Here is a 144,179-nt window from a genome sequence, read left to right on the forward strand (position 1 = left end):
ATGATCATAACCTGAGCTCTGATACCATTCTATCATATTCTAATCACTTGTATCATAGACTTCAAATAGCATAATCTAAGCTCTGATACCATTCTGTCATGCTCCGAACCCAACAGTCAGTTCGGATACGTGATGGCCGCACACTCCTTAGAGCAAGCCCTAAATAATATGCAAGACAAAAAATAATTTATTATAACCTCAACATCTATAATATCTAATTTCAATAATAACTTGTAAAACTTGCATAATTACAATTGAAATTCTTTCAATCTTCTGATCGAATATCATGACACTCTATCTATGCATCTACTCACCCATAAATCTATACCATAGTCAATCATGAGCGTCCTGTATCTTTAAGAAGAAAAAAAAAGATGAAGGATATGAGCTTTACAGTCCAGTAAGAATTCTCATATCACATCAATATAATAATATAATCTAAAAATAAAGATAAGCAATAAAATATAAAGTCTTATGTTCAATATTCGGAATAATACAAACATCCATAAATTATTTATCTTATCAAAAGAGATGCATCATCATATATTAATGAGTAAAATACTTTTGTTCAACAATTGTTTCATGTCTTGTCTTTCATTTTTCTTTTCATAATCATATGATCTTTAACCTTTTTCTTTCTGGCTTTGAACTATGCCTCAGTCTCTATTTGATCAAATTTTCACTCATAAGCCTTTCAAGGTTGTCCCAGGTATAAGCTCCTAGCCAATTATCTCAGGTATAAGCTCCTGATCGGCTGATCCATATATAAGCCTATGGGGTTGTCCCAGACATAAGCTCCTGGCAGGCTGTCCTAGGTATAAGCTCCTGGCGGGCTGTTCCAGCATAAGCTCCTGATCGACTGTCTCAAGCATAAGCTCCTGGCAAGCTGTCCCAGGCATAAGCTCCTGACGGCTGTCCCACTTGACAAGGCTAGTCCAAACTATATCTCTTTTTTATTTAAGCATTATATGTTGATTTCACTAAATCAATTTTGATTTACAATGTGATCAAATTAGATATGTCATATCCATACAATCATGCCATCAATCATTGATACATATGTATTGACATAATATACTCATACTCAAAAATTATATAAGCAATATAACGGTATCTCAAGCATAGTAATTCATCGATCTCAAATCCAATGATGCAAAATCAATGATGCAAAACCAACGATAAAATAGCATATATAATGGTGATCATATACAGGGATTCTTACTTTTATCGGTGACTAATCCAAGCACAGAAATCAATGTTCTTTTTTGATTTATGAATTCGAAAACAAGATATTCACTCGACACCTTATGCAGATAATCATATCTCTTTATGACCCTGATCAAATATAAAAATCATATATGAAGAAATTAGGATAAACGATCCTAATAACACAAATCCAGAATCTCTCCTAGGATTAACCAAAATTGAGATTTGTCTAAGTATTTGGATCCTCCATTGGTCATAAGACTTTTAGAGAGAAAAAATCATGAAGAGAAAGAAAATTTTAAAGAAAAAAGTAGAGAGAAAATAGAGAGAGAATCTTCATATCTTTCAAATAAGACAATCATGATCGAGATCATCAGAGATCATATCAGGATGACTCAATATGAATTAACTATAATCAGATGCTATGAATTTCGAATAAAGACTGAATCGGAATCCAATCTACTGTACGAATTTCAGAGTAATCTCAGGTCATCTAATTTTCATCTCAAGTTTATCCTAAGATCCTGATGCAATCAAAGAGAAAGAAAGACCCTAGAAAAAAAAATTCTAGAGAGAAAATAGAGAGAGAATCTAGAGAAAAATTGGAAAGAGAAAGTAGAGAGAGGAGAGAGAAAAACTCACTCTCATTTTCTTTTCTTTCCTTTTCTTTTTCTTTTTCTTCTTTTTCTTTTTCTTTTCTTTTCTTTTTCCTTTTCTTCTTCTTCTTTCTTTCTTTTTCTTTTCTTCTTTCTCTTCCCGACCGAACAGAGGACGAACTGAGGGGAGGGGCTCAGTGGCTCGAGCTCCGATGAAGGGTGGCAGCATAGTTGGATGTCCGACAGCAGGTGGAGGCGACGGTGGAGCCAAGGATGGTCAGCGGCAAGGCTCGACTGGCAGAGACTAAAAAAAACAACAAAAAATAGGGGACCCGCCCCTTTTTTTTGAATTTTTTCGGTCATTGGCCGATCACCGACGGCCATGACCTTTGGAGAAGAAAGTTAGGGAGGTGGGGGTCACGCTACAGGGGTGCGGTACCACGGGCAGCAGCGCTAGTGGCCGGAATCAAAGAAGAAAAGGCTCGATCAAATAGAGCAAAAACAGAGCCTTATGGTTTTGTAGATTTTTCGATGAACCCGACGGCCGGCGAAGATGCATAAGCCATAGGAAGATGGGGAAGGAAGAGAGAAAGGAGGAGAAGGGCTTACCTCAAGCTTCAGCAGCGTCGTCGGCTCCAATTTCTGACGAGCATGAGTACGAGAGGTCACGGCTTCAACAGAAGAAATCAAAAGAATGGGAGGGAGGAAGGCCGGTGGAGGGTCTTGGGGGGAAGGGAGCATTTTATAGAGTGGAGAGGAGGTCGAATTCTTCCCAGATTCGACTTCTCTCCAAGGGAATCGATGGAAGAAGACTCTCTGGAGTCTTCTTCATCGTTCTTTTTTTTTTTTTTTTTGGCTTGGTCCAAGGCCCAAATGGATCGGGTATTACAGATGCGGCATGCCGCGACAGAGCGAGAGGGGCTGGGATGCGTGTGGTCGTCGAAAATCCTACGCTTTCGATGAGTCATGGCTATGGAGGGCGTTGGAGCTGTCGCGGCCACATGGCTCTCTCTTCCTTTCTCAACACAAGCGGTTGAATAGAGAAGCTTGGGCAATGATTTTTCTTCAATGCGGCTCCCTCCTTTCTCCTGAAAACTCCACGTGTCAAATGAAAACTTCTCCATTTAGAGATTTCTATTTTATATTTATATATATATATATATATATATATATATATATATATATATATATATATATATATATATATATTAGATTCAGCACCTTTGGATTCTGGCACGATAACGCACGTGCCAACGCCCGCGGTTAATATTGCCTGGCGCTCACCCAATCCATTTTCACCACGCCATCACTTGTCACCCTTCACCCTCTCCCGACCGTCCGTCTCCGCGGTCGAATGACGTGGTGGCCATCAAGGGATGTATAAATCTCTGCAACGCAGAGTTTTGGGGCCTATCGGCTCCCTTCCAGCCCGAATTCCTCTCTCACGCTAATAAAACCCTTCTCCGCCACCGCGCCCGGCGGTCACTCCCACTCGGCCAGCCATGGGGGTGGGTTTCTGCCCCTCGCGCTTCTCTCTGGACGCGCAGATACTCTCCTCTCCTCCCACCCACTCTCGGGGTACCAGGGTCCGATTCAAGGCCGCCTTCACCCCTGCTCCCGGAGTCTCTCCGAGGGTATCCTCTTTTAGCAGCGCCTTTGTCGCTTCTTTCGTCGGAGGAAGCGTCTCTGGTGACTTCTCCGGTAAGAAGTTGAGGATCCCCTCGCTAAGCCCGTCTTCATCCGGCAGCCGAGGCAAGAGGGGCGTCGTTACCATGGTAATCTACGCACAGTGGCGTTCTGCGTTCTCCTTTTTATTTTTCCTTCGTTTCTGGGGTTTTGGATTGTACTGTGGATGGCTTTTCAAAATGAAGCTCTAATTGTTTTTAATTTCTTTTATTTTATTAAAGTTCTGGCTTTTTGATATTTCGTGTTTGAGCTTGTTTTGCACAAAGGAATGTCTTTTAGGCATTATAACTGACACCTGCTTGCATAAAGAAACATCTTTTGGTGCTTCTCTATTCTCGTTGATGCACGATATTGTATCCTTGGGAGTGATGATAATGCGAGCTTTGAAAACTGGAACTTGAGTTCATATTTCAATTAATCAATTTAATGCACCATATACAAGTCGGTTCTAAGCATTGATCCTAGACAGGGGCTTAATGTGAGGTTAACATAATAATTCATTTCACGTAAAAACACATTGTAATCACCGTTCTACATATGTAACCCTAAGTTTCCAAACAGTAGCATGTAAAAGTTATGGAATGATCCCACGGTAAGGTGCTTAGCATCCCATTAATACATTAACCATCTAAACAGGGAAAGCAGTACATGATTGGTATGAGATGGAAGGAGTGTATAATGGGTGTTTTTGATCTCTTAATCAATCGAGTATTTGGACACATAGGCTGATACTTTTAGTTTATATATTTCTCTTAACATTATCTAAAGAGTATTGAGATGGTGTGTTTAGTAAAGAAGAGAGCATACATCCACAAGTTAATCGATACATACTCCACTTAGTCCTGTTTTGGATACCATTTAGAATCCAGTTTCTAGGGAATGCAACTGTGGCAAAAGGATAACATATCATCACTGTCATAAGTAGTGGGTGACTGCCAAACTGGCTACAAAAGCACCAAGTGGCTCTTGGCACCCAAACGACTGCCTAGATGCTAATCTACATGACTGGATGGCTTTGCTGCCCGGGGCCCCTAAAGCTAGCGGGCTCTTATGCATTGGAGTTGCCCAAGCACATAGCCAACACTGCCTAGGCCCCTTATAGCAACCTTTCACAACATTGTTGTGGACCACTGTGGCTGGCATAGACTAATGTGCTATTTACAGCATACAAACTGCTGCATTGTGCCCATATCTAGCTGACAGATTATGATATTTGCATGATAGACTGATATGCATTGGCACCTCAATCATTGGGGACTAGATCATATTTCCTAGGCTTGATGGGGTTTCTTAATTTGATAGGCTTTAACACATGATGAACATAGGATTAAATAAGTTGTTCGTTTTGACACTGGAGTAGGGTAGTTCTCGACTGTTGGACCATCATAACTTGGTATCAAACACTATCCAGTTCATTCGTAGCAACTGTTATATCATTGTTGTTTCAGCATCAAATTAACTATGATCAAGGTTTCATGTAACAACTAATGATTGGCCGACTATAGTTGATTGGTTGGTTATAGTTTCTTCATGGTTAGTGTTTATCTGTCAACAGGTCATCCCTTTCTTGAGAGGAAGTGCATGGGAGCAACCACCTCCAGATCTAGCTTCTTATTTGTACAAAAATAGAATCGTATACTTGGGTATGTCTCTTGTTCCATCAGTGACAGAGTTGATGCTAGCAGAATTCCTTTATCTTCAATATGAGGATGCAGAAAAGCCAATTTACCTATATATAAATTCCACCGGCACAACGAAGGTCATGTTCTTTTCCTCTTCAATATCATAATACATCTCAAGTAGTTCACTTTGAAAATATACAATTAGAAACTTTTATTCATTTCACATTCTAAAACTATCAAAGGAGACTCTGACATTGATTATATCTTATATGACACATCAGAAATTGCTGCTGTCAGATAGATGAGCAGTGTGTGACTGTGTTCATCGTTTTGCAGATATAAGTTTACAAAATTCACTGAACTTGCTTTAGGAACTATAGCATACCTGGTGTCATGTGAAACTTTGTTTCAGAATTTGCACTTGTTGACACTGCAGTATAAATGTCCAAAGTATTATATATAAGTTGGTGAAATTGTAAATATCCTGCATTCAGAAATTGTTTCTTTTCCTGCTCCAAACATTAGTTGTAGCATCAGGATGGACTATTGTGCATGAGCTGTTAAAGAGAAGATGGCTTGCTACACTTTTTTACCCTTTTCCCCTATTTTTGGAACCTAGAAACTAATACCCCTGCAGTAGCTGCTTTAAGATTTCATCCAAATTTTTTTATATATGACTGTGCAGTGTTGACATGATTTAGAGTTTAGAACAAGAGTAACATTCAGATGATGTGAATGTAAATTTCATTTTATTGATGGAAGACTGAGGCTATTTAGAAATATCAAGCAATCAGTTAGTGGTGCAACTTGCAAAGGTAGCCATCGCTCTTCAGCTGAGTCATAATGGTCCGATTACATGCTCATGCTTATATCATATTTCTTCTCCCTATTGCTGGTCTATGCTGTTGAAGAAACACTGTTCAACCTGGGCACCTTGAGTTTCCAGATCAGACAGCCTAATGCTTTGTAGTCATTATTTGTATTTTATCCCTAAAAAAATGTTTCTGATTTCAGTAATTTTTTGTTGATAAGTAGTATATTAAGTATAGGACCAAATTAATTTGTCTAGACGAGTTTTTGATTTACATACTTAGTATTACCATTCTATTATGCTGTCATTTCTTAGATTTCCTATCTGGCAGCAGAGGGCACTTGCTGCGCTGTAAGGTTACAGCCACTAGCAAAGTTAGCTGGTTAACTCACTTTTTGGTAGATATGGCATATTCTGAACTGCAGAAGGGATGAGGGAGGTGATATTATGTTTTCAAGGGATAAGCTTCCATCCCCTATAGCTGATGATCCTCCGGTTCTTTTAATAACAACTTAGGTCACCTTCCACCCAGTTAGACTTGGACCCAGCATACTTGTGCAGGCATTTGATACTTTCATAAAGGACTAACAAAGATCACATAATTCTGACAGAATCCCTAGCAGTTAGCTGCCTAATCTGACCAGTCAAATTTCTGATAGTAAATCCAGATCCAGGCCGACCTTTGGTCAATTCAGGCATACCATCCAAATCACATTTCAGCTTACCTGAGGATGGTTTGTCATCTAAAAAAAATATCTTGTTATTGTTGAGGCTGTGGGAAAATAATGTATGTATTATCTCATCATAGAATTGCTTCTTCACTTGATATAACGAATATATAATACAATCCTTTTTTATCCTAATGGTATGATGGTGTTGTAATCCTGCTCAAAAAACTGGTGTGATGCCTGTTCCTGTTTGCAAAAAAGATATGACTTGTGAGATGCCCGTAGCCATTCTGTAAACTATCTTCTTTCCAAATTCATAAAGAAGAAAAAAAAATCTACATTTATAGTTAAAATATCTCATATTTGGGTCCTAGGAGAATTGTTTTCTGCCCTTTCTCAACTTGGGAAAGTTCTCTCTTTGGTTAAACTAAATTAATTAGTGATTCATTATTGCTAGGGAAGATGTAGAATGAACAGGACACTCTCCATTCTTGACCTGTACCTTGTAGAAATTTCTTATTGAAGAGAGGCAAAAGTATGCTTTTGATTATGGATTGCTATCTCATGGACTTCTTTGTAATTTTTAAGTAATAGACTTCTTTGTAATTTTTAAGTCATTTAATCTGTAACAGAGCTAACTTTTCCTTAACCTTTTTGTCCCCTTACTCTATATTCCCAGGTCAGGTAATATGGATGTTTAATGCACCAATTGAAGAGCAGTGGACTTTGTAACTGAAGCAAAAAAAAAAAAAAAAAGAACAGTGGCCTCTTATATAGTCTTGTAGCTGATGTTTTCAATTATTTAAAGCTGCACATTCTTTTTTTTATGATTTTCTTTGCATTATGTTTTATCTTTTTTTTTTCTTAATGTTGCTTGCAATATTCCATATTTCTGAAATTTAGTTTTGCTTACATTTGAGAGAGAATCTTTTATTTGCTCTTACAGGGTGGAGAGAAATTGGGTTATGAAACAGAGGCTTTTGCAATTTATGATGTTATGAGGTTATATTCCAGAACTTTTTTTTGGCTCATGATGCTCCTTTTTTTTCTACATGGTGATTGTTGCCTATTGAGAATGTCTTTCGAGAAATGCTTTCTCATAGAAAGCCATCTCTGGTTTTCTGCCATGTACCACAATAAATGCGACTTTTTCCCTTTTTTGAGGGTGTGCATGTGTGTGTGCGCGCGCTTGTGCGTGTTTGGGTGGGGAGGGGTGGGGGGTTAATGTTGTAATACAGGAAGGAAATAAGGGTACAGAGAAACAGAATGATACATCCAAACCTGCCATGTGCCAACTGAAAAAGTAAATGAGGCCACATATTATGCTGTCCTAGGAAAGGTAGAATGTTAGCACCTTCTCATTGTGGGACATCCAAGTCAACATAGAAAAGAGAACTTATTTACCAAAAAAAATATCTGTATTTCTAGCAATTGTACGAGGATTTCTCATCTCAGAGGGATTTTACAACTTAAAATTATTGTCTTCACCTTGCATTTAAAGGTTTCCTCTTAATGCCATAGATAACTAATTTACTATTTTGAGTCCTTTGTGACTTCCACACTCCACTATTTGCAAATCCTATTCTCAGTTTACTCAACAATGTCTCCTTTCCTCATTATCTCTCTCCCACTATCTCCATGAACCCTTGGATATGCCAACTAAAATGGTTTTAAAAGAGTTAGGAGATAATGAGTATGCTCCAGTCTCAGTAGATTATTATTTGGCAAGGTTTCAAATTTTGTTGTATGCCCTCATATTGTTCACACGCTGGTATGGCATGAGATGTGATGTGTCCCTTGCGTCTCCTCAGAATTCGCTGAACCGAGTGATGCCTCCATACTCCCTACCTACTTAAATTTATTGCTACACCTTCTCCCACTCTAGATAACTAAGAATCATACTTTATGTTGTCAAGTCGGTACATCAGTGAAACCTGGTCTTTCTTCAAAATATAGGTACGTTAAACCACCTATTTTCACACTTTGTGTTGGAAATGCTTGGGGAGAAGCAGCATTGCTTTTGGCTGCTGGTGCTAAAGGAAACCGTGCTGCTTTACCATCATCAACAATAATGATAAAACAGGTATATCTTCTTCCATAGTCCGTAATTTTATGTTTCAAGCCTATTTATTTTGATGCAGCTTAATTTATTCTTATATGCCCATTTTCTGTCTTAAGGCTAGTTCCTTTTGTTAATTTGTTAAATATGCTTATTGGATTTCTAACATGACGACCATCTTTTGTCCAATGTACAGCCAATTGCTAGGTTTCAAGGCCAAGCAACAGATGTTGATCTTGCAAGAAAAGAAATAAAAAATGTGAAGGCAGAACTGGTAACCATTCTTCAGTACTTTTTATATGTTTTGAGAAAAGCAAATTGTGTTCTTAATGCATTAAATTATTTTCTCCATGAACTGGGTGAATACCATGTTAGTAGCCTGAGCCTAAGTGGGACACTAATCCCATCATAGCATTCATTTGGAAATATTCTGGCTATTGTGATAGTGAAATTAGTTCACCTTGCTTGTGTGCATAGAATTGGCCTCTGTATGCTAAACATGTTTGTGAAGTGTTTTGCATGATATATATTAAAACCAAAATTCCTACTTTCTCTCTTGTTTATGAAGCAGGAGCTTCCATGCAAATTAACCAAAATTCCTACTCTCTCTCTTGTTTATGAAGCAGTTGCTTCCATGCAAATTCTGGTTATGGTATTTAGTAATGTAAAAGGAAATGCATTTTTTAATGGTTTGGACATCATTGTTCCAATTGCTGAATATCTACACCTAGTATGGAACATGATCTCCTGTTCAAACCTATGATGTATAATATGGAAAATGGCATCTACAATTTAGCAAAATGATCTGCTTACAAAGTACATTTGGAATAAAACAATTCTATAATGATTTCTTTTGTCCTTCAAAATTTCACAAATATCAAATATATGATACATGTACTATAAGGAAAAATTCCTTTGAACCTTAAACTGCAAATGTACAATGAAAAATTTTGCTGACAATTGGAAACGAATTCCTAAACACTTTCAGCAAATTTAAAGAAGACCAATGTAATAAATTTATTATTGATTGCATGTTTAGACGCCCCAATTGTTTTGAAATTTGACTTTCTTCAGGATGAGCCTGTCTATTTGATGTCTGTTCTTATAGGAGTTGTAGGTGATGATATCTGCTTAGTTTGTCACAAAACAATCAGATTAAGTCAAAAAAAACATATATAAAAGCTAACTGAAAAGGGGAAATACCATCTTACTCAACATTTTAGGCAACTTATTTAAAACTGTTCATTGCAGTCCCATTGTTGAAACTGACTTGGAGCTACTTTGTTTAGGTTGCTCTTTACTCTAAACATATAGGAAAACCTCCTGAACAAATTGAGGAAGATATCAGACGTCCTAAATATTTCAGTCCTAGCGAAGCAGTTGAATATGGTATCATTGATAAGGTAATTTCTGGACAGGAGGAGAAAGCCATTGCTTGCCTAGTTGTAACAATAACTGCTGCTAAGCTCCTTTATAATCTGCAGGTGCTGTACAATGAAAGAGGCCAGGAAGACCGTAGTGTCGTATCTGACCTTAAAAGAGCTCAACTTATATGAATCTAAGCAGAAACCACATGTTAAAAAATGTCCGAGGCAAATTATCATGTCATTATTAACAAGAGGCCGCATCTTACTGGTCAGCTGTCTGAAAGGAAAGCGCTTAGGTGTATGATTGTGTTGCTAAGTTATAAGCTTTCAGAATTTATACATTTCTTTGTAGTACCTGAATACCAGTTGAAGAAACTAACAATGTTCAGTTCTATAATTCATGTACTACTGTGAATGTTATTATTTTGGCATTCTTGCTTTGATAAATTCAGTCATGTAAAATTTTGATGATGGTAACTACTCGCAGTGGACGTAGTGATTGGCAGCAACGGGATCACTGAAATGTATCTAAAACTTTTCTAGTCGTCATGATCAGCATTTTCTTCTTTTGTTTGCCATGGCTTCATGAGTTAGATGTAAGAAAAGGCTCATACAGGACTTGTCAAGTTTATTGCAGCTTGGATTCTCTGGGAACTGGATCAAGAGGTTTTGCTTATGAGCATCGTATCAGTTCTATAAAGTCATGCAGCAAAGTGAAGTTCTCAATTCTCGTGTTGTTATTCTGATCAGTTGAGTAAAATGTTTTTGATACTAAGTAGCGATTGACAGCAGCAGTAATCACTGATGCTTGGTGTTACAGATGTGCCTAAAATCTTATTGGTCATCGTGATTATTGTCTCTGTTTTGATCACCCACAGGGCCCTTAATAGTAAAATTTAGTTTGCAGTTGCTTGTGGCTGGGATACTTTTGTAGTTGGATCACATGGCTTTGTTTATGACTATCAAATCTGAATCCTTGTCTCTATTATGGTCTGTGTGGGAAAATCCTAATCCTTTTGATTATCGGGCCCTGTAGCCCCCGCCATCTCCGTCCCTCTCTGATCTATCCTGCTGGATTTTCCCAAACATGTTCATGAATTTAAGTGCTATGTATTTTACAAAAAATGTAATACATTTTCTATAATTTGCTGGAAGCAGCGACGGTTTATCTCGGGCTTGGGAAATTTAAAACAGCAAGATACCCTGAGATCTTGGCTGATCTCTTGACATTGTGTGTGTCTATATATATATATATATATATATATAAAATAATATTTTGTGATGGAGTATTAGATGTTGTTAATTAGTTTTTCAAAAAATTTTGTTGTGTCATTGAAAGAATATTTTTTCACATTAAATTATGTTAGTAATGTATAGTATTATTATATTTTTATAAGTAAAATTTATTTATATAGGTAGTTACGAATATGAAGTGATTTAAAATTTAATAAATATTATTTTATTATTTAGATATATTTATTTTTTAATTTGATTATATTTGAAAAAAAATATTTTTATACATCAGGGTCCGCGCAACGTGCGGATCTTCAACTAGTTTAAGTATGAAATTTTGTTCATTATGGTAAAATTGAAATTATTCACTCTTTAAACATGAATTTAAATATTTATTAATTAAAATTTTACTTACTAAATGTATTATTGTTTAATCTTAGCTGATATGGTATTAGATTGGCCAATATCTTAGGATATATCGGTAAACATCGGTAGGTGCTAAATATTATATCGAATGACGTTAGGGTTGAAAACGAATCAGATATAGATATTCATATCATATTTATTTTATTTGATAAATATAAATATGGATACGATATTATTCGGATATAAAAATTTATATACATATTTATTTTAATGGATACAGATATAATTCGAATACTAGATGAATATATAACTTACACAACTAAATTTTATAACTACAGAATAAAAATATTACTAAATGATGATAAATCAAGTTAATAACATATTTATATGATTGTATTTTTTTAAAAAAATTAATAAATATTATATAAATTTATATAAGGATATATGTAGATTTAGATATTCGGATATGGATTGGATAGTTGTCTATCATATCTATATTCATTTTCTTTAATGGATATGAATACAGATATGGATATTAGTCGAATTTTTAAATTTATATTTATATTTTGATTGATTCGAATATGAAAAAGATTCTGATGGATAATATTCATATCATTTTTTTCTATAAATGGCGGGGATGAAAAGTTGAAGCAATCTACAATTATTCCTGCATAAAAAGGAGTCTATAATTGTCTTTCTGGATTTTAAAATTCCCAAGGGGGTGCTGCTCCCAGCAGTGCTCGCTGATAGGATTACTACGCTGATAATCCTGCCATCACCAGCCTATAAAAACTTTACCAAAATCCTTTATACTTTAACTTATATGTTAATCAGAAATTTGCTTCGGTGGATACACTGGCAATCCAACCTGTAGTTGACTTGGGTCGATCAATGGCGGGATGGGCCACCATAACTGGGCCATGTGTCACCTTTCGGGCCCAATCCGAGTATCCGACTGGGCACTTGTCCTCTACTATTTTCTGCCTACCAAGCAGGGCCTCACACGCTGAGTCTAACCCGCTCATCGCATTTGGCTGCGACCAGATTTTTTTTTTTGTTTCTTCGGCTAGTGGTTTGCTCGTCAAGTGTGGGCGCCACCCTATAATATTCCTTCATTTCCTTGCCGATAATTAACAAACTCGCGGATTTAGTAAACCCCCCTCGGTGGTTACGCTGTCCGGCTCAGATGATCCAATCGCCCGACTGAACCTTTCCTACTTCATCCTATTTGACACGTGTCTATTTCGACCGAAAACGACCAGCTCGCAAACATTCTCCACAGACGTGGCAACCTCCGAGGCCCGCCCACGTGGCGTCCCAGCTTCGACCTCCCATTCCGTGAACCGCCGCTCCGGATCCCGCACGCGACGGGAGTGCGGTCGTTGAGAAGGAGCGTGATCATCCACGCGTCGCGACAACAGAGGCCAGGGCGTTTTGGTGGAGATCACATCAGGGCCGTCCGTGGGGATCTTCGGGTGGGGATTGGCATGCCCCAAGTCCTCTCTTCGGACGGGCCCTGGCCTTGATACATTAATAGCAGAAGAGCCCCGGTGGGGATCCCGACCCGATTCCTACCTTTTCGCTGCCTCTCGTTTGCTCCTCACCTTCTCTCCAACTCCCACCTCGCTGAGAGAGAGAGAGGGAGAGGGAGGGAATACATATAGAGAAAGAAGAGCAGCTAGAGAGAGCGTGGGATAAAAGAGGAGCCTCGACTTTGGGTATGTTGGCTTCTTCTACTTCATCTTCTTTTCGCTTTAATTTTGGTCGTTTTCTCTTTCTTTTGGTACTTGGGTAGGTGAATGCGTCCTCTTTTTTCTCTTTGAGGTTGGGTTTTTTCCTTGGAGTTGTGGTAGTTATATGGGTATTTCTGTGAGGATCATGCTTTATTATTATTATTATTATTATTATTATTATTATTATTATTATTATTATTATTTTGGTTTTTTTTGGGGAGGGGGTGTGCGTTTTGTAGGTTTTTCATTTGTGTGGACTAGAGTTATAAGGTTATTTAGAATATTTTCCAGTTTGTTTTTTATTGTTTTAACAGGAATAGTGGTTTCTTGATCCTCAACGGAATTTATTTTCTTTGAATTCTTCTTGTTCTTTTTCTAATCTTTGTATCCAGGATTGTTTTGGTTCTGAGTGTTTCAGCTATTTAGGTGTGTCTTGTTGTCAATTCTGCTTAGTTGATAAGGATTTTACTTCTTTTTTTTTTGTTCGCTTCTATTGTTGATCTGGGTGAGATAATCAGGTGAAGTTTTCAGGGTCAGGGTCTCTGAGTCAACACTTAGAATTTTAATGGGTTATTCTTGGATTTCTCTTACTCTTGGTGGGTTCTTCCCTTTTATTGGTGGACCCTTGTAGTTCGGTAACTTATTATGGCTTGATATTTTATTTTTAATGGCATACTAGGTTAGGATCTATTGAATAAAATTATGACTTCCCCCTAAAATGTTTATCTTTCGAGTTCCTTGCTGTTGGTGGAGATTGGATCATGTTACTTTATAGTTCACAGGAGCTTAAATATGCTTTTTCTCCCTATGGAAAGAGATTAATTTTGGAGGAGTGTTGCGACTGAGGAAGAGGGATCAAGATATGTAGAGGTAGTTATCTGTGGGTTCAGTACAGATATCTAATTGTTTTCTGGGATGTATTTTCGCAATTACTAGAAATGGTTGTGCTCCATTTTAGGGTGCTGTGATAGCTGTCATGAATTCTACTGGCAGACAGTTACTTCCAGTAGGGTATAATCAATTTTTTCCTTGTAATTCATGTTGCCCGGTGACACTGCCTCTAATGCCTGGTGTGTTCCCTTAAAGATCAGGAAGGTTTTGGACTGCAGATTTCTTGATAAGCATGGAGAGGAAGGTTGCGTGTAACTAGAAGATAGTTTATAGCTGTTGTATATTTCTTTCTGATATAAGCAATAGCTAGACCATGTAAAACTTTTCATGCACTTAATTTTTCTTTTTCATTTCCTTCTATTTTTATTCTTAAAAACCATGTTAGTTCTAGCAATAGATATTTAATTTACATCCTTTTCATGCTAAGAAAGTACCTGTCTTCCCAACTTACTAGCCTTATAACGAGTGGACCATGCTCCTATTACAAGTATAGTAGCTATTCTCAAAGTTCCCACCATTTTTCCTTGATAAAGGTTTTAGGGATAAGTTCCATTCATCTGGCAGTGGATTCAGTTGATGCCCACGTGGCATTGATCTGCAAGAGCAAGGTTTTGCTGGCACCAAACCCTGCAACCTAAAATCAAATTATTGAACTATTAATAGATTCTAGAAAACTATAACTAGAATGTGTTTAACAAATGGAATATAACAAAGCAAATTATTATTCTGAAGCAAGTGGAGAACCAGTATGTGAATCATATGGGCATGGAAGTTCTTGGTGCATTAAACCGGCCTCGAGACACATGGCATAATCATATGAAATCAAAAAGACGTCACTTTGAAAGTGCCAGGTCCCAGCAGACCAATTGACCGTTAGCAGATTTAGATTGGGTTTTTACCGACCTGAATAAAGGACGTCCTTGCGTTATGTCCGGATGACATCTCAGCTAATAAAAAAATATTTAGGTCAGGTGTTTACCGACCTGAATCCCGATATCTTACTATTCGGGATGAATGTTATGACATCTCTATTTTACTTCAGTCATCTTCCGAGGTGAACTATTATAATGACGGACTTAATCGTTCTACAAATGTCCGCGATGGTTTCCTCAACCAAGCCATAGCTGGCCACGATCTCATGTCCAGCTCATATGCACAGCTGTACACCAGCTCACTTATAGGTGGCTCTCTAGCTGTCTAACAAACTCTTCTAACAGCCTAACAAATTCTGAAACGGCCTCCTCAACTCCTCTATAAATAGAGGGCCAGAGATCCTCCATCGGTAAGTTCTGCTCTTTAAAACTAGAGGAGACTCTATTGGTAGAAAATTAGGTCAGATTCTTGACTTCTACCCAATTCTCCTCCAGTTTCACTCAATCTCTCTTGCTCTTCTACTCTTTTCTATCCCTGTTCTCAAGGCTCGAACTGACTTGAGCATCAGAGGGTCAAGAATCGGAGGATCCCACTCAATTTTTTGACTGATTTTGCAGATTGGAATTTTCATCAAGTCGCAAGGATCACTCCAACCCAGCTTCACTCTAGTCGATCCACTCCACTCCAGATTTTGAGCCTTACAGCAATGATTGGCACTAGAATGAGGGCTTTTTAATTTCTTTTATGAAAAAGATGGTCAAGACACTAGCTCAGCATCCCTCTCCCTCCGCTACAGAAGGAGCGCCTGATGCCTACCACAGCAATCAATTATTGTTGATCTTCAGCAATTTAGCCTCCTTGTTCAGCAAGTCCAAGTTCTGACAGTAGCTATTCAGCAGCTTCAAAAAAGGAGCAATCGTTGAAAGAAGCTCCTCCCCCAAATGCTTTGTCTCAGCACAGCCCTCAACCAGCCCATCAAGATGAACATCATATTGATGAGGTTGACAGTGAATCTATCCCTAATACTCTGAAGGTTCAAAAAGGAGACGACCTGGAGCACAAGGTCCTAGATCTTGAAAGGTGTCTGATGGAGCTCCAGGTAGGAGATTGATCTCAGAACAAAGACAGTTTTAATTTTCGATCTCCTTTCTCTCATGAAATCTTGAGTGAACCAGTTTCAAACCGATTCAAGATGTCCGCCATCGAATCTTTTGATGGCTCTGCTAATCCAATGGATCATATCGAGGGTTATAGGATCCTCATGGCTTTATAAGGGGCTTTCGATGTCCTATTGTGCATTGTTTTTCCTGCAACCCTCAAGAAGATGGCGAAGATTTGGTTTTTCAAACTCCCACAAGGGTCCATCTCTTCTTTTGAGCAGCTTGGGAGGCTGTTCATCACTTTGGTACTAATAGACCTCATTTGAGGCATGTGGATAGTCTTTTCTTTATTCAACAGCAGGAAGGAGAAGATCTCCGAAAGTACATGGCTCGTTTCAACACGGTCACCGTAGAAGTAAAAAATTTTAATGAATCAGTGGCCATGTCTGCTTTGAAGAGGGGACTCCGGAGCAACTGTCTAATTTTTTCTTTGAATAAAAACTTTTTGAATATCTACAATGAGATGCTTGATCGGATGTGTAAGTACGCTCAGATTGAGGAGAAGAAAGCTATTTTAAGGCAGGCAAAGAAGGACAAAAATGAAAAAACATGGTCAAGGGAGAATGATGAGATGTCGCAGACCGAAAATTCAAATCGACTTCGAAAAATTTCGAGGTCAAGGAGCCCACCTCGGTGTTTTAATTCCTACGCTCCCCTGACCGCTCCTCGAGCTCTGATTCTGATGGAAATTGAAGGGGAGAGATACCTTCGAAGATCTGGTCATTTGAAGGCTCCTCTAGAGAAGAGAGAACTAAAAGTATTGCTGCTTCCATAGAGATCATGGCCATGACATCGAGAAATGCAGGCAGCTGCAAGATGAGATAGAAATCTTGGTGTATTGGGATTACCTCGGTAAATATGTCAAATCGGCCAAAATCGAGGAATACAGGCCTCCAGCAGAAGAAACTTCTGACAATCACAATCGATCAACTGCTAGTGTTATCAATATAATATCGACGTCCTACCTGGCACCGATGACCCATCTCCTAAAAGGCAGAGAATTGAAGATGTTATTTTTTTTTGGAAAATGATGTAAAGAGAATCCAAACCCCCCATAATGATGCTGTCGTCGTTTCTATGATGATAGCAAAATATGATGTAAAAAGAGTTCTTGTTGATAATGGAAGTTTGCTGATATATTGTTTATGATGTTTTTTTAAAAATGAATCTGGTCGGACAACTCAGGCGGATCAGTACTCCCCTCGTTGGGTTTTCAGAAAATCCAGTGGCAGCTGAGAGAGATTATTCTACCAATTACAGCGGGACAGAAACCAAAGTAGTCAACAATACAGCTCATTTTTTGATAATCAGAGTCCTATCTGCTTATAATGCTATCCTCAATCAATCTGGTCTCAATACCTTCAAGGCCATTGTCTCTACTTACTATCTGTTGGTGCATTTTTCGATTAAGAAAGGAGTTGATGAAATGCATGGCGATCAGACGGTGGTTCAATAATGTTTTATGATTTCTACTAAAATAAACCAACCGACGAAAACTATGCTAGTTGATGTACCCGACACATTGGACGAGGTCGAAATAATTCGAGGTGAACGAGCGGAAAAGCTTGAAGCCATTCCTTTGAGAGATGATCCGAAAAAAATGGTCCAATCGATGTAAACCTCAAGCTTGGTTTAAGAGAAAATGATTGAGTTTCTGCGAGTAAATGATGACGTCTTTGTTTGGTCAGCCTCTGATATGCCTGGCATCCTTACTGATGTGATTATTCATAAATTGAATGTGATCCAAATTTTAAACCGATTCAGCAAAAAAAAGAAGTTTCGTCCTGAAAAGGCAAAAGTCATTAATGAGGAAGTTGACAAGCTTTTAAAAATAAAATTCATCAGGAAAGCTCATTATCAAAATGGATAGCCAATATTGTTATGGTCAAGAAGGCTAATGGCAAATGGAGAATATGCATTGACTATAAAGATCTAATAAAGCTTGTCTGAAGGATAGTTTTTCTCTATCGAGAATTGATCAGCTAGTAGATGCTACCTCTGATCACAAGCTTCTCATTTTATGGATGCTTTCTCGGACTATAATCAAATCCAAATGACTCTAAAGATGAAGAAAATACTGTTTTTGTATCGAAAGAGGTTTGTATTGTTATAAAATGATGTCTTTTGGTCTTAAAAATACAGGTGCTACATTCCAACGCTTGTCAACAAAGTTTTCAAGCAATAAATTGATCAGAAATGGAGGTCTATATTGATGAATGATAGTAAAAAGCATCAAAGAAGATCGGCATATCACTGACCTGAAGAAGTATTTGGAGAACTTAAGAGGTATCAGATAAAGCTCAATCCTAACAAATGTATCTTCGGAGTTGGCTCAGATAAGTTCCTTGGCTTTCTCATTAATCAAAGAGGAATAGAAGTTAATCCTGAAAAGATTAGAGCATTATTGAAAATGAAATACCGCCTCTATTAAAGAAATCCAGCAGCTCACTAGATGAGTGGCGGCTCTCAGTCGATTTATTTTCAGATCAGTTGAAAGATGCCTTTCATTCTTCAAAATATTAAAAAATATCAAAAATTTCAGCTGGACAGAAGAATGTCGACTGCCTTCAAGGATTTTAAGAAGTATCTTGGCTTTTCGTCTCTTCTTTCTAAGCCGATCGAGGGTGAAGAACTATATATGTATATTTCCGTCTCATCTTATGCAGTCAGTTTGGTTCTTATCCAAGAAATGAACATTCAAAGGCCTATCTACTACACAAGCAAAAAATTGCGGGATGTAGAGATCATGTATAAAAAGGCCGAAAAGATGATATATGCTTTGATCGTGGTGGTCCGGAGACTCAAGTCTTACTTTCAAGCTCATACTATTGCAGTATTGACGGATTAGCCGCTCAAATCGATATTACAAAGGGTTGATACTTCAAGTCGGATCGTCAAATGGCTATCGAACTCAGTGAATTTGATATCCAGTATCGATCTCAAACTGCAGTTAAAGGTCAGATACTAGCTGATTTTGTTGCAGAATGCACTGTCCTAGATGATGGGTCAATCCCGGCGAATCCTAAAAGTGATGACTCATTCTGGGTTCTACATGTGGATGGAGCCTCTAATTTTAGGGAAGTGGTGTCGGTTTGATTCTGGCTAGTCCTGAAGGATTCATGATCGAGCAGGCTTTGAGGTTCAATTTTAATACTTCCAATAATGGTACTAAATATGAAGTCCTAACAGTGGATCTTAAAATGGCAAAAGAGCTCGGAGTCAGAAAATTAAAGGTTTTCACAGACTCGCAACTTGTCGTCGGCCAAATCCAAGGTCAATTTGAAGCCAAGGATCCCACGATGACTTGTTACCTGCAGAATGTCAAAAAGTTATCTAAAAATTTTGAAGGGCTTAAAGTGCTCCAAATTTTTAGATCGGAAAATGCCCGGACTGACGCTCTATCGCACCTGCCATTTCGGATTTTCTCGAATTGAATCAAAAGGTACTGATTCAATAGTTGGATAGGCTTAGTATTGAGGTACTCTTTATATTTCAGATCGGTCACGAGTCGAGTTGGATTGATCTCCTCATAGATTGCATATCTAAAGGAGTTTGCCTAATGATCCAACCAAGACCAGAAGCATTAAAAGACAAGCTCCATGATATGTTCTTCAAGAAGGCGCTTATATAAAAAGTCTTATGTTCTTCCTTTACTTCGATGTTTGACACCATATGAAGCTGACTACACACTTTAAGAAGTAAATGAGGGGATATGTAAAATCATCTGGAGGGCAGGTTACTTGCTTATAAAGTAATCCGACAAGGTTATTCTGGCCAATTATTCAAAAGGATGCAACTGATCTTGTCAACTAGTGCATAAATGTCAGAGATACGCTAATATCCAACATCAACCTGTTGCTAAGCTTATTTCTATTACCGTCCTTGGTCCTTTGCAATTTGGAGATGGACATATTGGGATCTTTCCCAATAGCAGCAAGTCAAAGAAAATTTCTGATGATAGTTATTGATTATTTCATAAAATAGATAGAGATAGAGCTTTTAGCCTAAATTATAGAGAAAAAGATGCAGGATTTTGTCTAAAAATCTATAATCTATCGGTTTGGTTTACCTTGAGTCATCATCACTGATAATGGTAGGTAATTTGACAATCCTAAGTTCAAGAAATTCTGCTTCAAGTTTAACATCGACCATCGACTCACTTCTGTTGGACATCTGCAGTCAAATGGTGAGGCTGAAGTAACCAATAGAATATCCTTCAGATTTAAAGACAAGGCTCACTGATGCAAAAAAGTTGTGGGTTGAAGAGCTGCAGAGTATACTATGGGTATACCGAACTACGTATCGGATTCCGATAAGAGAAACTCTTTCAGGCTCACTTATGGGACTGAAGCTGTGATCCCAATGGAGATTGGTTTATTATCTGATAGAGTCAAAAAATTTTATGAGGCAACCAATTCAGATCGGTTGAGGATCGATCTGATCTTCTTGATGAAGTGAGGGAGCAAGCCTATATCAGAATGGTGACCTACAAGCAGAGGATCGCTAAGTATTACAATGTTTGGGTGAAACCGAAGTCATTTTAGAAGGGTGACCTCATTCTGAGGTGAGCTGAAGTTTCAAAGCCTATTGAGTGAGGTAAATTGGCTCCCAATAGGGAAGGACCTTATCGAGTCACTGATGTAGTTCGTCCAGAGGCTTATAGAATTGAGAATTGAGAATTTGGACGGATCTGTTATCCCCCGTACTTGGAATTTTGAAAATTTCAGAAAATATTATCAATGAAAATACTCTAACAAGCTCTTTTTTGTATGTCATGTCCCCCTATTTATCGAAATTCAATTTTTAAAGAGATAAGCCTTGAAGGGCACACATGTTAATCTGGATTTCGATCCGATAATGCCTCGAAGGGTACACGTCAAACTGGATTTCGGCCCGATAAATCCAAAGGGCACACATGTTAACTCGGATTTCAATCCGGTAAAGCCCTAAAGGGCACATGTCAAATCGGATTTCGATCCGATAAAGCCCCGAAGGGCGCACATGTTAACCCAGATTTCAATCCGATAAAGGTCCAAAGGGTATGAATGTAAATCCGAATTTCAGTCCGATAAAGCCTCGAAGGGCACACATGTTAACCTGGATTCCAATCCGGTAAAGCTCCAAAGGCACGAATGTCAAATCCAGATTTCAGTCTGGTAAAGCCTCGAATGGCACACATGTTAATCCAGATTTCAATCCGATAAAGCCCCGAAGGGCATGAATGTAAATCTGGATTTCAGACCGGTAAAGCCTTGGAGGGCACATGTCAATCCGGATTCCAGTTCGGTAAAGCTCCAAAAGGCATGAATATTTAATCCAGATTCAGGACGGTAAAGCCCCGAAGGGCACACATCAACCCGAATTCCGATCCAGTAAAGCCCCGAAGGGCATGAATATTTCACCCAAATTCCAATCCAATAAAACCCCGAAGGGCACACATCAATGCGGATCTCAATCCGATATAGCCTCAAAGGGCATACGTATTAATTCGAATTTCAGTCTGGAAAACCTTCGGAGGACTTGATCTCCCATCGATTGATAAGTCTTATGCTGAATATGAGACCAAAGGATCTTACATCGGTTCCGAACCAATATGATGTTATATTGATCTTTAGAGCGAGATGATCTTTGGAAGATTATCTTTGGATTCTCTTGAAATATCGATCGCGGATCGAATTTTAAAACTTGATCCGTCTGCAGTCATACAACAAAGGTACGTCTGAATTTTGATTTTAAGTTGATTGATGATAGGTGAATTTAAAGTTATCATTTTTCGATCCTATTGAATTATAAAGATATGTGGTTATTTTATCCTGGCAAGCAATGAAATTCATGAGAATACACAAACAAAATCAGGATGCTAAAAGAAATATTTCTTGCATTAATATGAAAAAAAAGTACAGAAGTAAAAACCCATATTGGGTTTACATGTTCCACAAAAGAAAAAAACAAAAAAGATCTATATCAGGTCAGTACATTTTGAGAAGAAAGAAAATTCCTACTGGATAATCACCGGTGCATTGGAGCTTTTCTTGATTGATTCTTTCTTGGTCTGCTCTGGCTTTTAGTAATATTAGCGGTAGTAGGTTCTACGGCTGGGGTGGACTTCGGTTTCTTGCTGGCCTCGAGGACTTCAGTCTCCACTGGAGGTACCACGGATATGGGCTCTGCGGCGATGGCTTCAATTGTGTTCACCTCGATAGGAGACCGACTAGATTCCTTCGTTGGCTGCTCTGTCACTTCGGGGGGTGACTCGAGATCCCCCTTCATGCCCATCTCGACGGCCACCTTTGGAGTAACCTTAGAGATATCCACCTCAGGATACAATTTTTTGATCAAGTTGCGGCATTGACTGAAGGCGTAATCGTATGCACCCTTGGAGCTCTTGGATACTTCATCCTCGATCTCCTCGGAACCTTGTATAGTCCACCGCCTTAGCCATCTTGTCCTGCTCTTTTTTAACTTGTCTCTTCAAGACCTCTATGGCCTTCTCATGAGCTTCATTAGCCTTTTCGCCTCTCTAAGCCTCGGCTCTAGTTTCTTATTCTTCTCGGCGATAGTATGCAGATCAAAAATCTTCCTTCTGTTCATTAACCTTTTGCTAAAGATCCAGTAGGTTTTGATTTTTCTCCTTCAGTGCCTTCATCTTTTCTTCAAGTTGATATTTGAGTCCCACAGTGAGTTCGGACTCCTTTTTTTCTCCTCTTGAAGAATAATTAAATTGACATCCATGGCCTCTTTATTCTTTAACAGTTAGGCCATGTTCTCATACATGATCTTGAAGTCGATGGTGATCTGCAAGACAAAGGTTCAGATCGGTCATTCACCGGAGTGAAAAAAAAGAAGGAGAGAGAAGAAAAGAAAGAAAAACTCACATGCATGAGTTGCTCGAATCTGTGCTTGGCAATCTTCTCGGGTTTAGTTTTTCGACGTGCCTCCAGATCGACAGTCGGCATCATTGATTCGAGAAGATCTCGGCCTAATCGGGGCCGCTCCAAGAGTGACATCCTTGTCACGGTATCCCCTTCGGTCGAGCTCGATGGGGCCCCGGAGGTTGTGGTCGGCTTGCGCCCGATCTCTTTGGAAGGCGGTGCAGGTCGGGCATTATTCTTGATCCTCACCACCGTGGGTTGGCGAGGTGGGGTTTAGCAATAGGGCCCGGGGAGAATTTTGTGGTCCTCGGGAGACTTCGTTTCTCCCGGAGTTAATCGGAGAAGAGGTCGCCGAAGAAGATTCTGCCTGGGCAGGGGGAGGCACCGCACCTTTGACTCTCTTCGGTGCGGGGTTGGTAGCAGATGGCTTCGGTTGGTCCTTCCTCTTCCTATCCTCTATCTTCATCGGGTTGAACCTCATTTCTGCATTAGACAGGCATTTAAGAATAACGAAGGTAGAAAAGAAATGATAGAGTTGAAGAGTAAAATAGGGTTGAATGAGCCACCTCGTTCCCGAGGAGAATTTCATCATTGGAGTTATTTTGGTGTCCGGACGTCCCCAAGAAGTCCTAAAACCCCATGAAATTGGAGCTCGGATGAAGAAAAAACGGTCTTTCCAATCGTGAATTGAAGAGGGAAGGTCGGGTCCAAATTTATAGTTTTTTCGAGGTGAGAAGTACCACCAACCCTTTTCACTCGGATGCTTTTTTAAAAGGATCAAGGATCTAAATAGGAAATCATAAGATCTATGTGAAGGAAGTTATATATGATTATGAATACTATAATCATCCTAACTGCGTTCAGAGTTATTTGAGTGGGATGGATCCTATAAAAATCAAGGATGTTGCTGAAAAAAGGGGTGCAGTGGGAACCACGGGCCGGATCGAAGGGACTCATCGTAGAAAGCTACACAACCCTCAGAAGGCTCAGATACCCTACCTTCTGGATCTGGTACTATCATTTCATACTCATCGGGTATATTATATTTTTTTCTAAGGGTTAGGAGGTTCTTCTCGATCAAAATAGATCCTTCTATCTCTGGATCGAGGTAGTCTGTGAGATCATGCATAGAAGATTCTGCACTGTGATCCGAACTCTCCTCACCTGTGGGATCGGTTTCAGGATCCTTTCGGGGTGGATTTTCTACCTCAATGGCCAGTAAGGACTGGGTTGATCTAATTTGTGAGCCACCTTCTGTCTCTTTCCCCTCTTTACCTCTCTTGGACATATTTTTTGGGGAAAAATATGAGGAAAAGATGAAAAGAATCGAAAGAGAAAGAAGGGCTACCCTATGACTGAAGGAGAACAAATAAAGGAGGACTGATACCTAAGAGACAGATGAAATCCTCCCAAGAGATGGAGATGAACTTTTTTTCCTCCCGCTCCGGTGAAGCCTCTCACTGTCTCCGACGGCCGCTCAACACAAAGAGACTTCTAGAAACAGTTTGGCAGCACCTTCGCACGATAACAGCAAAAATGAACAGTGATCGGGGGGCAAAAGTCTTTTATAGGCGAACCGACAGTCTGGATTGGCTGGTCCCCTCATCGATTTGTGACACCTGATGTTAATTTGGCGCTTAGTCAGACGGCAGTTAAATGCACCTCCTTCCAAATTTAGTCACGACAGACTCATCCGTGCCAAGTTGATAAGCCAATCAAACGTTGACAGATGGCGCACTCAAACCGTCCGTCTAAGCAATGATGGTAGAAGATTTGGCGGATCATTTTCTGAAAGGTCAGCTCTTTCGTTTTCACTCAAGTAATTAATTTTTATACCCTCGAGGTGCGGCATATTTATTTCAGACGGCGCAATACCAATCTGAAAAGTTTCGAGGTAAAATACGAAGATAAGATTTCTGATCGATGAAAAATCGAGCCAAAAATCGAATGCGGAGATAAGATCTCCTGATCGATGAAGGCTGATCCGAAAGCAAGTTTGGAGATAAGATCTTCCGATCGATTCAAGTTAGATCGAAAATTCAAGTGCGGGGATAAGGTCTCCTGATCGGTGAAAAATCGAACCAAAAGACAAATGTGGAGATAAGATCTCCTGACCGATTAAAATCGGATCAAAAATTCAAGCGCAGAGATAAGATCTCCTAGTCGATAAAAGATCGAGCCAAGAATTCTAACTCGGAAATAAGATCTTTTGATCGATAAACTCCGGTCTCTATGGCAAATGCCTCCCAAATTGGTGAAAATCCAACCTTATGAAGATTTTACTTTCTAGTCTGATCAGGGAATTGTCACCTTGGACATAGGAAGTGGGGGACAAAGTGTTGGTGCATTAAATCGATCTCGAGACATGTGGCATAATTATATGAGATGAAAGAGACGTCAATCTGAAAGTACCAGGTCCCACAGATCAATTAACCGGTAGCAGATTCAGATCGGATTTTTATCGACCTGAACGAAGGACGCCCTGCATTCTATCCGAATGACATCTTGGCTAACAAAGAAATGTTCAGGTCGGGTGTTTACCGACCTGAACCCTGATATCTTACTATCTGGATGAATGTTATGACATCTCTATTTCATCCCAGTCATCTTTCGAGGTGAACTAATAGCGGACTTAATCGTTCCACAAATGTGCACGATGTTTTCTCAACCAAGCCACAGCTGGTCACGATTTCATGTCAAGCTCATATGCACAACTGTACACTAGCTCACTTACAGGTGGCTCTCTAACCGCCTAACAAACTCCTCTAACGGCTTAACAAACTCTGGAATGATCTCCTCAGCCCTTCTATAAATAGAGAGTCAAAGATCCTCCATCGGTAGGTTCTGCTCTCTGAAACTAGGAGAGACTCTATCGATAGAAAATTAGGTCAAATTCTTGGCTTCTACTCAATCTCCTTTAGTTCCACTCAATCTCTCTTGCTCTTCCACTCTTTTTCATCCCGGTTCTCAAAGCTCGAACTGATTTAAGCATTGGAGGGTCAAGAACCAGAGGATCCTCACCCGATTTCTTGACTGGCTTTGCATATTGGAGGAGTTCTCATCAAGTCGCAATGATCACTCCAATCTAGCTTCACTCTAGTCGATCCACTCCACTTCAGATTTTGAGTCTTGGAGCAACAGAAGTCATGGTCAATTAGCAGTGATATGATATGCTCATCATTTAGAACATCCTGTTGAACCAAAAATTTTGAGTATATTGTTGGTAGAATTTATTAGTTTATTTCTGAATCAGGGTTGGCTTTATATTTCTAAGGTTGGTTTGAGGATACCTGAGTCTGACATGTTGGGTCCTGTTCATTTTGTGTTTCAATTGTTAGCAGAAATGAGCTAAAATATGAGAAATCCTGTTCTAAATTAAAAAAAGAAAAAATATAAAATATAGGATTCTTACAGAAACCTGAAAAGAATGGAAAATATTAAAACAGATATAAGGCATGTTTGGCTCTAAAATCATCAATATGTATTCTAAAATAGCATAAAAGAGTAAGAAGTATTCTTTAAGCTGATTAAATCGTGAGATGAAGTTTATTGGTCATGCTTAAATAGTATAATCTAGATCAGCACATTGACTTTTCCATTACATACTGAAAATAGAGAAGCTCTGGTGGAATCTTGTAAATAAAAGAAGTAAAAGCAGAAATCATTCGATGTGTAAGATGAAGAATTGTGTATATCTACTGTATTTTCTATATCATAAATTGGGCACTGGGTGAAACAAGTCTTGTGTTGCTTGGACATCCATGATTTGGATTATTCTTTTTTGTTGCCCATAAAAAATGCAGAACAGACCAAACAAGTAAATACCTGTTTTAACTTCCTTTTTGGTCCAATAGTTATTGACATTAGATTTCTCAGGTGCAACATTGTATTTTGCACTAATTGCACGTTTTGATTCACTTTTATTTATTTGGTGCATGTGTTATCTTGTAGTAGTTTATATTTGATGGACTTTTATGTCGAAGAAAGGGATTGACTGGTTGGCTCTAGACAGTTGTTCCCATAGTTTCCTTCAATCCTAGAGCTCAGTCATCAAGACATGCTGCTTTAAGGCAAGGATGGATTCCATCTTTTGGTGGAAGAAATAAAAGTTGTCAAATAAATCATCATTGATATGAATAGAAATAGGCTTAAAGAAATATGGAATTATAATCAACATTCCATCTATGGAAAGTCTTTTTCTTTTCAAAAAAGGCTTATGCGGACCATTTTACTAGAAAAAATATTAGGTTTTAGTCAAAGGTGCGCTAGGAGGATCATGTGGCACATTTAAGGAAGCTATCATATAGTGTTGTAAAAGGTAAGTATGCCATGGTTGACATACCACATAGTGCCTATATGGTATAGGGATGCATATGCAGGTGGTATTTTTAATATTTAAAAAAAATAAATATATAAAGAGTCGAGCAAGAATATCAAGAATGGTAACACTAATAGCAATAACAATAATGGTTAGTACCAAGGTATGCTGAACCGATACCGCCGGCCGGCGGTATGGTTCGGTACGATTTTTACCGTACCAAACCGATGAAGGCAAGCGACCCGAACCGGAAGAAAAAAAGAGAGAAATAGAGAGAGAGAAAGAGGAAGAAAGAAAAAGAGGGAGGGAAGGAGCCGGGGGGCCGTCGGACAGCCTTCGGTTGGCCGTCGTAGTCGCGGAGGGGCAGTCCACGAGCGCGGCGCCAGGCATGAAATAGGGTGTCGCCCCTATTTCGCAATTTTTTTTAAAAAACCTAGTTTTAAGTGAAGCCGGCAAATAGTTTGTCGGCTTCATGATTTTTGTATTTTTTTTTAAAATTTTCTTAAGTCGGCAACTAGATTGCCGATTTCATAAGTTTAAAACCAAAAAAAAAACAAAAAATCAAAACAGACAGTCGTCTGTTTCGAAAAAGAAGGGGGCGGAGCCACGATGTCTGTTTCGAAAAAGAAGAAAGGGGCGGAGCGTGGAGCGGCTCCACCCGCTCGACTGCCCTCAGGCCATCGACGTCGGCTCACCGCCATCAGGGCCCTCGCGACGGAGGCACCGTCCGTCCGGTAGGTCCCTGCCCCCCCTCCGAGCGCTCTTCTCTTTCTCGCTCTCTTGAAAGCCTATTGGCGATACGGGGTCGGAAGCCCTCCGACGGCCGCAGTCGGTCACTGCCGTCTCCGGCGGCTCCCACCTCCCTCCCTCTCCTCTCTCTCTCTTTCTCACTTTCTCTTTTTTTCCTTCCATACCGCCGTGTACCGAATTTACTGGCCGAATCGTGCCAGTTCCCCACTGATCTGTACGATACGGGATGTACCGGCCGTTTGGCACGGTATGAAAAACCTTGGTTAGTACTTTCTACTCACACAGACACACACACACACACAATAGCAATATTTATGACATTGTTGACATAACTCGCACTAGGCCTTTTTGAAACCCACATCCAGCTTGATCATCTGTCTAAATCTTCCTGCCTGCACGGACCTGCATGAGTGTTGGCTGCATATGCCGCTGCATATTCCTAAGCAGGCCTGCTTAGCATTATGCAGCCAATGTAGCCCAGTCACACATGAATAACTGCATGTAGGGAAGGTGGTGTGGTAACCATTTGTAGTTGCATGTGCTGATTTTTAGATCACTACCAGCACAAAAATATAAATAGTTAGAAGACAGAGAAGAAAATGAACATAACTCACAATGTGGTATAAGCATTAGAAATTTGTGACTTTCAATAGTCACATGTAAGTTACAAAATTTGGAAGTTCATGAAGCCACGAATATTAAGACAAATATCAAGCGCGCACAGTTTCATACTGTAACCATAACCATAAACAGTGTAAACAAGTATTTGTTGCATGGAAACGGAGTTGAGAATCAGATTCAGACATCCATTCATGTGTTTGACTTGGCAAGAGGGACAAAGGAGATGCAACATCACAAAGAAAAATAAATTTAACTAAAATAATATTTAAATATGGTATAAAAGAAATCATTAAAAATATTATTTGTTAAGGTCTTTTGATATACATATTTCCCACCCATACTTCCATTTAGCTTACAGATTTTAGAAATATGACATTTCACAAGGTAACTTTAGCAGTAACTTTCTTGATCAATATCTAGAAGAACAGAAGCACCCTTTTAAATTATTATATGGAGCCAAACACAATGTTGGATGAATCCAACTCTCTATTAATTTTTAAGAACTGAAACTGGAAAAAAAAAGTGAAGTATCCAAGTGTTGACTTGTATGTCATATGCATTTGACATGGATTCTAGGAGCTAGATGCAAATATCTAGGTAATGCAGTGTGTATCAGATATTTTCCTGATTACTTAAATAATTCTTTGATCTAGCTTATGACATAGATACGACCTATTTATTATCATTCCTAGCTGACTTTGTAAGCTGAAATGTTAAACGACTCCCCATGCCTCCCTTGTGCTTGATATTTCTCTCGCTGCCACACAACCCCCGCACCGCCCACCCACCCCCCCTGGCGGTCTTTTTCTTTCTCTTAATAAAAAATTCTGAATGGTATAAATGGAACTGCTATTGACTTGAAAATCTTGCTGAAAACTTTCCAAAAACTGTGTGTTTCTAGAGATGCTTTGATTCTACCATATTTTATGAGTCCAGCCAATGGTCATGCTATGCTATTTTTTCCATGGGTCTAAGGGTGAAAGTAGTATGGATATTATCCATCTGGATCCGTTTTCGTATCTGAATAATCCGGATATGGATAAAAATTTAAGGATCCGACTAACATCCATATCCATATCCATATTCGTCAAAGAAAAATGGATATGGATATGGATAGATAATTATCCGATCCGTATCCGAATATCCGAATCGACATATAATCCTATATAATTTTATATAGTATTTACTAATTTTTAAGAAAAATATAATCATATAAATATATTATTAATTTGATTCATATTTATTTAGTAATATCTTTGATTCTGTAGTTATAAAGTTTGATTATCTACATTATATCCATAATTATATCCATATTTTCAGTATCCGAATTGTATCCGGATCTGTTTAAAATAAATATAGATATGAATTTTTGCATCCGAATAATATCCGTATTTATATTCGTCAGAAAAAATAAATATGGATATAGATATAATGATATCCGATCCGTATCCGATCCGATTTCAGCCCTACATGGGTCTTAAGCTTGATGATCTGGTCATGTCAAAGATTGTTTCCTTGGATTTAGGCTGAGAATCGATCTTCTTGCTGATATTAACCATTTTCTCTTGGATACCTGGTGTTGGGAGATCTAATTCCTAACTTCAGGGACTCACATATTTAGGGAGGGTAATGGGGGTTATGGGTCCCCAGCTTCAGAGGAAACTACTTGATTGACTATTTTTGTGCCTAATATTCTGCATCTGGTTTCAGCTGATGTTTCTGGTTGTAGTTTTCTAAGGCCTTGATTCCCTTTTCTTGCCAAAAGGGGAAAAAAGATTTTCTTTGCTTAACTAATTGAATTTTTTATTTCAAAGTAATGGATGTTGGCTTTAATTTTATTTTGTAAGCAACCCATTGTTATACCCGTATTTTCCTAAAATTGTATCAACTAGCTCTAGCATTATCTCTGGACTGTTTTGGACATGTTATCAGACCTTCCTGAATAATAATCGACTTATGGCCATGGTACATTTATCAATTTTACTCCGTAGTAATGTGAATAGATTTTTGCACTGGTTACTTCTAAAATTATTTTTATTGAAAGCTGAATGGAAATGTAAAGCTGAATGAAACTTTGCAAATTGTGTTGTTTTGCAATTGATGTTTCTCATGTGGCATTGCAGTACATATCTCATGTGTCACTCAAATGCCTGCATTGACAATGAAGAACAAATTAAGCAGGGAATGTGTAAGACGACATGGTCTCCATGTATGCCGCAATTCAACTAAAATATCGAAAGATTCATGCCCTCAAGTTAAAACATTTGAACAGGCAGCTGTATTGGACACTTGTATTCAAAATCATCAGGATGGTAAGTGACGATATGTTTAGCCTTCTAGCCAGAGAAATACAAAGCATAACCAGTCCCATTTCACTGGCTCAACTATGCCTCAATCTTTTGACATTAGAGCTTAAGTCACTCTATGCATGCCTTTTGAAATCTTTTTTCAGAACATTTTTCCTAGATTCTTGTATGTTTTTTATCCTTCATTATTTGACCTATGAAGGAGGATGTTAGCATTTCTTAATATTCTTCTCATTTTGCTCATTCTCCTTCTTTTTGATGTTCATGAAAATGGAAAAAACATAACTAGTATTTCATTAATCCTATCTTTATTGCCCTAGTTTTGAAATTTATTCTTATAAATCCCTGTTACAGGATTATTTAATTATCACATGAATCTCTAGGTTTCTTCTAAACATAACTAGTATTCTTTAAGCATATCTTTATGCTCTAGTTTTGAAATTTATTCTCATAAATCCCTGTTACAGGATTATTTTTTTATCACATGAATCTTTAGGTTTCTTCTGATGGCACAATAGTTTTTTGAGGTGTTAAACGTTCATATAGTGCCCTCTTTATGTTATTCAGAAACCTTTTTGCCATTCCCCTCTGGTTAACTCTTAACAGCTTCATTGGCTGAAATCTTCCAAGTGCAGGTTCTTCAAATATTGACATATCTGGACAGAACATTGTGATCACAGAAGCTAAAGATTTCCGCAACATATTGGATGAAGTTTCTACCCATATTCTGAAGGTAAATATGTGCCTTATTGGTGGTTCTCTTACATACCATGCTGTTTACTCAATATAGATTATGTATAACATCATATGACTTATTTTTTCGTTTTTATTTAAAACCACAATGTTCTGCTTGTATTCAAACCTCCCCCTGCTCTCCTCCATGCAGCTGCCACGATTAACAACTTGGTTCAGGCAACTGATTTGGTCATGTGCAACCACATAATTAATTAAAACCATTTGAGGTTTCAAAAGATAGTTTGTTCATGCATATGCATAAAGTATACATGCTTATGTATTGTTTACACTGTTTAGTTGCTGTATTGATGTTAATTTAGTGGCTTTATTGATGGGATCCTACAGTTGTTAGGCATTGGCACTAGTCAGACTCTAAGTTTTAGAAAGTGATTGAGTTGTTTATTTTTTTATTTGTCTCCTGAAATGATCATTGGATGCTAGTGGCATGGTAACAAAGAAAGTGATTCAGAGGGGGAAAAAAGAGGGAGAGAAAAGTGAAAGAAAACTAGGCAACCATATAGTCATAAGTTGATCATTTTGAGGTTTCTTCTGTTACAATTGAATAAGTCAAGTGAATCCAGATAAAAATGATAGTTTGTTCCTAAATATATTAGGTAAAATCGATCTGTATGAGAAGTATTTTATTTGAAATACAATACATGACGCAATATAAATGGGTATAATTATCAAAGTACAGAGTATATGATGTCGGGTGACTTGGGCAGCTTCTTTTAGTGTTGTAGCTCAGGTTTCAGATTTTCTTTAAGTGGCTCAATCCATTTTCCTAGTCTTTTTAAATTTGCTATACTTGTCCCTAAGCTGGAGTTACAAGACATCAATGAAAGAAAAGGCTCCAGGTACATAAGTGTATGTCGATAATTAGGTACAAAAGAAGAGTGTAATTGGTCTATATCAGAAATATTTCATTTTGGATGTCATATTTGGTGATACATTTTCAGATCTAATTATGACAACATGAGTTTTTTGGAATCAGGTGACTTGGACGAATTCTTCTTGATTTTATAGCTTAGGTGTTAGCAACACTTGGATTACTTGTGATTTTCATTAGGTGGATCAGTCCATTTTGATAATTCTTTCTTTTCCAAGCAATGTTTTCCATATCTGTTTTTGATGGTTATAAAAGATACAGAATAGATGTACATAGGTTGATTCATTGCAAGATTTTAAATCCCACGAGACAGGTTGTCTTGGTTTCTCCATGTAACAGGATGGCCGGCTGTCCTACTTTGTCCCAACAGCTGTCGCGGTAGGTACCCTCTGTGTTTCCCCATCTTCTTTCTTTTTTTTTTTTTTTAATCTTTTTTTCTTTCCTTTATCCTCCTTTCATGCCCTTCTTTCCTTTTTCTTCTTTCTTTCCCTTCGTCCATATGTCCTTCCTTTCTTTCCTTTTCTTCTCCCTTCCTTTCTTTCTTTGATTTTACTTCTTCTTTCTTTCATTTTTCCCCTTGTCTTCTTCTTTCTTTCTTTCCTCTTTGTTCTTCTTTATCCTCATGGATGGGTTTCAAAGCCCTGCCCCCCATCCCTATACTGTTTTCTCATAAGAACGAGATGGGATGGCCAGGATGCCCCCATTCTACCAGGACTCTAAACCTTAATTTACAGTTTCTAATTGTCAAGGAGACATACAGTTAAAGGAGTGGAGATTTGTTGATGGTATGGAGACATGAAAATCTCTGATTAAGGGTTTTTGAAGAACATTTATTGCATATAATCTGTTAAAAAGTTTTTTTTTAACTTTAAACAAACATTAGAGGAGGAATGAAGAAGAGAACTAAGGGAAAAGAAACTCATAAAAAGGAGATGGATTTGGTACAAATCACAAATAGGCGAGTTTTGAGAAAGTGTGCTTAAAGAGTACCATGGAATAAATAACATGCATAAAGGAGCAGAATGAGGAGTTTCAAGTGTGTGTGGTGACATAAATGAGTTTTCTATAATGGTGGGCCAACACCAAGGGCTTCTCCTTAGCCCATATGTCTATACTTTTTTCATATGTGAACTTAGTTGAAAATTAAGAACAAGGTTGAAATGAAGTTGGAAGTATGGAGGAAATCTTTGGAGATAAGGGTTTAAAGAGTGATCATTTTCACTATCTTGGATCTGTTTTATAATATGTAGGCTAATATGAAAACTTTTAAATGGACTTGGAATTGGGTGCAAAAATTGGAGATGTGCTGTGGAAGGTATTTTAATCACATTTTCTTTGAGACTTAGAGGAAAATATTAAAATACAACAATGAGACCTAAGATGTTGTATGGATCAAACGGTCAGGCAATAGAGAGCCCGAGCACATATAATGAGTATGGTGGAGATAAGAGTGCTAACTTGGATGTGTGTTAAGAAAGTTTAGAATAGAAACAAACACATTAAAGGAATTTTAGGAATTGCATCAATTTGAGAAATTTGTTGTGCAGAATCAACTAGATTGTATGGGAATCTGTAATGAAGAAGTGTGGCCCTATTATGCAGAGCAGCACTTTTTTTAAGTGCAGTGGCAAGACAAGACAGAGGTCGATGCCTTTGGCTGATGGTGTTAGTAACCAGGCCAGGTTGAATCTGAATAATATGAAAAATGGTGAGATAGGATTTGGAAAAACTGCTAGTTATAATATGCAGCTCTTCTGGGAATGAATGATGAAAGATACATAAAGTTGACACAATAGTTGAGATAAATCTTGCTGATCAAAATTATGATTGTATTATGATCATGTTATGTTCTATAAGCGTATTTACCTTGAAAAAATCTTTTATCTGCGTGGTGTTTGGTCTGCTTAGAACTAATATTTTTGCATAATTTTTTATACAATTTATTCAGGAGGTTGTCTTTAACTAGCCTTATATTCTGTGGACTGTCGAATGAATGTTTTTTTTCTAAATATTGTGCAATTTTTTGGCCACGATTAATTGTGGGCATAGATTACACAATTTGGAGAGGAGGTAAGGAAGCTTTTCTTGAGCACTTTGTTATTACATAGCTCTCAATTTAGTAACTCATTATCATGACTATTATGGTCAAGATAAAATATGAGATTTGCAGCAACTGAATGATTCAATCAATGAAAGTTTCAAGGTGCATTAAAGTTAGAATGACTGTTGTAGACATGTACGAAAACCAACTTCATTTTTTTATCTTTTTCTTCCTTTCAGTTGAAGGATGAGTTCAGCTATTTTACATTCGGAGCTAAGTAGCCCATTTATTGTGCTGAGTAAGTAATTTCTAGATAACAACTTAAGCTGGTCATATTTTAATTTTCACTTTTTAATCAATTAGCCAATGTGAGAGGTATATTGACACACAATCAGATCATAGAAGTTGGCTTGTAGAAAAATACAGACTCATGTGAATTCTAGTTATCTTTGGAAAATCATCTAGCAAGTCATGTCTGTGTCAAGGAAAGGATTCTTAATTTGAGTTAGAAGGTTTGCTTAGTGTGAATTCTAGGATGGGAGCTGTGGTTTGACAAGCCATCTTATGTTGGGATATATTGTGCCCATCAATTTGCTTTTCTTCTTTCATGTCTTGTTTAGATATAAAAGCACTTCTTATCACTTATTTAGTTGGCCATTCCTAAAGAAACTGGTGGTGCTCTGGAAGGTGTCTATCGTAGTTAACCAAAGATATCTTAGTCAATTCTGAGCTTCAGCAGTAAACCACTTATAGAAATTGAGGTCTTACACTGGCTTCTTGGTATCCAACTAACAGTCCCATGTTATTTTGAATATTTCTATGTTTATTTGTTGTTTGGTCCATGTACATCTCTGTCAAACAATACCTAGATCATCTTAACACTAAATCATGGGAAAAACCATATAACAACATTTATTTAGGTATCATTATGGATTTGTTACATTAAACTGATCATTCAAACTTCTGAGTGTAAAAGAAAGGCTTCATATCTAACTGAAGACCATGACCTTTATCTGTCTTTAAATTCCTTGAGTTCATACTTACAAGATTTATGAGAATTCTGCTTTATTAAGGTATTTCATCTCATTTAGTATACCTTGCAACATCCAGTTAATTTCAATGACTTTCACTGTTGCTCTTCAAAGCAATAACTGTAGAATGAGGATTTGCCACAGATCATTAGAAAATCGATAGGGACATTGGTCATTATAGTGAGCATAATTGCTTCGGCATTTGGTAATTTGTATTTTCAGCTTGGATTCATAATTACTATGTTTTGGTTTAACAGAGTTGTTATTGTTGCATATGCATTGAGTATTTGTTTCCAATGTTCCTTGGACTTGGCACATTATACTTCTGTGGTTTTTGTATTAAATATGTTGTTACAATTTGCAGGGTTCACTATCAGCCACATGTCCATATAACATGGAACCGATTGTCTCATGTAATCTTGAGGACAATGATGCTCAGTTTAAACTGATGAATCATGGTGATGCAGGTACCCCAGGCATCTCAAAATTTTTGATGGGATAGTATGCAAGTCAAGCAATTTGCTTTTCTCACAGTATAGAACCTTAATGTGCTTTCATTTGATTTATTCTGCATAAGATTTGCAAGTTGGTTCTGTTTCAGAATTGTATTATTCTCCTTCTTCCTTAATCATGATAATGGTTAAAGAAGACATTCCATGCTTAATATTTTAAAGCCATGAGGATCAGAAAGACAAGAAGTATGGAAATGTATAGTGTGTCTATAGGGAAACTAGCCAAGGTTTGCAACTATTTGTTGGACAGAAAAATTCAACCCTTAAAATTGTGGAGGGTCAGAGAGACAAGAAATATGGAAATGTATAGTGTGTCTATAGGGAAACTAGCCAAAGTTTGCAACTATTTATTGGACAGAAAAATTCAACCCTTAAAAATTTGGAAGCAACAGGCAGCTGCAAAAAGTTAAGAGGAAGTAACCTGGAATGCCTGGATAATATACTTGTTTTAATTGCTCTTATATTATTAGGGGAAAGTTTCTAAAAATACAACAAACCTTCCTTTTGTATCTCAAGGAAGTTATAATGATGTGTAGGCTAGTTGCTATTGTGGGATCAAATGAATTTTAGTTTGATTTTTATTGTTGATTTTTTTTTCTTTCTTTGGACATAATTGTGACCTAACATTTTAGGCCCAATCTTGAGATTTAGGAGTCCTTTTTAGTTAAAAATGATTTAACATTGTGGTGATGGGATGCAACTTCTGAATATATGTTGTGCATCATTAAATAGACTCATTTTGACCAAAGGTATGTTGGCCTGAAGGTGTGATGGTGGGGTAACGGGTGAAGATGCCTTCTTCTGTCAGTCATAATTTAGTTTAAGGGATAGGTATACTTAATTAAAATTGATGGTTTGGATTAAATATTGCTTTCTTACGGTTTAAGTTAATTCAATCTATATGTAAGGTTCGTAAGGCCATTCAGCAGATTGAAAGTTTTGGATGAAATTAAAAAATATTCTGGTTCTTTTTGTCTCATCACTTTCTAATTCTTTTGTTCTCTTTCCTTGCTCTGAGGCTTGAGGATTTCGAGCATCCAAAGCAACATTTTTTTTTTCTTTTTGTGACTTGGAATGTGATTTATCCTCATGCATTTTCTGCATGAAATATGGAAAATGCATCATATTTAAAAGAAAAAGATCATAGATCTGAATGCAATCACATATTCAATTACCCCAATCTTTTCTGCATTAGGCTGATAGATGGGTTGAATATGTGCTGCAAAGCATAAAATATTGTTAGTGTTCAACAGAATTTTAAAAACATAACATTGAAAAAAAGAAAAACCTATAAGAATCTCTAAAGAAAAGAAGCACAAAAGGTATTTTGCAATAGTGGCTGCACGAGTGCTTCCTCAAGATTTGCTAGAGGAGGATCAAGTGTTCTAAGACAAGTCCTTAGGTGAGTGCCAAGAACATGCAGTAGCTCTCAGCACTTGGGCATTTAGTTGTTCACGGCATCCTAAAGCTTGGGCCTTTATGGATATGTGAGGTCTTCTAGGCTTGTATTTTTAATGTGAAAGTCCTCCAAAATTTCAATTGAACCTCATCAATTGAAGAGATAATCTAAGTACCATAAATTATTTATACATTGTGCTGCAAGGTTCACTATCTTGGTATTGGACCCGGTACTGGTACAGTGCTGATAGATGTCGGTACGCTCAATACATGGTTTGGTTTGGTGTAGCCATATCAAGTCCCATTTGGCACTGTTATGGTGCGTTATGCCTGATACGGAGTGGTGTGCGCCAGTATGCTAACCTTGTGCTGTCTATTCATTTGTACGTGGGTACTCTATTAGTGTAAAACTAGCAATAATATTTAGCATTATTCTTTTTTTGCTGAGAATTATTTATTTATACTAGCACTTATATTTGCATAATGTTATATCTGGTTTAGTATCATTATATGCATTGGACTTTATAATATTTCTAATATGTCATATGCTGTATTATCCATTTCAGTACTGGAATTTATGTTACAAATCTGGTGTCTATAATGATGGAAGTCCTATTTAAGGACACGATGTAATAATAATGATGTTATTACCACTGTCTGTGTATGATATAGATAAAACCTTATCAATCTTGATCTTCATCCTCCATATGAGAAAATCTTAAGGCCAGAGAAAAGGGCGAGGAGATGACCAAGGGTACAAAAGAAGTGGAGAAAGGCGTTGTTCAGTCTATCTTGCTGGTTGGACACCATATTCCTTCAATTATAAGACTCAATGATTGGTAAAAGACCAACATGTTTTCTAATGTCACCAGCTGTTGTTTTGGTAGAAACATCAGCCATGGGTCTGAAAACACTTTGAAACATGACCTGACAGCAGTTGACTCAAATTCAGGCAACATAGCCATTCACTTAAGTTAACTGAACACAAATTAACATCATAAAGTCAATGCTAGCACCATGGCATGAGATACCATCTGTATTTGTAATATAAATGTTTTTTTCTAATTGGAATGCACAACCAAGGTCATAACAAGATTGCGTCCTTAGTCCAACACTAAGATTAGCTACAGTACATCAGCACTAGTTTCAACATCAAGATTTGTCTTTAGATCAATAGGACCAAGTATCATTTACATCTGAACCAATGAATATAGGTAGCTGTCATCCTGCCAAGCTATAGTCTGCAGCACAGTCACAGATTATAGTTCTGTTGATGTTGATGTCGGTATCTAGCTTCAAAATTTATACAGAAGCTTCATTCTTCTCTGTATTCAAGTGCAGAGGGATTGCTTCTTGATCATCCAATGAGGGAGTTGTCGTCTAAAAGTTTCACAGGTCACCATTGATTTCTCTGGTGCTTCCTAAGGGCACCAAGTACTGTGTTTGTGTACAATATTGAAGGATACCAGCCCAAACTATACGCGACTTCTTTGTGGAAAATCACCAACTGTGCAAGATTATATACAACAGAAAAGATTGCTTTCACTTTGGTGAAATCCTATGCATTGACAATATACATGACTAAATAAATAAGAAAAGAGCTTGAGCAAAACCTATGCAATAAAAATATGAACTGCTAAATAAATAAGAAGATAATGCAAAATGATTGAGAAGCATAGAGTGGAGAGCTTGAGAGAGTGATGTTTGGACGATAAAAAAGGGCATCCTAGTCCACTAGGCTCTTGCCATTGTGGGGTCCAAAGAGGGTCAGATATACGCAGCCTTACCCTTATTTGTGGACAAGATGTTTTTGTGTTTCGAACTTGTGACACCCAGGTCACAATGTGACACTCTTTCCATTGCACCAAGGCCTGTCCTCTATATAATTTAAAGATGGCTATATATATGGTTGTCCAATATAACTGTTTAAAGCTCCTAGTAGCTTGGTGCTTGTATATAGATTGTAGTTGCTGTTTTTTCTTAGCTTATCCTTGACATACTTGGATTTGAGGATCCTTTTGTTGTTGTACATGCAATGGCAGCTTGGTAAATTTGAACATATAAAGCACTATGTCTCATTATTTTGTGGGTTATTTCATGACCAAATTTACTCTTTTTGCAGTTAAAGATGAAAACCCTGAATTGCCTCATCTTGTTGCTGATGACAGCGATGATGGAAGTTGTAGTTCAAGTGGTTCTCAAACTTGCAGTGTATTGAATTTCCATGGCTCTGAAAGTTTTTCTACTTTACCCTATGATACTGATATGGGATTTGCAGATGTCATGAGTGCTGCTTGTTCTAGTCATGAGCTTACAAATTCTGACATAATGATTGATATGGCGGAGAGATACATGATTTTGCCTTTCCTAGAGAAAACAGCAGAAACCAACCACATTCAAGTTGAGGAGTCCTATGAAGAAACAATGATGAATTCTGATGATGCATTCTTGTATCTAGCAATTCACCAAATGAAATCATCTGATCAGGAAACTGAGATAACCTGTCATGCTGGTGATTTGGATGAAATTGAGTGCTTCGATCCACAATTGCTATTTAGAAGTTTACCTGATTTACCTGAAGCACTTTCATCCATTTGTCCTATCTTGCTTCCAAAGGAAATGCAGCAAAGGAAGCCTATTACCCTTGTACTTGATTTGGATGGTAAGCTGAGTTGAAAATTTGTATTCATTGTCATAGAAAATTTCCTAATTTGTAGTATTTTAAAGATACTGCTTCTTTGATTGTTGTTAATTTTAATTGGAGACTATTTTAAAGTGCATCAAGTTGTGTTCATGTGGTCCATGTATGCCACCTTTTTTTAACAGGCAGTAATTAAGAAAGCATTTTGCTGTCTCCGATGCAGAAACTCTTGTCCATTCTACCTTGGAGCATTGTGATGATGCTGACTTTACCTTTCCGGTCTTCTTTAACATGAAACAACATACTGTATATGTAAGACGTAGGCCTCACCTGCAGCTGTTTCTGGAGAGGGTAGCTCAGATGTTTGAGATTGTCATTTTCACAGCCGGTCAAAGTATTTATGCCGAACAGCTACTGGACATACTGGATCCAGAAAAAAAGTTGATTTCACAGCGTATTTATCGTGAATCATGCATATTTTCTGATGGCAGCTATACAAAGGACCTGACCATTTTAGGAATCAATTTGGCAAAAGTTGCCATAGTTGATAATTCTCCACAGGTAGTATTCCCCCATTGCATCTGCAAGTTTCTGAGGGTTCAACCATAGTACTTCTTTACTACTCAATAAAATTTATCATGAAAAGTTTATTTACTTTGCTGCTAATCAATGAACTATTGTTACACTTTCCTGCATAAGTTGCCTGAATGTTTCACATGAAGATACTTTTTGGTTGCATTGCCAATTTTCTGTTTTTGTTTTGTTTCAGGTTTTCTAGAAACAGGTAACATTTTGGTCATCAAAATCATAGTCATATTCAGATTTTGTCTTTAGTTTCCAATGGGGTAAAAATTTTTGACTGTCTGAATTTTTTAAAATTTAAGAAACTGTTTTTAAATGCAAAGAAATGAAAACTGAGCATATATTAGATCATGATACTGTTTTTCTGTTCTTAAACAATAGAAAACAAGAAACAGATGAGCCATCAAGTGAGTCTGTCACTATGACATTTCAAATTACTTGGAAGACAGGTTCAGAGTTGGAAAGTTCTCCATTTCTTTACTTTGGTATTGAGATTTTGTAGTTAAAAATTTGTTCAGAAGATTATTGTTTGAAGAGCATAAGCCAAATTTATCTTGCTTTCATGTGCACAGATATATTGTCTTCTGTCATCTAATATTTTTAATATAAAAATCCTGTAAGTAATAGAAACTATGAGATGATTAGTTATTTATTTCTGTCTCTTTCACCTTTGATTTCAGGTTTTCCAGTTGCAAGTAAATAATGGGATACCTATTAAGAGTTGGTTTGATGATCCAGCGGACCATGCATTGCTTCAATTACTTCCTTTCCTGGAGAGCCTGGCAGATGCAGATGATGTCCGTCCTATTATTGCAAAGAAATTTGGAAATAAGGAATAATGTTGTTTATTGGGGAAGTTGTAAGTTTGGTTTATTTACTACTATGACTTTCTATAGTATCTCATCCTTTTGAAGAACAATTACATTATTTATATAATAAGCATTTTATCTTCATCCTGTTATGTATTGGCATGTGAACTATTATGACCTTCGAAGGTTACTGATGGTTGTATCTGTAAATGATGCTAAAGCTAACTGGCTAGAGTTGGTAGTTTCCCACCTGTTCTTGTTATGTGGGCTTGTGCATGGAATTGCACTATTGGAAAATGGCGATTACTGCTGTTTGTATGTGTGCAATAATTTTTTTCTGACAATCATGATTTGGTTGTCGCTGCTGCATATTGGACTTAATATTTGGCCTTTCCTAGGTTCGATGTTCAGTACTTCATTATCATACGATGTTAAAGCATCTTATGCTGCAGAAGGTCTAGATTATACGGTATGACACCAAGAAACATCAATGCTGTCCTAGAGTAGACACAGGATGTCTGCACAAGAATTTTCTTGTCGTTTTTAGTTTCATCTAATCTCTTTATCCATGTCTTTTCACATGCTTCACACTTTCAGTGTGACTTTGTGACAAACAAGTGCTTCATGCTGCCCCATTTATTCATTATTTACCTTTAAGTGAATTTAATAACCCAATAGAAAAAGCAAAGGAGACTATTGATAAGAATTTGCTCTTAAGATATGTACTTGAAATTAAAGTTGACCGGTAGTATAAGTTTTAGTGGTATAATCTTACGATTTCCTATGATCAGTTACCAACAGTGGCAGAGTTTTAGACACATCGACGATGTATTAAGGGTTAAGAATGTGTAAAGATTAGAGAACCTAAATGTTCTGACTAATTTCTCAGCTTGAGATGTTCAATAAATGCTTTTGGTGTCTGGTTAGTGTAACTGAATTGAATTTTGTACTAGGGGCATAATGTAAAGAGGGATCAACTGACTAGTTTGAAGTTGTTTGATATGGGTTTAAGAATTATTTGGGAATTATGAGCTAGAAATGCTCTAAAATAGGGAGTGACAAGGCAGAATCTAGCTGAGATATTATATTTATACCTTGAAAAGATGTTTTTAGTGCATATTATTATGCGTCATTCTGTTACTGCCAGGTGAATTCCAATACTTAAATTCTCTTTTAGTCTCTTTATGAAGGATTTTGTAGGTGATCGTGAGTCCCTTTTCATTAAGTTTATTTATACTTGTTTCTTCCTGAAAATGCCTATATGTAACTAATGGTAGAAATATTTCATTATTTTTGGAAGAAATTATGGAAACCATCTAGTCATAAGGTTGAGATGGAATAAACAATGGTTTCTGAATGATGAAAAATGCATGATGAAATTGGTATATAAATGTCACTGACCAAATTATTTATTATTGGATCTATATTTTTTGAAAAATCATATTTATATAACATCAATGTGCACAACCTGTTATTGGTTATTATAATTTATAGTATACTATTGTTTCACTTGAAAAAAATAAATGTTTTAAACATTATGGCAGTTATTATTGTAAGTAAAGCTCTTCTTTTCTTCTTATTCTTCATTGGCAACATTGGAATGGAGATAACAGTATCTAGTTGTGACAGCAAGAAGAGAAATGGATATAATGAGTCGAACTGGTTTCTTCTCAGTCACCATTGTCCAAGTATTGCACTGATGAAACAAAACAATTTGAGGGGAGATTGAGATCTAATAAAGCAATAAACTGTTTAGCATTTCTGTAGAAAAGAAGAAGTTGAGATCTAAGATTGCAAGAGATGTGTAGCATACACATGGGGTTTGAGAGAGAAGAAGATCACAGGACAGAAGAAATTGGAGGTTGCATAAGATTTGACATTTTTGGACCTGAGCGACAATTATTACTTAAGTGGGTCGACCCAAAGCTGCCACATGATAAAGAGCGTTAGGGCAATATAGACTAGTGAATACCCCAGGGGCATCAAGTCATAGGGCTATAAATAAATGAGGCATTTATTGAATTAGAGGTGCTTGTATTGTATCAAACAATGTGTCACATTTTGACGAGAAAATAAAGAGAGTTATGAGCAATGCTATGCTGGCATGCCTCAGAAATCTTAAAAGAGGAAAAACGAAAAAACTATTGGCGCTTTCCTGTTGCTCCTCAGACCTTCAGACAATGAGCAATGAGAAGTACCGTGTCAGTTATGTTGATATTATTTCACTGAGATACGAGTTGATTATTTCCAGAGAATAGATGACTCTCAAATCCTTAAATTTTTTTCTACTCGCAAAAGAAAGGGGTTTGGTGTGATCCATGAGCTGGTGGTGATTGGTATCTAGAATAGGAAGGTCTAGATACCACAAACCAGTTTCCATGCTGGGTTGGACCATCATTTATCTTCTAATTTAAATCTCAGGCACTTGCTGGGTTTTAGATACTGTTGGATACTATGAGAAATTTTTACTGTGTGATCCAGTGGATGGCTAAACATGGGTTTTTAAGTTTATTTATGTAGGAACTCACTTAATGTTTGGGAACTTTAATGGCATTTACTTTTGCACATTCCAAACAAGAAAACATTGATGAATGCCCCAAAAGCACTGATTATCATGATTGCTCTTTTTTACAAGGGATCTTATATATTGCTTTCATTAAACAGTTTATTTGGATTTTAAAAATCATATTCCTGTGGCTTAATTTGTAACCACAGTCGCATGGTGGCTATGGTTAATCCCCACTTGCCTCCTTGTGTGATTTGTTTTTATGATAATTAAATTATTTGAAATTCTTTAACTAGTAGAAACTGTTTGCATAAACAAAGAAAAGGGAAAAATAGAAGCGTTGTTATTGAACATATTTTTAGACTGTCATAGTTTTCTCTACTTCTAGAAACGGAATACAGGAAAGCTAAGTGCAACTGCGCTACCAAGTGGGCTCTTGGTAGATCTCTAGTTTCTTGGTTAAATGTAATAGACTGAAATTTAGTAGTCAAAATGTTATTCAGATGACTTCATCCTTGAGTGATGCATTCCTGAGCATTGGAACTTGGATAATTATGGTGCAAATGGGTCTCCCTGCATGAAACCAAATCTCTTTCTTCTCTCTCTCATGTCATGCTATCTTATGTCATCTTCATTTTCATTTAAAATAAAATTCTTAAATTTATTATGGCATTTAAAGTATTCTAACAGAGTGGGAACCATTAACGCTTGGTGAATTATTCTTGTTTTCTGATCTGAGTTTTCCAGTTACAACTGAATAATGGATTACCTATTAAGAGTTGGTTTGGTGATCCTTGGACCATGCACTGATTTCAACGATGGCCATGCAGGTGATTTTTTTTCCCATTATTGCGAAGATACTCAGCAATAAAAAGAAAAGGTGTTTGTTCAGACAACCATTAGTTTGTTGCCTCCTTTCACTTTCCAAAGAATCTCGTCCTTCAGGTAGCTTCGCTCAGAATCAACACATTATTTCTCTCATCTTTGTTCCCATTTATTTATGGATATAGCTCTTGCAACTTGCAGATGGTTGCTGATGGTTGTATATATGAATGATGCCCAAGTTAACTGCCTAGAGTCCTATATTCCTTTGATCTTGTTTTTGTCATATAGGGGTGTGTATGAGAATAGTGTCATTGAATTATTGTGTGCTCGGTTTGCTGATAAATGTCTGTATTTAATATTCATCTATTAATAAATCGTGACGTGATTGTATCAGTCCACAGTAATGAACTTAATTTTGTGCATTTTACGGCCAAGAGTTATATATAAGTTGACTGGTGGTGTGTTTCTCCAGAGAAAAAGGTCGACTGCTGTTACAATTCTAGATTTCCTTTGATGACCATAAGATGGATGGTTCAAACAATTCCATTCCAATATTGAAGAGGGGTTGGTCGGTAGAGAAGTGTAAGGAGGGCCTGTCCTCTCCAAAAACCTCAATACCTCCAGTCCTGGAGCTAAAAGATAGGTTTCTGGTACAGTTCCCAGGAGACTTTACTGGAAGAAACGGCTGGCATCTTTAAAGATATTTGTAGCTTGGAAGCTTAAATGTCATCATAATCAACAAGTTCGCCTATGGCGTCCTGACTCTGCTGTACTTTTAAATGTCTAGATGCACAGGTAATTGTAGTTCATGCTAATCATATAAGGTAGATGGCCATCTGAGTAATCTGATTGTGTTTGTGTACGTCATGGATTTAGATGGGTGTAGTTTGATGGTAAGTCCGGGCCCGTAAACAGGTGAGGCGAAAACTCATGAAATTACCTCTGTTGCTGACAAGTTCCTAATAAAGGGCCTCTTATAAAATTCATCAAAGGTGATCCACCATGATTGAAAATGTCTTCATGGTTAAAGAAAAAAAACTATTTTTTGCGATTGTGGCCATGAAGCCATCCTCTGAAGATTTTCCCGAACATTTATTTTTTAATACCTTATATACAATTCTTTTGAAGGTTTTTATGGAACCTTCTGTCTTCTAATACTATCTAATAAAGCACTGCAGCTGACCGATACTGATTTTTGGACACGTAATAAAATGCCTTGCAGTATTCTCACTAGGAAAACAAGATGAAATAAAGCCGCCTTACATAAAGCTTGGCACTTTTTTCTCGCCAACCAGCCCCGTGCATGGATTGGGCGAGCCCCACATGGCAATAAGTGGACCTGTTTGTCTATCAAGCAACACGGCCTCCAGATATCACCTTAGGTCATGCAATTCTGATCATCTGTGACATATGGGATCGTGGAGTCGAACCTCTCCAGTTTAACGTCATATGAGAGAATATCTGAACTCATTCAAACCCATCTAACTAATTTTTTTATCTCCGCAAAACATTAAATACGTTCATTGGATCACCAGTTGCTCTCTCCGTTTCTTTACTGTGGAGGAGGGATAAGATAACGAAGAGAAACCCCGACAGTCCACAGGTGAAGAGTGACTTCTCCATCGAGAAGCCCGGCCTCCTTCCTCGTCTCTAAAGATCCATGGTCCTCCGATTGCTCCTCTCTTCCTCCAGCATTGCATTCAAATCGGGTCATCTCAAACCAATCAAGAGTTATAGTTTCCTTTCTCACCTAGATCGTTTCATCTTCTCTCCTCTGGCATCACCACCGCCAGTCCGTCCTATTCAAATTTTGCTACCAGGAAGCCAACCTCGTTTACAAGCAGGATTATCAACTTCTACTTGGCTTGCAGATGGTGGATTAGAATTTTATAAAATTAGATCATGATTAAACTTTTATATATGCATACATATGTATGTGCACATGAAACACAGGTTCAAGCAGATGTTCACAGGCTTCGAAACCTCTTAGTTTACTTAGACTTCACATAGTTGTGCCCTATCTACTTATGTTAACTTCCAAGTTCGCGGCAAACTATTATCGTGAATTCTCAAAATCGGTTTGTTGTTACTTCCTACCACTTATCTATTGCAACGAAAATTGGTGACGCTCCATTTATTATTTGTTAGACTAGTTACTGTTCAGCTTCATTTTAAAATTGATTCCCTTTTTGTCTAATAATTAATTAAAAAGATAATGAAGCAATAGAGAGTCCAACTTTTGACTCAATCCTACACTGAATTTGTAACAGCTATGCATATATTGATTTCATTTTGAAAACGTTCCTTTGATGCCCTGCCAAAGGAAGAAAAAAAAAAAAACGTTCCTTTGATGGAGGAGCACATCACACTCGCAAGAACCCCCTTTTTGATACCATTCTAATAAAAGCTCCCCGTTGGCTAAAGTTTAAATTTCCGATCCCTCCTTTTAGACTTTTCTTGGTAAAATATTCTTTTGACATCGTTTTATTTTAAGAAAATACCCAACGTACCCTTGGACTGAGAAGGGCCACTCTCTAACCAACGGCAATTAAGCCCAAGCCAGCTCCCGAACGTCTTTCTATCAATCACTAATAACTGCAAACCAAAACGGGCCCACAATATTAGCGGTGATCAGAAAATCGATTACTTTATTTATCTGCTAAGGAAATGATCAATGAAATGTCCATAGGCAGCTTAGCACTGACCGTGTTGCTGTCCATTCCGAATAAAGTATAGAGTAGATTGTTTCGTCTCAAAAAAAAAAGTATATGGCTTCTAACAGAATTTTTTAAAACTAAAAGTAGATAGAACTCATATGAAATGGACTTGGACGAGTAATTTAGCCTCGTCTTAGCTATACGTCTCGTTTATCTGAACTGATGAATATGTACTGGTTTGGTCTTATATTATGTAATAAGCTAAATTAAGTAGAGGCTCAGGATAAGCCTCTTGAGGTTTCCAGTTACGGCCTTCGCTAGTATAGGATTCAAACAGTATCACTCTGTTCTCATGGGACCAAGATAGTTGCTTCCCACCACAACATGGACGAGGATAGTGGACCAAGCCCATTGCACCCATCTTTGTATAATTGCATTTCCAGCTCTGTGATTTGGATATGCAAAGTGTAAAATACAGTTTCCGAACGTTATTAAAATTTTGTCAAAATTTTCCTGTTTAAGATAACTGTGATACTGAACATACATGCAAAGTAGGATTGCAAGTTCGATCTCACCCCAAGGCTTTGAAAAATTGGATTTCAAATGTTGTGAAGGAGAAAACTCAAGATATACCTTTCGTATAGGTCAAGTAATATTATAAAAGATATTCGTCGTAAATTTGATATGGAATTGCTATATCATCAAAGTTAGTATGGAAAAGAGATTGCTATCAAGAAGCTCTATAGTTTGAGATCAATATCTCATGAATGGTTACGATGGTATTGCGATCAGTTGACGTATGATGGCACATAGTTAATTTATCATTGCATACAATTAAATTAATATAGCACATAGATAATTTACCACTATATGAAGCTGAATAAGTATGGTACATAGTTAATTTGTAATTGTATATGATTATATATATATAGTACATAGTTAATTGTCACTACATATAGTAAAATTAATATGATACACAGTTAACTAAATATAACATACAGTTAATTTATCATCGTACACAGTTAAATAAACATGATATATAATTAATTTATTATTGTGCATGGTTATATACACATGGTATACATTTAAATTAATATGGTATATAGTAAATTTATCATTGCATACAATTAAATGAATACTGCATACAGTTAAATTAATATGGTATACAGTTAACTAAATATAAAATATAGTTAATTTGCTATTATACACAGTTAAATGAACACTGTACACAAGTAAATTAATATGGTACATAGTTAACAAAGCATGATATATAGTTAATTTGTTACTGTACATAGTTAAATGAACACTATATCCAATTAAGTTAATATGATACATAGTTAATTTATCACTGCATACAATTAAATTAATATGGTATACAGTTAACAAAATATGGTATATAATTAATTTGCTATTGTCATAGTTAAATAAATATTATATATAGTTAAATTAACATGGTACATAATTAATTTGCCACTGCACATAATTAAATTAACATGATACATAGTTAACAAAATATGATACATAGTTAATTTGTTATTGTACACAGTTATATATATATATAATATATAATTAAATTAACATAGTACATAGTTAAATTGATATTATACACAGTTAAATAAAATTATATATAGTTAAATTAATATGGTATATAGTTAACAAAATATTTTATATATTTAATTTGCTATTATACATAGTTATATATATATGGTATACTATTAAATTGTCACTATATATAATTAAATTAACATGGTACATAATTAATTTGCTATTGTATATAATTATATATATATATATGATATATAGTTAAATTAACATGATGCATAGTTAACTAACCACTGCATACAGCTAAATAAACTACATACAGTTAAATTAACATGGTACACAGTTAATAAAATATAGTATATAATTAATTTACTATTATATATAGTTAAATGAACATTGTACACAGTTAATTTAACATAGTATATTATTAATCTACCACCACACATAATTAAATTAACATGATACACAGTTAACAAAATATGATATACAGTTAATTTGCTATTATACATAGTTAAATGAGCATTGTATATAGTTAAATTAATATGTATACAGTTAATTTGCCCATGCATACAATTAAATTAACATAATACATAGTTAACAAAATATAGTACATAGTTAATTTGCTATTATATACAGTTGCATATATACGATACATAATTAAATTAATATGGTACACAGTCAAATTGCTATTATACACAGTTAAATGAATATTGTACATAGTTAAATTAATATGATATATAATTAACAAAATATGATATACACTTAATTTACTATTATACATAATTATACATACATGGTCACAGTTAAATTAATATGATACCCAATTAAATTACCACTACTTCTAATTAAATTAATATGATACGCAATTAACTAAATATGATATATAATTAATTTATATTATACATAATTATATAATATATAATTAAATTAAATTAATATATAATTAACTAATTATTATATATAATTAAACAAATATAATACACAATATTTGGTTTAGAAAATATTTTTATCTTACGGAACACAAACTTAAATTTCTATTTAAAATAGATGGGTAGTTGTGGTCAACGGTCTAAAAATTAAAGTCTGATCCGTGGATCGGGCATTAAAAACCCCAATTTAGGATGCGGTCGTGCTGAAAGGCTTTTGCCGACTCTTTCGCATCGTCGTCGCCGAGACAAGCTCAACCCACCACCTTCCCCATTCCTCTTCTAGCTCCACCATCACTAATAATCTCGATAAAAATAAGACGAAGACAACGGGCAAGAGGAAAAAGAATTCGGCCACCTTTGCCGCCGAGATCGTGCGATGGAACAAAGCCATCACCGAGCACATGCGCCACGGCCGCTGCGACGCCGCTGCGGCGCTTTTTGACCGGATACCCAGCCGCTCGACGGTTTCCAGGAACGTCATGCTCTCCGGCTACCTCGCCAATGGCCGCTTCCCCCTCGCCCTCCGCCTCTTCGTCGCCATGGCCCGCCGCGACGCCATCTCCTGGAACACCATGATTCGTGGCCACGAGCTCAACCGCGACCTCGCATCCGCACGTCGCCTCTTCGATGAAATGCCCGAGAAGGATACAGTCTCCTGGAACACCATGATCTCCGCTGAGGCCAGCAGCGGCCTCGTCGACCTGGCACGGGACACGTTCGAGCGCACCCCGAACAAGGATGCCGTCTCCTAGAACGGCAGTTGTTCGATTCGAATTCCCAGGGGGAGACTGTCTCCTGGAACGCCATGATCGCTGGCTACGTCCAGAGAAAGAGGATGGCGGAAGCCAGGCAGCTTTTCGACCGGATGCCGGAGAGGGATGTGGTTTCTTGGAACACCATGATCTTGGGGTATGCTCAGAATGGGGATATGGCTGAGGCAAGGATATTCTTTGATGCATCCCCTTACAAGGACGTGTTCACTTGGACGGCAATGGTTTCCGGGTACGCCCAGAATGGGATGCTGGAGGAGGCCAGGTGGGTGTTCAACAAGATGCCAGAGAGAAACTTGGTCCAATGGAACGCGATGATTGCAGCATATGTGTAGTGTCAGAGGACGGAAGAGGCAGAGGAGCTTTTCAACTCAATGCCATGCAGGAACGTCAACTCCTGGAACACAATGATCACGGGTTATGCACAGGTCGGGATGACTGAACGGGCTCGTGAAATTTTTGATACAATGCCCCAGAGGGACTCCGTCTCCTGGGCTGCCATGATTTCTGGGTACTTTCGGGGTGGGTTTGGTGAGGAGGCATTGCAGCTCTTCATAGAGATGGGTAGGAGTGGGGAAAGGATGAATCGGTTGTCATTCACTTGTGCATTGGGCACATGTGCTGACATTGCAATGTTGGAGAGTGGAATGCAGGTGCATGGTAGGCTTGTGAAGGCAGGGTATGGAATGGGTTGCTTTGGCGGAAATGCACTCCTGGCGATGTATTGTAAATGTGGGAGCATACATGAGGCATACGAGGCATTTAAGGAGATGACTGAGGGATGTTGTCTCATGAAACACCATGATTGCTGGTTATGTGAGACATGGGTTTGGAAAGATGCATTGGAGATATTTGATATGATGAGAACAACTGATACAAGAGAAGATGACATTACCATGGTAACTGTTCCTTGAGCTTCACTAAAGATGCTGACAGCCTTTTTTATTTACCATATCTATTACAGTTCATATCCACGTAGTTCCATTATTAATAGATAAGTTTGTTATTCTTTCTTTCCACTTAGATAAGTAGTTCCATTATTAATACCACAAACTCATCTAGAGATTAAGCTCTTAATAAGACAATAGCATTTTTATGAGTGAGGGAGGGAGATCAACCCGATACTATATATTATCCAGGTCTCTATTATTGGGATACACCACTCAAGACTGGAACCCAAAACCTGTGGATGTTAGGCAAGGGGGTGTGACAACAAAGACAATACTCATTTAGCAAATATGACAATCAAAATGAGAGCATGAGAATGCACTTGCTTTTGATTATTATCTAACTTCTTATAGATCATTTTTCTGATATAGTACCTTAGAGTATAGTTTGGATTGCCAGCAATCTATGTGTGTTGGTATTTCTTAACTCATGCTGTCGTATTCATTTCTGCATTTCACTTTTCTCAGGTCGGAGTCCTCTCAGCATGTAGCCATTCAGGGTGGTTGATAAAGGCATGGCTTACTTTTATTCGATGCATCGAATAAAAGTAATTATGCATCATCTGGTAAATGGACTGGTGTAGATACAATGAGGGTAATTATGTGGGAAAGAGGTGTGAGGAAAGTTCCTGGTTTCAGTTGGATTGAGGTGAAGAACAAGGTTCATACATTTTCAGTTGGGGATTCTATACACCCTGAGAAGGAGAAGATATATGGGTTTCTGGAGGAATTGGATATGAAGATGAAGAAAGCAGGCTATGTATCTGCTACAGAGATGGTTTTGCATGATGTGGAAGAGGAAGAGAAAGAACACATGGTTAAGTGTCACAATGAGAAACTTGCTGTTGCGTTTGGAATTTTAAATGTCCCCCCTGGTAGGCCCATTTGAGTGATCAAGAACCTTAGAGTATGTGACGACTGTCACAGTGCTTTCAAGTATATATCTGCTATTAAGAATAGGTTGTACTTCTGCGAGATTACAATCGTTTTCACCATTTTAGTGGTGGATCATGCTCATGTGGGGATTACTGTTGAGAGTAAACTTATTTGACTTTAGAATTGTCAAAGTGGCGGAAATGTTCTGCAAGACCATAATTCAATAGCAATTGGAAAACTCAAATTAGTATTGACATACATGCATTTTACATGCAGAAGCTGCCCAATTCTATGCAAATTTCAAAAGGAAGAACTTTAGATGATATTATTCTGGATCAGAAGTTGGTTATAAGCATGTGCCTTCCTGTGGTTGGTTAAAGTTTAGAATAAAATTGGATTCATAAGAGACCCGAATTGAGATACATCTTGTCTTTGTTGAAATGGTATCTTCTGTTAACTTTGTGAAAATACCACATCTTTGAAGAATGAATGAAGAGGGAAGAGACCTACTCATTACTGAAGTGAGAAAAGACATGGCGAATCTAGCAGTGGGCACGTTATTATTACAAAAGATGAAGAAAGATCCATGAAGCTGAGCCAGTATAATTGGAATAAAGCTTGTTGGATTTGTCTTATGATTATATGAAGAAACAGGTGTTGTGATTCCAGTATGGCTGGGGTATATTGAAAATATGAGTTCTCCTATCCTTCATTGATGCTATATAGAGCACTGCCAGTTTTGACTGAGATGCTTGGTTTCAGGTGGTAGATGGAACAGCTTAAAAGGCCAGCCATTATCTGAAAGATCAAACAAACATGGAGTTTCCCAACAGGTTGCAGAAAGCAAGCCAGCCTGGATCATGAAGTTGGCATTTCTCTAGGGATTATTTGTTAAACACCAAAGTTGGAACAGCTAGTTAAGGAGCAGGTACAAAGAAGATAGACATCCTGTCTGATAGCGTGCTATTTGACAATTAGAAGGGTTTATCAATAACAACATTGCCCCAATTTGTTGGTCCACAGACTACTGGCTGTGGCTGCCATTGTTGTAGCTGATTGATGGCAGTGAGAGGGAGGAAGCTTGATATCTGTGATTGGAAGAAATAATTTTCATGTAGCGTCCTTCTGGGAGGTGCTACTTTTGGGCAATTTGGACTCAGGAGAGTGGAACTGAATTATGAATTATGGTACTGAAGCTGAGGTGGTGCTGGCTACTTCACTATTGGTGATTGCGGTGCTATCTCTTCTTTGATTGTGATATGTGCTTGCAGTTTCGTTGCAATCAACTATTCCAACGCCTGTTCTCAATTTCAGCAGTCTTAAAGATTGTTTCAGTTGAGCTCAAATAATGTTAAAATTGAAAGCAGTGACATAAGAGCCATTCATTTATCAATGCAGCTTCATTCAGATGCCAATGAACATTACAGGGATGCAATAACAATGGTGCTCTCCCGAGAGTGGGGCGAGGGGGCGTTGGGCATGGTTGGAAGGTACCGGATTTGGTGGGAAGGGCTTCTTGGGATACGAGAAAGGATGGAGTGGCGAGGGGGAGCAAGGAATGGAGGAAGAGTGCCAACAGCAATAAATTAGGCGGAACTGTGGCCGTATAAAGTTTGTTTATTCGGTGTTCGCTTTGGAAAGTAGTCAGCTGTTCCATCAAACATTTGAGCTGAGATTGGCTCCGTAGCCTTCCCTTTGAGGTTGCTTTCGGTGCATTGCCAAATAATTTTAATCAAAATTATTTATAATTTAAATTATTAATAATTTAAATAAATTATTAATAATATTGATTATTATATTTAATATATATAGATAATATTATAATAAAATTATTAAAAATTTTGATTGACATGTTTGATATGACAATTAGATTACCGATAATATAACATAATCCAAAATATCATTAAATAAATTATTAATTTAATATTTTAAATTATTTATTTAATTTTTAATGATAAAAATTATTATATGAAAAAATTATTATTTTTTAATATTTATTATTATTATTATTATATTATTATTATTTTTTTCTTCTTTTTTTCTTTTTTCGCACGTCATACCCTAACACTCTCTTCCCCCACCTCCGGTAGCCCCCGGTTGCTTTGCACTCTACCCCTCACGGCATTCTGCTTGTCGCACCTCCAACACCATCTTCTAGCCGTTTGCACCTCCTCCCATCCTCCCACATCGTCTCTTGGCCCCGGGAATGCGCATCCCCGCCCCCTACAGTCGCTTCCATCGTTGTCCTCATCCATCCGTGCCTCGTCTTCACCCACCCCATTGGTCTCTCACACCCCACACCCCGGCCCCCGTACATCGTGCCTCCGGCACCGCACCCCGACCTCCAACTACCTGTGCTGTCCTGATCACCGTACTCTGATCCTTCGACTTCGGACTCGCATCCCATCGCTGTCTCATCCAACTTCATCATCTGTCAGTATGAGTAAGGAGACGACGATGAAGAGCGTCTCATCCAGCTCCACCGTCGCCTCATCCCACCGCCGTCTGGATTTATGGAGGAGGGCGTCGATTTTGGATCTTCCTCTTTCCACTGTTGAAGATCATCTGAATTTTTGAAGATATTTTTGTTCAAAAAAATTATTATAAAATTACTAAATATGTGGTAAGCTGGATAGCTATCCTTCTTGAAGCAATCTAGATTGTAATACAAAAGACATACCAAATACAGTAATATAGCGGGTCCATATTAAATTGCCGGCAATCTGGATAAATTGCTAGTTTCAATACAACCTAAATTTTCGTTGGGTCGTGGAAAAATTTTTCTCACTAAAATATATTTTCAAGTTAATACTTAAATATATGATATTAAAAAAAAAATTTACATATATAATTGATCATGTTTAATTTACCAAAATAGAATGTTAACTCATCCGGTACTAGAAATAAGCACAGAAAATTCTAGGATAGTAAGAATTTATATTTCTCAACGGTATTCGGAGATCAAGATGGATGATTGAATCTTTTGGAATAATTGTGTAGAAATTTATTAATATTTTCTGTTGGCGCCATCTAAGGTGGTGGTGATGGTGGCGTTGGCCGGAAGTAGCTGCATTTGGTGGGAAGAGCTTGTGCGGCTGTGGGGGAGTATACTCTATATGAGGGCATTACTCAAAAATGATATGATATGATCTAATGATGTGATGTGATGATAGAAACGCATGAAATATGCTATTATTTTTTATTAATTATTTGTTTGATATTTTTTTTGTATGGATATAAAGTCAAGACACGCAAAGTTTGATAGGAGAGCTTAACCATACATGTTCCAATCAAACTTAATTATCATTTAAATTGAGTTTTACATCAAATAGAGTTCTCTTCTTCTAATTAAAAAAGTTGAATTAGGGATGTTCATGGACTACTTTTGTTGTTGTTGTTTTTTTTTTTTTTTTTTTTTTTTCGGTACATATACTATTTTATTTCCACGAGCTATGTCAACTTTACTAGCAAACAATATTTTAAATACCCTATCTTACTATATGTACCCATATGTATTACGTTTGGCACCGGAGCTCTTATAAGTTCCAATCTCCTTTTTCTTTCTTCCGGTGATAAGAGCTAGACAACCAATCTTCCACCTCTTTTATCTTCCTACCAATGATCCTATTCCTTCTCCCCCTTCCTTTTCCCTCAATATTGATATACTCAAATTATTTGCAGCTCGAGACATTAAACTCACCACAGTACATCCAGTGAAAATCCTTTTACTTTACAGTAAAACAGTGAAGTAAGATTTTTTTCCACTTTCATAATTTGTAAATTATAAAGTTATTTTAAAAATACAAAATAAAAATAAAGAAGTTAAACATCCTTTTTACATCAGATTTTGTATTTTTATTTTTTAAAATAAAAAAGAGAAACTGACACCGAATAGGGTCGAGCCTATAGAAAACTATTAACCTGGGTGTCAGCATATCATGGGCAATAGTTCAGTAAATCCAGAAAAGTTGGTCGGTAAAGCTTTAAAATTTGGAATAATTCGAAATATGTGCGACGGAATAGAGGCACCACATTGGTAGTTCTAGTAAATGAGTATACCATAAAAAATTGATCACCAAAATTCTCGCCATGGAGGTGATTCACCAGGTTACATTCCAACACCTCCTTTCACAGTGTCGCATGTTTCCGAGGGGCCGCCCCTTCAAGTGTATCAATAGTGGATCTTAACATACAAAATCAAAGAAAACCGAACCACCTGTCGCAAGTCTCCTGTAAGTCATAGTTTCCGGTGGGGGCGGCCCTGTCAAGTCGATAGTTTCACTGAGACCACCCCTACATGATTGGTGAAACAGCGGTCCCAAGTGCCCATTTCCACTAACAATCGCCACTTCATTTGCATTTCACCACCCCTCCCCCCTGTAATTTCTTTTCTTGTCCTTGTCTTTTATTCCCCTTCTTTCCACTTGGATCATGTACATCCATCATCCCTTGGAACGGAGAGGGCACCATGATTGTGGCATATTGATGAGTGACTAATGCATCCTTGAAAAGCCAAATTGAACAGCACCGACCTTCCTGTGGGCACCACCAGCAGCAGCAGCAGCAGCTGCTGCTGCTACAGCAATTCCATAGGGGGATTTCGCCTGCAGCAAGTTTGTCTCCATTGTGATCCTGTCAGCTGGATCAGCCTTCGTCCCTCCTGAAAGAAAGAAGGGTGAAGCCCTCATATCAAGAGCTACGTCTGGGGCCATCTTGCTGGGTATGAACTGCTGGGGTTGTTTGTGCTGTACATACTCCCTCCCCACCTCTGCTATGACTCTGTCAGAGCTCTCTGACTTGCCCGTGGTCCTGTGGAAACAGTAAACTGGAGGAATGACAGGCTGTGGTGGAAGCACAGGATTCCTTATCAGCCTTCTTGGATCATAGGCATCCTTGAGACTTCCATTCTCATATGGCATTACTGGGCCGACCATCTTTCCCGGCTTAGCTGAACAGAGGGAAAAAAAAATAGAAGGGTATTATTAGTGCGGCACCAGGATGAGAGATGCTTCTTGCTATGGTTATTTTGTACTGAAGCACGTACCAGCTGGAATCCTTTGAGGTGCCTGCGAAGCCCTTGACATATTTCCCGACAACCTTTCTGTGTCTCGAGAATTCTTACACGCCTCATCTGAGGTTTGCCTGTCTCTGTATAAAGCCATATTAGGCTGTTCCTTGTGAGGAAATGGAGTAGAGTAGATGACTGTAGACCTAAAGATACAAGAAAAAGATTAACAAGATTGCCAAAAAAATTGATGGAAGGAATACATACATGGAAAGACTTAAATCAATCAACCATAAAAATACGACTGGATATTACAAATCCACTAGCATTCCAACAGTAACCTCATGATGAAAAGTGTGCAACCATGCAGGTTACTGACATTTAAGCTGAACAAAAATGCATGGAACATAACCCATAAAAATAAACTAACCAGAGCCTTGGAACATAAACCATTAAAATAAACTAACCAGAGCCTTAGAAAAGACAACTGAGCTATCCTGCTATCTTACAATTAAAAAAATAATGCTCCAAAATACTTGTTATCAAACAACCATTTTCTATGAGATTTCCAACTCTCAGTACTTCAAAAAATACATACGATTTTGGTAGTTCCTACATATATAGTTCCTATAATTTCTATCAGCGCCCTCCTAGATCAAGTATGACTTGGGATAGTGACAAACAGCTATATATTAAACCCTAGTCTCAGAATAAAAAATATGCTCCAAGTTCCTGATTCAAGATATCCTATATTTTTCTTATGCATAAGCCATATTCATATTAAGCCTCCTCTCATGCCTCAGATCAGCAGGCATGTAAATCGCCAGGGAAGGGAATACAATTACCAAACACCAAATATTCAGAAAGTAAGACACAATCACTGCTGTAATAATAGAAATTCACCAATAATTTGCCACCAAAACAAGATTACTCTCCATATGAGTAGGTTACAGCATTCAACAAATCTGCAAGTTCCCATGCAGCACAGCCATTGATATTATATATTCCTAGAACCCCTCATTACCAATCATGCAATGATATCACAAATATACCGATCATAGGTGTGCTGTCATTGCCTCATGATGCATAGACCAAAATCAAATAACCTATGCATATGCAACTGCAACTACGTGCCTGACACAAAATGATATCTTACATACACCTTATCCACTTAACACAAGCACCAGACAAAAAGCATGATGCTAAACGCTACGTCTGTAGGGCTGTGGGGAAGATTACCTAGGAAGAGAAACATGCTTTCTATCTAATGGAATCACTCCACTTTTACCACCATTTTCCTCAAGGTGAGCAAATTGCTTCTTGAATTGATCAATGGCACTGCATAAAAGAGGCAGATGGATAATATTACCATAGTTACAGATGTAAGAACATATCCAGTGAACCAGAATATAGAATGGAAGGGAGAGAGGAAAAGAGAGTTTTGCAAAATCAAAACCTAGGATAGAGGAAGGTTGTCCTCTCTGTTCCATTAACATAGTCCTTGAGCAATTGCGGATGATATTCCAATATCTCACAGAAGATAAGTTCCCTAATGTCTTCTTCAGTCACTCTTCGACGTTCAAACTCAAACTCCATCTTTGTGATCGGTTGGCAAGAGGGTTCTCTCTCCACTTTGGCCAGGCCTTTGAAGTATGGATCTGCCAGTGCCTGACAAAATGTCAAAAGAGAAAATCATAAGTACAGAGGACAGGTTCTTATGATGCTATCCCGATGTAACATTAAAACTATTAAAGAAACCTAAAGCAAAACAATGAGAGAAGAGTGAAGAAGGAAATGCATCTGATTGAATATGCATATACCTCTTCAGCCGTTGGCCGGTCCTTAGGATCAAATGCTAAAAGTCTTTCCAAAAGTTTGAGTGCTAGAGGATCTGCATTTGGGAAATTCTGTGCAAATGGTACAGGCTGTTTTTTCCTCATACTGCTCAAGTATCTTCTTGCCTTCTCATTTCGTACCTGATGACAAAAAGAGCTGAACATTATATGAGGAGACCTACAGCACTCTTGTTCTAGTCTAGAATATATATATCCACCTTCATAATATACATTCATAGAATGAATACTGCCATACCCGAGATATTGTATCCAAGGAAGGTGTTCCAAGAAGATCAGTGATCAAGTCCAACTGATGAACCACATTTTTACCAGGAAATAAAGGCTTTCCTGTTAATATCTCAGCAAAAATGCAACCTATGCTCCATATATCAATAGCAGGAGTGTACTGCAATTTCCAAAATAACCATTCAGTATCATCAAGAAAGACAAAACGCCCCAAAACATGAACAGAAAGCTAACACCAAACTGAACATCAAACCTCAACACATAGTACCCCAAAGATATGATATTCCAGTTTCAGAAGACTTTAAAATTCTTCCTGAACAAGCATTTTTTTAATATTTTTGAAAGCTTTTCAGATAAAACCGCTAAACTAAAGGCCCCTATTGCCAAGTTTTAGGATGTTTCGATGGTTCTCCAGCATTAGAATATCTTACCAGGAGTACATAAAAAACTACACAACAGATAATCGACTTGACAAACAAAGAGGATAATGGTTGATACATGTCCAGTTGATGATCTTCCCTCTAGAAACAAGGTCGTATAAATCTTGAAGCAGCTCCTCAGCCAAGTAGATCCCATGGCCTTCAATTTTCATTACTAAATAAATAGCATGTAGAGTCTCTGACTGTCCCAGTGAAGGAGCAAGAATGCTGCCCATAAAGGTCAAAGGTGCCTTTTTCAACTATTAATTTTTTACTTGGAGGTTGTACCACTAGTACAGAATGATTGATTGAATCAAAATTAAATTCAATGTCATGATGCAAACAAAAAAAAATTGCATGACATTAAATAAATGTTTTGTAAGGTTGTCATCTGTATGCCTTTAAAATAACATTAAACATCTTTTGCAAGCATTGTTTTACAACAGGAGCTTCTTTAAAGTCATTCCTTGTAAGAAGAATAATAAAACAAGGCCAGTGTCATCTTTGGGAATATCTGTCTGGAAAATGAGAGATCAAGAAGGTCTTTGAGTCACTGAAATAAATGACGAGAAGAAGCTTGAGGGAAAAAAATTATAGCATAGATATTGCTTGGGACACTGGATAGAACTCCTGATGCTTTTGAAAACTTTACTAACAGAAAATCTCATCATATCAAGTCCAACTATGAGCCCATCTAGAAGACATACTTTCACTAGTAAACTTGTTCCTACAGCATTTTGAGAATGGATGTTCCCCCAGTCCAGCTACTGGACAATATCTCATTGAGGAAAGAAGCTTAACATAGCAAGAGATCAGGAAGAAACACAGTACGCACATTAATGCTCAAGATCAATCTAAAAAAAATTAAAATTAAAAAAAAGGAAACATTAAAGAGGCAAAGGAAAAGAAATAGAACATACCCAAGACCATGGAACAGGCATGATTTCATAAGAAAGCAAAATCTCAGATAGAATTCCTAAAAACATAATAAACCTATGCAAAAGGCCAATCTAAGTGTAGCCATGTTTCAAAGTGCTGATTGATGCATGATATGGCATCAAAAAGATTAATATTAAATGGTCTTTTTAGTTCTGCACATTCAATATAACATGCTTTTTTTACCCGACAATAGAATAAAAATCTTACTAGTTTATACAAACTCAAAATCATACTGTAATGAGCATTATGGAGCAGTACAAAGCATACCTTAGAAAAGAATGATCCACATAACTCGGGAGCTCTGTACCATCTGGTTGCAACATAATCCTGCATAAAATAATGGTGCTTCAGAAGGTGAAAATAAGTAACAGACTAGTTCAAGATGAACTAAAATGAAAATCAGGTATCTGAATAAGCTAGATAGTAACAAAAAGATTAGAAAACGACATAAGAAAACCAGACTCAACTCCTTGACATACCGTCCAAAATATTGTTGTGGGGGTGTCGCTGAATGCAACCCTTGCTAGTCCAAAATCACAAATTTTGAGCTTGCAGTTGGAATTTGCTAGTATGTTCTTGGGCTTTAAATCACGATGATAAACATTAGCTGTGCTCAAATAGGTTTGTATTAGAACCATGCCAAACACTCTCGATGCTACCAATGATAAACTACAGTACATTCCATCAAGCAAATAATGAACAAGATTGACAAGGCATCATAAATATAAATATCACCCACTAAATAATGAATGAAGAAGCATAAAGTACATTTCCTATGATTCATAAACAAGGGAATCTAATAAATGCAGCAAATGCACACTAACACATTAACTTCAGATAGAATTAATGGAACATTAGAATACTAAAATTTTGAGCATACATGTTAACTTCAGATAGAATGTAAAAGTCCACTAGATGCACTACTATTAAGTTCACAAGAGAGTAGCATGTCTAGATTAAAGAGGGACTCAGATTCAGGTTGACAGTTCAACAAGCAAAGGCAACATCTGATGATACTTAAATGGACATTGCAAAAAATGATTAGAAGATTTGCCTTCATTAACATTTAACAATTATTCATTAACAAAATCAGATGTCTTGTTAACACCAGACCCAACTACAGATGGTACAGGTTGCTAGCAATATGTATGTGCAGGAAGGCACCATCTCCTTCGATGGGTAATAATATTAAATATGAATTTTTTTGAATAAAAAATTATATCAAATCACTTAATGGCACTAAATATGTTTTGAAATAATAAGAAGATTCACACCTGTATGGATATATTTCAAAGCACGCAGAAGCTGATAAAGAAAAAACTGATAATGCTCTTTTGTCAAGTCATCATTAGCTTTGATGACTTGATGAAGATCCGACTCCATGAGCTCAAAAACAACATAAATATCTTTGAAATCCCTTCTTGATGGAGGCAGCATAATGTGCTTGATTTCTACAATGTCAGGATGTCTTAGAAGCCTCAGAAGCTTAATCTCACGGAGGATCCGAGCAGCATCAGATAAATGTTCAAAGATATCATGTATCTTCTTGATTGCCACTTTTTCGCCAGTATGTGTATCAATTGCTGAACACACAACTCCATAGCTTCCTTTACCAATGACCTCCTGAATTTTGTATCTATTGGCATCACCATATTCAGTGAAAAAGTCCATCTCTGACAAACTCTGCAAGAAATCATCCAATTGCAATAATCGATGACATTTACAGCAATAAAGCAGATAACTTTGTCAATGCTTGATGCATGTCAAATGGCAAAGGAAAAGAGGTTCTATGTGGAATCAAAAGAAAATTGAAACAAAATGACATTTTAACAGCAGATTTTACTAAAAAAGGCCATCGCCATACAATGTGCATCTCTATCAAAATTTATATAGATCCCAGAAGAAGTTATACGATAATACCGACAGATCATATACTTATTCTATTATTGCTAATAAATTAAAAATGACCAAAAAGAACTATAGCGAACTACTGGCTTCTCAATTCTGCCACTCTTCTAGAGCTCTTGGAGATTATTCCATGAACACAATTTTCATTACACCTATAGTTCTACAGAGTTTCATGTAAATCAATTAAATACCTAAAAACATTAAAAGTAAAAGGGGGAAAGTATCCGAGCAGGCTTTTATGTTTTTTTTTTTTAAAGTCCTTTTAATCAAAATTAAGTATAAGAGAATTTCACAAATATACATTTCAATAATTGCAAGGAGCTAGAAAGCAACTACCTTTTTCCTATTGATCAAAGAAACATTGTTAAAGCAGGGTTGCTAATATAACTTAAAGCTTCATGATATTACATATTCACGGATCCACTTGTCCTCAAGGGCAGGTTGCACTTGGCATGCATGACCCTGTGCCAATCACACAAATATTGACCGAAATCTATTGAATTTTCAAAAAATAAATTGTTTAAGAGTTGAAGCATCAGAGAATAGCACCAAGACCACCTCAGACATGACGTAAGCATGTCACGCCTCACAAGCTTAAAGTTCATCTTGTTCTCTTTACACAATACCAGAAAAATTTCAGCCATACCTAATGATAATTCAACTGAACTTCACACTCACCAATGCTGAAAATGGAAACAAGAATAGAAACAACAACAACAACAACACAGAACAGGCAGTCCAACAAAACAATATCTGTAGAAGGTGGACGCCACCATGAAAAAAAGTCAGCCAAAACTAGGTGGTTGATTGAGGTCATGAGACGCGAGAAAAACAAATCAAAAAGAAACGTACCGATTGTACCAACAATATTCGCATTCCAAGAAAAAAGAAAAGCGACGAAGAATTTATCACTAAAAATGCAGGAAGTGAGCGTAGAACCTGTTTCTTAGAAAGAGTCTTGTCATGGAAGATAAGAAACAGTAGAAGAAGAGGATTGCAACAAGAAAAAGGAATCGAGAAAGGAGAATCACGGAAGAAGAAAACGAGGAAAAAAAAAAAAGTTGAACAGTAATCAACCAGCATTCGAACGATTCCGGACGATGAAAAAAATGGTATTTACCAGCAGATCACCAATCCTGTTCTTCTACGAAAAGACTTGCGCTAAGAAACCAGTCTCATACCCAAAACGAACAGAGAGGCAAAACCAAGAGCCTAAGAACAGGTTGAGAAAAAAAATCTGACCTTCTTTCGATGATCTTGCTGCATTTCTTCACAGATCACCAAAAACCAAGATCCAAGATATCGCCTTTCCCTCTTCTTGCCTCACGTTCCACTCTTTCCCTTCTTCCTGATGTCTCTCCTCAAACCTCTCCCGAAACCGAAAGATCTACAGGAAATCAGCCACATTCGTCCCACCTACCCGTTCCCCGGATCACCAGCCCACAGTCCCGCCCCGACCTCCTCCAATCCTCCAGATAATATAAACACGGAAGCCGATCAAGCCGATCCCTCATGCACTCCCCCGCCCTCAAGACGACAACGTGGGCAACGAGGCCACCGGCCGCTCCGATCATAGAGTGGAGAAGAAGCCCCTCCTCCTCCCCGCTTCTTTCATCTCCGCCACCGCCGCCGCCACGCCCGGTGCCATACAATTCCGATACGTCCGCTGCTCAAGAACCACTCCACCAATCGACCAAGGCCAAGATCGAAATATATATCTAAAGCGAAGGAGATGGAGGGGTGAGGATGAATCCAAAGCCTAATGCTGAGCGGGTGTTTGCTTCGATTCTTAGAGAGAAGAAAAGAATGGGGGAGAGGAGGAGGGAGTGGGGGTTCTTCTTCTTGTGGCCATGAATCTAATGCGTTTATATATTTTCGGGGGACGAGAATGCCCCTCACCGGCAAGCGGAGTCGTAACTACGTAAGTGGCAGAAGGGGATAAATAAGGTCGAGTTGGGGGGCGTTTTGGGACCCGTGGGGGCAGCAGATCTGGTCCGATTTGGCCGGGGGAAAGCTTGCTTTGCCTTTGCGTGTGTGCTGGACTCCGGCGCAGGCAGGCTGTGGGAGGAACCGTCGACTGGCTTCCACATGAATTAATTGAGTTTAATGTGGGGTGGTAAGTTTTAGCTAGAAGAATTGATATCTCAACTAATTTTTTATTTTTTTAGGTTTCATGTCCTGTGTTTCCAGAACCAACCATTGCAAGTTTTCCCAATTGATATCTCAACTAAAATCATGCTTTTCTTATAAGACTCTGATGATATCTAATGCTTGGGGGGTGTATAAATTGGGTCATTGATAACCTCTATTTTCATTTAATGAAACTGAATTTTCATACATCTACACGTATATTTTATTAGTAAAGTCTCTTCCATAAATGTGAGTTAGGTTCCATCCTCTCTCAACCTAATTTCTTTCCACCTATCCTAGTTCTAAACAAAAGAAAAGAAATAGCTTTGAAGAAAAGAAGCTAGAAAAATATGTAATGAGTCCATCTACCCTGCTTGAATGTCAAGATAAAGTTTGAGAATCTTTCCGAAGTTTGACTTAATAGGCATCATATATTCATATAAAGAGCGGCACTTCTCATAAATATAAATTTCAATTAGATCCATCTCATATTATTTCTTATGTAAATCTTACCAACACTTTGCAACCATTGATAATTGTTTTGTTTCTTGATAAGAAAAAGCTACAAAATTAATTACTTTCAATAATGAAACCACAAAATGATCAAAAAAAAATCATTCCAATTGGCCATAGAAGGTTAGTCAAAGCATTGGGTCAGTAACTTCACAATGTAATAGCAAAAAAACATCAATATAAATAAAAAAATTTTGGCCTTTCTGTTTCTCTGATTAGGGTTTTTTTTTTTTTTCAATATAAAGTTGGATGATGTTTTAAGGCTAGAGGTGTTCAGCTTATGTAAATAATAGTCTTTTACAAGATTACTAATATGCTTCATTAATATAATTCCATGATTGGTCTATTAACAACTAAGAAGGATGACATGGCACATGTATGAGAATGCATGCTTTCTTTCCTTAAGGTGACAAATTTGATAGCTTGAACCAAGATGCTTGAACATGTATTTTAGTACTAAGGCTCAAGAAATAGCAGTAGTTACTTTTATAGGTTAAAGGGTCAGGAGGTCACTACCTAATTTTTTGACATTGATTGATTTTTACAACATCATAAAATAATCAAGTATGTTAGTTCCTAATCAACTTTGTATCCGTTTGAAAATTTTCATCATGATACAAAGGCAGACCGGTCATTTCGCAATAAGAAACGGTAATGTTTAGTTGCTGTGGTCCTAACCTATCGTCCGTTCTCTCCCCACTATAAAAGTTCTAGAAAATATCCATCAATAGATGCTTATCTCTTGTTCCATCCTATTAGGTGCGGTGTCTCGCCCACCACAAATTTAAAATAATACCTTGCTAATGACTTTTCATGCTTCAATGTGGACCAACTAAACTCAACAATCAAAGAATAGACTTGTTCAAAAACATATTAACTCCAACAAGTAATGGACATCTAATGGCACTAATTCTCCAATGTGAAATTAAAATTTCTTACGCAATAGACACATTGAATTATTCATAATATAGTTTTTACCAGAACATGAATAATCTCAAGAGCTGGACTAAAGGATGGAGGACTGGCAGAAGTTGTTTCTTGTGGGACAAGGCTACTTTTTGATATGGAAGGTATGTACTGTTGGGATAAGGTCATGCAATTTACTTAGTTTGTAAAGAGTTACGAGGCAAATTATATAGATAACAAGCATTATAACGATTACATCTCTCTGTTAGCATATTACCAATGACATCCACATAAATAAAGATCAGTAGAGTACGAATCATAACAAGCAGGACAAGGTTTGTCTCCCATGGATAATTTTTACCTACACATTCATCGTCCATGAACCATGCTATCTATCTGTTATCTCCAAATAACAGTCCTCATTTTTTTTGTTAAAAAATAGTTACAGCTCCCTCCATTACCGTTGCTGATGGTTATAGTTAAAAATAACAGTCGTTTTGATGGATCTCCTCCCAAACAATTATATCCAAGCACTGAGTACCAACACCATCTCTAGTAGTTCACGATCATTTTTATCCTTTCTTGTACCAGTGTTCCAAGCATATGTGCGGCGATGCAGTACACCAAACAGAGGGGTACAGTACTGAGAGTCCAACTAGGAAGACACTGGGGCTGGCAGTCCATTAATTAACCTGTCTGTCTTTTGAGTTCGGAGATCAGAGAATGGGGACCAAGCCATGCGCATGGATAAGAGCTAAGGACAGAAGAGGACGGCCTTTTTGGTCCTTCCATTCACCATCCATCCCCACTCCTGAGTACCTCACCATATGCCATGGAGAGCTCGCAAAACTAGTTTCCTACTTTCTTGTTGCGGACAGGCAAATGGCCAACAAGTCCTTTGTTTTGACCGGGATGCCTCACCTACCATTGCCAGGGCTGTCTATAATATTAATCTAAAGCCGCACACCTTCCTTGGAGGGCAAAAAAAAAAAAAAAAATTCTCTGTGAATCAAATCGTTCCCGTTTTGATCCAAGCAAAAATATATTTTAATGAATAACAGAAGGAGTTGAGTTATATATTAGAAGTCAAAAAAAATAAGAACGGAGGGAGGAAGCAAGGAATCAAAAAGGCAGCTGCGAGGAAGACTCAGAATAAGGATATAATTTAGTCTCCACAAGCCTAACGCGGTATTTAACAAATGATCTTTTAGCCTTTTCGGCCGCTATTTACATGGTGCTGTCTCTTCTCTTCTTGGTCCATAGCATGGTCCAACGTTACGGCGCTTGGAACAACAGAGAATCTATGGTGTCGTTTATGAGTAATAAGTATTTAAGAAATACTTTCCATTTGATTATATAAGTCATTCTATCATAATGATCGTACAAAGAAAAAAAAATGTTCTTCTTCTTAATAACGGAGTAATATTTCTAACTTCAATCTTTAGACCAGCAAAAAAATATTTTACTTTAATTACCATTGAAGAAAATTCTTATCAATTTAGTTGTCAATTAATTTAAGCAGATCGTGATTGTACTATTTTATTTTTATTGAAATGATTGTTAGAATATAAATGAACAACTTCCATAAGTCTGTTGTAAAAGAATAATCAATCCACAGCTCTGGGACAAATTTTGAACGACACATATTTTATAGGCCAAGCAAAAAGGAACTTTTGAAAGTGATTTTGTTGAATCCTAGCTTGCTTGTTTTACTCTTTCGAGAAAAGGTTTTATTCCAGCCTATATCCAAGTAACTATCTAAGCTCTTAAATTCAGAAGCGTACGAAGTACTTAACGCAAAGCGTGAAGCGGTTGCTATCACATGAGCGTTACCGCTACTCTTTTCTATTTTACATTATCCACTCGAACGCCGTGAAGCCTCTTCATATATTTCTTTCTTTCTGACATCGACTCGCTCGGTGTCGGTGCTGCTCATCCTGCGGTTACCATCAGCTATGCTTTAGAGGTGCAACGTGTCAGGCTTTAGAACGTGGAAATATTGCCGTAATGCCATTAGATCACGTCATGGAAGTCCTCATCCGAAGGCTCGTTCCTGGTATTCTCTCCGCCTCTTAGCCAATTGCCCAGGCAAGTCCTCATCCGAAGAGAGAGAATTTTAGGAGCTATCATTAATATAAAGCATATCTTCAGGTGAGGCTGGCTACTAATAAAGTCTCAGGATGGAGAGATTTTGTTGCTTTGCAGCAAAATTTTTCTGTCCACTGGTGGACTCGAAGTATGAATATGATCGAGTGTAAAACCACCATGATCGATTGACTCGAAGTATGATCTAGTGTAAATCCACCATGCTATTATTTTAAATAAGTCTAGATCAAGTAAGATGATTATACCTTCCCTTATTATATGGCATCTGTTTTTTACTGACCCAATATTGGTTTGGTTTAAATTATCTACTATGATACAAAATGATATTAGAATGGACTTGCTCGCGGGAAGGATGTTGTGATGAAATGTGCCTTTCTTTGTGCTAAATTATTTTATGAAATGTTGTCAGAATGCTCTAAGTTTCAATCATCAAGTCTCCTTGTTATGGTTGAATTAGTGCATCTCCAATGATTTCACATGTTATGATCCTGCTCAAGTGACAGGGACTCTAGAATGTGAATTTAGGTGAGACATGGTCGTTTTCAGAGACTGTTGGGCTCGGCACGGCTACCTAATATTTGTACACTACCACCCTAGCATTCTGCCGATATTAAAAAAAGGCAAAGCTGTCAAGGAAAATTTCTTTTTTTTTTTTTTTAATTCTCGGTGCCCTTTAATTTCTTACCAAGGGCCTTCCCTTTTTCATTGCCCAGGAGAAAAAACAAAATGTTGTACAGTACCATGTATCTTAAGGATGCTGTGATCCTATTAATCAGAAAAAAATCTTGAGATGTAAAACATATGAAAATTAATAGGCCAGCTCAGTTGATAAGGAAGGAGAAGGGGGAAAAAAATGTGGGACTCATCCAAAACAGTTCATATTATGATTGGGAAAATTTGTATAGACAAGCAGGGATGCCCTGTAAGACCAAGAAGTAGAGGCCTAGAAGTAGCATTACCAACACATCAACAACATTAGCATAGGCCTAGATTTGATCATTAAACTACCATTAAACTAGTTTGTTTGATTCTCGCCAGCACACTACTTCTTGGTGCTTGGGCAATAAACAAGTTACAGCTTTAAATCTTCAGGAGACATGTTTCTCACTTTTATTTAGGAGAAAAAAATTGATTGATTCGAAGTCATTTCTACTAGTTCTATAGACTGAATTAGCCCATATGTTCTCGACCACTTATACTGTGTTTGGCTATTAAATAGAAAGCAGGCCATGTTTAATAATAATAAATTTCTTGCCACTCAACTATAATGCAATTGTTAGGTAGAATACCAATATCACATTCTCGGAAACACAATACTTGTTCAAATGTCAACAATACAGTACCAAATGGATAACACCTATGGTCACAAAGTGAAATCACAATTTTTTAGGTGGGAAACCCCACATCAATGCTCGCTAACTACTCAAACCTTCGAATCTAGGCTTAATATTTTGAACAGTTTCCTCAAAAATAAAAATGAGGGAAGATGTTAAATTTGCTGGTAGCAAGAAAAATCTTTTCGCATTGGTATGGGATATAGTACAGCTAGACTTTAAAATGAGTTGAAGGTCGGATTTAACTCAAAAAAAATGAGTTCAAAGTTTTGTTTTTAGATTCCAGTGGTCCATCAGACAGCACCACCATTCTGGCAAAGGTCCTTTTGTATAGTTTAGTGCCAAGTGGAACCAACTTTCTTTGTTTTTCAATGGGTCAAGTTTATACTTTTCACTGTTGCATGGACACCATTTCAAGGGTAAGTGTGTCTCTGTGTGTGTGTGTGTGTGTGTTTATCCTTTCCATATATTTCCTGTATGGAAACATCAACAGCCAAAAGATTGATGAAGGCAAAGCAGCTCCACCACAAGCATCAAAGTGCCAAAGTGGCGCACTTGTCCTAGTGACCAGGACTGAATGGATGATCTGAAAGAAAGAACCCACCACCATGCAGCATGGGCCTACTTGAAAGCCTGGTTAATGGATGGATGGAGTCCCAGTCACCAAAGATGTCTGCGTATCATCCCATGGTTATTTAAGATTTCGTAATTATTGGAGGAGAACCATTGGCAGCCAATTACCAAGCTAGTTCCAAAAGACACCACTTTTGACCCCACCTTTTAAACTCTATAATAGTGCCTGCCAATGACTTGAAGGTCCCCATCAGCTTTCTCAATGGAGCAGGGGTCTCTTTCCACCACCTTGATGCTGAGCCATTTTAAATTTCCATGGACCTATAGTATTAGATAATGGAAGGGATCCTTCACCAAGTTGGGAGTACTTCTGGACCAAGGAAGGCCAGCCAAAGGGTGGCGAGAGTTGTCTATTTCTATGATGGATGCAAAGGCACCGGATATGTTCTTTTAGAGTTGGCTTTTTTTCTGGCTTCTCTCCCGGCGGCCACGGCAACTTTGAAGGATCTTTTTGGTGATATCTTCACCACTAGCATAAAAAGAATTTAAGGAAGGCTTTCTTAGGGATTACGTTTCAGATTTGCTGATTGTTTCTTTCAGGTGATTGTGGTCCTGGAATTTGAAAGGGAAAGGAAAGCGTTCTTCTTTCGTTTCAATTTTTTTTTCTGTTCTTAAATTTCCTACCACCTAAGGTTTATAATGTACTTTAATCCGGTCCATTTCACAGGACATTTGTTGAGTCCTGTTTCACTTGCCACAGGCCAAGACCAATTGTGACGTGGTTTCGTGGCTATGGTCAGAGGCTCGATCAAGGCAACTCTCCATGGGACGCCCATTGGGCCATCAGAAGGAATTTCGACACTTTGATCATGTGATATGAACTTAATTGTCTTGTTCCCTGATAAGCAACTGAAAGTAGAATTTCTTTTGCATTATGGATATATTTGTTATGGGTATCGCACTTTTATGACTTGTTTGATAATTTCATGCCGTCTAGCAAGATTTGTGGGGAGGACCAGGGTTGGCGGGAGCCAGAAGAAGAGAATAGGGGCTAGGGGTTGGTAGGAGTTGAAGAGCACCTAACACATTCCATTTCTCTATATGGGAAGCGAAATTTTTAGGTGGACTAGATCCATTATGGACCTAAGGGTTTCATCCTTGGGTGAAATGAATCCACCCAGTATGATTTCATCTTAGATCCATGGCGGATATGATCCATCTAATAATTTCTCCTATATGAGACGGATGGGGAAGATGTAGTCAATAAGGTTTTTTCTTTTTTTCTTTTTTTTTTTTTTTTTTTTTGAAGGGAGTTAATAAGATCGCTAAATAAATTATTTATAGCCTACACAATGTGACCTGGAGGTATGATCGGATCCTATTTTCACTCTCACAATGTTTTTCCTTTCGGTCACAATAAATCCTCCTTGAATGCTGGGAGAAGTTTAAGCTTCCTCCATTTTCCAGCAAAAAATAAAAAATAACATAGGTAGATCCGGCCAAGAATTTTTTTGCTAACTTGATCATTACTTAAAATAAGCTAGGTGCACGACACCCTGTGAGCCCACTGATGTGTCAGGCTCTACTCTAAATGGGCTGGACTGAGCCCATCAGTAATCACGGACTTCATACTATAGATGTGCTCGAAGCCAGGCGGACAGAATAACAAACAGAAAAGACTTGTGGAGAGCAATTCTAATTTCTAAGACAATCCAAAAAAACTGGCCATCATGTGCATACTCCAATGTTTGAACGTGGTATTTAAGCTGAGACAGGCACACTGGGACCTCAAATGGAGCAAATAAATAGCCGAGGAAATTAGGCATGACCCTTGTTGTGTCTAATTACGTAGGTGCAATAGCTTTTGGGCCTGAACTAGTAGGTCTATGTTGACCTTGGGTCAATTTCTTTGTCAAGAGATTGGAAACTACAGAAATGCTGAATGCCCGCAACAAGAAGTTAGTTTTGAATAATAAACAACTTATCATGGTGATTTTTTTTTTGGTAATAAAAAGTAACAGAAGGTAATCCTCTTCCAAATTCCTGACCCTCTTAAGAAACCAAAACTCGATCTCATGTCATTTGATACAAAACATTACGCAGCCAACCGGTGAGAAAGAACAGAATTAGCAGTAGGATTAAAGATAATAACAAGCTAAATAGGCTTGGGGATCATGTGTGGCAGATACGAATCACGCATTTTTTTCAGTAAGGACCGGGGTGCAAGCAGATCATGTAGACACCACGTATTGAGAAACCAATTTGATTCGGAATTCTGAGTTTAATGGTACAAGCTAGACATGTAGGTAGGACAATTTCAGCTTGCTTGATTCCCGACAACGATATTTACCAAGGAAATTTGTTTATTACCAACTCAATTCAATAATGGATAGGATTAGGTGAATCTGATGCGAGGAATTGTATCGGACCCACTGATTTGAAACGGGCTCCCTTGGGTTCATTGAATTGCAGTTTTAGGACTAATTTGATTATAATTAGTGAGAGCACACCACCAATTAAGTTAGGAATATGTATTTGTCATCCAGAGTAGTGATGTTGATGTGTTATCAACTACTACTATGTAAGATTCCATGATAAACATAGGTACTCTGCAGGCTCCTGGTTTAAACCAGATTTTTTTTTATAAGATTTATTATTTGTTTAATTTGATTCATCACCCACTGCTAGTTTGGCCACATCATTTTTAATAAGTCAAATCTTCATGAAAACCAATGATAAGGAGTCTGCATTTGGAAACATTCTTAAACATTTGCTTAGTGTTTCCTGAACATGGATTGGGTCAAATTTTTCCCAATTTGGTCTCATTCAAACTCCGAGTTGGTCCAGTGCTAATGTAGTGCATCATTGCATCACGCATGGTTTGAAGTACAGCACTTCTAATGCTTGCCAACAGGGTTGCACTCCAACAAGATGGTGTAGCCCCAAACCTAGAACTATTTCTGTGATCCCATTGGGTTAGTTCCAAGTAAATTTGCTTCAACTTAATCTGCGGGATGGAGGTTTCACATTAAGAAAACTTGCATCTGATCTTACTGGCATCCTTCAAAATAAACCAATAAATTTTGGGCCTGAATCCAGCCAAGGTACAATTCCACTCGTTATCCTTATAAAAGTGTAGCCTAGACTCCGGACTCCGGCTGAATGCAGCAGAGCCTACAGCCTGCTCGTCTGTCACTTCCCTTGTTGCTCTCACATTATTTCTTATTGAGGTTGGAGGGTATTGCTATGGTGTTTGTATTTGTTGTTGGAAATTAGCACCACTGCTGGAGTATGGAAGTGTTACGTAAAATCCTTCTGAAAAGAAAATTTTATCAAACCAGGAACTGTTGGGGGATACCCACCGACCGACCGACCGACTATCGGAGGGCCCGACCGGCTGTCGGCCCGACTGACCGTCTCCGACTGAAAGCCGGGAGTGACCGACTAACGGACGCTACTGACGGCTTTCCAATGGCCCAATCGCCGACTGGAGGTATGTCGGGCGTATCCCTCCCGATTGACCGGACCCAGAGGCCGACTCACATGAAACTCGCCGACTGACGGAGGAACCCGACGCCACTCTGCTGGCCACCGACCAAGGGTCGGCCGTCTCCTCCCATCGCCGTACAGCCGCCGGACCTTGTCAGCTCTGACACGGACATGCGGCACAGTTCCCCAGGGGCATTGTCCCGCCGAGAGCGAAGTCAACCCTGGTGATTAGACGGCCACACGGCGACATGACATTTCCACGGCGGCTCTGACAGTCTACAGTGAGTTGACAGTTCCTCACTCGTCCGCGCCATTGATAACGGCGCCATACCGTGCTCCACTATATATACCGGGGAAGGCAACAGTGCAAGGGGTCGATCCGCCCGTCTCTCCCACATACGCAGGCTCGCCTCTCTCTCCCTCTCTCCCTCTCAGAGCTCTCTGTCTGCATTTTACTGTTGCCCAGTCACCTCTCTGACTTGACCGTCGGAGGGTCCCCACCAGAGCCGCCTCCGGTCAGTGCGGACTTCCTTTTGCAGGTGCACGCTTCCCGGCGATCGAACGACGAGGCGATTGGCCGCAACAGATTGGCGCGCCAGGAAGGGGAAGGCATGACAAAGACAAGAGCTCAGCGATCGAGAATCACTGGGTCGGCAAGGCGTTCTTCCCGCCGGGAAGAAGCCTCCCCGCCCCCACCGGCGGCGGAGCCTAGCTCTCCGCACCCCGCAGTAACCACGGAGGCCCAGATTGCGGCCATTGTGCGGCAGATGACCGTGCTGACCGACGCAGTCAAAGGCCTCCAGCAACAACCGGCGGCCCGACCTATGCCTTCCAGGAGCAGCCGCCGACGGTCGCGCCGACCCCTGCCGCCTCCAGGCGAGCACTCCCAACAGCGCTCCCACGGGGAGGAGGAGGGTCGACCTCGGCGCGACGACCGACGGTCCCAGCGGCCCTCTCCTTCCCCGTTGGAACGGGCGAGGAAGGAAAAGCGGCCGCGCACACCGTCGGCCTCTCTTTCAGAGTCTTCCGGAGGCTCCACTCCCGGGGTCTCCCAGCATCGACGAGCGGACGACTACGAGCGACGGTTCGAGGAGATCGACCGCCGACTCGCCCAACTGCAGATGGACGGCCAGAAGTCTTCGAACGACGTCGACTTCCAGACCGCCCAGCCTCTCTCTCGACTGGTCCTCGATGAGCCGATTCCCAGTCGGTTCAAAATGCCGAACGTGGAGCCATATGATGGCTCCACCGACCCGGTCGACCACCTCGAGAGCTATAAAGCTCTCATGACAATTCAAGGGGCAACCGACGCTCTTTTTTGCATCGGTTTCCCCGCCACACTTCGCAAGGCTGCCAGGGCTTGGTACTCCGGTCTTCGATCGGGCAGTATCCATTCCTCCGCGCAGCTCGAGCACTCGTTCGTGGCCCATTTCAGCACCAGCCGAAAGCCGCCGCGAACGTCGGATAGCCTTTTCTCCCTCAAGCAGGGGGAAAACGAGACGCTCCGACACTTCGTGGCGCGATTCAACGCTGCCACGCTCGAGGTCCGGGACCTCAACGAAGACATGGCGGTTTCAGCCATGAAGAGGGGCCTGAGGTCGTCCCGATTTACCTATTCTCTGGACAAGACCCTCCCCCGAACATACGCCGAGCTATTGGAGCGCGCATACAAGTATATGCGCGCGGACGAAGGAGCGTCCGACCGACGCTTGGTCGAGCCCAGGGGTCCGAAGGAGAAACGAAGAAAAGGTCGGGAGCCCGCCGAACCAAGCAGGCCCCCGGCCGGTAGTCGGCTTTCTCCACCTCGACAGATCCAAAAATCACCCGGCCGACAGACTCCGAGGTCGGTGCGTCCCAGGTATGACTCCTACACTCCCCTCTCCGCTCCTCGTGCGCAGATCTTGATGGAGATCGAAGGGAAAGAATACCTGCGACGGCCTCCGCCTCTGAAGGTAAAGGGCCTCGACCATCGGAAGTACTGCCGGTTCCATCGGAGCCACGGCCACGACACCGAGCGGTGCATCCAGTTGAAGGATGAGATCGAAAATCTCATCCGCCGGGGGTATCTCGGCAAGTTTCGAAAGGGACCGCCGGCCCAACCGACTGCCGATCGACGCCCCCAGCCGACTGAAGAGGCGCCGACTAACCAGCCGACGGCTGGAGTCATCAATATGATCTCCAAGCGGCTGGGATCGGGGACATCTACAGGGGGGGAGCCGACGAAAAGGCCGCGCCCGGACGACGTGATTACCTTCTCGGAAGACGACGTTCGGGGCATCCAGACCCCCCACGACGACGCTGTTGTTGTGTCGGCGACAATAGCCAATTATGATGTAAAACGAATCTTTGTTGATAATGGAAGTTCGACGAATGTTTTGTTTTACTCGACCTTCTCCCGAATGCGACTACCGACTGATCGACTTAGTAGGGTCTCCACGCCCTTGATCGGCTTTGCCGGAGACACCGTCACGACAGAAGGAGAAATCACCCTGCCGGTGACGGTCGGTACCGAACCACGGCAAAGCACGGTCTCCCTCATCTTCGCGGTCGTCCAAGTCCCTTCGGCCTACAATGCCATACTCGGGCGACCCGGACTGAACGCTCTCAGGGCGATCGTCTCGACGTACCATCTCCTTGTTCGATTCCCGACCATAAACGGGGTCGGGGAGATGTGCGGAGATCAACAGCTCGCCCGACGATGCTTTCAAATCTCCGCCCAAAGCAACGAGACAAAGGATCCCCTGACAATCGACAAACTGGATCACCGGGAGGAGGAAGAGCGGGGTTCGCCGGCCGAACAGCTCGAGGCGATCCCGATAGGAGGAAATCCCGACAGAAAAGTTTGGGTCGGGTCTCAATTGCCCGACGCCGAACGCCACCGACTGGCGGAGCTCTTGACGGCCAACGCCGACATATTCGCATGGTCGGCAGCAGATATGTCGGGCATCCCTCCGGAAACAATGACTCACCGACTCAACATCGATCCGATGATGAAACCGGTGAGGCAGAAGAAAAGGTCCTTCGCCCCAGAAAGGCAGAAGGCCATTGACGAAGAAGTGGACAAGCTGCTCGAAGCGGGCTTCATTCGCGAATCCACGTATCCCGATTGGCTCGCCAATGTCGTCATGGTCAAGAAAGCCAACGGGAAGTGGAGGATCTGTATCGATTACACCGACCTCAACCGAGCATGCCCGAAGGATAGCTTTCCACTCCCAAAGATCGACCAGCTGGTGGATGCGACGTCCGGATTTCGACTGCTCAGCTTCATGGACGCCTTCGCCGGGTACAATCAGATCCGGATGGCGCCTGAAGACGAGGAGCACACCGCGTTCGTGACCCCCAAGGGCCTCTACTGTTACAGGGTGATGCCCTTCGGATTGAAGAACGCCGGTGCCACCTACCAGCGACTCGTCAATAAGGTCTTCAAAGACCAGATCGGCCGCAACATGGAAGTGTATGTGGACGACATGCTGGTAAAGAGCACGCAGATCCCGGACCATGTTCAGGATCTCGAGGAGACCTTCCGCACCCTTCGACGACACCGAATGAAGCTCAACCCGACCAAATGTGCCTTCGGGGTGACCTCGGGGAAGTTTCTCGGATTCCTCGTTTCTCAGAGAGGGATCGAGGTCAACCCTGAGAAGATAAAGGCGACCCTCGACATGCGTCATCCGAACACCAAGAAGGAGGTCCAACAACTGAATGGAAGAATCGTCGCTCTTAGCCGATTCATTTCCCGATCAGCTGAAAGGTGCCTCCCGTTCTTCAAGACCCTGCGCCAGGCGAGCGGTTTCTCTTGGTCGGATGAGTGCGAACAGGCCTTTGAAGACCTGAAAAGGTACTTGGCTTCCCCGCCGCTGCTCGTAAAGCCGCAGATCGGGGAGACCTTGTATCTCTACTTGGCCACATCTTCTGAGGCGATCAGCTCGGTGCTCGTTCGGGAAAACGAGTGCCGAACCCATCAGCCCATCTACTACACCAGCAGGGTCCTCCACGGCGCCGAAGCCAGATACTCGGAGACGGAAAAGATGGTTTTCGCCCTGACCGTCTCCGCGCAACGGCTCCGACCATACTTCCAGGCTCACGCCATCGTGGTACTCACCAACCAGCCCCTGAGGGCCGTACTGCGTCGACCCGACACATCCGGACGACTCGCTAAGTGGGCAATGAAGCTTAGCGAGTTCGACATTCAGTACCGACCGAGGCCTGCCTTGAAGGCCCAGGTCTTGGCCGACTTCATCGCTGAATGCCCGACGACCGACCGAAGGTCGGGAGCCGAATGCCCGGGACGAGAGTCGGTCTCTGAGCCAGACCCGATCTCCACCTGGGTACTTCACATCGACGGAGCCTCCAACGCTCAGGGAAGCGGGGCCGGGCTCCTGCTCACGAATTCGGATGGGGTAGTCACCGAGTACGCCCTCCGGTTCGACTTCAAGGCCTCCAACAATCAAGCCGAATACGAGGCACTCCTCGCGGGCTTGAGGATGGCGAGGGAACTGGGCGTCGACAGCCTCCGGGCATTCTCCGACTCTCAGCTGATCGTGGGGCAGGTCAAGGGCGACTTCGAGGCGCGAGATCCGACCATGATCAAGTATCTTCAGAAGGTAAAGGATCTCGTGGCCCGCTTCGGGCATTTCGAGATCTCCCACATCCCCAAGACGGAGAACGCCCGTGCCGACGCTCTCTCCAGATTGGCAACGTCGGCCTATGATTCTTTGGGTCGGACGTTTGTCGAAAACCTCCAGCAGCCGAGCACCGATCGGGTCGAAGAAGTGCAGCAGCTAACGTCCGAACCAAGTTGGATGGACCCGATCGTCCGGTACTTGTCCGACGGGACCAGTCCCGAAGACCCCACGGAGGCCAAGCGACTCCGATGGTCGGCGTCGCAATACGTGATCATGGACGGCCGACTCTACAAGAGGTCGTTCTCCCTCCCCCTGCTCAGGTGCTTGGGACCGACCGACGCTGACTACGCCCTCCGAGAGGTTCACGAAGGAATTTGTGGGAATCACTTGGGGGGCAAGTCCTTAGCCTTCAAGGTCTTACGACAGGGCTACTACTGGCCGACCATGAGGAAGGATGCGGCAGAGTTGGTCCGAAGGTGCGAGCCATGTCAGAAGTATGCCAATATTCAGCACCAACCGGCCAGCCAAATCGCTCCCATTGTCGCTCCATGGCCCTTCGCTCAGTGGGGAGTCGATATTCTCGGCCCCTTCCCACCGGCGTCGGGCCAAAGGAAGTTCATCGTTGTCGCCATCGACTACTTCACGAAGTGGGTCGAGGCCGAGCCATTGGCGCAGATCACCGAGCGGAAGATGGAGGACTTCGTCCAAAAGTCCATCATCTTCAGGTTCGGATTGCCGCACACCATCATCACTGACAACGGACGGCAATTCGACAACCGAGACTTCAAGGACTTCTGCGCCAGGTTCCACATCCATCATCGACTAACTTCAGTCGGGCACCCACAGTCCAACGGCGAGGTTGAGGTGACGAACCGAACCTTGCTCCATGGACTCAAGACCCGACTGAACGAGGCCAAAAGTCTCTGGGTCGACGAGCTGGGCTCCGTCCTATGGGCTTACCGAACGACCCCCCGTGTCCCGACCGGAGAGTCGCCGTTCAGTTTGGCCTACGGGACAGAAGCTGTGATCCCGCTCGAGATTGGCCTGCCGTCCTCAAGGGTCGAGCAGTACCACGAGCCGGACAACTCCGAAAGTCGGAGGGCCGACCTAGACCTTCTCCCCGAACTGCGAAATGAGGCTCAAATCCGAATGGCCTCATACCGACAGAGGGTCGCCCGGTACTACAACGCCAAGGTCAGACCAAAGCTCTTCAGGCCTGGCGACCTAGTGTTGAGGAAGGCGGAGGTGTCGAAGCCCTTGGACCAAGGGAAGTTGGCTCCCAACTGGGAAGGACCCTACAGGGTTGCTGACACCTTCGGGCCGAGAGCCTATCGGCTGGAAACCCTTGAAGGAAAAACCATTCCCCGGACTTGGAACGCCGACAACTTGAAGCTGTATTGCCAGTGAATTCTGTAATTCAATTGTCGGAATACATCTTCAGTTTGAAAAATTGGAGTTCTAACTCTTCCACTACCGGTCGGCGCTCAGCCCCGACGCGGATCTGGCACCAACGACACATCGGCCCCTTACACGGACCGATGCATCTACAACGACGGGAGTCAATCCTCCTTCGACGACTTGTCGGACCTCCACAAAGGGCCGACGGACTCTTATGAACGGGAGTTCATGCTCCCTCTACGGTCGAATTTTCGGGCAGAATCCGTCGGCCGACAGGCCGATCGGGCCCCGACCGAAGAAAGGCAAAAAGCCCACGCGACTATTGTCGCGACTTCCGACCGAGCTACGGCCGGTCGAAGGATGTTCGGCTTACCACCGTCTATCACACGACGCGACCTTTGTCGCATCTACGACTTGCCAGCCGACCAACGGCCGGCTGAACGCCATTCGGCTTATCACCGGACGCCGGAAGACATCGAACCCGACGCAGGGGTATGGGGGCACCGACTTCGACTGTCGGAACCCGACCTAAAGTCGGGACACATTTTACTCTCGGGGCTGAACAAGTTGCTGAAGCCCTACCGACTTATGCGAGTTGGTGACTTGACTAAGTCAGCGACTAACGTTCGACATTGCAGACATATTTGGCATTGCAAACAGGGGGAGAAGGCAAAAGAAGAATTCATTCAAGACTTAAAGAAATTTTTTCCATAAACAAAGGAAAGTCTACAAGGTAAAGGCCGGAGCCCGATTACAATCCAAAGAAAAACAGAAGACAAAATAAAACCGACTAATCATCGGAGTCGACGTCCTCCATTGGACGACGATGCGAGTTGGTCGGAAGGTCTGCTCCGACTTCAGCCATCGGAGCCGACTGATCTTCGGCAACCGGCTCTGCGACGTCTTCGGCTTCCGCCCTGGTGGAGAGACCATCCGACGCTGGTCTGGCCGTCTCCTCCGAGCTGGGGCCTCCGACCCTGGCAGAATCATGTTGCTAAGGTCAAGTTCGGGGTACAAGCTCCGAACGGCTTCCCGGGCATCTTCGTACCCGACTTGGTACGAGAGGTAGCCGCTCTCGAGGAGCTCTTCGCGGTACTCCTCTGAGTCCCGGAAGACCTCGACCGCCCGACCCAAAGCCACCTTCGCCGACTCTGATTCGGCTTTGGCAACGTCTGCGTCGGCCTGAGCGGCGGCATGGCCCTCTTCAGCCTTGGCGAGGTTCTCGAGACTCGCCCGAAGTTGCTCGCGCTCGCCCTCCAACTCTTTGCCGACGCTATCTCGCTCGTGTCGGAGCCGACGGATGGTCCGGGACTTCTTGGCCGCGTCATCCTTCGCCGACTTGAGCTCCGACTCCAGCGACGCCTTGGCCTCCTTGAGTCCGGAGATCTCCTCCGAAAATCGGGAGACCTCCCCCTCGAGTCAGTTCTCCCGGTCGACCGACTGTTGAAATTGGTCGAGAAGGACGGCCTTCTCGGCTTCGAGGCCCGCGACCTTATCTCTCCAGGCCGCGCGCATGTCCCCAAACTTCCGATATCCGGCCTCCAGCTCGGATATGTTGAAGACCAGCTGCACAAAAAAGAGCCGACTGTTAGTAAGCCGAACTTGCGATGCTACGATTAAAAACAGAGGGAAGGGGAGCTTACCCGAATCATCATCGGATAGAAGGACGACAGCATGTCGGAGACACGCTGGTTCTTCATCGCTTCGATGTCGGCGGGAAGGAGGAGTGCTTGGCATAGTCTCCTGGCCAAGTCGTGGTTGGCCAGGCCCGACGCACCCTCGGGAAGCGGAAAGTCGGCCGACCCGCCCGCCGACCGACCTTCGTCACCCGACGCCATTGGGGCCTTACCTCGGCTTGCCGTCCAGGCCCTGACGTCGGAGATAGACGGCAAGCTCGAGCCCGACCGAGTCTCGGCAGACGGCGCGGCGGTGGCATGCGTCGGCAGCTCAGGTTCGCGGACTCCCTCCCGAACCTCCGAAATCTGCTGGGCGGTCGGCGTGCCCCGGCAGAGTCAGCCGCTCGACGGTCGGGCGAAGCAGCTCCCCCGACTGACGGTCCCTCGGACGGGACATCAACAAGCACTGTCGGCACCGACAGTGCGATCACCGGCTCCGCCTCCGACCCGGCTGGTTCGCTCGGCGGAACCACGCGGGGCCTCTTGGGAGGCTGCGACGGTCCGGCACCTGCCGCCGGCCTCTTCCTCACGGCGTGCTGACGTATGTCGGCTGCCGACAGTCGCGTCCTCGGCGGCATATCTGAAAAAGACGACGAAAGGTTAGAGCTAAAGAAGAAGACAGAAAAGAAGATGAAGATGTCGGGAGAATGCAAACCGACCTAAACGGGGGACCGGGCTAAGGCCGGCGTCGTACAAGGCCTGCTCGGTGACGAGCTCGCTCTGCTTCGGCACCGAGATATCCTTTAGCCGATGGAAGTCCTCCCGATCATCGGCCTCCACCCGACTGTTCTCATTTGGATCGGTTCGGGGGTTCCCCCAACGGACTGGAAACCCCCAAGGGGCAGAAGACGACGTGAAGAAGAACTGGTTCTTCCATCCGTGAATGGATGTTGGAAGACCAGTAATGAAAGAGAGCCCTTTCCGAGGAATGAAGTACCACCACCCTCGGGCTTTAGGGTGAGGGCGGAGGACAAAGAAAACTCGGAAAAGAGAGATCCGAGGTTCGGTCGGCAAAAGCCGACACAGGAGGGCGAAGCTGACTATCAGCCGAACTGAGTTCGGCGCAAGTTGTGCCGGGCATAACCCGTAATAGTCCAGAACGTTCCGGACGAACTCCGGAATCGGGAATCGAAGGCCGGCCCGGAGATCCTCCAGATAGAAGGCCACCTGACCCTCGGGCGGGCTATTAACCCGACCATCGGCGCCAGGGGCGAACAGCCGAATCTGCTCCGGGACGCAGTACTGCTCCCGGAGCCGATCAACGTTCGGCCCCGAAAGTGAAGAAGCCTCCACCTCCGGGGATGACCGAGTGTCTTCGGTCAGCTCTCCCGACCGACTACCTCGTGGGGACGTCCTAGCCATGAGCTCAAAGAAATGGCAAGGAAGAAAGGAAAAAGAAAGAGGGGGGAAGGCTACTCTAGCCCTTGGAAGGAAAGAGTCGCAAGTGGGAGACAAAGCGGAGAAGTACCTGGAGCGGAGGCTCAAGCGGGCAGAGTCTCGACTGTAAAAATGAGAGGGGTAAAAAACCATGTGGGGGTAACTTTGTATATATAGTGCTCCCCAACGGTCGAGATGAAGGCACGCACAGCAAAGGCTCCCCAGATTTCGCCGCGTGGCATCATCAGGGCCGTCCAACGGTCCGACGGTTCGACGCACCCTCCTTCAGATCGTGCCACGTCGCCTCCATCCGCTCCACCGAACGCGAACCGACGGCCACACGCCACGTGTCGCGGGGGACGCGACGTTTTGTCTTCCCGACGGGACGCGACGTTTGGAGTTCCCGAGGGAACGGCGGGAATGACGGTTCCACTTCCCGATGGGACACGACGGTTCCACTTCCCGATGGGACATGACACCTGGCACCGGTTTTATCGCTGACACCGGCGGGACATCCGGCACGGCGGGACGTCCGGCGCCGACCGACACCTGATGCTGATGGGACGAGACGTCCGGCGCCGACTGGATGTCGGGCGCCGGTAAACCTCTCGACATTTACAGGGCGCCGGACACCGTATCAATCGGCGGTACGGTCGGATCCTCGCGTACGACAAATCCACTCCTAGTCGCCAGCTCATCACCCGACTTAGGAGTGGAGGGGGGCAACTGTTGGGGGATACCCACCGACCGACCGACCGACTATCGGAGGGCCCGACCGGCTGTCGGCCCGACTGACCGTCTCCGACTGAAAGCCGGGAGTGACCGACTAACGGACGCTACTGACGGCTTTCCAATGGCCCAATCGCCGACTGGAGGTATGTCGGGCGTATCCCTCCCGATTGACCGGACCCAGAGGCCGACTCACATGAAACTCGCCGACTGACGGAGGAACCCGACGCCACTCTGCTGGCCACCGACCAAGGGTCGGCCGTCTCCTCCCATCGCCGTACAGCCGCCGGACCTTGTCAGCTCTGACACGGACATGCGGCACAGTTCCCCAGGGGCATTGTCCCGCCGAGAGCGAAGTCAACCCTGGTGATTAGACGGCCACACGGCGACATGACATTTCCACGGCGGCTCTGACAGTCTACAGTGAGTTGACAGTTCCTCACTCGTCCGCGCCATTGATAACGGCGCCATACCGTGCTCCACTATATATACCGGGGAAGGCAACAGTGCAAGGGGTCGATCCGCCCGTCTCTCCCACATACGCAGGCTCGCCTCTCTCTCCCTCTCTCCCTCTCAGAGCTCTCTGTCTGCATTTTACTGTTGCCCAGTCACCTCTCTGACTTGACCGTCGGAGGGTCCCCACCGGAGCCGCCTCCGGTCAGTGCGGACTTCCTTTTGCAGGTGCACGCTTCCCGGCGATCGGACGACGAGGCGATTGGCCGCAACAGGAACTATTTTAAATAAATTTTTTTAATAAACTTCAGACTGATTCAAACTATATGATAAAGATCACTTGTTTAAATTGGCTGATCTAGGGCTTAGTTAGGTTGATCCATTGATTTAAGGAGTAAAGGAAAAGATTTGGAAACATGCTCGATATTATCCTAAGGCAAATTTTTGATTGAATGTGATAAAAAATAAATAGAATATCATCTGGCATGCACCTTGCTGTGCCGTGCTCGTGCATATGTGAAATATAGAATTTACCTCTCCTAAGACCCTCCAAGCAAAAATAAACGAGGAAAGATCATTTGTAAATATAAAGATAAATTTGTTCCTTTCCAGTATAGAACCAAAAATTTTACAAAGCTTTAGCTGTTTAGGAGAAAAAAAAAATTTGAGTTTTCCTCCAAAACCCTGACACAGTGTTAGTGCTACCACTTGATCAATCCCTTTTGTCTCCATATCCACTGATACATCCATCTGTCCTGCCGCATAACAATAACAAGTCATGGATAAAGGCAGTCTGATGTTTGATCTTTTAAATTCCAACAAAAAGATGTCAGAACTCTCAAAATTTTTCTGATGATCTGTTTCATTTATTGACAGTATTGGCGGTTCATGGGTCTAAACAATATCCTGCATTACTTTTTGAGGTTGTCCCCTTTCTTTTTTTCTTTCAAATGGGATGGTGAAAGTATTTCTGAAATTAACGTCCATTGACGAGGTTGACATATCAAGGCATCATTATAGCAATTCCATCCTTTTCTTATCTAATCTATACTATTGTTTTTTTAATAAAAAAAGTTAAATTCATGTCTGTATCAATCTTTCCCCCAGAATTAGTATTGATTTTTTAAGCAAAACTTTAAAAAAAAAATAATGACATACTACTATAATTTCTTTCTTTAAAGAAAATTGTCTAGTTGGTTAAGTTCCCTTCTTATACATTTCTTCAGCCACTCTTACGTCCTTCCAAACTTAATCTAATCCACCAAACTTACCTTCCCGCAATTTCATCTCTTTAAAAATCTAAATGATGTACATCTGTCAATTCTTTTTATTTTTAAATGTGCGCTTGCACATGGTCTGTGTATTAGTTTTGTGTTAGAAAGCACCATAGCAAAATCCTTTAAAAAAACAATGCATCAATAACCATGAAAAGAATATTATGAAGTGCATCGCTGTTGGATTTTGTCGTATAAAAGAGCAACATGAAGTGATTATAAAACTGCTTTCGATGATTGATAAGTTTTATCAACTGGTAATAGAGGAATCCTAGTATTCTACTAGCTCTGCTTTCTTGTTAAGGTTAATGGATAATTCTTTTAGGAGCCTGTACGAGTTGGATGCTGCAAGGTTTAAGATAACGTTGGTTAAGATATATGTACAAGCGCAACAAACAGCAGCTTATAATTGCTGCATTTTTTTTTTTTTTTCAGTGGCAAGCATATAATTGCCGAATTTTAGCGGTACAAAACCTCCATTTACTTGAACCCATGATACTTTTTGAAGGATTTCACAGCATCACTGAATATTTTTTTGGTTACTCTTATGCTTCTCACAATTGATACGTAGGAACTGAATACTTCCAACTTATCCTTGTTTTCGACTCTCTCTTCAGATTTGACTCTGTGATTTATCTCGATTAAATAAATTTTGGATGGTTAAGCCTCCCTTCATCTAAATAAATAAATAAAAACAAAACGAAAAAACAAAAAAATAAAAACAAACAAAAAAAACAAGAAAACGTAGGCCCTAGTTGCAGATACCGAGTTCTATGCAGCCACATGGATTATATTCTGGGCGGAGTTTTTTTGAGCAATTATTTCTAGCTGAAATTAGCTGGAAGGAAGATAAGGTAACACTTTAAGAAAAAGCTTGAAATTTGGACCACACGAGGTTTAGAGATGTGTTGGAGCGACCATGAGTTTCATGGAAACGACCGCTTCTATTAAAGTTCAGGGGCCGGATAAGGCTCACCTGCTTTTAAACGATATGTATCATATAGTTTTTTTTTTTTACAGATTTTTTCGAAGAAGACAACCGTAAAGGATCATTAGCACTATGGCCACTCGTTGGGTTCGCCTAGATGATGGGGAGGGGATATCCTTCTTCAAATTCATTTTTCGAATCGAACATTTTTCGACAGGATTGGGATTTCATAATCATGCTCAGGAGAGATAGTTATGTTGGGATGTCTTCCTCTAATCTCTTTTTATTTATCAAAAAAAATCATTAGCTCTAATTGTAGATGTTATCAAAAAAAAAAAAAAAAAAAAAAAAAAAACAAGAAGAAGAAAGAGGTGGAGGAGGAAGCCTAATTAAGTCAATGTAGCTAGGTTCATAGTGTGTAGCGATAGTGGGAGCTGAGTTGTTCGTTTGACACCACTTCTTAGTTGCCGTACACCTAGATTTTGTGCGCGCCACCGCCGCCCGCCCCCCCGCCCTTCTTTTTTGCTTTCTTTCTTTTTGACACCTAGGTTGTCCAAACTGTTGGCTTCTTTTGTCCTTACATGGTGGCTACAATGGGCAAATAGAGGATCATAAAGAAGCGATATAGCAAAAAGTTTACCTGGCTGTATTCTAGCGCTTAAGGGTGATTAGAATATTTTCTCAAATAAAGTGTGACTAGGGAGAAAATGATCTATCAAAAAAGTTGAAGCATAAATGAAGTATCTTTTGCAGGGTAGCTTTTTGTTGGATATTGTCTAAAATTTTCTATTTGAACAGGGTTTGCATTTGTAGATTTTTGTGTAAAAGGTTTTGTTGAGATTTTCCTTGGACAACAAAAAAGTGTTATATTGCTTATTGAAGATGAAATAAGGCTTGCAGGCTTCATAATTATATCCCTGGCCTATATTACTTGATTATATGAGGAAGGTATGGTTTAGATCCTTTGCGGAACAAAAGCCAAATGCTTATATTGTATCAATCAAGATTCTCTACGTGGACTATATGTAGAGTGTCGTGTAGCTCTTGGTAGCCGCTATTAAACAATATGCATCATATATGGCATCATATATATTCATGAATTGTCTTGTTTGCTGGCCGTTCATCTCTTGATAGCAGCCATCGAGGATCGATTATACAGTACTCTACGATATCATCCATGCACTGGAAAGATGCTCTTATTACACTCCCACAATGCATTCGGTACTCTTATATCATCCATCTTATGTGCATCTCAGCATCTCAAAATAGTGCGATGAATAGCATGTGCATGCAATGAGCCTCAATGTTATGCTCAGCAGGAAGATAAGTACGTTAGAATTTTACATTATTTATTTATGTTCAAGCGCGTGCGATGACCCTCTAAATTATGCTCATGAGGAAATTAAGTATATGAAAATTTCATTTTAATTATTTATGTCCAAGTGCATCAGGTCATGTTCCCTTGAAACTGTAGTTATTCCTCATCAATTCTCTAATTCCGTCCCTGAAGTTTTAACAGGGGAACTTCAAGAATTACTTAAATTCCATGATTTTTTGGCTCATAATTTGTCATTTTAGAAAGAAAAATTCTTTATGCACCTTATCGGGTGTTTTGAGTGAGCATAAATCGTATTTTCTTTATAGAAGTGCGAGGGATAAAATTGAAAAATTTATGCACGCATAGAAGGAGATAAAACCATATTTTCTCTCTTTACCGCTAAAAAAAATTCTATTTCACTATTTTCTCTCTTTACCACTATAGGGGTGTTTGGTTGGAAAAAGTAAGGGTCTGGAATTAAAATCAGAATAGATGACTCAATCTATATAGAACTCAATTCCTACTCTTCTCTATGGATTCAAATTTCTATTTTAATTTCGATTTCGATTCTAATTCCGATCATAAACCAAATATTTCGGAGGATTTGGTCATTCTGATTCTGATTCCAAATCATTTTGATTTTCATTTCCATTTCGATTTTGGCTACGAACCAAACATCTCCCAAAAGAAATCCTCTCTCAAGGGAAAAAGGAAACCTGAGTATATGTCCTTGTTGTTCTTGCTGTTAGCACTACAAACCACCCTTCTCTTCTTTGAAGGAACCCATACCCCACCGAGTTCATACATCACTCTTCTCCATAACATATGTAAATTAGTTTCCATGCACATGCATCATTCTACAATTAATTGAAAGTCTCTTATATCAAAGTCAAGATTTGAGTACCAAGAAAGCAAAGCTTGCTACCATATAGAAAAGAAACCATAAAAGAAGGAGAACTAATTGCAAATAAACGCTCCTCTTCATCTTTCTAATTATCATTGGAAGGAGGTTACTTTCAAAGTCTGCAACAGAATAAAGAACCCAAGAAGAATCATCCTCACCCTCCCATCAACCTCTTTTCCTTCTCCAACCTACCAAGCAAGCTGTCAAGCGCTCTCATCACATTAACCTGCCTCTGTAGCGCCTCGACGTAGTCTGCCGTCTCCTCGAAGAGCCGGTCCATCGCCAAGTCCTCGCCACCAGGGACAAGCTCTTGAAGAGCTCTCAGTTTTCTCGCTATCTCTTTTACCTCATCGTCTCCCTCTTCTCCAACCAAGTCTTCAGCCACCTTAGAAGGAGTCAAGCCTTCTTTCTGGCACCCGCACGCACCGTTTCCTGTCCTTCGAAGGAGGCGGTCGCGGAGGGCGCGACTCCAGTGGCGGCCACGGGAGGACTCGGCAAGGCCCATCTCGGCTGCCATCTTGATCCGCCTTCCCCTCTCGAGGAAGCCGGCATTGGTGGTGGTTGATGTTCTGATGAAGGAGAGGGTTTTGTTGTTGCCTTGGTTCTCCATAGGGGGGTGGATTGGTGTTTGTTTGGGTGCAGAGAGAGAGCATATATGTTTGAGAGAGGATGAAGTAGGGGGATACATCTACTGTTGGAAATTATAGAAAGAAATGTCAATGTGCCAGCTGGGAGGAGGGGCCCGCTGGGAGTTTTGCTTCACAAGCACAATTGTTCTTGGATTCTGTGGAATCTCTTCTAGGAGTGCATGTTGCACCTTGGCCTGCTTGTGTATGGCTGGGGCTAAGCTGATGTTTTGGCATAATAGCCAATGCTTGATTGCTTCCTTCCTTTCTTAAACAATTCTACTATATATTATTAATTTTAAAGACAAGGTCTGTTGATAGTTTTGCATTACACAATACCCGTCGATGCCGGTAAACCTTCCTAACTATGATAAGAACAGGTTTCGGATAGAGATGTTCGATATAAACCTGTTTAACTTATCTAGTTTGTTGTTGTGATATTGAGAATTTGGATGTGCTTCATGGCCTATGTGAGGTAATAGATACAAATTGGAATGGATATATGAAAAGAAGTAAACAGTAATCTTTTGTCTCACTTTCAAACAAGATTTTGACATCATGATGTCTAACAAACTAATCCATGTTTTATTGGGCAGAGGTTTGACATCAGAGGAAGAAAACTTTAAGGTTGCAATTATGCACATGAAAGCATGTTACAGGCGCCCTAGGTACACATGTGGACTATAGTCACATGCACATGCCTGTCCCCTCAGTAGCTGGCAACAGATCATTGCCTTACTTATCAATTAATATCTATTTATATAACCAATTAAAGTCAGAAAGGACAAGTAATGCTTATGTGAGATAAAAATCTGCCAATAAGAACATGAATTTGTCAGAAGATTGGATGCAAAGGAAGAACTAATTGCAGGGTGTCAACCCAGCAAACTTATCAAATTCATGTTTATCTGGTGCCAATGTTGAAGCTCCATACAGCTCATGAAACAATGTGGGTCATGTGATTATCTTGCATACTTCATGCAATAAGTAACATTAAATAATGTCTGACTTTTTTCAAAAAACTCTTAGCACTTCATCATCAAGGAAGTCATCCCTTGTTCTTGTAATTGCTTGCAAGAGGAGCTGATTCAGTTTGCATCTTGATGCAGTTATGTTAGGATGCCGATATGTGCCCCAGGATTGGAAGGTAATTCATGGGGTTCACTTGGTTCTACTCCGTAAACCCATGGAGCACATTGACATCCTAATGTGACCACATCATGATGTGAGCTAAACCATTTGCTTTGAGAAAATGCTTCTTTGAGTTATTTATCAAAAACGTGTTTGCTACGTATTGTATCCTGTCTCGGTTGCTTCATACCCATTTTGAGGACAACTCTAATGTTGATTGGTTTGGTTGGGTTTGGATCTATATAGATAGTATGCTTATAATCCTGTATTCTGACCATAAACCATTTGTAATTTTAGACCCATGGATATATCTACCTTATTGACAATAACTTCACAAAGGGGCTTCAAAAAATTAAGAATCAATCACTAAACATAATCTTAAAGACAAAAGGTTTATTGCCAAGTTATCTTACAAAAAAAACATAGAGAGACAACATAGTTATGTGAGGTCACTTTATATTTCCTATAAAGGAGAAACGCAAAGATTGATAACATTACATCCTGCCAGCATCAGGTACGATCTTCTGCCCCACTTTCCGAGCTTTAATCCATCCCTCCATGTGCCTCCCATGACATCCCCCACATGCTCCCGCTCCGACTGCAAACTAGGATTTAAAACGGTGCAAAAGTTACCGTGACGAGCTCCTGTCAGCGTAGTACCAGGGGATGTAATACATACCCCCCCCCCCCCCCCCCCCCATCAAGAAATAATATCCTACACCAAATGCATCATATTAGCAGTATATATCATACCATTCACTTTTCTTGTTCCCATGAACCTTCCTCATCATACGGTTAGTCTCAAATTATCATCCTCATTTTTTTTAGATTATTCCTACGATACAACATTATGATAGTACATCTGATGTAGGATATAATTTCTCCACCTTATCTCATCGGAGTAATTAAAGAAAGCCCAATCTTATTAGGCCATATCCATTTACTTCTCTTAAATCCAACGTCATACCGCTCTCTTCCGTACATAATCCGAGAAATAACAACCATTATACCCTTAAACCCTATATCACTGTAACACAATATAGGATGTTAATTGAAGTAATATTTTTAAAATTTAGATCTTCATATATTTATTCTGATTTCAGCCGGACAAAGCTGAAAAATAATAATGCCTATGAGAACAACCATTACTTCTATAAGAAAATCAAATCAAGAGTTCTACTGGACAAATAAAGAGGTTGTTTTTGCTTTAACAATGAACTATGGTTTCAGAAAGGATTCCTAGTTTGAATTTATTTGGTACTATCAAAATCTTGTTGCTACTTAGAGATGCTATCGATACTCACAAACTACTAAAAAGTGTACCCTATCTAGATCTGACTTGCCTCAACCATACAATGGTATAGGTTTAACTTTTTACGAACCCAACCCGACTTGACCTAATTCAGAGATGATGATATATCCTATATATATAATCTACAATTTTATTCTTGCATCCCTCAAATGTTTTACAAAACATTAGTTATACCTTGAGGATAAATCATCAGTGAATACTTTTGAAGGGATGAATGGGCCGGATTAAGTTTTCTGAATAGCAGTACCTACTTGAGACCCATATTCAGTCTGGATCCATAACTAATCCAACTCAAACCCGGACACAAACATCTGCTAACCCAATTCAGACCTGCTTGCTGTGTGATCCAACCTAATCTGGGTAGCGTGTAAGGTAAGATATGGATCCGGAGGCGCGTAACAGGTACCAGATTCCACTCACCAATGGCATCCCTAGAACCATCCCACCAAGCAAGCTCCAACCCAAGGCACCAGCACCCAAACCGAGCCCGACAAACCGACCACCAAATAGAGAAGCGAACGAATCAAAGCCAGAGCTGGCAACGAAATGGCACATGCCCTCACATGATTTCTCGTACCCACCTTCCGTGGACGCCTCGTTTCGCCCCTACCTCCTCCCCGCGTCCCGCGCCCGCTAAGTTCCCGGCCCGGGCCCCAGGCCCTCGCCAGACCGCGCCCGCGCGTTGGCCATCGTCCGACGATCCTGTAGGCCATCCGCCATCGGGGGTCTCCATGTGGCCAGCCCCCAGGATCCATCCTCCTGTCTCTCTCTGGTCGGTCAATTCCATAATTCCATTATAGCTCTCTATATGAGAAAATATCCGTTGCAATAGTGGTACGGCATCAAATTTATCGCAACATAATAAAAATATCTACATTTCATCGGATACCTTATATCTCATCGATTTTCGTGAATGATATCGACCATCAATTTCTAATTTTTGATTGAATTATGACAATTTTGATATGATATCACCCACTTTTTTTTTCCCGTCCCTCCGTGCTCCCAGGATCCAAGGCCCGCTCTTGGCCGAATCTATTAACAAATGTTTGGAGGAATGGTTGGAGTCAGAGACTCTTGATGATAGGCATTTGTCTACGTGCCACTTGTTTTTCTTTTCCTAAATTGGCGGTTATTTTGTGATGTTGGAGGTTTTGATGACGTGGGCCTTCTACACGCACAGGGGCTGTGATGCCATGTTGCCACGTTCTTTTGACATGTGCTCCGGTCCTGTGCCGTTACCATCACATTGCGTTTCATATATAAAGTCCAACTATATATATATATATATTCATTAGACAGATGGAATAAGCTATAATAATGAAGAGAGCGGGTTGGTAGGGATAAAGGTTCAACATCCAATTCGTCACGCATTGCTGGGGTGTTTGCTTGACACGTAGTAGGAGGTAGGTGTTTTATCATTTGTTTTGAGGTCAAGATGATGTGCGTTGACAATGATCATTATGTTCTTGTCATGAGCATCGTTGAGAAAAATTATATGCTCCGATACTAAACATTAAAACATGTGATTCTGCGATCCATAAGCTTTTGATAACATAATTCTGACTTAGCAATGGAGTGCCAAGCGTCTTGGATAGAATCCAAATATATATATATATATATATATATATATATATATATATATATATATATATATATATATATATATATATATATATATATATAATTTTTTTAAAAATTTTTTTCAAATATTTAAATTTTATCATTTAAATATTTTATTCTCTCTATTACATTATTTTAATTTTTATTCTTTGGACTCTTAATTATCAAATGATTACATATACTTAATCTCATTTTTATTTTTTGATCATTAAATTTTTTATTAAAGATCTTAATGAATCAATAAAAATCCAAACGGTCATAAACGATCACATTGGATAGCTATAAAAAAATTATTTTGAGATCTGATTTGAGTCATCCCATCTAATTATCTCTATCTTCTTTCTAATTTATTCTCTTCAAATTTTTGTCTTTGTGATTATTTTTCTGCATGCTAAAAGAAATTCCATCCATCTCTTCTATGATCGTGCTTGTAGATGGAAGATCCCAATTATATCTTGGATTGATTTTTTTGAATTTTTCTGTACGAAAGATAGAAATGCATCTTAAGATAATATCTCGTATGTTTCTAAATTTAATAATTTTTATTTTTAATATTTTATATATTATTTAAATCTTTTATTCTAAAATTTTATTTATTTTATTTTTTAAAAAATTATATCAGTAATTTTTAAAGTCATGTTCCAGCAAAGTGTAATGTTTTCACCAAAATTATAGGAGAAGAAGATGTGCGCTTTACTTTTATTACCGCTGACATACATTTAAAGTAGGCTCACGGCCAACAAATAGAATTTACTAAAACATTACGTCCCTTTAGTGGAGGAATTATTGCATGCACCAGGGGCAAGTGAACCGAGGCAAATCCCGGAGCATATGCACGGTGGATAGCGCGCAATCAGGAATTGGTGACATACAAAGGGTAGCGTGGCGTGTTATCCACCGTGAGATTTGGCGCGGTTCAACACGGAGGCCCCAAAGTCACTCTGAAACCATTCATGTGTTTGTACGTTCTGGGATTTGAATGCTGGTATTAAAAACTGGGATTTCATTACTAACTTCGTGCCAACAAACATATTAAAAACTGGTCGGATGCATCAATAATTCCTCCTTAGAGGCACGCATCCCAAGCTATCTTTCTGTCTACTTAGTCCCAGTTACAATTTCGTGAGGCAATCTGACGCAAAAGCCAAAACTTATGGGCCTTCAGCTAAAAGCATCCTTTTTTAAACAAAGCCTTTTTTTTTTTTTTTTTTTTGTACAATTGAACAAGGCGTTTTTAACGCAACATAAATGACTGCAGTAAGAGCCGGCTCCCGAAGAGCGGATTTGAATAAATTCAGACACCTTTCAGCAATGCAACTGCCAGTGTTTGACTTTCTCCGTCGAGTAACCCTCTGAGCTCTGTAATTCTTTTCAATGTTGTTTGTATTGCCACCTTTCCTCCGTCACTCTTAGCTGGATGCATGTATGAGATCCACCCAACATCACATTTGGACTGTAGTAGGTGCAAGCCAATGACTGTTCCAACCCACAAACCCCAGAATCAGGCACAAGTTTGGGAGAGAAAAATACAGATTTTAAGATTTACTTCCCTGATAGACTATCCGTATGAGCTTATTTATAGAAACTCTAACAACTTAGTGATGTCTGTATGGATCATGAAATGGATAGAAACACCTCCTAAACTGTAAGTAGATAATCTACGTAGGCATAGAATATTGTCTAGTACTATTTATTTATGAAAAAATTATCTATCAGTCTTTAATTTGATCCAAAATTATTTTTAAGTCCCTGAATTTTTCAGTTAGAATAAAACGTCCCTGAACTGCTAAGGACTTTTTTTTAGATACCTGTCGTCTACTGTTGCCACATGCTACCGTTTAAGCCCATTTAAATGATAGAAATACCCTTAATGATTTTGGAGGGAAAGATTAACCATCATCTCCAATCCTTCATCCCCAACTCCATCCTCTTCCCCTTCTCACGCTCCGGCGCCATTGGTCGTGACCTCGGCAGCACCGCCATCCGACCACCCTGGCGCACATGACCGCCGCCCTCCCTTTTTTCTCCATCTCTACCAGCAGCCGACGGTGAAAATTTCTCGATTTGCCCTCCCTTTTCCTATTCCCCTTTCTATTTTTTCTTCTTTTTCCTCCAATCTCTCCCTCTGAGGGTCCGGACCGACGACAACTGCTCCTTTTTCTTCCCTATCCTAAACTTGACGTGGCCCCATTTATCTCTATTTTGTGATCCCAAAATGCTGTCACTCATCTCTAAATTGTGAAAAAATTATATAAAGCCAGAAGAAAAAGAAACGAAGATATGTAACTGAAAGTTGGATTTGCAAACAATAATAAGGTATGTGTAATCATTACGGTAAAGTATGTAACTAAAATTTTTAACTATGCACCGATTTATTATCATTATATTTTGGATATTATTGTATACTCTAAATATAACAAACATCTTATTTAGTTGTTTGATGTATTTATTTTATGGTGGAAAATGACTGTATCGACCGAAATACTACTAGAAGAAGGAGATATAAAGAGAAAAAAGAGAAGAGCAGGAGGCAACGTATTAGATTGAATTAGCTGTATATTTAATAAGTTATATGGATTGCTAATTTAGTTATGTAAATATTTATTTGGTTATACATGTATCAGTTATAGTCATCTATATTTATACTTTGATTATAGAATTCACTTGTTAAGTTTGGTTGCATAGAGGCTTGATTATATATACTTTCTAAGTGTTTACTTTTAAATTAACTTTAGTTACATAATTGATATGTTTCCTTTACAGATTTGATGAGTGTTTATATTTAAGACTTTTGTTTTATGTAGGTTACAAATAAATCAGAGTTAAAGAATGACATCAGTGAGGAAGAGAGAGAAGTTGAGAGAGGTAAGGGCAGCAATGAGGGAGATGGGAGAAGTGATAAGGGCCCTCTAATTAATTATCTCTGTTATATTTTATCATATTACCTTATCATATTGAAAGTTAAAAAGAAAATAAGCCAACACCACTGGAGCAGCATGGGCATGACTCCATTTTATTCGTTGCCTGATGTACTCTCTATCAAACAAGAGTGAACAGTTATTGATAATCTACTTGCAACGTATGATACAAATTCGGGTTATTTTAGGATAGGTAGTCACTTATTGAGATAGAGTGCGAGGGATGTTGGCTTGATTTTGGATCTCTTAATATATGGCACCCATATCAGTTTCAAAGTAGGTGCTTGGAAAAAGATTGATATGGTTAGAAAATATTTTGATCAAAGAATACATGGCAATGAGATATTTAAGTGAAAAAGATTGGAGGGCCTTATACTATCCTTGATAGAGAGAGAAGAGATGGAAGACTTTGAATATTTTATCCACCTCATGTGTTTATACATCATGGGGATATTTTTATTCCCGATAAATAACATGAAAGTTGCTAGATGGATCTTTAGATAGATATTCTAATTTTTATAATTTTGATTTATTTATAAACTTATATATTAGAAATACTTATAATTATGTTTATTGTATAGATATATGGAGAATCTCTCTTCATTTTCTAACTTTGTATGGGGTCATGCCGTACATGATTTTATGCATAGCATTATCAAAGAGAAGGCCTTATTGGTACAAAAATGAAATGCAGGTGACAAGATAAATGTTGGGTACTTAAGGGGTTGTGTAATCACTCTTAGTGTAAATCCATCACTTCTATAATTTTTTTTATAATTTTATATATATTTTGCTGCAACGTAGTTTTTATTTTTCATATGATAAAAATTATATGAGGTTACGGGTTTAGTTGATTGCACCCACTATGAATTTTTTTTCTGCATTTTAAATTATAGTATAAATAGATTTTTAATTCAGGGGAAGCTACAATTTAGGATTGCTAAAGTACCACCCGAGAATATAAGTATCTTTAAGTTTGAAAATGTACTATTTTTTAGAATAGAGGATATGTGCTTTCATTTCACAGGATTGTTGAAATTCATATATTTTTAATCTTGAAATTTATATACAATAGATTATTTACTTTAATATTTAATTTTACAGATACAACCCTTTGTGGAGAAGAGGAAGAGAAGTGACTCTTCCAACCAAGTAAAGGAAAGTGCTCACACATCGATGCTATTGCCAAGATGAGAAGTGGGCTGTCCAAGAAGATAAAATCTGAGATGAAGATGAGAAAAGAGAAAATAAAAAAGAAGAGAGTGAATAGCAGGAGAGAATTAAGGATAATTAAAGAGATCATCTCACACTATAAGAGAAAGCATCAAAAGTTGAGATGGATAATTTATGGACTAAGAAAGAAAAATAAAATTCTAAAGCAAAGAATTGTTGAGCTTGAAGGAAGCCTTGTGCCTCCAAAGGATGTGGAAGAAGCTAAGATTGGAGATGATGGAGCTCCATCCAAATTTTTTAACGATTATTTTGATCTTTCTTCAATAGGTATTGAAATTATGGAGAAAGAAGAATATGAACAAAAAGAGGAGGGTGGTGCCAGAAAGAGGAGGGATGTAGGCGAATTAATAAAAAAATCAAGTTCAATAGTTAGGATAGTGAAGAGTAGAGGCCATAGAGAGAAATCTATAAAGATAAAAAGCCCTTATGCAATCTTACCTACCCATCGATCAATGAGAAATAAAATAATTGAAGAAGCCCATATGCCAGACACTCCGGCCCCCACTGTTGCATCTGCCATTAATGCAGACATCGTGAATACGCAATTTTGTGTGGTATGCAAATAATTATACTCTTATTTTTTTGAATGCATATAACGATACTTATAAACTCAATTTTACTTTTGGTATATTCAGATGTATCATAAGAAATAACTGGATTACCTAGGATCAAAATATATTATAGAAGAAGAGAGAGAGATGATAGCGAGATTCTTCCTATTGATCATGGATCGGTAATATATTTTTAGTTATACTGAAAATATCATCGATTACATATTTTTGCCTTTGGTTATACTATCTTCAATATTGATTACACAGTGCTAATCTGTGGTTACATAAATTTTCTATGTGGTTACAAGATAGTAGTTTGGTCCAATAAAAGTAGCCTTGTTTCACGAATGCAAGTTCGTGAGCTATTATTTAACCAAATGTTAGAAAATAATGTAAGTTGATATATAAAAATTATTTAGAATAACAATGATTGACTAATATTTTTAAATACTTTGAACTGTTATACCGATTATCGATGCATTCATCGCACTCTTTTGGAGGTGCCAGAAATCTGAACCAAATAAGCACCTTCCTTATGTATTCATTAGGTCGTGGCTATTGGTGAGTTTTTGGTTGGAGTTTCTTTACTTTGAAATCATCCTGTATGTTATTATTGATTTTGTATTTTTGATGTTTCCCATAGCAACATGCACAACATAGACTTTGAAAATTTCTGAATAATGTTCTCAAAGGTTTTCATTTCGAAATTAATGCGATAAAATTGGCCTTCATGCCCTTGTGCACAAACAGCCACTGGCACATGCTAGTGATGGATATAGAGGAGAAATGCTTCAAGCATTACTCCTCTCTCTTTTCATCCACCTATTATCTTGATGCACTTAATTTGGTATGCTTCCTTAACCCTGTGCATATTGTCATGGTATAAAAAATTGATAAATTATTGATTAATTATAACAGAAAAATTAGATTTGTCAATATTTGGCTAAGCATCATAATATGCCCCAACCTTCAAATTGACTGCTCCGACAAATTGATGATTGTCTTTAGAAAGATCCTATGTGGGTATCAATTTAATATTAAACAAGCTCATATATACTTGTCATGAATTTTAATTTTATGTTCGATCATTATTTTAATTTTAGGAGCATTGATTGCGGAGTTTATACATTATATGGAACTATTACAACATGGGGCACGATTGGACTTAGGATTGAGTGATATTATAAGGCTACGAGCTGAATATAATGCACTCCTTATTCACGAAGGTTCAAAAAAAAAAATTGTCTATAAGAAAAAAATAGATGGAGGGCATGCAGCCAAAATAAATACTGAAGTATAGTTTTTAAGTAACAGTAAGTATGGTTATCAGATTCGTATATTTAGTTATACATATATCTGATCCGGTTACGTGTTTTCATTGTTCAATTATATGATTATGTTTATGCATATATTGCAGTGCAAAAAGAAGATCGAGTCGACTATAGTGGAGGAAAAGCCTATCAATGATGAAGAGCAGTTTGAGAAGTCTACTGCAGATGAAGTGGAAAAAGAGAGCGAAGCTGCTAATTAGCATAGAGAGGGTGAGGAGACTGCAGGTAATGGGGATGGGGCTAGTACCAGGGGAGATCAATTGTGTAACTATAGATGGACAAACTTAATGCAACTTTTATTTATGGATGAACAATTAAGATATAATTATGTAACTAATATTTATTTTTAATTATAGATTATTTTTTAAAGAGATTTATTGAAAGCTGTTCAGGTTACACAGATTTATGTTAAGTCAGTTTTTATGATTACGTAATTTTGACAATTGGTTATGCAGGTCCATGTTCAGATTACACAGATTTGTGTTAAAGTTACATAAATTTATGTTCAGATTACATAGGTTATACAGATCTCTGTTTAGGTTACGTATTTTTATACTCAAATTACACAATTGGATCGAGTCGGCTCGGATTTGATCCGAATCGGCTTGGCTTCATGCCAGGCCAACGTGCCAGTTGCTTTTCATGCCAGAGTCAGTGGTTTGATTATTCAGTTTTGATTTCTGGTTACATAATATAATTTTTGATTACATGAATATATGATTTGGTTATACGAACCTAGTTCACCTGTAGGTCCAGTTTTCAGGGATCATCTCTAGTTGCATAGCAGCTGACTATTATTTAAGTTATTTATATATACAATCTACCTACAGGTTCAATAAACTACTATAATCCATCGACAAAAGTGAATAAAGTACAAAAATATCAATAAACCATAAGCAACTTGGTTACATTTGGATGAAAGGCTCAAAATTTGCAGTCTCAATAAAATAAATATATATGCACTATATTTTTTTCCATAAACATATGAGTCTCAACATAATATTTATACTCAGACTTCAAGAATCAAGAAGATAGCAAAAATATGGATTCTTGATACATCGAAGCCCTTCTTTATTTGGAGAACTATTGAGCTACATTCAAAAGAGAGTAAACCTAAAACAAATAAAAAACAATCAATTAGCTTCATGAAAAACTAACTTTTATCACTTCATCTTCCTTGTACACATGAGTTTCAATAGAACATATACATGCAGGCTTCAAAAATCAAGAAGACAGCAAAAATATGGATTCTTGATACATTGAAGCCCTTCTTTGTTTAGACAACTGTTCAGCGGCATCCAAAAGAGAGAAAACCTGAAATAAATAAAAGGCAATCAATTAGCTTTATGAAAAATTAACTTTTATAACTTCATCTTTTCTATACATACGAGTCTCAATAGAACATATGCATATATACTTCAAGATATACTTATTCTTCATTTGGTTATGCCCAACATTATGACATCTCCTACATTTAAGTGGACGGACTTTCTCTGATTGAGATTCAATGTGCTTCTTTTTAGGTCTTCCTACCTTTGGTTTAGTTATAGACGGTTTTATAACCAGATCCTCACGTTTTACCCCTATAGGTTTAGAAATATCTATGATAGGAAAGATGGCATGCTCATACATTCTCCGATAAGCATCCATTATGAAAAATTCAAATACATATGTATACACTGACTCATGCTTCCTGATTATCGTTTCACATGCATGTGAGCAAGGATGATCATAGACCTATCAATACCTGCATGAACAAGTACGGATGTTTAGATTAACTTCGTATAGGTAATCCACGACTATTTCAAACCACTTGCCATCTGAATATCGCACTGTAAGACCCATTCCATCTTCAATATTCATATTTATCAATTTCTCAATCTTAGGAACTAGATATGTCTGCCATTTATGGGAGCAATCGCGTCTCTCATGCATCAACTCCATCATCTTATATCGGAGCATGTCTACCATAGGAATTATTGAAAGCTGTCGTGCCTCTTTTGTCCAATTGTTAAATAACTTCACGACATTAGAGTACTTCTCCCCATATTGCTCTCCCTTAAAGAGAGCATTTGGCCAGTGATCAATATCTGAGCCACGTTTATCAAATCACCAATGAATTGTGATATCTGTAGTGCATAAGCTACACTATCAAATAGGCTCAACACTTTTTCTCTTTGTACTACCGACAACCCAATGAGCTTTTTCTTGAAATTCTCCTTTAGATGCCGCAAACAATAATCATGGGTAGCATCAGAAAATGATGTCCTCACACCCTTTGTCAAACATTTTGCTCTGTCTGAAATAAAATATAATTAATGATAGTAAGGATGTTCATTGTTATAAATTACATCATAAAGTTTCTCGCAAAATCAAATCCAATTGGCATCATTCTCTGCACTAACAATAGCAAAAATTAATGAAAACATTCCATTCTCAGTATCAAGTGCCACTGCTGAGAGCATTACACCATCATATACCTATTAAGGATATGGGTTCCATCCATAAACAATAAAGGATGGCATCCATTCTTGAATCTAACTAAATATGCAAGAAAACATATAAACACCCTCTCAAAATGTCCATCTGGATACTCAAGTACAAAAAAACTTCTTAAGTTAGTCTCGGCCAATGCTTCACCATACCATCATAGAAGATCAAATGATACATAATCTTCACCATGTAATGCAACTCTAGTAACATCTTTATCGAGCCAAGCTTGTTTGTAAGGAAGATGAATGCTAAAATCTTTTTGAATATCCTTCTTAATATTAATTAGTCTATACAATGGTCTGTCTCTAACTTTCTGAAGCATTATATCGGCAACCCATGTTTTTGATGCCTTTGGATGTCTGCCCCTTCCAATGCCACTGCTGCAAGTATGCATATTATTGAAGGTTTTGATTTTGAAAGTCTCCTGTTGCCCAACCCTTGATGCATACAGTCACCATGGACAACTTTCATTAATGTGTTTGACCGTAACTCTTAATTTATCATTCTTGATGAATTGATAATCTTTGTTATGAATGATTGAATAATTTTTTAGTATCTCCTTAAAATGAGTTGCATCTTTAAATATCTGACCAATGCCTATTATGGCATTCTCCCATGATCTAGCTAATCAAAGGCCAGATGCAAATGTAGAACCTTAGGATGAAACTGTGACCGTGAGAGCCATACTCTCGATGTCTTATGGACCAATTATGCTGTCCAAAATATGAAATAAATACAATGGACAATGAACTTTGGATGAATTAATTAATAATGAAATAATTTAAAAAAAATTATCCCAAATCAATTAGATGAGTAAATTCTGATCCATTACTAAGGTGGTCTCCACATTAATCTCTATTGATGGAGACTTCAATACAATATGAAAATCAAACATGTGTTGAATATCCTCATCATTCTTGAGTTTAAACATAAAATTTTCTAGGATAGAAAACTGATATTTCAGTATTAGAATATCTTTATCTATGCCCCATCTACTGTATATCCTATCTACAATTCATCCAACATGCTCTCTCGGTTCACCCTCAATATGTTTTCTTCTTGTCCGTATTTTGCCACTACCATATGATAATCCATCTACAATTACTTGCTTTATAAGTAATGTGTAGTATAATATATTAATAAAGAGAATATGATACAGATATCAGCAATCCATCTACATATCAAGCTATTAAATAACATAATAAATAAATACTTAAGAATATATTTAACTATTTACTTATATAATAAATGAATAACACTACAAATAAAACAACGGAGACTATTTCTTTCTTTTTTTTTGGTTTAAAGATGAGTGACAGTATTTTAGGACTAACAAAATAGGAAAAAAGATGGATCAGCTAAGACTGTGCCACGGATCCAAAAAATCTTAGGAACGAGGGAGAGATCAGAAAAGAAGAAGAAAAACACGAAGGGGAAGAGAGAGAAAAAAATAGAGGGTATAAAAGAGATATTATCACCTTTGACTGCTGGTAGAGATGGAGTGATAAGTGAGGGTGGCGGTGGTGGCATGGGATTGGAGATGTGGCGTTAAGAAAGGGTTCCAGTTGAGGGAGTTAAAGGGATGGTATTTGCAAATAAACAAAAAAATCCATCCTTAGGTAAGTCTCTGCAGGGTTAATCTTTCCTTTCAAAACAATCAAGGACATTTCTGTTATTTAAATAGACTTAAATGGTAGTAGGTAGCAACAGTAGATGGCAGGGATCTAAAAATAAGTACCTAGCAGTTTAGAGATGTTTTATTCTAATTGAAAAGTTTAGAGACTTAAAAAAATTGAGATCGATCTAGGGACTGATAGATAATTTTTATTTTATTTATAGTTTACTTCCCCAGGAAATAAGAATTGTGTTTGCTTTCTCAAGGTGCAGAACCATGCAATGTTAAAATATGGGTAAATGTGCCATGCCTAAGGCTGCCATATTTTTCAGATCCACAGGTAGATTCAAGAAAAACATGCAGGAATTTTCTAGTGAGAAGGAAGGCATCCAGGGATACAGAAAATGGAAGGTTGAAACATGAATAATTCATATTATAAAGATTGCTAGCATTTTTAATTCTAGGTTGGATAGAGGCACGAGCATATCCCTAGCATAGAATTATCCAGAAAGAGGACAATGAAAGGGTTACAATGAGAGTAACGTGAGTTCAAATATCTTAATCTTCAAGAACTTTCACTATTATCACACTATCCATTCAAAAGAAGGAAAGATAAGATATATAGTTAGGATAATAATCAAAGTACTCTACTACCACCCTTAATGATAAATTAGAGTTCTTATGGAAAACTAAAGACAAAAAATTTAAAGATAAAAAGCAAAGATTAACTTAAAAATAAAAGTAAACTAGCTCCATTGTTCAATGAAAGAATTTTTCTCATTTGGTTACAATCTAGTACTTTTAAGTGGCTCCTCTTAACTGATAAAATGGATGCTACTACCTATCTTGAACACATGTCTTTACTATTAAGTGCCACATGATCCACTATTACCATACATGAAAAGTAATACTGTCTTACCTCCCACATCATGAATAGTGGGAAGATGGGTGCCACTCCTTGATTTTGAAAAATATCTTTGCTATAGTATGCCACAGAACCCATAACTACCATATATGATAAGTGGTGCTATACTGCTCTTCTCACTTTTTGGATAGTACACCTATTCATCATACGTCATTGAAGGACCATCATTCTCAGACTCTACTCCATTAACAGTCTCATCTTAGCTGATAGCTTTCATTCTTTCGGCCTACACACTAATTATGTGGCCTACACCTTTAGTGTATTGGCCCACACTCTTAGCATATCGGCCTATATCCTCGTTATCTGAAGTTTCAACTTACATTATTGATTTATTGGCCTTTTGATGAATCACAATTATTGGTCTAGATGTAATATAAATTCTCGTATAACAGAAACACCTAAACACTGGCTAAAATCATATGAAATGAACTTTAAATTTTATTCAAAAAAAAAATATTACATTTTAGCATGCTAAATATCCAGGCTATGAATACAATGTTACAGTAGGTTTTGAATGAGTGATCAAACACCTCATATGTATTAGTAATGTAGCCTTAAAATAAATGATTAAATCAATTTTCGGCACTATGAATCTAATGTGTTGCTTTATCATTGCTCCCTTTTCTTTCCCAATGGAGTCAAATGAGTGGCTCTACTTCAATCAACAACATAATTCTACTCAACCCTTTCAAGATTATATTTCACCATCCCCTCAAGTGAAGATCTGAACTCACATTGATGGAGGCACCGAAGATTTTGGATTGCCAAGTCACCCTTTTCTCTAGCTAGATCTTGAGCTCTTTTGATCCCTCCACACTCTTTAACCAATTGCATTGCGGTGTCTAGTGAACCATCTTCACCGAACTCGGAGTAGATGATCTCTCGTAACTTTGGCTCCTCCAATGCAAAAATCACAGGGGCGGTCAGGTTTCCTTTCACCAGGTCGCTACCAGCTGGCTTGCCAAGTTGCTCTGCTGATTGGGTGAAGTCAAGAATGTCATCAACAACCTGAAATGATAGACCTAGGTTCTTTCCATATTCATACATCTGTTCACAGATGCTGCTGCTGACACCACTAAAAATGGCAGCGGCCTTTGCACTTGCTGCAATCAAAGATGCAGTCTTGTAGTAGCTCTTAAGCAAATACTCTTTCAGTGTAAGGTCGCAGTTGAAAAGGCTTGAATGTTGCTTTATTTCACCATTAGCAAAATCCTTGATAACCTATGACACTATTGTTATGTGAGAACAAACCATCAGATTGAGAATTGGGAAGAACAGATGAGGATTTTCTGCCTCACATACTTGGCTTATGAGTTTTATAACTTCAATGTTTTCAAGATTTGCAAGGTACCAAGAAGATTGTGCAAACATGAAGTCTCCTGCTAGTACTCCTACCCGCATCCCATATAGTTGATGAATCGTTTCCTTCCCTGAAAAGATGGTCTATTAGCTTAAGCAATGAATTTTTTTGACATAATTCAATGATTTCTAAGAAACTGAACTATTCCTAATACAATTTCCAAAATATTCTTCTCGCTCTTTTGACAGTGAAGATTACAGTACCTAAAGTCCAATCCAGTGGTCAAGATATAAAGCAACAAACATCAGCACCCACTAAAGGAGACCAGTTCATTACCTAATTCATCATGTGATCGGTACGTTAAGAAAACATTCTTGCAAAACTCAAAACAATGTAATAGTCCTCTTGTTGGTTGACTGCATACATGTAAACCTCATGTAAAATCAATTTAACAATTCGTTGCTTTGGACTTTTTGTGACCTCATGCACTCAATCAATCCAATGTATCACCAGATGAATTAAAAGAAACTATTTGTTTTACTAAGAACGTAAAATACACCTACTTAGAGATGTCTGACTGTACAGTTTGCATTCTTAAATGATTCACAATATATTATGCAATAGTGCTGTTTCAACACTAAAGAGAAAAGGACCTACTCGTGTACATCTGATATGAATCGGGTAAGAAGGAATATAGTAAGATCCCTTATCGTTACTATTGATCATAAGAATGGATAGAGATTGACATATAAGATGGTTATTGAACATGAATAAATACTCATACAAAGATACATGCCCACATGTAAGATCAAGACTATACAAAAAGCACAAAGTTCTTACTATTGAAATAAATACAAGAAGACCCATTTGCACATGTAAACGTGCAGAAATCTATATTCGGATGTTGCACAAGCAAGCATAAAAGTTCATGTCAGATCAGCAAATATCAGAAAGAGTTAGATCAGCAGGCATGAACTTTGTAACCGCTTCTAATCTAGGAAGTGGTTGGTAAAGCATGAAGCAGGCACCAGCTTTGTGGCATGAAAATGCCCATGCAAAACAGAGAGGATAAGCGACAGCAAGTGCAACAGGAGATTTCGTTATATGACTATGCATGCAAATGCATATTGAGCAAACTAGCAATCAGACAAACATGCAAAGGATTTGCAAGAGTGTCTTGAGCTGGTCTATGAAGTTCTCCAACCAAAGAAAGTTGAGTTTGGCGTGAAAGTTATGTTTCATGTAAGACAAACTTATATTTGAAAGAATAAACAGGGGATTTGCACCACCAACTAAAAATCCAATATCTCACATTGCACTTGAACAAGGCATCTAAAAAGCTGCGTGAACAAAAAAAAATGAAGTTGCACACATAGAAGTTTGTGAGAGAGGAAGAAAATTTTAGTCAATTCCATTCCAACAACTGAATCTCAATAACAGTTCACGAATGACACTTGATTTTGAATACATGAACCCTCAGCATTCCCTAAAAGAACCTTGATATTTTCTTCAATTAGGACCATAACTTAGTTAGACTTGATAATAGAAATATGCTAAGGACTTGTTATCCAAAAAATTGGCGTACCTGCCCTTCACATGGTGGAAGGATCAATTGGCCATTATTAGCGTAGACAACTCCACAAGCCTATAGTTTCTTTTACAGGTAAATAAGGCTTTCTTAGAACAGAGATTCTTGCTTTCAGACTAAAAGATACACCTAGGACCCCAACCACTCCATAGACAGAACAACACCATAACCCAAAATAATCAAAGAATACCCAGTCCAATTCATATCCTACCCAATCCATTCCCCAACCTAAGTTGGCCCATCATAAGCATTAGTTAACCAGTTTAGAGCCAAACCTAGCATCCTATATAGGGCTTTAAGATACCCTTAACCCATGACAGCAAACCTGGATGACTATATCTGACCATCTTTAACCTATTGCACGCAATAGTTAAATTAGCCTAAAAAATTCCAGATTAACCTATCTCAACACCCCTAAGCTAGCCCTAAAATTTCAGCTTTATACTAGTTCCCTAGGTACCCGCTGACCTATTTGTTAGCCATCATCACAAGCAACCCACGTGGGAGTCAGAAATCCTTCACCACCTATCTCTTTAATCAAAGTCATTAATTTACACCCACTCTTCTACTCAGAGCTCCATCACACACCATACCCAAAAATGTACAGGGACTTTCAACAAGTCCAAAATGATCCAAATGACCAAATTTGAGAAGGCACAAGTGATTGTTAAGTGATATTGATTAAAAAATTGGGTTTCAAGTTACTATTATGGAAGGCAAACAGAATAAGCAGGAGGTCTTCTTTGGGAAATGAAATCTTAGGACCTAAACCCTCCATCTAACCACAGCATTGAGCTGAACCACTCCACCTCCAAGAGATAAAAAGACTTCTCAGTAAGAGGAATCCAATGGCCTTTGCAATTTACAATCTTTAGCGCGTAATCTACATATGAACGATACAGCTGCTAATTCACAGTTTTTGGAGAAAAAGGGAGGGAGACCCACCCATATTATAATTACCCAGGTCCAAATACTTTGGAAGCACCATCCAAGACTTAGAATCTAGAAAACCTGGTTGCTAAGCAAAGGGGTGTGACCATTAGTTAAGCCCTAACTCACAATTTAAAAGTTCATAAACTAGCAAAATGTACATCTTTTTCTTCTCCATCCTTGTGCAGGTAAAAAAGAGATGTTTTTGGAAATAAATCTGCAAATGATATAGCCCTTTGAACAACAAAAGAAAATCCTGTCACTGCCTGACAAAATGATTTCATCAACAGAATACTAGAGAATCAGAATTGCTTTGCGGCATCCACTTCTGCTGAGTCCTGAAGTCCCTGCTCCACTGCTTTAGACATCAATCTAGATATGGCATCTGAGCCACCACAAAAAAGAATGGTAATAAAGCACCACTTTGTCCAAAGAAACAATATTCCATAAATATCCATTTAGTGAAATTGGCATTAGTTAATACAAGGATTGGTTTGATCCAACTTATCCATGAATCATCCAAGTTTCTCAACCTTCAAAATGTCCAACAGACTACCCCAATCAATATTATCAAAGCCTTCTTAACCTGATCGATATTATCAAAGTCTTCTTAAAATCTAGTTTAAACATGATTCCTTCTTTTCTAAGTCTGCTCTTAGATAAGATCTAATGAGCCACCATAATTTCACCCATGATGTAATGCATCATAGACACGATGTATCTTAAACAAAATACATCAGAGGTCTAGGACTATTTAAGTTAATTATTTGTTTAAGATCAGCTTCTTGTAAGTAGTATTATCCTGATGTTAGTATGTGGTTTGTAGTTCTTCATAGTTCATATAGAATAAGGAACATGTCTGAGGTGATGTTTATCAACAACAATAATATAGATCTGAGAGGATTCATAGCATATTAAGTCCTTATGAAATCAGACATGAAGTCTAAAGATTCAAAATATATCATACATTACACTCAAACATGTCAAGACAGTTTCAATTAACTAATAATACAAGTTCTAGTATACATATTTGTGCCAAGTGCCAACCACGGAACATTTATGGCCACAAGTATATGGTACAAAAAGCCTTGAAGGTAAGAATCATTCTTCAAGCATTAAGGTATCACAGCCAAGAACAGTAATTCAGTACCAATTCATTGTATAATCTTATGTTTAACAATAAAGGAATCTGAAAGATTTTCTATTCCATCTTCGTATAATTTTGAAGAAAATTGTACTTATTCTTGTGTTTTTCATGATGTCACTTGTTTCATACAAGAAGTTGACAACTGCAAAAACTTTAAATGGGGAAAACATTTCAAAGTAAAAAACATTAGAACTCCATAAGATATCTACCTTTTCGTGTCCCACTTTCATCTATGACATCATCATGTATTAAACTTGCTGTATAAATCATCTCAATAATCTCTGCTAAGCATTGATGTTGTGCAGTTAGTTCCCTGGATTTGAACAGTGCAAGAATAAACCCTCCATGGTGGTTTTCTCTATGTTGGCTGTTGTAAACTATTAGGAAGAAAGTGGTATAACTTACTTTAAACCTGCAATTTGAACAGTGGCCCTTGACACCAGGAAAACAAGGGCTGGCCTCAACCTCCTTCCACCAGCACCAAATATCTGTTCTGCTGCAGATACTAGAACTGGATTTTCTGATCCAATAATCTATCAGAAAGTTTGCGAGATAAGTTATCTGAGAGATCAATAAAAATATGAAGGCAACTGAATAATCAAGGCAAGCATTTTCCTAATCAAATAGAAAACAGAAACAAAACAAAAAAATCTCAAAAAAGAAAACAGACAAATAGCAAAAATAAACTAGTTTACACATGAGTGTACAAATGCTACACTTGGGGTCTCTTTGGAAACCCAGACATCTTGTATTCCCCAATAACTTGTATCCAGTGGTTGCCACTGTTTTAAGGAAATAAGTGGGAGCAGTTGAACTGGTAAAGGGCGCTCAACAAGCACCCACAGACCATGAGTTTTCAAGATAAGAGATTCCACTGAAAAGGTGGTTTTGATTGTCCGAAGAATATTGGGATTTTATGAGCCAAAAGGTTTCTCAGGTGGGCAAATAGCTACTCTCCAACACATTAAGTTGTTCCCACAGTTAACTATAGGAATACTATATGAGTATCCCATGCGGGCATTCAAATAGTCCCTTAAAGAATTCAATGATTATCTAGAGAAGGATTAAAATTTAAACTGATTCGCACACTTCGCAGAAAATTTTATTCAAGCATGCTGAAAGCAGAAAAAAAAATAAAAGAATAAATGTTTAAAAACAATCAATGGATGGACTTGGTTATCAATATAAGACTTGGCCGACATTTGAAACCTAGTGGGACAGAAGGGCTCCCCAAAAATTATAAAGTAAAATTCATATTCGAGAAAGTTTTGAACGAATTATAGTTTAACAACTGATTAATATATCAAAGTAAGGAAAAAAAAGGTTATGCAGTATTTTTTCTGACAAAAAAAGCATACTTCTGAGTAAAATTCTATGTAAGTAACATAGCTATATTTTTATGTATTTTTTATTTTCAGATTAATAAATACAATCTTGATAAATTTCTTAGGATTGTTCTGCTTCTGAATCTCAATTATATTCAGCAAGCATGTATCATATATTTAACAAGCCGATAAGTAATCCCATTGAAGCTCTTGTTTATCTGTAATTTTTTCTATCAGATCAATGAAGTAATGCACATGCCATAGTAAGGTGAATAGCTTCCATCCAAATCCACTGAGCACCACGTGAGAGAGCCACCTCAATGCCAGCACTATGTACCATTAACCAATGTTTCTTGGACACATGAAAGAGGTGTCAAGTGTCCAAAGTGTCTAGGAAAATCCAACATGGAAATCTTTTACAAATCGAACATAGGAACACACCCATATCTTATTATATGTACTGCAGTCCGGCACATGTGATGCATGTGCAAGGAATCTCACCAAGAAAAAAGTCTAGTCATATATAAAATAATGAATTTGTAATGTTCGTAATTTTTGAATATGGTATTTAAGGGAAATATGGAAGGTCGAAGTTTCAGGATTCTAGAGAAAGGTGCATCTGTTTTTTTTCTCTTTCAAAGAAAAGACATAGGGCATGTAAAGAATAAGATATGGAGGCAAAGGGGGGGCATACATTTTTTTCAATTATTTTGGCATAGAGTCCACGGGAGGATTCAAGCCCCAAGGCCTGCCAAATGAGGCTTAAATACAAATCAAGATTTAGAAAAAGTAGATAATATGATGAATGGATGAAAGATGTGGATGTGAAAAGTTACACCCCCTGCACACACACACACTAAAAAAAGGGGGACAATTAATTATAAAGATTTAGAAAAGGTATATCTTGATTCTCCTTTATGTTTACTCATAAACCATTTATACTTTCGCATCTCGGCAATCTTAAGACACCTCAAACAGTCAACCCTTGCATTAAATTCTCTTTAAGCATCTCAAATAGGATCATTAGCACAAATAAGACTTCTGATGGAAATCTTCACTTGACTCTCCCATCAAGCCTTGTTATTATAAATTGGAACATCATTAAAATTTGAACCATGTCACCAGAATCATCAGATTCACCATTACAAGCATCCGCAATATCTGCTTTATGTTCTTACATATCATTCATGGCACTTGACATGAAAAAAAAAATCAATGCTTGCTAAAGTTTCGGTTTAAACATGATTTCTTGATATGGAAATTAACAAAGTTTTTAGGACCATCCCTCCAATATATACAGACCAAGATCTCTTGTACCACCCTGAAAGAACTTACCACATCATTCCATTAAGGTATCAATATGGTATTGAGGTTCAATTTGATATATAATTCAAAACAGTTCATCCTAGTTTGAACTGACTAGAACTACCACATACCGCTCCTTACCAATCTGTATTGTCCATTTTCAGGGATCCCATGGCTGCAAGTGAGAAGAAAGGGTTGAAAGCTATTGTGGGTATGGATGTGTACCATACAGAACCAATAATAACCGATATGGTTTTTGGTACCGGTTTTGCAGACGTTGTATGGAACTTTCTGTCATGCATAACGCCTCTATCATACTGCCAAGGTCCCCTATCTGTTCCAATAAAATGTGGCATGGATCCTTAGCACGTCATACGGCACACTATCAAAATTTTTTTCCTCTCAAGTGAAAAGGAAATGAGACATTTATTACTTTTAAGCACTTCATGAGTCATGACCCTTTTCTAAGTAGGAATTTTTAAGATGACAATGTTTGTCTACCAAGCAAAAATTCTATGGTGGCCCTTAATGAGATAATATTCTCACCACATAGGTTGTTGACAATGACCTGGAAAACCCTTTTTAACCGAACATGATCATATTTGATGCATAAAAGGTATCCTCCTTTTTGTTTTTTGCATCTTTTCTTGTTGACCATGCATAGTATCAAGAAAAAAAACATCTCCTTCCAAAATGTATCCACCTTTAGCTCTTTATTTTTGTGTGTGCTCAATCCACAATTTGCGACACCACAACCCATAACATATATCATGCATCTTGATTTGGAGCAACAAAGGCTTCTATTGCGACCATGCATTTTCCTTCCTTGACCGGCAATTCTACAATGGCCAGCAAGCATTTTATGAACATCCCGACAGCCTAAAAGTCATGTAAATTCAGGTCATGCATCATTATCTTGGTTGGCTCACCTAGCAGCCCGAGAAAAACATGATACTTCTTGTATAGCACCTTTCTATAAATAAGTTCCATCAAAATCCAAAAGAAATGTTTTAATCAAGGTTCATTGTACAGATACTTACCACCTTGTGTGGTCATCCTATAGTGCACCGGTACTGAAGCAAAACTCAATACAGAGGATATACTAACTCTTGGTATGCCTAACTGACTCCATACCAGATGTATCAACTCTTGGTATGCTGAATCGACTTCTGTACTGGGTGTACCAATATTCTACAAGCATGGTACCGATACAAGGTCTGGTACCAAGACGGCAAACCTTAATATAATATGTAATAATTTATCAATACGATCCACTAAATCAAAGAACTCCAATCCAATTATCTAAACTCCTCAACCCTTGCATAGATTTTCCAACCTATGTGATATAGTTTGGAATTTATTTTGTAGGTAAAACATTCTTAGTTACAATTAAATATCTTCTAGTACTCGATCTTTGGATAATCTTTTCTTTCATGAATCTCCCTGAATTGCTCTGACTAAATAAATGCCTTCTCATTAACTTGATGAGAAAAGTTACTTTGCTATCCTTTATCCCTCCTTAAATTTACAAAACACCTAAATATTTTGTTTTGATTTTCTTTGGTGTTCTTAGCACCCACAACCTATCTATTTCTTGGGTCTACGTTGGCAATCAGGTGGGTTAGAGTGAGCACTGGCAGAGCGCAATGCTCAACAGGTAAACATTTGTTTTAGAGTCACACAGCGATCATGCTTCCTTTGCTGTACTTTCACCCAATATTCTTGGGTTTAACACACCCTCATGATTTTAGTTATGTGCACACCTTTATGTTCCAGTTTTCAGTTAACTGACATGACATAGAACAATTGGTTGCTTCAGCCACCTGTTATTAATGAATCATATTTGTTGATCTGATCACCTCTGCAATTGCATGGTAGAGTTCTACATTTGGCTAGAACAGGTTTACTCACTAATTTGGTTACTTTAGGAACCGAACATGATGATCACCTCGCTGCTAATTTTTGGTCTTTGTTAGAGAAGAAATATAGTATGTAGTTATATTTTTAGTATGGTTATAACTATATTTGGTTATAACCATATATTAAGATCTCACCATATTTTGTATGTATCCTAGTACATTATATCTAGTATATGTCAAAGTACATTGTATCTAGTACGTGTCAAAATACATTGTATCTAGTTGCCTATAAAGGCCCTTTGAGAGGCTAAAATAAAGAATATAATAATTCATTTCTCTTCTCTCCATTAATCATGATATCAGAGCCTAACCCTATTCCTAATCAAAGCCGTTGCCTCCACCATAGCCTTCCATCTCGCCATCTCCCATCTCTCCCACGCCGCCGAGTTCTTTCTGGTCATCGAGAAAGGAGCAAATCACCATAGAAGCATCAAGCTGCGATCATCCGTGCAAGGAAGAGGGTAGGGCCGCCTCATATCCTATCAGCCTCTCATCGATCAGCCCTATGTCTTCGCCCCCGTCCTCATCATCCTCATCTAACGTGCCCACGATTTCAACATCATCTTTGACGATGTTGCCATTCTCTCTAGATGTCGTTATTAGATTCAGATGCTTCTTTTTCTGTCACAGATGACAGAGATTTATTTTCTATATATACTCCATTGTCTCATGTGCTATTTGTCACTATTGCAGATGACACTTCAGATTCTATTCTTGGATATGGTACTGAGGATTTTTCCTACTCTCATTCTTATAGATGTCCTATATGCTCCTAAATGTCATTTGAATTTTTTATCTATTGGATGCCTTATTAAATTCTTAAACTGCTCGGTTATGTTTTACCCTTCTCATTGTCTCTTTCAGGATCTCAGCATGAGGAAGACGATTGATGGTAGTGTTAAGGTAGATAGAGTTTACTTCCTTGCTGGTACTTCATCTACTGCTTGTACGAAGTTGTCATCTTCCATTTCACCTTATCAATGGCACTGTCATCTTGGTCATCCTTCTATAGAAATCCTGAAGAATCTTGATCTTCTCCCTAGGTCTTCGAGTAGTCTTGAATGTGAAGCTTGCCAATTAAAAAAGCTTCACAGAATGTCCTTTCCGTCTTCTGTTAAGTGTTGTTCTTCTCCCTTTATGCTAATCCATTCGGATATCTGGGGTCCGAATCCTGTTCTGACTCGATTAGATTTTAGATATTATGTAATTTTTGTCGATGACCATACTAGGATAATCTAATTGTATCTCCTCAAGTGTCGGTCTGAAGTCTTTTTTATATTTCAAAATTTTTATCATGAAATAAGAACTTAATTTTCTACATCTATTAAAGTTCTTCGCACTGATAATACCTCTGAATACATGCAGTCCAGTTTTTTGGATTTTTGTGCTTCTCATGGTATAATACATCAAACCTCATATCCTTACACTTTTCAGCAGAATAGAGTTGCTGAAAGAAAACATAGACATCTTTTAAATGTGATGCGGACTCTTATGTTTCATATGCAGGTACCTAAACCTTACTGGGGTGATGCTGTTTTTACAGCATGTTATCTTATAAATAGGACTTCATCAAGTACATTGGATGGAAAATCTCCATTTTTCATTCTCCATCCCTCTGCGGATCCCTTCTCACTCACCCCATGAGTGTTTGTATGCCTGCGTTTCATTCATCTCTTTAGACCTGGCAGAGACAAGTTATCTCCCTCGATCTATTCGTTGTATCTTTTTGGGATATTCTCATACTCAGAAAGGATACCGATGTTATGATCCTCTTTCTAGACGACACTTTATCTCTACTGATGTCTTATTCTTTGAGACCACTCCATTCTTTCCCATCTCTTTCGAGTCATCTGGTGTTCCTCTACCACCTATTGCTCCTTCTCTTAGTACTCCCATAACTCCACTTTCTAATACTTCTACTTTTCATCTTTACAGGTTTACAGTCGTTGCAGGAAAAGAGCTCCTCCATTTATCACCACCGACTATGTCATCTCCATCTGAGATTTCTGCTGACCATCTTCCAGATTTAGATTTGTCCATTGCTTTACGAAAAGATAAACGATCTTGTATTTTGCATCCAATATCTATCTCCATGACTTTTGATTATCTTCTACCTTTTTTTCAATCTTTTGTTGGATCTCTATCCATCTGAGATTTCTGCTGACCATCTCCCAGATTTAGATTTGTCCATTGCTTTACGAAAAGGTAAACGATCTTGTATTTTGCATCCAATATCTATCTCCATGACTTTTGATTATCTTCTACCTTCTTTTCAATCTTTTGTAGGATCTCTATCTTTCATATCTATTCTCAGGATCTACCAGGAGGCTCAGTCTGATCCTAGATGGAGACAGGCCATAGAAGAAGAGATGGCTACTCTAGTTAGTCGTGGCACTTGGAAGTTACTATCACCACCATCCGGTGTTCATCCTGTTGCATGTCGATGGATCTTTACGATCAAATACCAACCTGATGGCACTGTGGAGCATTTTAAGGCTCGTCTTGTCGTTAAAGGATACACTCAAATCTATGATGCTGACTATTTTGAGACTTTTTCTCCAGTTGCTCATCTCTACTCAGTCTGAATTTTCTTCTCCATTGCAATTAATCAGGATTGGAAAATACATTAGATGGATGTAAGTAATGCATTTTTATATGGAGATTTGTCTGAGGTTATTTATATGGAGCAACCTCTAGGATATGTTGCTCAGGGAAAGAAAGTTTGCAAGCTAAAGAAAGCTATCTATGACCTCAAGTAGAGTTCAAGGGCCTGGTTTGACAAGTTTTGCCAAGTAGTTGGTAAAATTGGACTTCATTACAGCAAGTCTAATCCCTCAATTTTTGTGAAGCAAACGTCTTTGGGATCGGTTGTTCTTGCTGTGTATGTGGATGATATTCTTCTGAGAGGTAGTGATTATGATGAGGTTGTTCAGATCAAAGAACACTTAAAGAATCATTTTGTCACCAAAAATTTGAGCCAACCTCCATATTTCTCGAAAATTGAAGTGGCATATGGATCGTAAGGAGTGTTTCTTTCTCAAAGAAAATATGCCACTGATTTATTGATGGAGACAGGCTTAGTTATAAACCAAGTTCTACTCCTATTGATTCTCAATTACCATAAGAGATTGATGATTCTGGGGATGATGTTGAGGATGTCACTGGGTACCGTAGACTAGTGGGAAAACTAATAAACACTTAAATTAAGTCACTAGAAGCACTCAATTTTATTTAATTACTCTTTATTTATTAAGAATTTGATGCTTTCTAGTTTATTTTGCAGATAATTGACAGATTGGACTTAATGTGATTATGTGACACGGACACAGGTGTGACGCGAGCATGGAACAGCATCCAAAATTATGAAGAAAGAAAGGACACACCAGAAATTTAAGCACAAAAAGAAGTTGTTTTTGAAAATTTCTTTGAGAGCATTAAATGGGAGTGGGACCTATGTGTATTTAAAACAAAAAGGTGAACTGATGGCCGAGTGATGATAACTTAAGAAAGATCAAAGCAAAGAGACATACGTGGGGCCACGAACATTAAATACGAAAAAGATTCTTTTGGCTAAGTTTTTGGCGCGTGGGCTTATGTGGGTGCTAGCACGCATGCGGAGTCAAAAACAGCACGCGAGATGCGGGATTCAAACACGAGCGCAGCTTCACAAAGAAAGCAGATGCGATAGGAGCGGATTCAAACAGAAGTGGATCTAGATGGATGCAATTTGAATTCACGCGGATTGAACGCGTAGGGCGAACGCGCAGATTTATGGTGAAAAAAATAAAGAACACATGACTTTTTGGTGAGCCCGCAGATTGACAGTGGATTGGAATAGTGGGGCACGATTTCAGCGAGCGGCTTTTGATTCAAGCGACCTGAGATGCAGGACATGCCTGGAATGCAGAAACAGAGACGCGGCTGACATGAGTTGGAGCTCTATTTAAAGGAAACATCAAAATATTTTATAGAGGCATGTTAAAAAAACGAACCGACCACCACCGTTCTCCATGCCTCCACTATTCTTCTCCCATCAGCCTCCCTCCACACCTCACCTAGGCTAGCCATCCTAACACCCAAAAGCCTCTACAATCCATCACACACCACCCCCTTTTCCATCTCCAAACCTCCAAATAACCAACCTAAAGCCCTCTTCTTCTCCACAAAAACCTCTCCTCCGTCTCTTGATCCTTTTTCCAAGCTGTTGGAAGGAAGTCCTCAGAGTTCCAAGATGAAGGATTCAGTGAGAAGTATCCCCATGGCCGGCTAGTCATCACATCTCAAGAAATCGCTATAATCTTGTTTTGACAGTGTGCTTTCTTTTCAAATCTTTTGTATTTCTCTCTTAATATGCAATAAAGATCTGTTTTGCTTGCGTTTATCTTTATGTCTTCATTTTTCTTGCAGAAGAATTTTTATCTGGAATAGTTTATGACCCTTGGGATGAGCCGTGATCTACGGATACGGTTCATGCTCTTGAGATAGATTATATGTAGATAGGATTTCTTATTTTTCGTATCTAAGCAATTTTGACTAGCCTATAATTTTAAGGGACGGACCGTAATCCAAGAGTACAAGCCGTGCTCTCTAAGATAGGTTATATCTCTATTGATTAGATACCAATCCAAGGCATGTTAAGAAGGGTTCCAACTATCTAACAAGCAGTTGAGATCCTAAGAATCCATCCTCATACTTGATATCAAATTTAATTAGTCTTAATTTATTTGCTCTTTCAATTACTAGTCTTTAATCAATCTTTGTCCTACTTTTAACTTAAATCCCAATCCCTCAAATGCAATTAACACGATCCCTATGGATACGATCTCGATTCATGCTATCTACATAGTAATAAATTAGTTTATTTTTGACTCCTACGACAGCGATCAAATTTTGGCACCGTTGTTGGGGATCGTGGCATAATTGCTTTTGAGTCTTAAAAAAAAAATCAAAAAAAAAATTATTTGCTTTTTACCTTTTATTCTTAATCTATTTTTAGTTTTTAGTACTTTCTAAGTTGCCTAGTTTATTTAGTCAAACTTACATTCCTGCAAAATCAACAAAAAAAATCTTTACATTGACATTTCATAAGCCATTTAGGGAACTAGAGAGCTAACCACAAAACCTAAAAACAAAAACAAACTAATCTTGAGTGTGTGCTACTTACAAGCTTGAACATCTTGGTTTGCTGCATTGCATAGTCATAATATATTCTAAGAGCTAACCCATTAATCAGATAAGGTGAAGATTTCATCACCCCTCCTTGCCCTATAAACCATAATCTTCATCTTGCATACCCAAGTCTAACTTAAAATTAATTAAACATTGGCCATTAAGGTGTTCGAGCTCACTAGGACAAAGCACTCGGAAGAGTTGGATCGGGTCAAGATTGGCTAGTTGACTGGTGTCTAGGAAAGGGGTTCCAAAACAAGAGCTCGAAGAAAGGTAGCTACTTAATTAAGTCCGTTATGAAAGCATGAGGAACCTCCCACTGATCTTATCCTTACCTGGCTAGTTAGCTAGTTGGTTTCTGACTTGGAAAGCTCTAATGTGGCCTTAGCAATTAGAAGCTATCTAGATTTAGGATAACCTAGGATAGAAGTTTGCTTGAGTAAGTGTGTGACAAATCAATAAAAAAAAGAAAATCTTAATTCCTCTCTCTTCTTAGATTAAGGACTCTTAAGACATCTTTCACTCTTCTCTCACTTCTTTAAAAAAAATCTATAAAAACTAAAATTTTTTATGTTTGCTCTAAGGTATAATAGTAGGGTGTATGCTTGATCGTAGATCGTTATGACCAGAAATCCAATCTTTTGATCTAGAAATAGAAAGAACCCTTAGAGCCAACAAGCATAGAAACATGAACCGAAATCAAGAGAATGATCTACCTAGGCAGTTGAAGGAGTACTTTACTCCTTCAACATTTACCTACTTTCCTTGTATTTAGGTGCCTCTAGTTGAGGCAGTACAATATGAAATCAAGTATAGTTTTATACAAATACTCCCATCTTTTTATGGACTTGCCAATGAAGACCCATACAAACATCTTGATGAATTTATGAAAATATGCTCAACAGTTAAAATCCAAAATTTCTCTGACGATGCTCTCAGGTTGAAATTGTTCCCTTTTCATTAAAAGACAAAGCCAAATATTGACTGAACTCCTTAGATACCATAGCAATTTCAATCTGGGATCAACTTCAGAAGGAATTTCTCAAAAAGTACTTCTCAATAGGAAAGACTAATCAAATCCATAAGGCCATAACTAGTTTTTTCCAGTTGGATGGGGAGATGTTTCATGAGACCTGGGAGAGGTTGAAAGAACTGATTAGAAAATACTCCCACCATGCTGTCCCCAAATAACAACTGATCCAGTGCTTCTATGATGGTCTGTCAGAGAAGCATCGACAAATGGTTGATGCCTCTTGTGGTAGAACTTTTATGCTGAAAAACAAGAATGAAGCCTGGCAGTTTTTTGAAACTTTGAGTGAAAATTCACTACACATGTCTGCTGCTAGGAGAGATCTTCCCATGACTGGACCTAAATGTGATGGGATTTATGAAATTGGAAGTTCAATGAACATTCATAGTAAAATGGATGAATTATCTCAAAAATTAGACCTATTATTGCAAGTAGTACCCATTAGCACCCCACCCACACCTTTGATAGATGTTTGTTCTATATGTTTGAGTCATGCTCATATTGTTTATGATTGTCCTGTTGCACTCCAATTCTCTGAGTTTATACATGAACAAGTAAACTAAGCACAAGCTCAGAATAATTTTGAATCAAGACGCAACCCTTACTCCAACACCTATAATCCGAGTTGGAGAAACTATCCTAATTTTTCTTGGGCCCAACAACCTGCTGCTAGGCCCCCAATGCCAAGACCAAGTTATTCTGAGGGAGCCTATAAACCGGCTCCATACCCACAACATGCATAGAACCCACAACCTTCTTCAAACACCGCCTTTGAGGAAAAAATACTGCAAGCACTGAAAGGACTCGAGATAAACACCCAGCTCCTCCACTCCCATACTCAATCAATAGCTAAGCTAGAGATCCAAATAGGTCAACTAGCCACTAATTTTAGTAGAAGGAAGAAAAACTTCCAAGCCAACCCATCAACAACCCTAAAGGACAGTATATGGCTGAAAGCTCCACTGGCCCTGAAACTTGTCCCGAACATGCAAAATCTGTGATGACCCTTACAAGTGGAAAAATCATAAATCAATCTGAAATAACCCAACAACCAGAACAACTAATACCGACCGAACCAGAAAAGAAGAAATAATGTAAAAAGGGAAGAACCTACCGACCCAACACCTGCACCTAAGGCCCCATTCCCAAGTACTTTAGAATCCCCTCTGCCTCTCGACAAGAAGGACATAAAAATGAATGAAATGCCTGAACTGTTTAAACAAGTCCAAATAAATTTACCCCTTCTTGATGCTATTAAATAAATCCCAATCTATGCAAAATTTCTAAAAGATCTGTGTACACAGAAATGAAGAACTAAGGCACATACACCAAAGAAGATCCATTTGACTGAACAAGCCAGCTCAATCTTTCAACAAATAACCCCATCCAAACTTAAGGATCCTGGTACCCCAATAATATCATGTGTCATAGGGAACCTAATGATTAAAAAAGCATTGTTAGATTTAGGTGCGAGTGTTAACCTTCTTTCGAGCTCTGTCTATGACCTATTCGGATTTGGAGAATTGAAACCCACAATGATAACCCTACAATTAGCAGACCGATCAATTAAGATACCCCGTGAATTGTTGGAAGATGTGTTGGTCAAGGTGGATGAATTTTACTTTTCTGTAGATTTTTTGGTGCTAGATATAGAATCTGATAGCAACCCTAACCAAATATCTATCATCCTAGATAGATCCTTCTTAGCAACTACCAATGCTTGCATAAATTATAGGACTGGGGTTATGGATGTATCTTTTGGGAACAAGAAGCTAAGGTTGAACATCTTTAATGTAGCTCAGGGACCACCCACTTTTGACCATGGTGAGATCAATTTACTAGAGGAAGTTTTAGAAGACAAAACCCCTACCTTACTCGACCCAGACCTTTTACAGGCATGCTTAGCACATTTTGGAGTGGATGATTTCGATATTGATGAGTACACTAAAGAAGTAAATGCACTTTTAGAGCCACCCAATTTTAGCACCACTCCTTGGATTGTAAAGTATGAACAATTCTGACCCAATCAAGCCCTCTACTACCATCCCTAGAAGCACCACCTATCCTAGAGTTAAAGTCTCTTCCTGACACACTAAAGTATTCGTTTCTCGGACCCAATGAGACCTTGCCAATAATCATTTCCTCCGATCTAACTACTAATCAAAAAAACTAACTTGTAGTTGTGCTCAAAGAGCACAAAGAGGCCATAGGATGGACAATTGCTGATTTGAAAGGTATGGATCCTTATGTTTGCATGCATCACATTCATTGTGAGGCCAAGGCCAAACCACATAGGGACATGCAACGTAGATTAAATCCAAACATGTGGGAGATAGTAAAGAAAGAGATAATAAAATGGTTAAATGCAGACATTATCTATCTAATTTCTGATAGTAAATGGATCAGCCCAACCCAGATGGTGCCAAAAAGTCAGATATCACCGTGGTAGAAAATGAGAAAGGTGAGTTGATACCCACTCGCATAGCAACTGGCTGGCGAGTATGTATGGACTATAGGCGACTCAATGCCATAACTAGGAAAGACCACTTTTCACTGCCTTCATTGATCAAATCCTAGAACGGTTAGCAGGTCGGAGTTACTTCTACTTCCTGAATGGATATTTAAAATACAATCAGATGCCTGTATTCCCAGAAGACCAAGAGAAAACCACCTTTACCTACCCTTATGGTACTTTTGCCTTCCAAAGAATGTCTTTTGGACTATTCAATACACCGGCCACTTTTCAGCGATGCATTATGGCTATCTTTTCTGACATGGTTAACAAGTTTTTAGAAATTTTTATGGATAACTTTTTTGTTTTTGGCCTTACTTTCGATGACTGTCTCCAAAATTTAACTAAAGTACTTAAAAGGTGTGTGGAGACGAATTTAGTGTTGGTTGGCAAAAGAGCCATTTTATAGTTCACGAGGGAATCATGCTCGGACACATTGTATCCGAGCGGAGGATCAAAGTAGACAAAGCTAAAGTTGAAATAATCTTAAAACTGCCACCCCCAACCTCAATTAAACAAGTACAATCCTTTTTAGGACATGTAAGATTTTATAGGCACTTTATTAAAGACTTTAGCAAAATTTCACAACCCTTGTGTAATCTTTTGGCTAAAGAAAATTTCTTTGATTTTAATGAAGACTACTTAACCATCTATAATACACTAAAAATAGTATTGACTAATGCACCGATTATCACACCACTGGATTGGACCCTATCATTCAAAATTGTGTGATGCTTCCGATTATGCAGTAGGGGCAGTTTTACAGTAGAAATTCAATAAGGAACCACATGTGATTTACTATACAAGCAAAACTCTCTCGGATGCTCAACTGAACTACACCACAATAGAGAGAATTGTTTGTAGTTGTGTTTGCCCTAGATAAATTTAGGTCATACCTTTTGGGCTCCAAGGTCTTAGTTTACTCTGATCATGTAGCATTAAAACATCTACTATTCAAGAAGGATATAAAGCCTAGGCTGATTAAATGGGTCCTTTTGTTGCAAGAATTTGACCTGAAAATTTTAGATAAAAAGGGTTCCCAAAATGTGGTAGTAGATCATATATCAAAGATCTTGGTAAAACACAATAATGAAACCATTAGAAATAGGTTCCTTAATGAACAACTCTTCTCAGCATCTTCTAATAATCTTTTCTGGTTTGCACACATAGTTAACTACTTGGCGATAGGACAAGTTCCGTCCTACTGGACCCAACAAGACAAATATAGATTCTTTGCCCAAGTAAAATATTATTTTTGGGAAAAACCAGAGTTGTTTAAAATTTGCCCAAATCAAATTATCCGACGATGTGTCCCTGAGTGTGAAGTTCAAAGTATCCTGACCTTTTGCCACTCATTAGCCTGTGGGGGACATTTTAGTGGAAAGAAAACAGCAGCAAAAGTGCTACAGAATGAATTTTACTGGCCAACACTATTTAAGGATGCTCATGATTTCTACAGTAATTGTTTGAAATGTCAACAAACAAAAAATATTTCAAGAAAAGATATGATGCCCCTGTCCCCCATTTTAGTAGTTGAAATTTTTTATGTTTGGGGAATTGACTTTATGGGCCATTTTCCTTCCTCTGGTGGTTATAAGTATATATTGGTGGTAGTAGATTATGTTTCTAAGTGGTAGAAGCCATGGCAACACGAACCAACGAGCATAAGGTAGTATTAAGGTTTATTCAAAGGAATATTATAAGTCGGTTTGGTTATCCTAGGGCCATAATCAATGATAGGGGTATGCACTTCATGAATAGGCATTTTGAAGCTTTAATAAGGCAATACGGAATAACTCATACGATAGCCACCCCATATCACCCCCAAACCAGCGGACAAGTAAAAGCCTCCAATAGAAAAATAAAAAAGATATTAGAGAAAACAGTTAGGTCCGATCGAAAAGATTGGTCTGAGAGATTAGATGATGCACTGTGGGCCTACTGTACTGCTTACAAGACCCCTATAGGAATGTCCCCTCACCAGTTTGTTTTTGGAAAACCTTATCATCTATCGATAGAATTCGAACACCGTGCATATTGGGCACTAAGAAAATTTAACTTTGATATAAAAAATGCGGAGTCGAAAAGGAGACTTCAATTAAATGAATTAAAGTTACACAATGAGAGATATGAGAGAGCTAAAATCTATAAGGCTCGAACCAAAGCTTACCATAATAAAATCATTTTAAGAAAAATAATCAAACCTAATCAAAAAGTATGGCCGTTTAATTCTAGATTAAGACTGTTCCCTGGTAAACTTCACTCACGTTCGCACGGACCATTCATTGTGACCCAAGTTTTTCCCCACGAAACCGTAGAACTTGAAGATCCAAAGCAGAAAAATACTTTTAAGGTTAATGGGCAGAGACTGAAATATTATATGGATAGTATAAGGGATAGAGAGCAAATCGGGTCTATGGATCTGGTTGAACCGGTGTATGAACCACCATGAACTTTGACTTGATCTGGCTGAAGATCTTAAATTTCATGCTTGTTGGGAGGCAACCCAGTATTTTATCTTTCAAATTATCTAGTTTTTATTTTGTAGGAATCTAATAAAGATGATTAGCTCAATTGGGGGGAGCATATCATCAACATCCGATGAGAATCCAATAGAGAACAAGGAAGAACTTACAAACAACAACAAATCAGGTGGTATCCCTCCTTGATGAATATTTTTGTTTTTATTTTCTTCCATTGGGGATAATGAAAATAAAGTTGGAGGGAGAATAATTAAATTAATCAAGTCCTCAAGTATGACCATAATAAGTTTTGTGTACCAGATTTTGTCTCGATTTGGAGTTAATAGGACATTCTAATTGATGAATAATTAACGATTTAGATAATTTTAGAGATATTAAAGGGTAAATTATTAAAAAAAGTCAAATAAATGAAAGAGTTTAGACCAGAATAAATTTTGAAGTGATTCCAGAATCCTCTTTCTACCTATCTTAATAAAAAATCTACTTCATAGAGGTATGGGTGGAAAGGTCAAGATATGCAAAAATTTTTCTTATTTTTCTTTAAAAAAAAGAGAGAATTTCGTATTGTCTCACTGAGTAACCGTGCCTCTTCACCTAAGTAAATGTTGTGGTTCACGTCAAAAGGTGAAGATGCTAAAAGATCAGTTATAGAGTCAGTCTCACCTTATAGCTTTTTTCTGACTCGAGTCAGTAAGTCCGAGAGATATTCTATACTTAATGCCCTAAAATCAATTAGTTTGAGAGTCATTGGCCGAAAGCTTGCTACAAAGATCAGCTAGAAGGCTCAAGAGGCTAAGACATTGCATTAGACTCTTTTTGAAAAAAAATAGCAAATAATAGAGAGACTAAATTGTAAGAAGATAATAAATCCACCTCACATAAAGTTAAAAGACTTAAAGAGTAGAATGGAGAGTTGGTAAAAGAAAAACTCTAGAAATTTTTATGGACTTCACTCGACCACTAAATGGATAGAATTGATAATTTAATGAAGTACCTCTTTGATGGTCTAGTCAGATATCAACTGACTTTAGAACTGCGTAGGATAACTTTTAATTCAAGGACGAGTTGGCATACATTGCTAATTTATCTACTTTAGTTGAGGACGAGCAAAATTCAAGTTGAGGAGTGTGATAAACACTTAAATTAAGTCACTAGAAGCATTCAATTTTATTTAATTGCTTTTTATTTATTAAGAATTTGATGCTCTCTAGTTTATTTTGCAGGTAATTGACAGATTGGACTTAATGTGATTATATGATGCGGATACGGGTGTCACGCAAGCATGGAACGGCATCCAAAATTATGAAGAAAGATAGGACACACTAGGAATTTAAGCAAAAGAAGTTATTTTTGAAAATTCCTTTGAGAGCATTAAATAGGAGTGGGACCCATGTGTATTTAAAACAAAAAGGTGAACTGGTGGCTGAGTGATGATAACTTAAGAAAGATCAAAGCAAAGAGACATACGTGGGGCCATGAACATTAAATACGAAAGAGATTCTTTTGGCTAAGTTTTTGGCGCGTGGGCTTGTGTGGGTGCTGGCACACACGCAGTGTCAAAAACAGCACGCGGGATGCAGGATTCAAATACGGGCACGGCTTCACTAAGAGAGTGGGCACGATAGCGAGCGGATTCAAACAGAAGCAGATCAGATGGGCGTGATTTGAATTCATGCAAATTGAACGCACAGGGCATTCCAAATTGACAGCAAAAAAAAAAAAGAACACGTGACTTTTTGGCAAGTGTGTGGATTGACAGCAGATTGGAACAGTGGGGCATGATTTCAACAAGCGAGTTTTTGTTCAAGCGGCCTGAGATGCAAGACATGCCTGGGATGTAGAAACAGAGGCGCAGCTGACATGAGTTGGAGCTCTATTTAAAGGAAACACCAAAATATCTTATGGGGGCATGCCAAAAAAACAACGACCCAGCCACCACCGTTCTCCATGCCTCCACTATTCTTCTCCCATCAGCCTCCCTCCATGCCTCACCTAGGCTAGCCATCCAAACACCCAAAAGCCTTTACAATCCATCACACGCCACCCCTTCTTCCATCTCCAAACCTCCAAATAACCAACCTAAAGCCCTTTTCTTCTCCGCAAAAACCTCTCCTCCGGCTCTTGATCCCTTTTCCAAGCTGTTGGAAAGAAGTCCTTAGAGTTCCAGGATGAAAGATTCAGCAAGAAGTATCCCCATGGCCGGCTAGTCGTCACATCTCAGAAAATCGCTGTAATCTTGTTTTGACAGTGTGCTTCCTTTTCAAATCTTTTGTATTTCTCTCTTAATATACAATAAAGATCTGTTTTGCTTGCATTTATCTTTGTCTTTATTTTTCTTGCATAAAAATTTTTATCAAGAATAGTTTATGACCCTTAGGATGAGCTATGATCTACGGATACGGTTTGTGCTCTTAAGATAGATTATATTTAGATAGGATTTCTTATCTTTTGTATCTAAATAATTTTGACTAGCCTATAATTTTAAGGGACGGGCCGTAATCCAAGGGTACGGACCGTGCTCTCTAAGATAGATTATATATTTATTGATTAAATACCAATCCAAGGCATATTAAGAAGAGTACCGACTGTCTAACAAGAAAGCAGTTGAGATCCTGAGAATCCATCCTCATACTTGATACCAAATTTAATTGGTCTTAATTTATTTACTCTTTCAATTACTAGCCTTAATCAATCTTTATCCTACTTTTAACTTAAATCTCAATCTCTCAAACGTAATTAACACGATCTCTGTGGATACGATTTCGACTCACGCTATTTACATAGTAGTGAGTTAGTTTATTTTTGACACTTACGATAGCGATCAGAAGCTTATCTATTTGACAGTCCAAGAACTGACATTTCCTTCACAGTGGGGGTAGTTAGTTAGTATATGCAAAAGCCTAAGGTATGTCATTGGGATGCTGTATTACAAATCTTGCATTACATTAAGAGAGCCTCAAAGAAAGGTCTTTTATATAAAAGAAATGGATATATACAAATTGAAGCCTATTCCGATGCTGATTATGCTAGCTCGATAGTGACAGAAGATCTGCATCAGGTTTTTGCATCTCTATTGAAAAAAATCTTATCACATGAAAACGTAAAAAACAAACAATAATAGCCCGTTCAAGTGCTAAGGCTAAGTATAGATCGATGGCTCACACAGCTTGTGAGATGATATGGGTCAATTCTTTATTAGGAGAACTTGGTGTATCTTGTTCAGAGCCTATGGTGATGCATTGTGACAATTCGTTTGCTATATACATTGCAAACAATCCTATCTTTCATGAACGGACTAAACATATTGAGATCGATTGTCACTTCGTTCGGGATGCTGTTCTGTTAGGAAAGATTGTTACTCCCTACACAATATCAGAGGATCAGTTGGCTGATATCCTTACCAAGGCTTTTGGACCTACTCCTTTTTTTCCTTTATATATCAAGCTAGGAATATTTGATATATATGCTCCAGCTTGAAGGGGAGTGTTAGAGAAGAAATATAGTTATTAGTTATATTTTTAGTATAGTTATAACCATATTTGGTTATAACCATATATTAAGATCTCATCATATTTTGTATGTGTCCAAGTACATTGTATCTAGTATATGTCCAAATACATTGTATCTAGTATGTGTCCAAGTACATTGTATCTAGTTGCCTATAAAGACCCTTTAAGAGGCTAGAAGAAAGAATATAATAATTTCTTTCTCTTCTCTCCATTGATCAGTCTTCTTGAAACATTAATCAGGTTTCCTGAATTCCTCCTGGGTAAGAAAATTTTATTTTTCCCCCAATTTGCATTATAGCGACACCCCATATCTTATCCACAATTAAACGACAGACATTAGCAACATAAATCAAGAGAGATGTCGAAATTGTTATGCCTGGATAAAATAGAATGGTGTACTCACTGATTTTAAATTGTTGTTTAGCTGTTGCAGATCTTTGGAAACCGCTTCCAGCAAAGAAGACATCTGAATGGGTCCATTACCAGATACCAACGGCTTGATACCCACAGGCGGCCCCAAACTCGGAACATCCACTGCAAGCCTAAGACAGCAATCACCTTGTCCATCCCAATAAGATCCTAAATCCCGCTACCAAATACCAAGAAAGGAAACAAATTACCATTCTGTGTGGATGGGACCTGGCAGCGAACACCACCACTGCGCCTCCAAACCGACCTCCGCCGCGACCTCCCATTGCCGCCGCAAGCGATCAGATCTGCACCTCTCTGGCTACACGTCAACGAAAACATCCTCTCAATAACCCAAGGACTGGCAGCACGACCAATCAAGAAGCCCACCTGTTCTTGAAACAAACGGAGGCAGAGCTCAAGCACATGCCAACGTTCAAACTCCAACGCCAAAATCAAATCATTGGGAATCAGGCCAAAAAATACAACAGCATCATTGATAACTCAGTCTCTGTTGAGAATCTCAAGAAGATTTTCCCCTCAGTCTGAGTCTGGAGGACCCGCCAGGCCTTGAATAAATAGGATAGGCATGACGAGTTATATGCTTGTGATTTTGTATAGAGGGAGGGAGGGAGGGAGGAACATTTTTCAAATACCTGTGGAACTTTCACAGGCTTTTTGGTGGATCCATGAGGTCCACGAGAGCTTTTGTTAATGGGTCCTCCTTATCATTTGAGGGAGAGAGAGACAGACCGGATTTTGCCAGTGGTAGGGCTGGAATTGGGCACAAGCCGGCTTGAGGCCCATCGGGTCGAATCGATTTCGGTTTGGACTTCAGATTAGACTCGAAACAGTTTAGATTGAGTTCGGGTCTAAACATAGAGCCCATTTACCTTTCAGATTAAGTTTGGGTATATCTTTGGTCCGATCCGAACCCGAAATCGGGTCCGATAGTAGCCCGAAATCCATCTTACCATATGCACACGGACCGCGCCAAATCCCATGGTGAATAACACGCCACGTTACCCCTTGTTTTTCTGTTTTTTATCAAGAGCCTCTCTTCGACTTCGAGAAGCTTCTCCAGTTCTCCCTTCAGGCCATCTCCTCCTCCTCCGCAGCCTTCCGCATGGTGGTGGCAGCCTCCAACCAGAGGCTCTCCTACTCCTCTCTCTCTCTGCGACATGGCCTCTTCCTCCTCCTTGCGATGCAGCATTCTCTCCATCTCTCTTGACTACCCCCAAGCACCAGCCATCCCTAGAGATCTCCGAGAGCTTCTAGCTTCCCGCTCATCGTGGTGTAGAAGGATGAGGTGGGCTCCAGCTCACCGCCGTCGACGGCTATCGTGCCACTGTCGTTGTCCCCAACGACCTCGCCCTCATTGACATCCTCGCCATGGCCCATGAATGGTGTCGACATCTTCGTCTCCGAGAGCGCCTCTCCGGGCATCCTCCTCCTTCTCCGTGGCTTTTCGCATGGCGGCGGCCTCCAACCTCGAACGCCTTCCTTTCCCTCTCCTCGATCTTGGCCTCCTCTTCACGCTCCCGAATCGCCTTCCGCTTTTCCTTCCTCGTCATGCCACAGTAGCCACCGGGTTCTCCTGCCAGCTCTGACAATGCTCCACCGACAATCGGGAAGGATCACATGAGATAGGATGGAAGTTTCGAGGGAGGGAGATAGAGGAAGGAGAGAGAAATAGAGGGAGAGCGAGGGGTTCGGCTGGATCTCGGGCTCGGGTCAGTCTGGTTGGTTTCGAGCCGTGCTTGTGTTTGCGCTCAGACAGGGCTCGGGCCTCAAGGTTCAAAAATTTTTAGGCGTAGATCCGATCCAAAATTAGAAAAAATATTTTGAATCAGGTTCGGATAAAAATATGATCCGATGATTTATTTTCAGTCCTACATATCTATAGAAATCTATGGATAAGATATGGAGTGGGGAATATAGGGGTGGAAGGATAAGGACGCTATTGGTAGATAATTTATACTAGGAAACTAGTTTTGAACCCATACATTGTGCATAGATTCTAGATCATATAATTGATTTTTTTATAAAAAAAATTATATATAAATATAAAATAATATTAATTTAAATTTTTTATGTTCATCTATATTAGTGCAAAAATCCATCTGCGTCGGAGAGACTGGAGTCGAGAGAGTCGCGGTCGCCGTCGGGACCTGCAAAAGAAGTCTAAATCGGAGGTGGGGTTGCTCCGGCAAGATCCTCCGACACTCAAGTCAGCTCTCTGCCTCAACAAGAATGGAGTGCTCGAACGGAAATTTTAGCAGAGTTTCTAAGTAAAAATGAGAGCTTAGAGAATAACATATCTGGGGTCCCCTTTTATAGACTGGGGAGCAGCGGATTGATAGCGATTGTTTATGATCGTTTCGTCGTGGGCCGTACGGGGTCAGGAGAAATTTATCATAAAGAGTATTGGGGTGGAGTCGTGGCTGTCACCATGGCTCGCCATGTGGAATCAGTTGCAGGGAGTGGAGCGGCATCCGTTGTCGCGACTCGCCAGGGAGTGGTGGAACCGCACAGGATCCGCCGCAGGGAGTGGAGCAGAATCGTGGCCGTTACTGCAGCCTGTCAGGGAGTAATGGAGCCGCGTAGGATCCGCCGCAGGGAGTGGAGCAGAGTCGTGGCCGTTACTATGGCCTGCCAAGGGGTCCAGACTTATCGGCTGAAGTTCGGTTGGAGTCTGATTTTCACGGAAGCTCGGATGGGGATCATTTATCGAGGAACCTCGGTCGAGACCTTCAGCAGGTATTCAGAGCGGAAGTCCAGCTCCCGTGGGAGTCCGGACAAATCCTACCTGTAGCTGGAGTCGGAGGCGAAGTCCGGCTCCCGTAGGAGCTCGGGCGAGGTCTTCCCGCAGTCGAAGTTGGGGACGAAGTCCGGCTCCCGTAGGAGTCCGGACGAAGTTTGTCTGCAGTTGGAGTTGGAGACGGAGTCCGGCTCCCGTAGGAGTTCGGATGAAGTTTATCTGCAGTAGAAGTTGGAGACGGAGTCCGGCTCCCGTAGGAGTCCGGACAAAGTTTACCTGTAGCTGAAGTTGGAGACGGAGTTCGGCTCCCGTAGGAGTCCGGACGACGTTTACCTGCAGTTGAAGTTGGAGACGGAGTCCGGCCCCCGTAGGAGTCCGGACGAAGTTTACCTGTAGTTGAAGTTAGAGACGGAATTCGGCTCCCGTAGGAGTCCGAACGACGTTTACCTGCAGTTAAAGTTGGAGACGGAGTCCGGCCCCCGTAGGAGTCCAGACGAAGTTTACCTGTAGTTGAAGTTGGAGACGGAGTCCGGCCCCCGTAGGAGTCCGGACGAAGTTTACCTGTAGTTGAAGTTGGAGACAGAGTTCAGCTCCCGTAGGAGTCCGGATGAAGTCCGCCTGCAGCCGAAGTTGGAGACGGAGTCCGGCTCCCGTAGGAGTCCGGACGAAGTTTGCCTGTAGAATCCCTGAGGGATCACTCCTGACATGAACTTCGGCTGGGGGGTTTACACCCAACATCAGTCCTCCTACTTCCGAGTTCGAGTTTCGATCGGAGGAAGTACAGAAAATTTTCACAGCCGAAGTCGTTTCCTCGAATTCTACACACGACCGCCCTCGAAAATCTTGGCATTTAATGCGCGCATGCTGGAGCCTTTTTCCGATTAGGGTGATCTGAAGAGTCCTTTCGGAACTCCCACCAGGACGTAATCCTAAGCGTCGCGCCATGATAGTCCGCAAACGGTCAACCCTATGCCGCGGTGAGTGGGACACGTGGTGGATACTGGTTGGCCTAGGGATACCTGCCACCATAACTGCACCAGGCCCCATTGCTTATTTAAGCCCCCGCCTTTCCTTCAGGGGCTTCACTTCGCCAGAGGGTCGACGCCTTTCTTCTGTCTGAGAGCTTAGCCACTCAGCCACTCCATCGGTGCCCTTCTTGACTCCGAGCGTCCTTCGCGCCGGTCTTTGCCATCTCCGCCGGCTCTCCGCCGTCTTCAGTCCCCCGAGTCTCTCCGAGGGGTTCTCCCGTCGGGGCCTCCGCCCTGGAGGCCAACCTCAAGAGGATGCCACGGACCAGGAAGAGTGCGAGGAGGAGAACAGCGGTCTGCGAGTTCTTCGATTGTCAAACTGTCGCTGGGGGTTCCCATCATCTTAAAGGGGGCTCGAGGGAGAATTCCTTCAACAACAGGAGTTTGATAACGGGGACAACCGGTGAGGACGTTCCGCTTGAGAATTTTGGAGTAGCTGAACAGAGCGACACCGGTCAAGGAGGCAGAGTTATCGTCACAAGTTGTGGTGGGATTCTTGATGTCGTCGGAGCTGAGGGACCAGAAGCGGTCGGCGTCGACGGTGGGGCAGTAGAACTTGTTGCGGGGACGGTGGAAGTAGCGCATGCCGACCTTGCTGGAACACCTAGGACGGAGGTTGTCATGGAGCACACGGTGGTGGCGCATATCTCCGGCGCCATTGCTGCCTCCGGGGTAACTCCGGTTCTTCTTGAAACAGGTCATCGTCGCCGCTGCCGTTGCCTTTGCTGCCCCCTGAATTCTATCCCATCCTTTTCCCCCTAGGGTTGGGATTTCGGAGATGGAGTGGAACGAGGCGGGGGGCGAGAGCCGAGAGGCTTATCACACGTACTGAAAAATACTGTTGGGAAGGACAGAACCGGGAAGAGAAGTCTACAGCTCGAAGTGGCCTCCGGTGTGTCCCTTTCGAGTTTTGTAATAATGTTTTCTTTTTCTGGCCCTCCGGATCTTGTAACGTACATCTTGTTAATCGAAAAATGAGAAAGAGATTTTGTTACTTCGTCCGCATTTTGCGTCGAATTATTATCTGCCGAACTTCTTTCTTTTACCATTGTTATTGTTGTATTCCCTTCTCTCTTTTTCTCTTCTTTTTCTTCTCTCTTCTTTTTTTTTTTTGACGTCGTCCGTAGGTTACCGATTGTTGCCACGTCAGCTTGCCTTTCAGTTATCCTTCTCCCTCAACCTTAAGGGCTCTATAATGTATATTTGATGAATAATATGAGAAGAGAATTTTCTGCTACCTCTTTTACTCATGTGTTGAATTGTCACTTGTCGAGCTTCTTTTCGACCTTTGCGTCGTTCGGAGGTACCCAATTGCCATCGTATCGATCCATCTTTTTCGTCTGTGGCTGCAGATTTATCTGGGGCCGCTCGGGTTTGGTGCCCCCCATCAGGGCTCGAGCTCGGAGGTCTGAGCTTCTGTCACCCTGAAGAAGTCATCTCATCTCGAGCTTGCATCGAAAGCTTCCTTGAAAGCTGGGGTTCTTGATGAGAACCCCAATCCTTGCTGAGACGGGGTTCTCTGCATCTTTGACGCTGTTTGTTTTCCATTCGTTGCTGATATAGTCCATCGCTTTTTTTTTAACTCCTCTCCCCTTTTTCTTTTTCGAGTGGGATTTTTTCCTCCGCTCTTGATGGTGCTGCGGGAGTCTGGCTCCCGTAGGTGGAGTCGGGGCGAAGTCCGGCTCCCGTGGGAGTCCGGACGGAGTCTACCTGCAATTAAAGTCAGAGGCGAAATCTGGCTCCCATAGGAGTCCGGACGGAGCTTACCAGCGGTCGAAGTCGGAGACGAAGTCCAACTCCCGTAGGAGTCCGGACGGAGTCTTCTTGCGATCAAAGTCGGGGGTGAAGTCCGGCTCCCGTAGGAGTCGGGACAGAGTCTTATTGCGAAGGGGCCACTGGGAATGTCCTCCTTTTTCTCATCTGGTCTTGAATGACCAGACCTTAATTGATGTTGGGGCGAGGTTCTTCCCCTATTTCCGTCGTAACAGGTTTCAGCTCTGGTTAGGACGAGGTTCTCCTCCTGTCTCTAACGCGGCTGTAGGGGCACATATGGGCGTTGCTGGGCCCTTCCCCCCATCCGGTCTAGGTGTAACCGGACTTTCGACTTTGCTCAAGTTAGGGTGAGGTTCTCCTCCTGTCCCTAACAGGACTGTGGAGGCGCATATGGGCGTTGCAGGGCCTCTCCCCCCATCCGGTCTAAAGAGAATCGGGCCTTTGACTTTGACTTTGCTCAAGTTAGGGCGAGGTTCTCCTCCTGTCCCTAACAGGGCTGTGGGGGCGCATATGGGCGTTGCAGGGCCTCTCCCCCCATCCGATCTAAAGAGAACTGGGCCTTCGACTTTGCTCAAGTTAGAGCGAGGTTCTCCTCCTGTCCCTAACAGGGCTGTGGGGGCGCATATGGGCGTTGCAGGGCCTCTCCCCCCATCCGGTCTAAAGAGAACTGGGCCTTCGACTTTGCTCAAGTTAGGACGAGGTTCTCCTCCTGTCCCTAACAGGGCTATGGGGGCGCATATGGGCGTTGCAGGGCCTCTCCCCCCATCCGGTCTAAAGAGAACTGGGCCTTCGACTTTGCTCAAGTTAGGGCGAGGTTCTCCTCATGTCCCTAATAGGGCTGTGGGGGCGCATATAGGCGTTGCAGGGTCTCTCCCCCCATCCGGTCTAAAGAGAACTGGGCCTTCGACTTTGCTCAAGTTAGGACGAGGTTCTCCTCCTATCCCTAACAGGGCTGCGGAGGCACATACGGGCGTTGCAGGGCCTCTCCCCCCATTCGGTCTAAAGAGAACCGGGCCTTCGACTTTGTCGAGATGAAGTTCCCCTCCTGCTTCTGACACAGTTTGTTTTGACTGCCCTGTCGATATAGGCCAGTGCCAAGAGGGGAGACATGTAGATATGCAACTTTTATTTAAAACAAAGTTATCGGTAATACATTCGTAAGTTTTTCGAGCTCCATGATCGCGGGAGGTCTGCTCCTCCGAGCTCCTTGAGGTAATAAGTTTCGGGCTGGACTACCTCTTTGACCTCATACGGACCTTCCCAGTTTGGGGCGAGCTTCCCTCGATCCTGAGGTTGCGAGACAGCGGCTCGTCGAAGCATTAGATCTCCTGCTCTAAAGGCTTTATTCTTGACCCGAGAATTGTAATAGCGGACGACTTTCTGTCTGTAGGCTGCCATCCAAACTTGAGCTACCTCCCGCTTTTCTTTCAGCAAGTCAATGTTGGCTTTAAGACCTTGCGAATTATGATATTCGTTGAATGCCACGACTCGTGCCGACGGGAGTTTAAGCTCAATTGGGATGACGGCCTCCGTTCCGAAGGCTAAAGCAAAGGGGGTCTCCCCCGTGGGCAGTCTTTGGGTAGTTCGATAGCCCACAGCACATGATAAAGTTCGTCTGCCCAAGTTCCCTTCGTCTTTTCAAGCCTTGTCTTGATCCCCTGCAGCAGGGTTCTGTTGGTCACTTCAGCTTCACCGTTCGCCTGAGGATGGGCTACTGATGTGAAGTTGTGAGAGATGTTTAGATCTTCACAGAATTTAACGAATCTTGCTCCCGCGAATTGCCGCCCATTATCAGTGATTAGGGTCCTTGGCAGACCGAACCTGCATACGATTGATTTCCAGACGAAATCTTGCACTTTTGCTTCTGTGATTTTTGCCAGTGGTTCGGTTTCAACCCATTTTGTGAAGTAGTCAATCGCTACTAGGAGGAACTTCCTCTGCCCCGACGCCACGGGAAAGGGTCCAAGGATATCCATCCCCCATTGCGCAAAAGGCCATGGGGCACTCAAGGGTGTAAGCTCAATAGCGGGTTGTCTCTGGATGTTGGCATATCTCTGGCATCGATCACACTTTCTGATGTATTCAATCGAGTCATGATGCATCGTTGGTCAGTAATATCCTTGGCGGAGCAACTTGTGGGATAAAGATCTAGCCCCCAGATGGCTTCCGTAGATTCCTTCATGCACCTCCCACAAGGCGTAGTCAGCTTCCGAAGGTCGGAGATATTTCAAAATGGGCAAAGAGTATGATCTCTTGTACAACTTGCCCTCATAAAGGATGTATCGGGAGGCTTGATTTCTGAGCTTCCGAGCCTCTTTTGCATCCTGGGGGAGAACTCCGTCTCTGAGATAGGTTATCAGTGGGTCGATCCAACTGGGCTCGTGGTCAATTTCCATCACGAGCCACGATTCTTCCGTACTCGGGCACTTTAGAACTTCAAAGAGAACACCCTTGGGCAATTCGGTCGGAGCCAGCGTTGCCAGCTTGGAGAGAAGGTCGATCCTAGTATTTTTCAACCTCGGAATCTGCCTGATGTTGAAGCTGCAGAAGGCGGGGACGAGCTCCTTTACCTTTTCAAGATATTTAGCCATGCTGTCCTCCCGCGCTTCGTAGTTTCTATTGACTTATCCCACTACTAGTTGAGAGTCGCTGTGGACCTGGACCCGATCTATCCCCAGCTCTCTGGCGATCCTCAGTCCTGCGATCAGAGCTTCATATTCTGCTCTATTGTTTGTTGCGGAGAACTCAAAGCGCAGAGCGTACTCCGCGACGACTCCCTCTGGACTAATCAAGATCAGGCCCGCACCTGCACCTGACATGTTGGAAGACCCGTCCATGTAGAGGGCCCAAAAGCAACCAGAGGGATCTGCTTCTTCTTTGGAGGAGTTCGATCGGGACTTCAGGCCGTCAATTTCGCATTGTTCAGGTTCGGCCTCCTCCGGGATAGTACACTCCACTATGAAATTTGCCAATATCTGGACCTTCACTGCTGGCCTGGATCGATAGTTGATGTCGAATTCTGTGAGCTCGATCGCCCATTTTGCCATCCTCCCGGAGGCATCCGCCCGGTGTAGAATTGCCTTGATCGGTTGGTCGATGAGCAGCGTTACGGTGTGCCCTTGAAAGTAGGGTCGGAGCCTCCGGGCTGCAATCAATAAGGCGTAAGTCAGTTTTTCTAATTTAGTATACCTGGTCTCGGCGTCTCTCAACGCGTGGCTGACGTAGTAGATCGACTGTTGGACTTTTGCTTCTTCTTTGACAAGGACTGCCGCGAGAGCCATGGGAGAGACCGCCAGGTATAAAAACAGTTCCTCTTCAGGCTCTGGCTTTGCCAACAGCGGAGGTGAGCCAAGGTAGCTCCTTAGTTCTTCGAATGCCTGTTGGCACTCAAGGGTCTAACAGAAGTTCTTCGGCTGCTTGAGGATTTGGAAGAAAGATAAGCACCGTTCGGCTGATCTTGCGACGAAGCGATTCAGGGCTGCTACCCTCCCTGTAAGGCGCTGAACCTCTTTTATCGACTTTGGGGCGGCCATCTCCTGGATGGTGCGAATTTTCTTCGGATTGGCCTCAATTCCGTGCCCCGATACCATGAAGCCCAGGAACTTTCCCGATGTCACTCTGAAAGCACATTTAGTCGGGTTCAGCTTCATTTTATATTTTCGGAGGGCGCTGAAGGTCTTTTCGAGGTCGGCGATGTGGTTCATGGAAGATTTGCTTTTTACGAGCATGTCATCCACGTAGACCTCCATGTTGCGGCCGATCTGCTCCTTGAAGATTTTGTTCACCAACCGCTGGTAGGTTGCGCCTGTATTTTTTAGGCCGAAAGGCATGACCCTGTAACAGTAAAGGCCACGGTTAGTAATGAAAGCAGTCTTTTCTTCGTCTTTCGGCGCCATCCTGATTTGATTATAGCCGGAGAATGCATCCATGAAGGTGAGGAGCTCATGGCCCGAGGTCGCGTCCACCAGTTGATCAATTCTGGGCAGAGGGTAGCTGTCCTTTGGGCAGGCTTTATTCAGCTTTTTGAAGTCTATGCACATCCTCCACTTGCCGTTTGCCTTTTTGACTAGGACAACGTTGGAAATCCAATCAGGATAATTGACTTCTCTAATGAATCCGGCTTTCAGGAGTTTGTCCACTTCCTTGGCTATCGCCTTCTGCCTCTCTGGTGCATGACCTCGGATTTTTTCTTTCGTCGGTCGATGCTTTGGATCGACGGCTAGACGGTGCTTCATGACTTCCGCGTCAATCTCCGACATGTCTGCCGGAATCCAAGCGAAGACGTTCACATTCTTTCGTAGAAAATCGATGAGACGTGTCCGCATCTCTTCCCCCAAGTTGGAGCCGATCATCGCCACATGCTCCGCATTCCAGTCGTTCAAAGGGATCGGTACCAGATCTTCGATTGGGCCGCCCCTCTCTTCAGTGAGGTCGTCGTGAGCATCCAGCCCATCAACTGGACAGGGGTCAGATTGGTCGCTTCTTTGCAAGGCTATGTTGTAGCAGTGTCTGGCCAGGGCTTGGTCTCCTCTGACCTCTCCGATCCCCTGGTTGGTAGGAAATTTCAACTTCAAATAGTAAGTTGACACGACGGCTCGGAGAGCATTGAGGGCAGGTCGGCCGAGGATTGCGTTGTAGGCTGACGGCGCCTTCACCACCAGAAAATTCACCAGAGCCCTGGATTGTCTTGGATATCGACCCATAGCTACAGTCAAAGTCATCACTCCCTCTATCGGGACAGCGTCGTCGGTAAACCCTACTAGAGGGGAGGTAATCGGCCTCAAATAGCCGTCAAGGATGGACATTCTTGAAAAGACGTCGTAGAACAAAATGTCGGCTGAACTTTCATTGTCGACAAGAATGCGGCGAACGTCGTAATTTGCTATATTCAAGAAAACTACAACCGCATCATTATGAGGGAATTGGACTCCCTGAGCATCTTCTTCAGTAAAGGTTATGGGCTCCTCAATCTTTTGTCGCTTGGGGGGTATGGCCAGTACGTTGGTTGCTTCCTGTCGGGATCCTCCCGAGATGGTGTTGGCGAAATCCGTCGGAGGCCGATTGTCCGATCGCTCCATGTCGGCGACCATTGTTGGAGGATGTGGGGCCTGGGAAACTGGAGGCGAGGTCGGAGCTTGAGATCTGGCCGCGTAGGCCGTGGGTCGCTGTGTAGATGCTTCGCAAGAAGGCAACGGGCGAGGATCCAGTGGGGGAAGGAGGAGTGGATGTCGGAGAAGATGACCAGAGGCAGTCCCGTTGAGCGCTCCTTTAAGAACAAGGGTACTGCGAAGGTTCGCCACCATTCCTCTAGCGCCAATCCTGTTGGTGCAAAAATTCGCCTGCGTCGAAGAGGCTGGAGTCGAGGGAGTCACGGTCGCCGCCGGGACCTGCAAAAGAAGTCTAAACCGGAGGTGGGGTTGCTTCGGCAAGACCCTCCGACGCTCAAGTGAGCTCTCTGCCTCAACAAGAATGGAGTGCTCGAACAAAAATTTTAGCAGAGTTTCTAGGTAAAAATGAGAGCTTAGAGAATAACATATCTGGGGTCCCCTTTTATAGACGGGGGGAGCAGCGGATTGATAACGACTGTTTATGATCGTCTCGTCGTGGGCCGTACAGGGTCAGGAGGAATTTATCATGAAGAGTATTGGGGTGGAGTCGTGGCTGTCACCATGGCTCGCCACATGGAATCAGTTGCGGGGAGTAGAGCGGCGTCCATTGTCGCGACTCGTCAGGGAGTGGTGGAACCGCACAGGATCCGTCGTAGGGAGTGGAGTAGAATCGTGGCCGTTACTGCGGCCTGCCAGGGAGTAATGGAACCACGTAGGATCCACCGCAGGGAGTGGAGCAGAGTCGTGGCCGTTACTACGGCCTGCCAGGGGGTCCAGACTTATCGGTTGAAGTTCGGTTGGAGTCTGATTTTCACGGAAGCCCGGATGGGGATCATTTATCGAGGAACCTCGGTCGAGACCTTCAGCAGGAATTCAGGGCGGAAGTTCGGCTCCCATGGGAGTCCGAACAAATCCTACCTGTAGCTGGAGTCGAAGGCGAAGTCCGGCTCCCGTAGGAGCTCGGACGAGGTCTTCCTGCAGTCGGAGTTGGGGACGAAGTTCGGCTCCCATAGGAGTCCGGACGAAGTTTGTCTGCAGTTGGAGTTGGAGACGGAGTCCGGCTCCCGTAGGAGTTCGGATGAAGTTTACCTGCAGTCGAAGTTGGAGATGGAGTCCGACTCCCGTAGGAGTCCGGACGAAGTTTACCTGTAGTTGAAGTTAGAGACGGAGTTCGGTTCCCGTAGAAGTCTGGACGACGTTTACCTGCAGTTGAAGTTGGAGACGGAGTCCGGCCCCCGTAGGAGTCCGGACGAAGTTTACCTATAGTTGAAGTTGGAGACGGAGTTTGGCTCCTGTAGGAGTCCAGACGACGTTTACCTGCAATTGAAGTTGGAGACGGAGTCCGGCCCCCGTAGGAGTCCGGACGAAGTTTACCTGTAGTTGAAGTTGGAGACGGAGTCCGGCCTCCGTAGGAGTCCGGACGAAGTTTACCTGTAGTTGAAGTTGGAGACGGAGTTCGGCTCCCGTAGGAGTCCGGATGAAGTCCACCTGCAGCCGAAGTTGGAGACGGAGTCCGGCTCCCGTAGGAGTCCGGACGAAGTTTGCCTGTAGAATCCCCAAGGGGTCACTCCTGACACGAACTTCGGCTGGGGGGGGGTTTACACTCAACAATCTATATTCTCAATTATATATATGAGAAGACTTTTATTGTAAGAGAATAATAATATCAGATTTTAAGAATATCATTTAAGACACATAAGAGGGCTTTAATAACATCATATTTTAATTCAATGCTTAAAGAATTAAGAATTGTTAGGTAGAAGAGTTTAGACGCACAGCATATTATAGATTGATTTTGATTCAAATGGCATTCATAAGTAATAATGTGCTATTTACGTGGACAATCTAAATAGTTAATTTATGTTCTCTCAGTTTTTGCTTTCACATATACTAGCATAGTGGCCAGGTGATGTCCGGGCTTATTGATTTTGCAAATACAAAAGAATAGCCACCACAATAATAGATTTTAACATAAAGTAAATTATAAACATAATAATTTAGTTTACAATTTAATTGGAGCAAACTATAAACATTCAAAATAATAGTTTAGATCAAATGGATTGAAACAGTGAAATTACTTAGAAATTAACAATTTATAATGTTTAGAATGTAGTAGGTATGGTGAATTATGGAGCATAATCTTAAGATCTTAGTATATAATATTTTATTTCAGATCATTCAATTTTCATCATAATATATTATTGTGTTCTTTTTTGGTTGTTTGAATGTGATTAATGGTTGGCCCACCTTCGTCCAGCGCTGCTGTATCCCTCGCATCTTTGTCGACAATGACCTCCTCGGCATCGCCCAGATTGGCAACAGGAAGACCGTCACCTTTGCCCTCCCCATCCTCCACTGCCTCGTTGAGGATCCCTATGACGTCTTCACCTTCATCCACACTCCCACCCGTGAGCTCGCCTGCCAACTCTCTAAGCACTTTCGGGCCCTCGACTCTTCTCTCGATATGCGCTACACCCATCTTGTTGGGGGGGATGGACATGATTGGTTAGGCACGAGCCTTGGTGCAACGACTGCACACCATCGCCGCAACTTTAGGAAGGATTAAAGTTCTCCTCAAGGAGGATCCTGATATCCCTACCATGTTTTTCAAGACCAAGGTGGATTTTAAATTTTGTTTCCTCAAAAAGTTTAAAACTAATATGATTTGGATTGAGGTTTTTTTTTTCAATTACTTTAAAATTTTAAGTTTTAAACTAAGATCTAAGTTAAAAAGAAAATACCATAGGAACACATGGTACGCTATGAGAATACTCTATAATCTAATGTGTCAACATGAAATGTCATCTTTAATACTTGTTTATTGCTTTACTATTATTATATAGATATAGATAGATATAGATTTAAAATATTTTTTATTTTTTTATCATATTATTTATATTTATATTTTTTATTTAAAAAATTTAAAAAAATTTAAAAAAAATAAAACATGACATATGGCATTACGGAAGATTATCTTATAATCTTACGTATCAATACAGAATACCATCCTTAATACCTGTGTATCGCTTTACTAATATTATATAGATATAGATTCTTTATTTTTTATCATACTATTTATATTTTTATTTCTTATTTAAAAAATATAAAAAAAAAAATAAATTTTGATACGTGGCATTATGAGAGATTATTTTATAATCTTACGTGTCAATGTAGAATGCTACTCCTAATATTTATGTATCGCTTTACTATTATTATATAGATATAGATATAAATTTAAAATATTTTTTATTTTTTTATCATACTATTTTTTATTTTTTTCATATTATTTGTGCTTTTATTTTTTATTTAAAAAATATAAAAAAAAATAAAACTTGGCATGTGGCGTTATGAAAAATTATCCTATAATCTTACATATCAATATAGAATGCACCCCTAATACCCGTATATTGCTTTACTATTATTATATAGATATAGATTCTTTATTTTTTATCATACTATTTATATTTATATTTTTTATTTAAAAAATATAAAAAAATTTTAAAAAAATAAAACTGACATATAGTGTTGCGGAAGATTATCCTGTAATCTTATGTGTCAACACAGAATGCCACTTCTAATACCTATGTATCCTTTACTATTATTATATAGACTAATATCCGTATATTGCTCTACCATTATTATATAGATTCTTTATTTTTTATCATACTATTTATATTTATATTTTTTATTTAAAAATTATAAAAATAAAATAAAATAAAAAATTTGATACGTGGTGTTATGGGAGATTATTTTATAATCTTACGTATCAACACTGAATGCCCTCTCTAATATTCGTATATCACTTTATTATTATTATATAGATATATTAGATTAGATCAGGAGACTTGGTTTGGATGGATTGAGACATTTAATATGGGTTTCCTTGTCTTAACATTTCTCAGTTATATTTTTGAGCATGGATCATTTGTGGTACATCGTAGGATGTAGTATAATATCCACACCATCCATTGCATGATGGATGGTTGTATGCAGATGCAGATAGTCCAATACACACTCCTATACAGCTATTTAGAGCTATCTATTATGTGATAAACGGTATGCAAGATACACCACATCATGCAATACATCGCAGATGCCATAGGAAATCCATGCCCTATATTTTTATCATGTTGAAGAGTAAAAGTTTTATTTAAATCAAGATGTATGATAAATACTATTCTAAAAATATGATTTACCTCTAATGTATAGATTT

The 144,179-nt window shown here is 39.8% G+C and overlaps 5 protein-coding genes and 1 pseudogene across 9 annotated transcripts; 3 read left to right on the plus strand and 3 right to left on the minus strand.

The window, feature by feature from the left end:
* Positions 1–3,206: 3,206 nt before the first annotated feature.
* Positions 3,207–10,641, plus strand: LOC105047206 (ATP-dependent Clp protease proteolytic subunit-related protein 4, chloroplastic). 2 transcript variants are annotated; one of them, XM_010926025.4, is made up of 7 exons: positions 3,208–3,577; positions 5,044–5,247; positions 7,536–7,591; positions 8,546–8,672; positions 8,845–8,922; positions 9,938–10,051; positions 10,133–10,412. In XM_010926025.4, the coding sequence occupies exons 1-7, from the start codon at positions 3,305–3,307 to the stop codon at positions 10,202–10,204; spliced, it is 924 nt and encodes a 307-aa protein (XP_010924327.2). In that variant the 5' UTR covers positions 3,208–3,304; the 3' UTR covers positions 10,205–10,412. The 2 variants fall into 2 exon arrangements, with proteins under 2 accessions (XP_010924329.2, XP_010924327.2); XM_010926027.4 differs by lacking the exons at positions 9,938–10,051; positions 10,133–10,412 and adding an exon at positions 10,503–10,641 and having other exon boundaries at positions 3,207–3,577.
* Positions 10,642–13,137: 2,496 nt separating this feature from the next.
* LOC105047205 (uncharacterized) lies at positions 13,138–45,529 on the plus strand. Its single transcript, XM_073259200.1, has 9 exons — positions 13,138–13,332; positions 30,956–31,144; positions 31,774–31,871; positions 36,199–36,301; positions 39,867–40,406; positions 40,609–40,946; positions 41,648–41,826; positions 45,113–45,227; positions 45,309–45,529. Exons 2-7 carry the CDS (start codon positions 30,979–30,981, stop codon positions 41,804–41,806), a joined length of 1,404 nt encoding a protein of 467 aa, XP_073115301.1. The 5' UTR covers positions 13,138–13,332; positions 30,956–30,978; the 3' UTR covers positions 41,807–41,826; positions 45,113–45,227; positions 45,309–45,529.
* LOC105047226 (uncharacterized) lies at positions 41,970–53,205 on the plus strand (annotated as a pseudogene).
* A 3,882-nt stretch (positions 53,206–57,087) lies between these two features.
* Positions 57,088–64,980, minus strand: LOC105047204 (mitogen-activated protein kinase 10). Its single transcript, XM_010926023.4, has 10 exons — positions 64,423–64,980; positions 62,547–62,955; positions 61,752–61,879; positions 61,540–61,599; positions 59,925–60,074; positions 59,654–59,809; positions 59,290–59,501; positions 59,073–59,171; positions 57,873–58,039; positions 57,088–57,776 (listed from the first exon to the last, which is right to left on the minus strand). The coding sequence occupies exons 1-10, from the start codon at positions 64,444–64,446 to the stop codon at positions 57,322–57,324; spliced, it is 1,860 nt and encodes a 619-aa protein (XP_010924325.1). The 5' UTR covers positions 64,447–64,980; the 3' UTR covers positions 57,088–57,321.
* Positions 64,981–88,864: 23,884 nt separating this feature from the next.
* Positions 88,865–89,597, minus strand: LOC105047203 (transcription factor bHLH149). The gene has a single exon (XM_010926022.4). It carries the CDS (start codon positions 89,521–89,523, stop codon positions 89,068–89,070), a length of 456 nt encoding a protein of 151 aa, XP_010924324.1. The 5' UTR covers positions 89,524–89,597; the 3' UTR covers positions 88,865–89,067.
* An 11,028-nt stretch (positions 89,598–100,625) lies between these two features.
* LOC105047202 (probable solanesyl-diphosphate synthase 3, chloroplastic) lies at positions 100,626–131,098 on the minus strand. Of its 4 annotated transcripts, none has more exons than XM_073259201.1 (7): positions 129,509–129,939; positions 129,292–129,422; positions 110,042–110,169; positions 109,846–109,949; positions 105,974–106,101; positions 105,406–105,892; positions 100,626–100,952 (listed from the first exon to the last, which is right to left on the minus strand). In XM_073259201.1, exons 1-7 carry the CDS (start codon positions 129,636–129,638, stop codon positions 100,927–100,929), a joined length of 1,134 nt encoding a protein of 377 aa, XP_073115302.1. In that variant the 5' UTR covers positions 129,639–129,939; the 3' UTR covers positions 100,626–100,926. The 4 variants fall into 4 exon arrangements, with proteins under 4 accessions (XP_073115302.1, XP_019706811.1, XP_010924323.1 ...); XM_019851252.3 differs by lacking the exon at positions 100,626–100,952 and adding an exon at positions 129,953–131,098 and having other exon boundaries at positions 105,131–105,892; positions 129,509–129,686; XM_010926021.4 differs by lacking the exon at positions 100,626–100,952 and having other exon boundaries at positions 105,131–105,892; positions 129,509–129,938.
* Between the last annotated feature and the right edge of the window lie 13,081 nt (positions 131,099–144,179).

Source organism: Elaeis guineensis, chromosome 6 (assembly GCF_000442705.2).
Source record: "Elaeis guineensis isolate ETL-2024a chromosome 6, EG11, whole genome shotgun sequence".
Classification (NCBI taxonomy): Eukaryota; Viridiplantae; Streptophyta; class Magnoliopsida; order Arecales; family Arecaceae; genus Elaeis; species Elaeis guineensis.

What these genes read in the sequence shown, in the direction of transcription:
- LOC105047206 (XM_010926025.4), top strand. Translation starts at nt 3,305, where the DNA reads ATGGGGGTGGGTTTCTGCCCCTCGCGCTTCTCTCTGGACGCGCAGATA. An exon ending in AGAGGGGCGTCGTTACCATG is followed by an intron (nt 3,578 to 5,043) that starts GTAATCTACGCA and finishes ATCTGTCAACAG; the next exon opens with GTCATCCCTTTCTTGAGAGG. An exon ending in CAACAATAATGATAAAACAG is followed by an intron (nt 8,673 to 8,844) that starts GTATATCTTCTT and finishes TCCAATGTACAG; the next exon opens with CCAATTGCTAGGTTTCAAGG.
- LOC105047205 (XM_073259200.1), top strand. Translation starts at nt 30,979, where the DNA reads ATGCCTGCATTGACAATGAAGAACAAATTAAGCAGGGAATGTGTAAGA. An exon ending in GATGAATCATGGTGATGCAG is followed by an intron (nt 36,302 to 39,866) that starts GTACCCCAGGCA and finishes CTCTTTTTGCAG; the next exon opens with TTAAAGATGAAAACCCTGAA. An exon ending in CCTTGTACTTGATTTGGATG is followed by an intron (nt 40,407 to 40,608) that starts GTAAGCTGAGTT and finishes TCTCCGATGCAG; the next exon opens with AAACTCTTGTCCATTCTACC.
- LOC105047204 (XM_010926023.4), bottom strand. Translation starts at nt 64,446, where the DNA reads ATGCAGCAAGATCATCGAAAGAAG. An exon ending in ACCGGCCAACGGCTGAAGAG is followed by an intron (nt 59,502 to 59,653) that starts GTATATGCATAT and finishes ACATTTTGTCAG; the next exon opens with GCACTGGCAGATCCATACTT. An exon ending in ACCTCAAAGGATTCCAGCTG is followed by an intron (nt 57,777 to 57,872) that starts GTACGTGCTTCA and finishes CCCTCTGTTCAG; the next exon opens with CTAAGCCGGGAAAGATGGTC.
- LOC105047203 (XM_010926022.4), bottom strand. Translation starts at nt 89,523, where the DNA reads ATGGAGAACCAAGGCAACAACAAAACCCTCTCCTTCATCAGAACATCA.
- LOC105047202 (XM_019851252.3), bottom strand. Translation starts at nt 129,638, where the DNA reads ATGTTTTCGTTGACGTGTAGCCAGAGAGGTGCAGATCTGATCGCTTGC. An exon ending in TAAACAACAATTTAAAATCA is followed by an intron (nt 110,170 to 129,291) that starts GTGAGTACACCA and finishes ACTTTCTGATAG; the next exon opens with ATTATTGGATCAGAAAATCC. An exon ending in TTATAAAACTCATAAGCCAA is followed by an intron (nt 105,893 to 105,973) that starts GTATGTGAGGCA and finishes ATAGTGTCATAG; the next exon opens with GTTATCAAGGATTTTGCTAA.